At 34.2% G+C, this 118,708-nt stretch overlaps 14 protein-coding genes, 1 long non-coding RNA gene and 2 pseudogenes across 24 annotated transcripts; 7 read left to right on the plus strand and 10 right to left on the minus strand.

Moving 5' to 3' along the window:
• Positions 1-7,489: 7,489 nt before the first annotated feature.
• LOC116144952 (protein ROOT HAIR DEFECTIVE 3-like) lies at positions 7,490-23,796 on the minus strand. 9 transcript variants are annotated; one of them, XR_004130340.1, is made up of 11 exons: positions 23,676-23,796; positions 23,244-23,497; positions 10,532-10,681; positions 9,864-10,124; positions 9,600-9,670; positions 9,406-9,469; positions 9,071-9,118; positions 8,547-8,638; positions 8,232-8,300; positions 7,966-8,090; positions 7,511-7,753 (listed from the first exon to the last, which is right to left on the minus strand). XR_004130340.1 is itself a non-coding variant. In XM_031430397.1 (10 exons), exons 4-9 carry the CDS (start codon positions 9,951-9,953, stop codon positions 8,786-8,788), a joined length of 372 nt encoding a protein of 123 aa, XP_031286257.1. In that variant the 5' UTR covers positions 9,954-10,124; positions 10,532-10,681; positions 23,244-23,497; positions 23,676-23,796; the 3' UTR covers positions 8,546-8,638; positions 8,757-8,785. The 9 variants fall into 9 exon arrangements, 2 of the variants coding, with proteins under 2 accessions (XP_031286257.1, XP_031286258.1); XR_004130339.1 differs by having other exon boundaries at positions 7,513-7,892; positions 7,993-8,090; XR_004130343.1 differs by lacking the exons at positions 7,511-7,753; positions 7,966-8,090 and adding exons at positions 8,759-8,834; positions 8,931-8,980 and having other exon boundaries at positions 8,259-8,300.
• LOC116145072 (putative disease resistance protein RGA3) lies at positions 11,853-14,573 on the minus strand. The gene has a single exon (XM_031430515.1). The coding sequence runs from the start codon at positions 14,571-14,573 to the stop codon at positions 11,853-11,855; it is 2,721 nt and encodes a 906-aa protein (XP_031286375.1).
• Positions 23,797-24,254: 458 nt separating the features above from the next.
• Positions 24,255-26,981, minus strand: LOC116144953 (putative disease resistance protein RGA1). Its single transcript, XM_031430399.1, has 2 exons — positions 26,631-26,981; positions 24,255-24,390 (listed from the first exon to the last, which is right to left on the minus strand). Exons 1-2 carry the CDS (start codon positions 26,931-26,933, stop codon positions 24,280-24,282), a joined length of 414 nt encoding a protein of 137 aa, XP_031286259.1. The 5' UTR covers positions 26,934-26,981; the 3' UTR covers positions 24,255-24,279.
• Positions 26,982-31,097: 4,116 nt separating this feature from the next.
• Positions 31,098-39,936, plus strand: LOC116145073 (annotated as a pseudogene).
• LOC116144999 lies at positions 32,721-33,706 on the plus strand. The gene is made up of 3 exons (XR_004130348.1): positions 32,721-33,424; positions 33,575-33,583; positions 33,658-33,706. It is a non-coding gene; the product is annotated as an uncharacterized LOC116144999 (long non-coding RNA).
• A 637-nt stretch (positions 39,937-40,573) lies between the features above and the next one.
• LOC116144995 lies at positions 40,574-43,454 on the plus strand (annotated as a pseudogene).
• Positions 43,455-44,063: 609 nt separating this feature from the next.
• LOC116144997 (fructan 6-exohydrolase-like) lies at positions 44,064-49,900 on the plus strand. The gene is given in 7 exon segments (XM_031430450.1): positions 44,064-44,200; positions 44,313-44,321; positions 47,691-48,550; positions 48,633-48,791; positions 48,918-49,156; positions 49,263-49,353; positions 49,515-49,900. Coding segments are annotated over 7 exon segments (1,575 nt in total). The 5' UTR covers positions 44,064-44,184; the 3' UTR covers positions 49,716-49,900.
• A 179-nt stretch (positions 49,901-50,079) lies between these two features.
• Positions 50,080-51,822, minus strand: LOC116144998 (disease resistance protein RGA2-like). Its single transcript, XM_031430451.1, has 2 exons — positions 50,241-51,822; positions 50,080-50,130 (listed from the first exon to the last, which is right to left on the minus strand). The coding sequence occupies exon 1, from the start codon at positions 51,779-51,781 to the stop codon at positions 50,258-50,260; it is 1,524 nt and encodes a 507-aa protein (XP_031286311.1). The 5' UTR covers positions 51,782-51,822; the 3' UTR covers positions 50,080-50,130; positions 50,241-50,257.
• Positions 51,808-53,098, minus strand: LOC116145074 (disease resistance protein RGA2-like). Its single transcript, XM_031430517.1, has 2 exons — positions 51,905-53,098; positions 51,808-51,819 (listed from the first exon to the last, which is right to left on the minus strand). Exons 1-2 carry the CDS (start codon positions 53,096-53,098, stop codon positions 51,808-51,810), a joined length of 1,206 nt encoding a protein of 401 aa, XP_031286377.1.
• A 367-nt stretch (positions 53,099-53,465) lies between these two features.
• Positions 53,466-55,388, minus strand: LOC116144983 (protein bfr2). The gene is made up of 2 exons (XM_031430438.1): positions 54,935-55,388; positions 53,466-54,131 (listed from the first exon to the last, which is right to left on the minus strand). The coding sequence occupies exons 1-2, from the start codon at positions 55,356-55,358 to the stop codon at positions 53,644-53,646; spliced, it is 912 nt and encodes a 303-aa protein (XP_031286298.1). The 5' UTR covers positions 55,359-55,388; the 3' UTR covers positions 53,466-53,643.
• A 317-nt stretch (positions 55,389-55,705) lies between these two features.
• LOC116144985 (WD-40 repeat-containing protein MSI4-like) lies at positions 55,706-72,510 on the plus strand. 2 transcript variants are annotated; one of them, XM_031430441.1, is made up of 16 exons: positions 55,706-55,786; positions 67,372-67,470; positions 68,073-68,136; positions 68,598-68,684; positions 68,824-68,886; positions 69,033-69,098; positions 69,231-69,305; positions 69,527-69,602; positions 70,017-70,242; positions 70,406-70,487; positions 70,733-70,806; positions 70,979-71,090; positions 71,181-71,255; positions 71,809-71,888; positions 72,043-72,142; positions 72,231-72,510. In XM_031430441.1, exons 1-16 carry the CDS (start codon positions 55,758-55,760, stop codon positions 72,327-72,329), a joined length of 1,407 nt encoding a protein of 468 aa, XP_031286301.1. In that variant the 5' UTR covers positions 55,706-55,757; the 3' UTR covers positions 72,330-72,510. The 2 variants fall into 2 exon arrangements, with proteins under 2 accessions (XP_031286301.1, XP_031286300.1); XM_031430440.1 differs by lacking the exon at positions 55,706-55,786 and having other exon boundaries at positions 67,332-67,470.
• Positions 55,721-62,440, plus strand: LOC116144986 (WD-40 repeat-containing protein MSI4-like). Its single transcript, XM_031430442.1, has 15 exons — positions 55,721-55,885; positions 58,003-58,066; positions 58,528-58,614; positions 58,754-58,816; positions 58,963-59,028; positions 59,161-59,235; positions 59,457-59,532; positions 59,947-60,172; positions 60,336-60,417; positions 60,663-60,736; positions 60,909-61,020; positions 61,111-61,185; positions 61,739-61,818; positions 61,973-62,072; positions 62,161-62,440. Exons 1-15 carry the CDS (start codon positions 55,758-55,760, stop codon positions 62,257-62,259), a joined length of 1,407 nt encoding a protein of 468 aa, XP_031286302.1. The 5' UTR covers positions 55,721-55,757; the 3' UTR covers positions 62,260-62,440.
• On the minus strand, positions 66,424-66,984 carry LOC116144948. The gene has a single exon (XM_031430391.1). It carries the CDS (start codon positions 66,952-66,954, stop codon positions 66,424-66,426), a length of 531 nt encoding a protein of 176 aa, XP_031286251.1. The 5' UTR covers positions 66,955-66,984.
• A 1,403-nt stretch (positions 72,511-73,913) lies between the features above and the next one.
• On the plus strand, positions 73,914-77,769 carry LOC116144984 (transmembrane 9 superfamily member 7). The gene is made up of 7 exons (XM_031430439.1): positions 73,914-74,109; positions 74,944-75,108; positions 75,235-75,344; positions 75,482-75,590; positions 75,673-75,785; positions 76,075-76,225; positions 76,316-77,769. The coding sequence occupies exons 1-7, from the start codon at positions 73,987-73,989 to the stop codon at positions 77,471-77,473; spliced, it is 1,929 nt and encodes a 642-aa protein (XP_031286299.1). The 5' UTR covers positions 73,914-73,986; the 3' UTR covers positions 77,474-77,769.
• Positions 77,770-78,370: 601 nt separating this feature from the next.
• Positions 78,371-82,303, minus strand: LOC116145001 (glyoxylate/succinic semialdehyde reductase 2, chloroplastic). The gene is made up of 11 exons (XM_031430454.1): positions 81,991-82,303; positions 81,203-81,281; positions 80,820-80,885; positions 80,436-80,511; positions 80,286-80,341; positions 79,715-79,799; positions 79,522-79,582; positions 79,386-79,438; positions 79,201-79,271; positions 78,925-79,102; positions 78,371-78,852 (listed from the first exon to the last, which is right to left on the minus strand). Exons 1-11 carry the CDS (start codon positions 82,196-82,198, stop codon positions 78,700-78,702), a joined length of 1,086 nt encoding a protein of 361 aa, XP_031286314.1. The 5' UTR covers positions 82,199-82,303; the 3' UTR covers positions 78,371-78,699.
• A 2,865-nt stretch (positions 82,304-85,168) lies between these two features.
• Positions 85,169-89,977, minus strand: LOC116145095. The gene is made up of 7 exons (XM_031430539.1): positions 89,013-89,977; positions 87,134-87,186; positions 86,582-86,669; positions 86,387-86,485; positions 85,739-85,869; positions 85,553-85,641; positions 85,169-85,433 (listed from the first exon to the last, which is right to left on the minus strand). The coding sequence occupies exons 1-6, from the start codon at positions 89,637-89,639 to the stop codon at positions 85,605-85,607; spliced, it is 1,035 nt and encodes a 344-aa protein (XP_031286399.1). The 5' UTR covers positions 89,640-89,977; the 3' UTR covers positions 85,169-85,433; positions 85,553-85,604.
• A 5,419-nt stretch (positions 89,978-95,396) lies between these two features.
• Positions 95,397-101,990, minus strand: LOC116144935 (beta-galactosidase 1-like). The gene is made up of 19 exons (XM_031430364.1): positions 101,548-101,990; positions 101,312-101,407; positions 101,111-101,223; positions 100,942-101,008; positions 100,757-100,849; positions 100,459-100,602; positions 99,817-99,905; positions 99,627-99,732; positions 99,451-99,538; positions 98,849-98,967; positions 98,597-98,761; positions 98,299-98,477; positions 98,053-98,162; positions 97,651-97,760; positions 97,437-97,547; positions 97,244-97,354; positions 96,913-97,118; positions 96,467-96,803; positions 95,397-96,119 (listed from the first exon to the last, which is right to left on the minus strand). Exons 1-19 carry the CDS (start codon positions 101,752-101,754, stop codon positions 96,009-96,011), a joined length of 2,562 nt encoding a protein of 853 aa, XP_031286224.1. The 5' UTR covers positions 101,755-101,990; the 3' UTR covers positions 95,397-96,008.
• Positions 101,991-118,708: the final 16,718 nt, after the last annotated feature.

A 118,708-nucleotide genomic window follows, 5' to 3' on the forward strand; every position in this document is an offset into this window, starting at 1 on the left:
CATCGGAACCTTACAACTGATCATTGATGCAAAAGTAAATCAATTCTTACTCTGAATATTCACCATTGGAATTATTTTCCTATCTCTCCTTAATTGTAATTAATTAGGAAACAAGCGTTCTTAATTAATCTTACCACTAAACAACCCTAGACAAGCGCTCAAGATTTAATCTAGTGGCAGCCTTAAGAATTAGAGAGATCGATGAAGCTAAACAACACAAACTCAAGCGGTTGTATTTAATTTAGTTGAATGTTCTTCTTAAGATTACTAATTCCTGACGCAGCAAATTATTAACCCTAATTGCTTCACAAGTTAGAGGGATCAAGCAATTACAGATTTGATATCTAACTTAGCAGTAGATTGTAACAAATAATAACCTAGTAGGCCTCCTAGCAATTAAATGCATCAATCACGAAAATATGCACAAAATAACATCCAATACTCAAAGCATAAAATTGAGCACTGAAATAAAACGGATTAGATCTCACAGTTATTGATTCCGAGGTCTCTGTTTCCTTCGACCAAGTTATAAAAATTAGCCTCTCATGGCCATCACGAAATTACAGAGGAAAAGTTACAGAGAAGACAAGAGAGAGGCGTCTCCCTCCAAACCTAATCTGCTCTCCTTAAAAAATATCCAGTTTAAGTATTTGAATTCCACTAAATCTCCTAAAAGAAATATTCTAATATCCTAAAATAACATTAATCCTAATTTGATTCTAATTAATTGAAAAACAAGATAAAGTCCTAAAATAAAATAGGAAAGTGGTGATTCTGAGCTGTAACTTGCGTGCCACATGTCTTCAAATCTTCCAATAATAAACTGCCCAATTGATTTGCATGACAAGGCAAAATGTTCCAGAACGTCGTCAGTGCAGTTGTGTCAACTTTAAGCCCTATTACCACCTTGATGCAGCGAGTATCTCTCCAAACTCAAAACAGTAACTTGTAGATCTCTTTCTTAGCGTTCCACAACATTTTGAATCATCTCAATCGGAGCTCGGATGAGAGAGTTATGCCCAGATTACGAAGCAGTGTCGAAACTGTCCGAATTCACTTAATTAGTTCCGTTTTGCAATTAACGCTCCCATTTGCTTCCTAAATTAAAATAGAATAATAATCTGTATATTTTAGGCAACAAATAAGTATAAAAGACTAGACATTAAGGGGGGTAAATATGACATTTTGCATTCTCATCACCTACCCTAGGTAGGTGTAAGTCGTTCCCCTTTCTAAGTGACAGCGCAGATTATATTTGTACGCAACAATCTCGTAAAAAGATGAGGCCATCTACACTCTTGAGAACATTTAGTAGCAATATCCATAGGTCCCCTGAAATGCAAGCCTTGGTTCATCCATTTCATCTTTCCAACACATTGCGTGCATAAACTTGATAACTCAAATCAAAACCAATGCATAGTAGTTCAATATCCTCAAGGAAAATGGAATGCCGAAAAAAGTAGCATTTTACATGTGTGACTTCTAAGTCATTTTAGCATTTTACATGTGCGAACAGTAACGGATCCAGGAATTTCTTTTAGGGTGGGCCAAAATAAAAATTAATTATACATTAATATTTTTGTCCATTAATATTTTTATTAGGGTGGGCCAAAATATATAAATTATACATATTAATATTTTAAAAAAAAAATTTGAGGGTGGCCCATGACTCACCCAAAAAGTGGCTAAATCTCTCCCTGCGTGTGAATAATTAGTGTCAAAATCAAATACCAACTATACAAAACAAATGCAATAGTAAAAACTATAAAGGTGAATTAATGAGAAGTTGAGAACCCAAACAACAAACGAAAGAAAAAAGAAATTACCAATAAATGGTAAGATTGAAAAAAAAAACCGAAAATCGAACCAAACCAAAAAATTGGATCGAAACCGGTTTTTCAAAACAACTGGTTTGGTTTTGGTTTAAAAAAAAAAAAAAAACAAAAAAAGGGTTCGGTTAATGGTTTAATTGTACTTTTGAACTGTTAATGGGAAGCGGTTTTTCCAAAATTTTAAAACTAAAACCAGAGGGGTAGAGAGTGAGAGAGAAAAAATAAGAAATAAAAAGGTCAGAAAAACTGACAAACAGAGATGCACGCATGCTTTGCATTTAATTCCTTGAAACTCTCACCATCTTTAATTAAAACTTAAAACACTCATTCACTCTCACGTTTTCAACACTCCAACTAGGGATGGGCGCGGGGTCGGGGACCCATTCCCATGACCGTCCCGTAGACAGGGATTTTTCTTATGACTATCCTTGACCTGTGGGGATAGAATCACTTTCATCCCATCCCGACCCGACTTGATGAATGAGGTTTCGTAGAGAATTTTTTCCTGTGAGAATTTATCCCCCAAACGATGATTTTTATCCTGTGTAGATTAAAATTTTTTCGCATATTTTCATGACAATGATATTAAATTATTTTAATTATGAGAAACTAACACGTTAGTAGGTACTATATTTGATTGCTTAATTTTAGTAGTTAATTCATTAAAAAAGCTAAATTTAAGGTAAGAAAATATAAAATCAACAATTTCTTATAAAATTTAAATTAAGATTTAAGAAGCAATACATAACTACCACTATAAACTAATTTAATTGTTACTAAGTTAGTGACACATTTTCTATATAGCATTAAATAAAGGAATTTAGATTTCACATTCTAATGCTTTATGTTGCTGAGGCATTGTAATGTTCCATTGAAATAGTCTTATCTACTAAAATTCATAAAATAAATATCTGAAAGAAAATTTCGCTGAGAATAGATATGAATATGGTGAATAACAACTATTTCTTGACAAAAATTGAAACATGCTCATGGATTTCAAAGCAATAAAATATAAACATCCGTCATGCTGTAACATAAACCTCATAATATACTCAAATCATCCATTGCAACATAAACCTAATAATATATTGGTTTGGTAAATTATAATAATCTAATCAAAAAAATTTTTTGGCCATGTATTATTATTTTGTGAAATTCACAAAGTAATAATACACATATTTAATTATTAGACTCCCTCGTTTAAATTATTTTTCTATAAATTTAATACAAATATTAGAAAGTATTATAAAAGTAAATATCATAAATGTAGATACATTACTTAAAACCATGATTTAAACTCTAAGTTTTTATACAATCTCGCAGAGGGAACGAAAAAAAAAACACAAAATTCTCAAAAAAGAGGGACGGGGCAAGTGGGGCTTCATGGGGATGGGGCGGAGTGGGTCCGGTCAGGCCAGGGATTGTCCTATCCCCTACCTTGGCCCGTCTCTAGGTGCGGGGATTTTTCTGAGGACCATCCCTAGCCCTATCCCTGAATTTTTCGAGGATTCCCCGCCCCATTCGGGCTGGGTCGGTCCGGATCCCAGCAGGGCTGGGGCAAACGCCCATCTCTAACTCCAACACTCCCCTCCCCCGGACGGGCCCCACTTATATTTACTGCCTTTTCTCCTACAATTACAAACACCCTTTCCCCTTACAATCAACTAATTGACTCGTGTTCACATCTCGACATTTTAATCAGTATGGAATTTCGCATCAACAATCCTATTGGAGGTGGTTCTAAGGCCTCAACATCCATTTCATCTCTCTCATCCATTTTCATTGATCAACTCGAGTTGTAAAATCTAAAAATAAAGAGAGGAGGTTTTTCTTATTCTTAAGGTTTGCTTAACTTCACCCACATCTCCCACATTTTCTAACCCCAAAATACCAAGACGCCAAAGATTTATCAAGTTTTTCAAAGTTTCAATACTTCATGCTTTACCGCCATGGCTACTACTACTCAATACAAAATTTTCCAAAGTTTGAAGATGTAATATACTCTCTAGCTAGTAATTCTTTAAGAAATATATGACAAAATCTACTAAATAACTTTTGTAAACATATATAATAAATGTAAAATCCGAAAATTCTAATTTTAATTCATATAAGTATATACTCAAAATAACTGATATACTTAATAAGTACAAGGTAGTCTTGGACAGTGCCGCCAAACCCCTCTGCTTCTTGACGTCCCACCCGATCGTAAATCATTAAGTACCTACAAAACAGTAGAATAACAGAGTGAGCACTAATTGCTCAATAAGTAAACCAAATTGCACTACTGTTTTTCCTCCATTACTCATGTTCTGATTTTCCTTTTCTCGCTTTAATCTTTGATAATATTCTACATTCTTTTATGATATTCTGATTTGCTACTTATCAACATGTAAAGACAATGAATAAAACTGTACATCATCCAGCACATAAAAAATACTGAATCATGTAAGTAGCATAATACATATGCAGAATAATAAATTGTCCTAAGAAAAGAACTTTCTTTTCTTTTCAGTTTTCTGTCTCTTATGTTGTATCTCTTTCTTATTTTGTTTCTCTTCTGGTTTGCCAATCGGACTAGGTTGAGGCATGGATTTGGAACCCTGGCCATGTGAGTGGGTACAATCCTCACCTACATGCACTGTTGACAGACTGTATAAATGTTGTATCTCTCTGCTGTGGCTGCTCACTGATGGCTGTGTGCATGTAGATATTTTCTGCTGGGTACAGTCCTCATCCATATATACTGCTGACGGATTGTACAAATACTGTATCTCTCTGCTAAGGCCGCTCACTGATGTCAGCGTGCATGTGGGCATCTCTGTTACTCACGGGTTCCCCATCGCAACAACCTTATATCGTAACATGCTGTAGAAAGAGAATAGAAAGAGATACTATACACATCTCAAAATAAATTTCCAAGCTATAGAAATTCTACACTTGCATTCTTTAGTAAATGAGAAAATATACATACTTGCATGTTAGCTAAAAAGAAATCTACAAGCCATTTTCTTTTTCTCATTCTTTGCTAACATATTCTTTAATATTCTCATTTATCAAAACAAGGCTATATATAAAACATATGCCCAATATATGCATGATCAAGCCCATTCTTTGATGTTCTTTCCAAGTTCACATACACAAACTTGAAAATTCATTATGGCATAATTGTATGTCATGACATATTCTACCATTCTCTACTATCTCAAGTGCCATATCAAAGTAACACTTTAATATGCAATTTTTCTCTAACACTTTTATGTGCTATTTAAGAAGTAGTAAAGGTTCAAGTGACTAGAACCAAACACTATGGGCATTTCTCTCATGGAACTAACATGACCAAGTGATATTCTAATTTTTGGCATAACAATATGCACTCTTGAATACTAACATTTACACTTGGTTAAGCTCAAGCATAATCTTTCTACTTCAATTCTTACGTTTCTCTAACCCTTTGTTCAATAAGGTTTTGCCAACTCATGCATGCATTTTCTCTTTGGATTTTTATCAAACACTTCATATGCACATGCAACTACCATGTTGGCTACACTTTCACATCTCTCAAAATCCACCAAAATTTGAGCCAAAAACTCACTAACTATAGCATCAAACCTGGCCGTTTTCAACAATTCTCAACACTTCACAAATTCTTCCATAATTCCACCAATTCATCACATACTTAAGTACCACTTCTCATGGCTGGAAATTATACATCATTCAACATAAAAAACAGTCAACAATTCTCACAAAAAAATACATACAAACATGCAAGAATCATTCTACACAAGCCTTGCTCAAATCAAGATTAAAATTGAGTTTACTTACTTTGAATGTGTGATATCACCGCCTTTTGCTAAAAATCTCTTCCTCTTGGACCTAGATCATATAAAAACCATTAGAATTTAAAACTTTAAAGTTTAATCACACTTCTTGTGCTAGAATCTTACCTTTGGATGGCTTTAGGATTGAAAATCTATAAAAATCCAAGCCAAATCCTATGAGTTCCCTTTGAAATTTAGTGAAGAAAATTGAGAGAAAATGGGGCGAGGGTGGCGTGTACAAGGGCTGAAAATATGGCTAGGGTTTCTTCAATGAAACCTTATATCTAATATTATATGTATGTATTCCTATTTTGCCCTTGCACTTTCTATGAAATTTCATCTATATCCTTTAGTCAATTACCAAAATACCCTCATTTTTATTATCTTCTTCACATTATTTTGCTTTCTTTCACTTCCCACTTTTTCATCTAGTTATGAGTGAAAAGACAATTTTTACCCCTAATGAAGTTTTAAGGATTTTTCCTTCACATTTGTCTAAGATAACTTCAAAGAAATCCAACTAAGGATATTAGGGCAAAAATAAAATTACGTACCTTGATGTGGGTGTTACAGAAGACAAGTTAATCCTTCAATTCCTTTTGGCATGTATTCTATTATAAGAGAATTAATTATAAAATGCCTCAAGTTGATTAACCTTCCCATCTCTTGAGGTAATTTATTAGACAATAACAATTGGCGATGTTTAACGTTTGTACATTATATAAATCACACAATTCCTTCGGCAATTTTTTTAAATTCTCATTATAAGGTAAAGCAAGATACCTCAAACGTACCATATGTTTTATTTCTCTAGTGATTTCTCCAATATCATCACCCAAAGAAGTGTTATTTTTATCATAGACACCAAATTGTAATTATCGTAGACTTAAGTTATCAAATAATTTGGATGGAGTCAACAGGTGGCTTTCATCTTGATACTTAACCACAAGACTACGCAATTTTTGTTTTCATTATTGATGCCTATGGAAAATAAGTCTCGTCCTCTAAGCATTATCATTGACTGTCAAGCATTTTGAAAAGAAGACTTTAACGGCATACGTCCCAAAATATATTCCAAAATTCATATCCTATGTGAAGTGTCATTTATCAAATCACGATTTCACTTGCATCTCAACACTATGATGCTATGTAGAATACACATATAAAATGGGAATGAAACTTTTGAGGTAACTTTAAGATGTATATTACTACACTCAAATTATAAAGTATATGAGCTTAGAGATAGCATATATCGTTATAAACCTTAATAAATTATCTAAGAATAATGCTATGCCCAAATACCCCTGGTTACAACCAATATATATATATAGCAAGAGGCAAGCCCTTACATTTAGCTACAAATTTTCTACCAATATCTTCTGATCTTTCACTAGCTTCACCAGAAATGCAATTTGACAATATAGTGACCAAGACTCTTTTTCTGCCATTGTCCCTAACATGATCGTGTTGGTGGCTCCTATAATTTTTGCCTTTTGGATTAAAGAATTGATGAATTGTGAATGTCCGTACAAAGAAAGTATCTGATGCAATTAAACAATAGGTTTAAATCCCAAAAGATTTATTGAAAGAATAATTAAAGAATTGATTTAAGTAATTTAGCATAATTGGGGTGATAACCAGAAAATCCAGTAGTACATGTATAAAGCTATAAAAAGAAATTAAATTGGCAACCCATTAAGCCTATATTGTTATTGTTGGCCCAGCCCTTTAATTGACTTGGGCTTAATGGGTTTTTATATCACCATGTGTAAGCCAGAGTCCACTTGATTTCATGGCTAGCCCATTTGAAGATTCCTCTTGTATCTGCAAATTATTTTCAGTGGCCATTAAGACTTGTGTACGGAAAAAATTAATATCACCACTCAACAAAAGCTTCAGCTATAAAGCTCACACATACCATACAAGGAGTCTAACCTGTTTACAAAATAAATTTCTTCCCAAATTGTACTTAAAAACATTCTTAAATAAAGAATTACAATATTATCAAATGAGTTTGAGCAACTTCATTACCACCTGGCCAACAACATTTTGATGGTCACAGCCACGGCTTCATCACTTTCAAAGACTTTCTTCTACCATCCACTGTAAATACAAAAATGTTCCATCTTAAACATAATGATACATCTGTTTAGGAGACAATACTTTTAACAAAGCCCAGCTTGCTTTTATATGCTTTCAATGATGGAACTAACAGTGTATATATTTGCAAGCCGCAGCAGTGCAGTGCTGGAGAATAAAGAAAGCTACAATTAGTTTGATTTATCATTCAACAAAAAGAGTAGTTATATTTATACCTAAATGTAACATCCTTGATTCACCACCTTGCTTGCAGCCAAACCATTTAAAGATTTCAATGTCTATGAGAACAGTTCATTCTGTTGAATTAATTGATATCACATCACCTTTGCTATATCATCTCCCGTTAAATCCACCAGATGAAAATTTGGATTGAAATAAACATATTAGTGCCAAATTCAAAACTTAAATAATTTAAGCACAAGAATGGAACAAGAGACTTTATATACAGTTATCCATATAAGTTTCACTAATTTAAATATACCATCTTCCAATCCTTCACTTCATTTTTGTCATTAGTTTCCAATTTTGATCCTCTTTTAAATTCCCCTGCCTTCAACCAAGACATTGCAACATGAAATTAATAATTTTATTACAAACAGTAGAACAATAACAAAACTCGATGTACTTGCTTAACAAAATAATACAACATTTTATTTATGCCAAACTTGTTTAGTATATCAACTCCTGACATTAATTGGTTCTTCAAGCAATTCATGAAATGTTTAAAACTTGCTTTATAGTAATTGTTTTATAAAAGAAATAAATAAATAAAAAGGCTTCTGCATAAACTAATTACCTGAATTTACAGCGATCTTTTGAGGAGAATGAAAAACTAAGGTTGAATATAAATTCGTGCAATTCGCAAGCACATAATACTGGAGCCAAAGACTGGCAAGATGAAAGAAGATAATCAAAGTGTTGAATGGAACAACTAGAAAAACTATACAAGCCATAATTCAATCAAGCATGCAAACCATATTTTGTAGAAATAAAACTCTGTTCCTACACCTTAAATTTTGGGGTGGCTATGAGTTTCTAACAATTCGGTCCTCCATGAAACATCTTCTTTAGATGGAATTTGATCCTGTTTACTCAATAAAGCCAAAAGATAAACCAAATAACTTAACATGAGGTAGTCTGTGTAGATGTAAAATGTAAAATGCAAAATGAACCTCATTACTTTGACAAGATTGTGTAATTTTCTTGTGGCTTAGGAACAAAATCCCATATCTGCAGTTCAAGGGAAATAAGGATTAAAAATCAACATGAATAAAGTCAATTTTGAGAAACAAAAATGGAATGTAACAACAAACCTTATACCTTCTGAATATCTTTTCTTAGAATGGGTTCTAAATTTTCCAATGGTGTCTATCAACAAAGAAGAACATACAAATATAAATTACAGGTCATTGTGAAAGAAACTGATCAAGTACAAAATCAAATTACCTAAATAAACAACTTGAGATATCTAAAGCTACTGAATAAAATTCAATAGAAAAAGGAGTGTACCCGTGTTTTACCATGTATGACACATCAAAGTTGTTTTACGCTGACTAAACAATCACATCATGAGCATATTCCACCACCAATTTATAAACTTAAAATTTTTATGATGCCAAATACGGGTAGCATAGGGGTATACAGACGTGTATTACCTGGAATACAGTCTTTAAAAGTGGTTTATTTGCAGCTTGCTCACGGCCAATGTCATGACACCACCTACATTAATATGCTTTAAGAAGAGTACAAAAATACAATATACGGCCAACTGACCAAAGAAAATAAAGTAACATAGAAAGCTATACACTCAAACTAGTGCACCCTTCTATAGCCAGATACAATAACATACATGTTTATGAGCACTATATCTGAAACAGCAAGGGCAAAGAGGGCACTTTGCTTCTCAAAAGCAGTATCATCCTGGGAGGAAAACCAGATAAAATTCAGCAAGCAATAAATATCTCGTTATCTTCTCAGACCAAAAGTTCATTTCCACATCCCAGAACCTGAGCTATTTAAATTCAGATCATACGTCTGAAAATATGTGCATGCAGGATAATCACATTAATTAATATGGGATGAAGTTAAAAAGAATATGGGCAAGCAAAATTACCTCTCCCCTTTCCCTTCTGTCAGTACCCTCCAAGTCCATTACAAGAGTACAAGGCTCAATGCTAGCACTGTAGCACATCTTGCTAACCATATACCTTGGGTCGTTTGAGACCGGAAGAGAACCACGTTTTATAAGTCATTTTATCTTCCATCAACAAAAATTTTAAGTACCATGAGAATATCAAGAGAAGATTGCTTCCTTTAAATGCATCCATTTCCCCAAAGTTAGTACCAAACAAATGATTTAACAGTGTGCTTTTCCCTGTAATTATCATCGAAAACAAAGTGAAACTCTTTAAATTTGCGTATGCTTCAACTTATGCAAGCTATAATAAACCAATAAACAATTAACAAACAAACAAAACAGAGAGATAGGAAAGACATATCTTAAGAAGTAAAAATAACGAAAAATTAAAAGAGATGGTGCACAAATATCATACAGGAAAAGTAATTCCGTTTTCATATCAACACAGCTACTATGCTATCAGGGACAGATGAGCTAACTTATATCTCAGCATGGTTCAACCATTTCTAATTCACAGGGCTCATACTCTTCTAACATGCAATGCTCATTCAAATTGCATTTGGTTTGAGAATAAACCATTAAACCCTTGTTTCAAAATGCATCGTTTGCAAAACATAAGTCATTAGCTCGAGGAGAACACATACCGCTACTTTGTGGTCCCATGATGGAGACTACAGCATATGAAAGCCCACAATCACCCAATTTTACATCCTTAATAAAGTGCTTAAATCTAGCAACATTAAATGTACCATCCTCATCAATAAGCTGAGTTAAGCAAGATTCTCCACTATTCACTGGAGAAGCAAAAGAGGTCACATATTAGCAATTGATCAAATGCACAGCTTATAAAACATCAAATTTGCACATAAATACAATAATTTTCATTGACAAATCATAAATTGCAAAGAACAATAATAACTTATAATTATTTGTCTTTAATCCAAACTGTAAATCATTCCAATCACACTCTAATGAACAAAAAATTGCAAAGCTAAATACCTGACCACTAACTGGAATCATTCATAGTTATTGGGGATACATCCAGTACTTGTTGACAAAACCAACAAGAAATTTGTCTCTAAAATGCTTGGAGAAGTATTTGATAGTGTTTATAGTAGCCCAATGGACATGAGGATTCAATAAAAGCCTACAACAGGGCATCCTATGTTTATTTAAGAGATGAGAATGAATTAGCCAACGCTTACAAAATCAACTCAAATACATTATATAATACCAAGCAATAGTTGGTGAAGATTAATACCTTTGGCTGTGAAATAATGGTAAAAGCATCGAAAGCCGTATGAGGATTATGCCACCTTATAACAACCAAGAATAACACAAGTTCATCCAAAACATTCAGAGGAAAAACTTTCCCACATAAGCCATCATCGATTCTGTCCATTGCTCTTTTCATCAAACATTTTAAAAGGTGACTCTAAGTGAAAGCTAGAATTCAATATCCATAGAATCCCCTGAATCGCAAGCCTAGGCTCATCCATTTCATCTTTCAAACACCTTGCGTGCATAAACATGATAACCCAAATTAGAACTGTAAATGTGAGTTAATGAGCATGTGAGCCCAAACAACAAACGAACAAAAGAGCAAGAGAGAGAGAGAGTGAGAGAGACAGAGAAGAAGAAGAAGAAATTACCGGTGACAATGAGTGGTGACATTGAGAACTATAATTAAAAATTTTAGTAACTAGAGGGCATATATTATCAACAATGGATTATTTTAAAAGAAATACTAAATACATTTTATGAGAGAGAGAGAGAGAGGTTTTGATAGAATTAATTGATCCTAAAATTAAGAATATATTTGTTTGGTATTTATATTATAAAGTCAATAAAAATAAACATTAGAAAATAAGTTAATAAAGGAAAAAAGAAACGAAGGAGACAAAAAGTTTGTTCAATTCTTTTAATTGTAAATAACAACTTACTTTTAAATGGAGAAGAAATTACCTATGACTGTTCTCTAATGGTGACGTCAGGAATGTGAGAGATCTTGTGCCAATCTTCACCTCTCTCCTTCTCGTAACGCTGACTCAGAGTATTGCAACCGACGATCTCCAATTGTTTTAGTGTTGGCGATTGAAGAATGTAATTGGGCAAAGTCTTTAGTTTGTGGATTCCACCAATTTTCAAGTAATGAAGAGATGGCATGATTGTAATAACTAATTCATCTCCTCTCAAAGTAATATCATCCCATTCTTCCCATCTGTCCATGTCCCAAAACTCAAGATTTTTTAATTTGGTAAAGACAATAGAAGATGTGGCTATGCCATCACTTTCTATTCCAAAAAATTCATTACCCACTTTTTTTACATATATAGCCTTATCTATAAAGAGTGACTCAAGAGATGATAATTTTCCCGAAGGAGGCAAATACTCACACCTACAGCAACATTCAAGTCTTAACTCCCTCAACTGAGTCAATAATATCATCCAATTTGGCCATATAGTTTTACCTCTATAATTCCATAAACCTAATTTCACTAAATTTGGAGGTGGTTCTAAGGCCTCAAGAACCATTTCTTGACTCTCATATGTTTTCATTGGGTCATATTCAAGTCCAAAATCTAAAGATAAAGAGAGGAGGTTTGTCTTATTCTTAAGGTTTGCTCGCTTAACTTCACCCTCATCTCCCACATTTTCTAACCCCGAAATACCAAGACACCGAAGATTTGTCAAGTTTTTCAAACTTTCAATACTACATGCTTTACCGCCATGGCTACTACTACTCACTACAAAATTTTTCAAAGTTCGAAGACAAGTTAATCCTTCAATTCCTTTTGGCATGTATTTTATTCCATAAGTCTCAAATATCAAATGCCTCAAGTTGATTAACTTTCCGATCTCTTGAGGTAATTTTGTTAGCTTAACACACCAGGCCATGTTTAACGTTTGTAGATTATATAAATCACACAATTCTTTCGGCAATTCTTCGAAATCATATGTAGATAAATCAAGATACCTCAAATGTATCATCTTTTTTATTTTTGTAGGGATTTCTTGAATACCAATTAATCTAAACTTTAATGCTCGTAGACTTGAGTTATCAAATAATTTGGACGTAGTCAACTGACTTCTCTGATCTTGACTCCTAACCACAAGACTACGCAATCTTTTTTCATTACTAGTCTCTACACTAAAACATTCATTTTTTGTAAGAAATCGAGCAAAATCATGCACTATATCATGCATTTTACAACTTTCTATGCTACCATCATATTTATTTCTCTTAAAGTCTTGAAAAAAAGAGCGCATTGCTAAGTTTTCAAAATACTCTTCCCCAGTTAACTCCATGTCTTTGTTTCGCTCATCCCTAAGGTAACTTTGAGCCATCCATAATTTAATTAATTCATCTTTCTTAATCTCATGATCTTGCGGGAAAATAGCACAATATGAGAAGCATTTTTTCAATGGAAAAGGCAAATCATAATAGCTCAATAGTAAAGGTGGAAATACCCCTCGTTCTACCTCTTCTATTTCCCACATTTCACTATCTAGAACACTTTGCCACTCTTCAATATTTGTTTTGAAACTCAAGAGGCTTCCTAAGGTTTTTATAGCAAGAGGTAAGCCCTTGCATTTGGCTACAATTTTTCTACCAATATCTTCTAATTTTTCACTGACTTCACCAGAAAATGCAATTTGGCTAAATAACAACCAAGACTCATTTTCTGATAATGTCCCTAACATGATCATGTTGGTGGCTCCTATAGCTTTGGCAACTTTTTGCTTACGTGTGGTAACTAGAATTCTACTTCCTTGAGAGCCACACTTTAAACAATCTTTTAGTTGCTCCCAATTTTTGGAATCTTCAGTCCATACATCATCTAGGACAAGAAAAAACTTCTTCCTATCAAGATATTGACTTATATGTTGCAATATAGTTTCTAGTTCACTTAGTTTTGATGCATCACCTACAAGAGATTCAAGGATTGCTTTTGCAATCCTAATCTCATCAAAAGGATCCGAGACACATACCCATATTTTTTTGTCAAAATGGGTTTTCATCTTATCACTATTAAAAACTAATCGAGCAAGAGTAGTTTTACCGATCCCACCCATCCCTACAATAGAAACAATAGAGATGGCTGGCTCTTGACTACTCTCATTCAATAACTTGTTTAATAACTCCTCCTTATCAGCTTCTCTTCCATGAACTATTGATATATCACCAAAAGATGCAGTCATTGGTGGTTTTATATCTATAGTGTGCTCGACCGAACTGAAACGAAACCTATCTTTTTCCATAGCAATATCATCTAATGTTTTACTTAGACTTTTTATCTTGCGAGTAATGGCACAAGGCATGATAACTTTTCTAAAACAAAAGGTATAACAAGGGATGAGTGGACATACCTTTTTGATCATAGGCTTGGAAGCATTTTCAACTTCCTTGAGTTGTGATTTCCCAATTGAAGTTTTCCACTCATCCAACACATCATCTATATCATAGGATGCCTCTTTAAGCTTATCCAACCAATCTCTCACAGCATTGTCCTTGAATTGCTTGTTCTCTGCATCTTCAAGGACAGCTCGAATGGATCGGAAATTGCTGGTGAGCTTTTGGATGTCATCATCAACACCCACCACCAGCATCAACTGTTCTTCAATTTGTTGACGAGCTATTGAAGCCAGCTGGTCCAGGATAACGGAAACAAGTGTTTCAGCCATACTAAAGATGGTAAACGATTGAAGAAATATGAGAAATTGATAATTTGTGTTGTGTGTAGACAATGCTGCGGCAGAATCCATATATATAGTGCAATATGGAAGAAAGAGAACAATTCTTTACTTGCTGCATGGCTCGAACAAAGGTTTACTTAAATGTTGGTTAAGGTATAACTATAGCTGAAACAAGCTGCTTTGCATCATAAAAAATTATGGATTCTACTTCAGCATACATATCAATTAAAAGCAAGAATATGATGCAATTAAAGGGGTTGAGACAATGTATAAAGATCAATTTAGTTTTAGAAGAAACTTTACTCAAGGAATAATATACCTTTGCTTCATGTGTGCTTATTCCCTCGTGATGATTAATTGCAAGTTAAGCATAAACACACATCTGTGGCCATGCTTATTCCTTCCTTCGTTAAAAACAAAAGTTATTCAGAACTTTAACATCAAAGTATTAAGTATCAAAGGTTCTGTGAAGGTCACAAATTAAATAAACTTTTGCATGTCATGTGAAATAAATCATCTAATTTTCTTCGTAGTTTACCGTTATAGAAGTGGGATTGTTTTTAGGTTCACCATTCGTGACATTTTTTTATCCATTAATCACAAATTTTCAATCAATTTTCTTACATATAAAAAAATACTTCCTTTTAATTTTCTTGGATTGTAATATTGAATCCATAATATTTGTTAGAATAAATTGAAAATTAGAGAAAAAAAAAAATCTTTCTTGTATATGATTTATTTATTATAATAATATTATTAGTTTATGAACCCTCTTTCATTTTTATTTTAAACCTTTATACAGTGAAATTATTTTATTTAAGACTTCTTATTAACCAAAAATCTGATAAAAGAAAAAAAAAAAAAAAGAAATTGAAAATTGAATGTCGACATATAGAACAAGGAGGGTACACTGTTAGATGCGGGGATACACATGATTTGTAATACACAGGTTGAACACCGTATCAAAATTTAGAAGGCCCCATCAGGACTAGGAGCACGGTCGGGATGACACGTGGAGATATTGGGTCCCACCACCATACACAAACCCAAATGATCATGTTTCTTTGTCTGTACTGTACTCGCGGCCAAGCAACTTCGCTTTAACATTTTTTCTTCCAATTCTTGCTTTTTTATTTTTCAGTATATCATTTCATTTCATTTAAAATAAATTCTCCAATTATTTTATTAATTATGGAAGTGGTCATTTTAATGAACAATATTTAAAATTCCATAATAATGTTTCCAACTTAAATAAAAAACCTTAATTACATAAGCAAAAAACAACTCATTTTGTAGGGTGTATTCTTCTATTAATTTTGTGTATTTATCTGTGTTTTTAAACTTGACCTAGCTCAATCGATTTAATCGACCAGACTAGGAATCGGGGACTTCGTCGGCTTAATTGACAAAATCACAAAAGCATAAAACTGGAGTCTCAAAATTACAAACACTCTATATCCCTTCACTCACCCCCCATTTCTTAATCATTTAATTATAATGTTAATGGGAAATTAAATTATAAAATATTTAATATTTTTTTAAAAACTCAGAATGGTAACCAATAAAAATATTTTATTAACACAATACTTAAACATATAATTTAGTATAACACGTGTGAACATGAATTATTTTACTATTTTTTTTATATAAAATATAATATAAGATGCCCATTTATAATTCTATTTCTTAATTCCAAAACTATGAGGCATAAGAAGTTTCAAGTAAGTAATTAATTAATTAATTAAAATTAATAATTAGATCAATAAATTATTTAAACTCCCTATAGTTTATTAACATTATTATTATGATTATTATTTTGTTTTATGTTTTAAATTAGCAGCTGTTGTTTACCTTTAACATCTACAAAGTGCAAAGTTGAAGACTCTCCGTTCAACATCATGCATTATATCTTAAAACTTCTTATGTTATCACCAAATTTCATAAAGCCCACCTAATGTTTTTATAATACAAAGCAAGCCTTGCATTTAGCTACAGTTTCTCTACCAATATCTTAAAATGCAATTTGACCAAATGTTGACCAAGACTCTTTTTCTTACATTGAAGACTCTCCTATAATTTTTGCAACATTTTGCTTACGTGTGGTAACTAGAATTCTACTTTCTTGAGAACCAACCTTTAAAGCAATTACCAATTTTTCCCAATCTTTAGGATCCTTCATCCATACATCATCTAGGACGAGAAAAAACGTTTTTTTTTTCTCTCAAGACATTGACTTATTTTTTAGGAAAACATTTTCTAATTCAACTATTGTCTTTCCGAAAAATCTTTCATACGAGATTCAAGGATTGCTTTTACATTAACTCAATATAAATATCAATTTGGTGTTAGACGAAAGTTAGTCTAAGAATACTATACCTTTGCTTCATGTGTGCTTATTTCCTCCTGATGGTTGCAAGTTAAGCATAAAAGACATAATGTTCATGGCCATGCTCAACATTTATTCTATGGAGTTCTGTGAATGTTACATTTCTAGAACGGACTGAGTATGAATCTTACATTATTATTTTCCCAACCCTTGAAACTACTTGGGTCTCTTAGTCTTCTTTGATCTCATACTTTTGAGCCATTTTCAATCACAAAGACTTATGTATGTACAAAAATCATGACCAATTAATCCAAAAGAAAAGATCAAACATCACCATTCAATTAATAAAAGTTTCAGCTAGTTGTTCTTCAGCATCTTATCTCTTGATGTGGGTTTCATGAAAATGACATTAGAATCTACGTACTCATAAACAACTTTCAATTTTGAGGATCTCTTATTATGTTGAGCTAAGCTTTTTAATCTAAAAACTTTGGCCTAATTTGTCTTATGAAATTGATTCTTCAAGAAATTTACGAAATAATGAACTTGCAGCATTGACGGAATGGAAATATCAAAATCAAATTTTCTTTAACTAAAAATTAAAAAAAGCCTTCCAAAATGATAATTGACAAGAGAAAGAACAATTCAAATTAGCAAAAGAAATTACCTCTAGAGTTTTGTATGTTTAGCTTCACCAACATCCCTCCTGTATCACAACCCAAAAGAAGATATTATTTTTATAATAATTTAGAATTACTTGTGCGTCTATGAGCACAAATACTGGAATCATTCCTAGCAATTGTTTATGCAGCCATAGCCAGAACTTGTTGATGATACTAACATGAAATGTCCACAACAGCAGCTCAAAACACTTCTGGATTGATGCCTTCAGTAACTTCAATAAAAATGTCCACAACAGGACATCAAATTTGTACTTAGGGGAGGCTGCAACATCAATGGATGAGAATGATTAGCCAATACTTATAAAACCAACTCCAACAATATATAATAAAGAAATTGTTGGGTGAACTTTAAATACCATTTGAGTGTGAAATAATGGTCAAAGCAGGCATAATTATTTGCCACTTCATAGAACCAAGAATAACACAGAGCAATCCAACAATTCACCATATAATTGCTTCCCCAAATTAGGCCTTCTCCATTCTACATTGTTTCTCCTGCATTCGGTCTATCCCAATTGAAGAAAAAAAAAAAAAAAAACAGAATAAATTTATCCCAAGATGCCTTGTTTTCTCCTCAAGAAACATACTCTTCTCAGCTGTCCCTGCAAATCCACAAAGGATTCAATAAAAGCCCCCAACCAGGACGCCTGATTTTTATTTTAAGAGCCTGCGACATTAATTGATGAGAAAATTTGATTCAGTCCGGACCCAATTGACCACGTCCAAAGTGCTGAAAATTGGATTTAGTCCAGACCCAGTTACGTAAGATCATTAAACCCTCAATTATTTTAATGAACATGTAAACATATCAGAATCACCCCTACTAAGAGGGGACGGAATTGTTATTACAGAGCAAAAAAAATTGCTTATTCAACCCACTTTCATTGAAAGTGGTGAAACTATCCAATTAAATCTTATCATATATTATACATTTAATGCCAATTTCTTTTTTATAATAAAATATTGTAACAAGATTTAGTTGATAGTTCTTGCAGTGAGGTGCTAGAAATTTACTCAATGATTGTATTTCATTAAATTTATGGGTTAATAGACTTCTATGTATGATAAAATTAACAAATACCCCCCTAAGGTATTTGAAATATCAAAAATTCCTTTAACGTTAATAAACAGTTAACGAAGTGTTAAAATTTACAAAATTTAAAGTTCATACATATTACTAAATTACCCTAATGTCTTTTATTTCAACACTTACAAATTAATGGTATGAAGATTTTTGTTATTGCAAAATGAAGTAAACCTCTTAGGCTTCCTTATCAAATGTATAAGTCAAAGTCCACTTGATTTGATAGCTATCTCATTTGAAGAGGTTTTTTATGGCTAAACGACATAGACATACCCCAGGTTTGTCATAACGATAAAGTGATACCCAAAAGGTTTTGAAACGACAAATTGGTATCTTTTTTCATGTGCTATTAGTGATTTTCGTTTGATAATGGTAAAAAGACTAGAATGCCCTTGAAAGTTTGATATTTTAGTTTTTTTATAAATTTAAAAATTTCTAAAAAACCCTCTAGGTTTGCTAATTTAACTAAATACCCCAATATATAAAAATTTTATAAAATGACAAAAACACTCCCACCACCTACAGCGCCAGATTCCGACGACCACCGCCGATATCTTTCCGAAAAATTGCGTTACGACACAAACCTTTCGGATCTGTGTCATAACGCGTCAATCTGGCCTTTTTCGGCCATATCCGTGGTGGATCTGGCCGAAAAAGGCCAGATCTGACCGTCGAGGCCGCAATCTGGTTGTAGATCTAGGGCCAAATGGGTCTGTGCCGTAACGTGTCGATCTGGCCTTTTCCCGCCAGATCCGTGGAGGATCTGGTCAGAAAAGGCCAGATCTACAACCAGATCTAGCCGTCGAGGCCGAAAAAGGCCAGATCGAAACGTTAGATCTGACGGGTCTATGTCGTAACGCAGTTTTTCGACAAGATTCTAACGGTGGTGGTCGGAATCTAACACTGCGGGTGTGGGGGTGTTTTTGTTATTTTATAAAGTTTTTATATATTAGAGTGTTTAGTTAAATTAGCAAACCTAAGGGGTTTTTGAGAAATTTTTAAATTTATAAAAAACTAAAATATCAAACTTTTAAGGGCATTCTAGTCTTTTCACTATTATCAAACGGAAATCACTAACAACACATAACGGAAGGTACCAATTTGTTATTTCAAAACCTTTTGGATACCAACTTGTCGTTACAGCAAACCTTGGATATGTGTAAGTTGTTCGACCGGTTTTTTATAAATAAACATGTTTCGATTGAATAACGTTTTGCTGAAGCTCAAAAGAATAAGGTTGTGCCAATACGGCTATGATAGAGTTACAGCCACTCGACTGGTGAGATGCAAAAAATTAATAGAAAATTCTATTGTAATTAAGTGTCATGTAAAGGTTAAAATAATTTTTTCCAAATCAGGATGTGAAAGGGGTTAAAACCACCCTAAACTGATTTGTAAGAGGTGATTAATTGACAATAGATAAATAAATAAAATCAATCACACAAAAACACCAGATTTTACGTGGTTCAGCAAAATCTGCCTACATCCACGGGACGTGATCAATCTATTAGAAATATCACAAACACAATACAAGATTAATCGCTCAATACTAACTCTAACCTAACCTTGAAACCCCTCTCTCTATCTCTCTCTTTCTCAAAAAAAAAAAAAAAAAAAAAAAAAAACCTCTTTCACATTTGAGCATTGAACTCTCACATACAATATTGCAAGTAATCTAACATATTTACAAAATAAGTATAAAAACTGTAGCATCTTAATCAAAAGACTTGTATCAAAACTAGAGTTAATCCTACCTTTTGCTTTCAATAATGGAACTGACAGTGAAAATGTTTACAAGCTTCCTGACTGCCTGGAGAGTGGAGACTGAAGAAAGCTAAAATCAGTTTGATATTGATATTGCTAAACTTGTTATGGAATGATCAAGATTTACTACCTTGCTTGTAGCCAAACCATTTGAAGAAATCAATAAAATGTTGAATTATTCGATATCACATCACCTTTGTTATATCATCTCCTGTTAAGTCCACCAGATGAAATTGAAATTGGAATAACAAGACTTATAATTTTCATAATTTAAGCACAAGAATGGAACAAGAGACTATATCCATAGAAGTTTGACTGATTTAAATATACCTTCTTCCATTCCTTCACTTCATTTTTGTCGTTAGTTTCCAATTTTGATCCTCTTTCAAATTCCCCTTCCTTTGACCAAGATATTGCAAGATGAAATTAATAATTTTATTACAAACAGTTGGACAATAACAAAAATTAATGTACTTACTTAACAAAATAATACACCATTTTATTTATGCCAAGCTCGTTTAGTATATCAACTCCTAACATTAATTGGTTCTTCAAGCAATTCATAAAATGTTTAAAACTTGCTTCATAGTAATTGCTTTATAGAAGAAAATAAATAAATAAAAAAGGCTTTTGTATAAATTAATTACCTGAATTTACAGCGACCTTTCGAGGAGAATGAAATATTAAGGTCGAATATAAATTCGTGCAATTAGCAAGCACATAATACTGGAGCCAAAGAGTCTGATAACAAGCAAGAACATGTCAAATTGTTGAATGGAACAGCTAGAAGATTCTACAAGCCATAATTCAATCAAGCATGCAAACCACATTTGCAGAAATAAACCTTTGTTCATAAACCTCAAATTTTGGGGGAGCAATGAGTTTCTGACAATTTGGTCCTCCATGAAACATCTTCTTTAGATGGAATTTGATCCCTGTTTACTCAATAAAGTCAAAAGATAAACCAAATAACTTAACATGAGGTAGTATGTGTAGATATAAAATGCAAAATGAACCTCGTCACTTTGACAAGATTGTGTAATTTTCTCTTTGGCAACCTCGATTGTTCGATCAACACCTGAAATTCAAAATTAATTGTGGGTGTCCATGAGCACAAATTTCCAAAACAAATAACTGAACACATACTGGAATCATTCATAGCAATTGTTTATACGAACATGAAATTCAATGGCTAAGATGCTTGAGAGAACCTCCTTGATTGCATATATAGCAACTGAAAACACGTCAGTGTTGATGCTTCGATTACCTTACTAAAAATGTATTGTGGAGGAGGCTGCAACATTAACATATGAGAAAGATTAGCCAAAACTTAAAAAATCAACTCCAAAATGTATAATTACTGGTTGCAGTTTAAATAGCATTTGGGTGTGAAATCACGACCAAAGCAGTGAAAGCCGCAGACCGATTTTCCACTTCGTAGAAGAAGAATAACACTGACCAATCAATAATTCACTGTAATAACTTCCCCACATTAGGCCTCCTCAATTCTACACGCATTTCAGCACATTGAAAATATTATTTCTCCAGCATTTTGTTTGTTCCACTCAACAAAAAAACAGAACAAATTTAATCCCAAGATGCCTCGTTTTCTCCTCTAGATACATACTCTTCCTTGCTATCCTCAGCAAATACACATGAGGATTCAATAAAAGTCTACTATGCTATGGGACACCCTATCTTTATTTAAGAGCCTACAACATTTAAAGATGAAAGAGACTTTGCCAACACATGCAAAATCAATTCCTATAGTATATAATATAATTGGTGAAGTTTATTACCTTTTGGTTGTGAAATAATGCCACATGATAGCAGCCAAGAATAACAGAAACTAATCGAAACATTCACTGGAAAAAAATTCCCCATATAAGCCATCATCGATTCTTCCCAAACCCTTGATCCTATAGCAAATGTTTTCCCATCATTCTGTCCATTGCTCTGCTCATCATTAGTAGTCGTTTTAAAAAGTCATTCTCGGTATAAGCAATATCTTACCAATGACACTCCCTCTTGAGAAAAGAAGTGAGCTCAAATTTTATCCATTACTCAGAAAACATTTGATAGCAGTATCGACATGGTCTCCTGAAACGCAAGCCTTGGTTTAGCCATTTCATCTTTCAAACACCTTCTATGCATAATTCTGTTCACCCAAATGTAGTTCAAATCAAAAGAAAAACTCAAAAGAGTAGTTCAATATCTGCAATGAAAACAGAATACACAAAACAAATGCAACAGTAAAAACTGAAAACAAATGCCATTTTATTCAATCTTTCAACAACCCTGTTAACCAGAATGTATAGCGTCAAACCATGTTGTCTTACATTAATTCATTCTAGTTTAAAATAATGGATTATAAAACAATTGAAATCACAAAATATAGAGATGTTAAACAATCTTATTTAGGTTGAACAACTGCAAAATGCGTAAAAGTTAGCTAATGAGCAATTGCGTCTGGTGTTTCTTGTATCTTGAAAAAGAAATTAATATTGGTTAATAAACGAAAAATTGCAAAGCTATATACCTGATCACTAAGTGGAATCATTCACGGTTATGGAGGATACAGCCAGTACTTGTTGACGATACCAACAAGAAATTTGTCTCTAAAATGCTTGCAGAAGTGTTTGATAGCATTTATAGGAGCCCAACAGACATGAGGATTCAATAAAAGCCTACAACAGGGCATCCTATGTTTATTTAAGAGATGAGACTGACTTAGCCAACACTTACAAAATCAACTCAAATACGTTATATAATACAAAGCAATAGCCGGTGAAGATTAATACCTTTGGTTGTGAAATAATGGCCAAAGCATTGAAAGCCGTATAAGGATAATGCCACCTTGTAACAGCCAAGAATAACACAAGTTCATCCAAAACATTCACAGGAAAAACTTTCCCACATAAGCGATCAGCGGTTCTGTCCATTGCTCTTTTCATCTAACATTTTAAAAGGTGACTCTAAGTGAAAGCTAGAATGCAATATCCATAGAGTCCCCTGAATCGCAAGCCTAGGTTCATCCATTTCATCTTTCAAACATCTTGCGTGCATAAACATGATAACCCAAGTCAGAACTAATACATAGTAGTTCAATATCCGCAACAAAAATGGAATTTACAAAATAAAAGCAATAGTAAAAACTGTAAAGGTGAGTTAATGAGCATATGAGCCCAAAAAAAAAAAAAAAAAAAAAAAAAGAGAGAGAGAGAATAAATTACCAGTGACAGTGAGTGGATGGCGATTGTAGCTCTTGTAATCATATTTCTAAAAGCCAATCCTCACCTTTCCCCTTCTTGTAACACGCACAGCAGGGGAGTAGGGTGTATTATAGAGAAGGCTGTGATATTAAGAGAAAAGAAAGATTACCCAAAACATTAACAAAGGAAAAAAAAAAATCAACTCCAAAATGTGGAGTTTTGAGAATTATAATTAAAAAATTTATAATTTTATCAATATGGATTATTTTAAAACAAATATTAAATACATTGAGAATTATAATTAGAAATTTTAGTAATTAGAAAGCATATATTCAACATAGATTATTTAAAAAAATATTAAATACATTTTATGAGAGAGAGAGAGGGAGAGGTTTTGATAGAATTAATTGATCCTAAAATTAAGAATATATTTGTTTGGTATTTATATTATAAAGTCAATAAAATAAACATTAGAAAATAAGTTAATAAAGGAAAAAAGAAACGAAGAAGACAAAAAGTTTGTTCAATTCTTTTAATTGTAAATAACAACTTACTTTCAAATGGAGAAGAAATTACCTATATACGGATGGTGACGTCAAGAATGTGAGAGATCTTGTGCCAATCTTCACATATCTCCTTCTGGTAACGCTGACTTAGAGTAAAACAATACTCTATCTCCAATTGTTTTATTGTTGGCGATTGAAGAATGTAATTGGGCAGCTTTTTTAATCTGCCACTGGAAGTGAACTTCAGGTAATGAAGAGATGGCATGATTGTAATAACTAATTCATCTTCTTTCAAAGTAATATCATCCCACTCTTCCCATCCAAACATACAATCAAACTCAAGATTTTTTAATTTGGGAAAGATAATAGAAGATCTGATAGTGCCATCACTTTCTATTCCCAAAAATTCATTACCCACTTTTTTTACTCTCTTGGCTTTTATAAAGAGTGATTCAAGAGATGATAATTTTCCCAAAGGAGGCAAATACTCACACTTAAAGCAATCCCCAAGTCTTAACTCCCTCAATTGAGTTAATGATACTATCCAATTTGGCCATATAGTTTTACCACCATAATTCCTTAAACATAATTTCACTAAATTTGGAGGTGGTTCTAAGGCCTCAACAACCATTTCATCTCTCTCAACACTTTCCATTTGGACAAAGTCAATTCTAAAATTTAAAAATAAAGAGATGAGGTTTGTCTTATTCCTAAGGTTTGCTCGCTTAACTTCAGCCACATCTCCTACATTTTCTAACATCGAAATACCGAGACACTGAAGATTTGTCAAGTTTTTCAAACTTTCAATACTACATGCTTTGCCGCCATGGCTACTACTACTCAATACTAAATTTTCCAAAGTTCGAAGGCATGTTAATCCTTCAATTCCTTTTGGCATGTATTCTACTTTAGTATAATTAATTATCAAATGCCTCAAGTTGATTAACTTTCCCATCCCTTGAGGTAATTTTGTTAGATTCATACACCAGGCCATGTTTAACGTTTGTAGATTATATAAATCACACAACTCCTCCGGCAATTTTTTTAAATAATTATTACGAGATATATCAAGATACCTCAAACGTATCATCTTTTTTATTTCTTTAGGGAGTTTTTGAATAACAAGTAAGCCAAACTTTAATCCTTGTAGACTCAAGTTATCAAATAATTTGGACGAAGTCAGCAGGCTTCTCTGATCTTGACTCTCAACCACAAGGCTACGCAATCTTTTTTCATTACTAGTCTTTACACTAAAACATTCATTTTTGGTAAGAAATTGAGCAAAATCATGCACTATATCATGCATCTTACAACATTCTATGCTACCATCATATTTATTTCTCTTAAAGTCTTGAAAAAAAGAGCGCAAGGCTAAGTTTTCAAAATACTCTTCCCCAATTAACTCCATGTCTTTGTTTCGCTCATCCCTAAGGTAACTTTGAGCCATCCATAATTTAATTAATTCATCTTTCTTAATCAGATGATCTTGCGGGAATATAGCACAATATGAGAAGCATTTTTTCAATGGAAAAGGCAAATCATAATAGCTCAATAGTAAAGGTGGAAATATCCCTTGTTCTACCTCTTCTATTTCCCACATTTCACTATCTAGAACATTTTGCCACTCTCCAATATTTGTTTTGAAACGCAAGAAGCTTCCTAAGGTTTTTATAGCGAGAGGTAAGCCCTTGCATTTAGCTACAATTTTTCTACCAATATCTTCTAATATTTCATTGGCTTCACCTGGAAATGCAATTTGACTAAATAACAACCAAGACTCATTTTGTGATAATGTCCCTAACATGATCATGTTGGTGGCTCCTATAGTTTTTGAAACATTTTCCTTACGTGTGGTAACTAGAATTCTACTACCTTGAGAACCACACTTTAAACAATCTTTTAGTTGTTCCCAATTTCTGGAATCTTCAGTCCATACATCATCTAGGACAAGAAAAAACTTCTTCCTATCAAGATATTGACTTATATGTTGCAATATAGTTTCTAGTTCACCTTGTCTCGATGGATCACCTCCAAGAGATTCAAGGATTGCTTTTGCAATCCTAATCTCATCAAAAGGTTCTGAGACACATATCCATATTTTTTTGTCAAAATGGGTTTTCACCTCATCAGCATTAAAAACTAATCGAGCAAGAGTAGTTTTACCGATCCCACCCATCCCTACAATTGAAACAATAGAGATGGCTGGCTCTTGACTACTCTCATTCAATAACTTATTTAATAACTCCTTCTTATCAGCTTCTCTTCCTTGCACCATTGATACATCACTAAAAGATGTAGTCATTGGTCGTCTTATTTCTACCGTGCCCTCTTTCAAACTAAAACCAAACATATTTTTTTCCATAGCAATAGTATCTATTGTTTTACTTAGACTTTTTATCTTGCGAGCAATGGCACAAGGCAGGATAACTTTACTAAAGCAAAAGGTGTAACAAGGGATGAGTGAACATACCTTTTTGATCATAGGATTGGAAGCATTTTCAACTTCCTTGAGTTGTAATTTCCCAATAGAAGTGTTCCACTCATCCAACACATCATCTATATCATAAGCTGCCTCTTTAAGCTTATCCAACCAATTCCTCACAGCAATATCCTTGAATTGTCTGCTCTCTGCATCTTCAAGAACAGCTCGAATGGACTGGAAATTGCTGGTGAGTTTTCGGATGTCATCATCAACACCCGCCACAAGCCTCAACTCTTGACGAGCGATTGAAGCCAGCTGCTCCAAGACAAAAGAAACAAGTGCTTCAGCCATACTGAAAGACGGTAAATGATTGAAGAAAGATGAGAAATTGATATTTTGTTTTGTGTGTAGAGTAGTCAAAGAAACGGTACGTAAATTCAATAAATATAGGGCATGGAACAGATAGAGGGAATCTTAGTTTAACCAATAAGATAGAAGGAAGACTGGGGAGGGGATAAGAAATAACTTCGCCGCCCTGCCAACCATCAAACATATAGCCGGCTGGGTCCTTTTCTCATAAAAGCTGTCACTAAGTTTTGGGAATGATTTTTCATTAAGCAAAGAGTAAGCACAGTGTAGTTCTTATATACAGCAACAAAGTTTACTGTAGGAGGTAAAACGCACCGTTTTGTTAATGATGTTATTAACAGTTAAACATCCTTTAACAAACTTAAAAGTAAACTAACTCCTTATTAATCCCATTTAATAAAAATTATATATATAAATAATATAATTTGATGTAATAAATAACTTAATACAAAGTGATTTTGTAAAGATTCATATCTGAATTATAGGTAAAATAATACATTAATTATATCTCTAAAGTCGGCTGATGACGTGTCATGATTTTATTGGCTACTGTATAGTTACAGTTCGAGGGTGTGCACAGTCGGGTTGATCGCCGCCTCCTTTAGAGCGCATGGAAGAACGCATCACTTGATTACGTCCAAAGTGCTGAAAAATTGGTGCAGTCCGGACCCAGTTAGGTAAAATCGTTAAACCCCTCTTGTGTCAATAATCTTACTGGCACCATAGTTGTTTGTAAATATATCAAAATGACCCCTACTAATACTAAGAGGGTAGGGAACATTTATTATAGAGCAAAAAAATTGCTTATTCAACCCACTTTCAGTGAAAGTGGTCAGACTACCCAATTAAATATTATCATATATTATGGATATAATGCCAAATGTGTTTTTTTTTTTTTTTAATAATGAAATATTGTAAAAAGATTTAGTTGATAGGTCTTGTAGTGGGGTGCTACAATATATTACTATCGGATTGTATTCCAATAAATTTATGGATTAAACAAACGTTGAGGTATGATAAAATAACAAATATCCCTCTAAGGTATTTGAAATAACAAAAATTCTTCTAATAATAATGAACTGTTAATGAGTCGTTAAAATTTACAAAGTTAAAAGTTTGTAAATATTATAAAATTGTCCTTCTCTCTTTTATTATAACACTTAAAACTTAACGATAAGAAGATTTTTGTTATTCCGAAATGTTATTAACCCTAAATTATTCAATATTATATTGAATTTACTATATATCTACCATTCGGTCTAGCGGACGATTATGAAAAATCATGGATCAAAATAAACAAATTAGTGGAAATTGGCCATCACATAATAATGGAGCCACTGAGCATAGTAACAAGCAAGAGTATCATAAAGCTTCAACGGTATTAATAGATTGACAGTGCAAATAAACCTATAAAACAGTAATTAGAAAAAGGTTGGAGGTTACTGGATAAAAAGTCTAAATCTAAAATTAATAAAAAATAAAGTAAAAAAATAAAAAATAAATTTGAAAACAATTAAGCTTGGTAAGTTGATGAATACATTGACATATTAGAATAAACTGCAAAATTTTAGAAAAAAAAAAACACATAGAATACTCAATTTATAAGGTTTACAGGCTTGAGTCTAAAATAAACATTTTCTACTTGGTTGGTTTTGGATCCATTAAACTTGCTAAGCTCAAAGCACAATTTCTACTTAGTTGAGCCGAGATTTCACGTGAAGATACATTTTATACTTAGAAACTAAATGCCAAACATACACTATACAATACTCCATCTCTTGATGTTGGTCCACTGGCTATTAATTTTTTTTGAAGCTCCTTTACCTCAGCATAATTCATTTGGTTAACTAAAATCCATTCAAACTGACATTTTTAAAAGCTCAATTGCTATTGGGGAGTAATAAAATTGTATACATTGCCTTTGGGAAGTGAATTAAATTACTTCAACACCATAGCTGAATTATTCAAATTAAAGAAAATTATTAATATTTTGCTCTCTTCTATTTTGAAACCATAACATCTGGTTTTATGCGATTGGACTAAATTTGTTTACGTTTACAGAACGTGATCAATTCACTATAAATATAAAAAACACAATACAAGATCAAACCGTAGTAAAGCCCTCTCCATTTTAACACTCAAGATCAATCGTCCAAAGATTAATCCCAACTCACCTCTGAAACCATTGTACACCAGCTCTCAGTTTTGACATACAAATACTTGACTTTTATTCAAGAGTCTGCAAGTCTGCAACATTAAGAAATAAGAAAGATGAAGCCAAAATAAACTCCTACTTTATATAATACAAAGCAATAGTAGGTGATAGCCTAAGCATCGAAAGCTGCATGAAGGTTATGCCAGTTGATAGCAGTCTGTCCATTGCTCTGCTCCATCATCGACAGTCATTTTAAAAGATCATTCTCATTATAAGCAACTATCTTGCAACTTAGACTCCCTCTTGAGAACAAGTGAGCTCAAATTTTCTCCATTACTCAGCAAACATTTAATAGCAGTATCGAATATGGTTCTTGGAAACACAAGCCTTGGTTCAGGTATTTCATCTTTCAACCACTTTTCTGACCTTTACGTTGAAGAAAGAAAACAAAAACAGGGTTTACCAGATTTAATTAAGAAATTACCAGTGAGTGGATGGCCATTATAGCAGCTCTTGGAATCATTACGTAATGGTAATGGCATGATTGTAAAACTTCCATCTCCTCTCAAAGTAATATCATCGCACTCTTTCCCTCGTACAAAAGCTGCTATTAAGGTAAACGATTTCTCCCACATCGACACGATAATGGAAAGCACAATGCTTTATAAACGACTTGGCAAAATAACTCCATCGCCGGGCTCAGCAACGAGGGCCTGTAACCAAGTGGGGCATTAAAGTGGTTGGACGCTGGCTGGGCTTCTCAGGTTGGGTTTGCTGGGTCGTATATTGGCTCGCCCAATCCAAGTAGAGAGTTGAACCTCGTGGGCTGGGCGAAGGTCTGGACCATATGGTTCCTAAAGTGGAGGATACAGCGTGAGGCTGGTCACAGAGCAGCGACTACCTCCCGCTCTTGTCAGTGGATGGATAACGGGTCGGTTCCCATCATGCTCATCAATGCCTGGAAAGCCCATCTCAACTGGACAGCCACTTTTTTTATTTCATTTAATCTCATTTGATATTTACTCTATAACAGGTACGTGAATTGGCTGAAAAGGAGCCTGATAATCTTCTCTCCAAAATGCTCCCCAGTTATGTTAGTTTTCAAATAGTCTCATCAGCAACAAGAGAACTACTGTGGCTAGTAATGTTAGAGAAATTACTACCTGCCAACTGCTGCACTTAATTAGGTATGTGTTCTTCAGGTTACTTTATTATTTGAATTGATTTTGGAGTTAATGATTTTTTTCCACCCAAATAATGGTTTAAAGATATTTTGCCATCCATAAACTTTTAAAATATCACTTTATTAATCAAATTTATATTCTAATAGTAAACCAAAAGCAAACTCGGTCTAAGCTATTAAAGTTTTTTAAGAGGGGAGACCGATGAATCTTTTGGTGGTAAAAAGTTAGATTTTGATGATTTGAATTGATTGGAATTTGACTTGAAAGTGACGACTGCATAAGCTTTAATCGCTTAATTGCCAATAATTGACAAGGTTAATGGGAGTAAGGTTTGAGAGGTTTTTGTGAGTGATGATAAGGAAAAAGAATAATGGTTGTATGCGGTTGCAACGATGTTGAAATTAGAAACAGAATATAAATTTAGATAATAAAGTGGTATTTTAAAAATATGTGAATGAGAAAGTATCACTAAACCATTATTTGTGTGGAAAAAAGTCCTTTACTCTTGATTTTGAGTTCATATTTACATTACACAATTAAGATAGGAAATGGGTGAAGATTTAACATTTTGTATTCATTTTTGCCGTATACATGGGTCAAGACCAATTGCACCAAAATACAAGTTCTTTGAAAGTTCCATTTCTGTTCCTAATGCTATAATTTCCATTGTCACCAGAAGAAAAAAGTAAACGCCTGGACTTCTGACTTTGAATTTTCTCTGCTCATAATTTTCAATGTTCATTTGGCCCTGCATATGATTTCTGATATATAAGTAACCTGCAATGTGGTGCTCTTCTCATACGCAAAATGGCCAAGTCTTGTATTTTTTTCATTCTTCTTCTTTTCCCTCCTGCTTGGCCATAGAGTTATTGAGCTTGAAGCCTCAACCCCTGTTTACAGAAACTTTAAGTTATCTCTATCTAATCCATTTCAAACTTACAGGACAGGTTACCATTTCCAGCCTGCCAAGAATTGGATGAATGGTAATTTATTTTTCTTTTTGTCCAACCTTCTTGATTTGTTAGCTTTAACTTCATATATTTCCAGCTTGTTATTTCTCTGACAGTTGCTTCTTGTGATCTCTTGTTTTTGATGATTCTGGCTTCGACAAATGGATGCACTAAAATATGCAGATCCCAATGGTTAGTTTTGTTATATAATAATCTTCATTAATCACTTGTTTTCCACTCTGCTTAATTTGAGGAAAATTTCTCAGGGCCTATGTTTTACAAGGGAATTTATCACCTATTTTACCAATACAATCCACAAGGTGCGACGGCGGGCTCTGGCAATCTATCATGGGGACACTCTACATCAACGGACCTGATTAATTGGACCCCACATGAGGAAGCCATCAACCCATCACAGCCGTATGATATCAATGGTTGCTGGTCAGGTTCTGCTACAATTCTGCCTGGAGGCAAACCAGCCATCTTGTACACTGGAAGGGACCCAAATAACAAACAAATCCAGAACTTGGCACTGCCCAAAAATNCAACTATCTTGCAACTTAGACTCCCTCTTGAGAATAAGCGAGCTCAAATTTTCTCCATTACTCAGCAAAGATTTAATAGCAGTATCGAATATGGTCCTTGGAAACACAAGCCTTGGTTCAGGTATTTCATCTTTCAACCACTTTTCTGACCTTTATGTTGAAGAAATAAAACAAAAACAGGATATACCAGATTTAATTAAGAAATTACCAGTGAGTGGATGGCCATTATAGCAGCTCTTGGAATCATTACGTAATGGTGATGGCATGATTGTAATAAACTTCATCTCTTCTCAAAGTAAATATCATCCCAATCTCCGTTATACAAAAGCTGCGATTAAGGTAATTGATTTCTCCCACATCGACAAGATAATTGAAAGCACAATGCTTTATAAACGACTTGGCCAAATAACTCTTTCGCCGGGCTCAGCAACGAGGGCCTGTAACCAAGTGGGGCATAAAAGTAGTTGGACGTTGGCTGGGCTTCCCAGGTTGGGTTTGTTGGGTCCTATACTGGCACGCCCAATCCAAGTAAAGAGTTGATCCTTGTGGGCCGGGCGAAGGCTTGGATCACACGGTTCCTAAAGTGGAGGGCACAGCGTGAGGCTGGTGACAGAGCAGCGACAACCTCCCGCTCTTGTCAGTGGATGGATAACGAGTCGGTTCCCATCATGCTTATCAATGCCCGGAAAGCCCAACTCAATTGGACAACCACTTTTTTCTGTTTTTTTTTTTTTTTTAATTTCATCTATCTCATTTGATATTTTACTCTATAACAGGTACGTGAATTAGCTGAAAAGAAGCCTGATAGTTTTCTCTCTAAAATGCTCCCCAGTTATGTTAGTTTTCAACTAGTCTCATCAGCAACAAGGGAACTACAATGGTTAGTAATGTCACAGAAATTACTTGACAACTGCTGCACTTAATTAGGTATGTGTTCTTCAGGTCACTTTATTTTTTGAATTGATTTTGGAGTTAATGACTTTTTTCCGCCCAAATAATGGTGAGTAATGATCGAGAAAGAGAATGGTGGTTGTGTAGAGTTACACCGATGCCGGAATTAGAAATGGAATATAGATTTTTGTAGTAAAATGATACTTCAAAAATATGTGAGTGGGAAAGTATGGTTAAACCATTATTTGGGTGGAAAAAAGTCCTTTACTCTTGATTTTGAGTTCATATTTACATTACACAATTAAGACAGGAAATGGGTGAAGATTTAACATTTTGTATTCATTTTTGCCGTATACATGGGTCAAGACCAATTGCACCAAAATACAAGTTCTTTGAAAGTTCCATTTCTGTTCCTAATGCTATAATTTCCATTGTCACCAGAAGAAAAAAGTAAACGCCTGGACTTCTGACTTTGAATTTTCTCTGCTCATAATTTTCAATGTTCATTTGGCCCTGCATATGATTTCTGATATATAAGTAACCTGCAATGTGGTGCTCTTCTCATACGCAAAATGGCCAAGTCTTGTATTTTTTTCATTCTTCTTCTTTTCCCTCCTGCTTGGCCATAGAGTTATTGAGCTTGAAGCCTCAACCCCTGTTTACAGAAACTTTAAGTTATCTCTATCTAATCCATTTCAAACTTACAGGACAGGTTACCATTTCCAGCCTGCCAAGAATTGGATGAATGGTAATTTATTTTTCTTTTTGTCCAACCTTCTTGATTTGTTAGCTTTAACTTCATATATTTCCGGCTTTTTATTTCTCTAACAGTTGCTTCTTGTGATCTCTTGTTTTTGATGATTCTGGCTTCGACAAATGGATGCACTAAAATATGCAGATCCCAATGGTTAGTTTTGTTATATAATAATCTTCATTAATCACTTGTTTTCCACTCTGCTTAATTTGAGGAAAATTTCTCAGGGCCTATGTTTTACAAGGGAATTTATCACCTATTTTACCAATACAATCCACAATTTGCGCTGCGGGCTCTGCAATCTATCATGGGGACACTCTACATCAACGGACCTGATTAATTGGACCCCACATGAGGAAGCCATCAACCCATCACAGCCGTATGATATCAATGGTTGCTGGTCAGGTTCTGCTACAATTCTGCCTGGAGGCAAACCAGCCATCTTGTACACTGGAAGGGACCCAAATAACAAAACAATCCAACTTGGCACTGCCCAAAATTTGTCTGACCCTTTCCTTATAGAATGGTTAAGTCAACTGAAAATCCTGTAATGGAACCTCTTAACAAATTGATCCAGGCTCATTTGAATCCTACAACTGCTTGGCTAGGCCCCGATGACACATGAGTTATCATAGGAAGCCAATTTAACAACACAGGATTGGCAATTCTTTACAGAAGCAAAGATTTTGTCAATTGGACAAAGCTGAACAACCATTACATTCTGAAGAAGAAACTGGAATGTGGGAGTGCCCGGATTTCTTCCCGTTTCGAATAATAGTCAAAAGGGTGTTGATACATCGATGATTGGATTGAACATCAGGTATGTGCTTAAGGCGATGATTGGATTGAACATCAGGTATGTGCTTAAGGCAAGTGTAAGTAAAACTCAGCATGATTGTTACATGATTGGTACATATAATGTTACTGCGGACAAGTTCATCCCGGATCAGGGTTCCATGATGGTGTTTCAGCTTTTAAGATATGATTATGGGCAATTTTATGCTTCAAAGACTTTCTTTGATAGTGCTAAGAACTGGCGGATTTTGTGGGGATGGATAATTGAATTATCTAGTGAAGCTGATAATGTTAAGAAGGGATGAGCTGGATTACAGGTAAATTTGCAAAAATTGGCTTGTTCCAGGAATCTTTACACTTAAAATAACTCGCTGTTGCTTGGACTCATGTTGCAGGCAGTTCCTAGAGTCTTTGGCTAGACAAATCGGGGAAACAATTGATGCAATGGCCTATAGCTGAAGTTGAGAAGCTACGAGAAAACCCTGTAATTTGCCAAGCAAATTGTTAGGGGAAGGATCCTTGCTTGAAGTTAGCAATATCAAAGCCGCCAGGTTAGCTACTCTTATGTTTATAATCAAAGTACAACGAAGAGGTCTGTATGGACGACAGTATAAGGTTTTATTAGATAGACGTATGATGACATGGTACATTTTTTCTGTTTCTTTTCTTTTGCAGGCAGATGTTGAGATATCGTTTAGAATAACTGAATTTGAGAAGGCTGAAGTGATGGATCCAAGTTGGACCGATCCAGAGTCGCTCTGTATCCAAAAGGGTGCATCAGTTAAAGTGCTTTAGGTCCATTTGGGTTGCTAGTTTTGGCTTCAAAGAACTTGAAAGAATACACAGCAGTGTTCTTCAGATTTTCAAAAACCAGACAAATATGCAGTTCTCATGTGCAGTGATCAAAGGGGTTCTTTCCCTCCTTTCTCTCTTCTTCCTTCTTATTTTAACATATTCGTTTTCCTTTAATATAATCTTTTATTTTGTATGACAGTTCTTCCTTGATAATGACAATAAGAAGACCACCTATGGAGCTTTTCTGGATGTGGATCCAGTTCATGACAAGCTGTCACTTAGAGCCTGGTGAGTTCATATCAACACTTCATAAAACAAAAATATTGATTCGGTAACTTATCAGATCGAAACTGTAATATGACTAAGTTGATCGATTTGGTGACATATCGGATCGAAACTGTGATATGACTAAGTTGATCAGGAACATTCCTGTAAAGATAATGTTTTAATAATCACTTGCATTTTTGCAGATGATCACTCTATAGTGGAGAGTTTTTGGTGGAGGAAAAGCTTGTATGACAGCCAGAGTTTCCAACCATGGCAACTGATGATGAAGCTCACTTGTATGCATTCAATTATGGAACTGAGAAGATAAACATCACACAACCTGAGTGCCTGGAGCATGAAGAAAGCTCGGATTAACTGATGCAATAGAAAGGAGCTACCACGGAATGGCATATTATACAGATTGCTATATTATATATTTAGAAATAAACTATTTGATGTTGTTAACATAAATTAATATTATAAACATGCTTATCTTGAGAGCTAGGAGAATTCGAACCTGAGACCGTGTATCTTAACCACACATTCCAACACTCTTTCTATTTCTCACCACTTGAACTACCCATGATGGGTATAGTAATGCTACATATATAAAGTTAAATCCTGACTTTGTATCTAAATCCATATGACAGTCGACTTATCATCCTATAATTAAGGGATGTTACTAATCATTCCACAGGGTTAGAGGTAAATTTGAGATACCAACTTTTGTGTAACGTAGCATTGTTGCTTTTTAAATTTTATAAATATATGACAAAAGGTCCAAAACTATTGAAATTTTGACTTTTCAACCCATTGAATCCTATATTAGCCCACCCATGAATGGCATTGTTCTTCTGGGCTTTTTTCTGTGTCCAGTATCCACTTCCATTGATATCAGGGTTAGCCATCCTATATTAGCCTGGCCCATGAATCGACTTGCTCTTAGTGGGCATTGATCTGGCCGTGCCCACTTGATAAAGTTGATATCACGGTTCGAAGGTTTTCATTCATAACTTTAAGGCTTCAAATTTCAATTTGATGACAATTTTCATACTTTTTATCAAATAAACCCTTACAAAGTTTGAAAACAGTATCATGGATCCCCATCTGTGGTATATCAAATAGACCATCAAAGTTTAAAAACTTTATCATAAATACCCCTTTGTCCTAAACTCGTCAAATTACCGTTACATTTGCAAATCACTTTCAAATAAGATTAAAATTACCATTTTACCCTAATACGATAATAAGACCAAAGCTACCATTTCACTCATCTATGACAAATGAGAGCATAAAGAAGTTAGGAGAAAAGGGTATTCATGATACAATTTTGAAACATTTTAGGTCCATTTGATAAAAAGTGACAACTTCAACTATATATATAATTTTTTTTTTACATACTTTAACTAATCCTTTGGGGTTCTAAAAGTCTGACCGGATAGTCCTTTAGTAGCTACTAGCTACTCTATTAGCGTCTGCGAGAACTTTAAGCCAGGAGGTTGGGAAAACTCTTTTTGCTCTTTTACTAGTGGTTAATGGACTGATATTTTTTTCATTTCAGATTTCATGTTAGCGTGCTTCTCAGGAAACATGAACATTTATTTCTACCGAAGCAACTGAAAAAACCTGTATACAGCTAGGCAGGGATTATTCCTTGATATTGCTCCAAAAAAAGGAAATTTCTGTGTTCAATTCGCCCCCAATTATGGGGAAAGACCAGTTGAACCAAAACACAAGTTTCTAGACAAGTATCAATTTTCATTGTCACTATAAAGAAAAAGTTAAACAGCTTGAGTTCTGACTTTGTAATGTGAAGACACATACACTGCTTCCAGGATATTTCTCTGTAGGACTTATGATTTTTCTCCGCATAATTTTCAATGCTCATTTGACTCTGCATGTAACTGCTAACAAATAAGAGGCCTGCAATTTGGTGCCCTTCTCAGTCTCAAATTGAACCTTTCGGGCTAGCATAACATGGCCAACTCCTGTATTTTTTTCATTCTTGTTCTTTTCTATCTTGCTTGGCCATGGAGTTTTTCAGCTTTAAGCATCAAAACCTGTTCACAGAAACCGTATAACTTCTCTAACTGATGCATTTCTGTTGAAAAAAAATCGCCACAAACATACAAAATAATGAAACAGAAAAGTAGAGAAGACAATCGATTTACCCTGGTTTGTTCACGAACTACGTCCAGCATTCAAGATAGAAAAGTTTTTATTGATTTTTAAAGAACTGCAGCAATACAATAGTAACAACGACAATTCAATCTTCCTTTTCTCTCTCTCAATATAGTTTATCAAACTAGGTTTTTTCACTATTACCGTACACATATAATAGTAAACCTTATCACATTTGTGCTAAACACTTCCAGGCCCAAATATTTACAAAACAATTCGAGTTTTGGTGGAGGAGTCAAAGCTTGTATCACAGCTAGAGTTTATCCAACCTCTGCAACTGATGATGAGGCTCACTTCTATGCATTCAATTATGGAACTCAGAAGATAAACATCACAAGTTTGAGTGCCTGGAGCATGAAGAAAGCTCAAATTAACTTATACAAAGCAAACTAGTAGCATGGAATGGCATATTATTATTATGATAGTTGATAGATTCCTGCATTTATATATATTTATTAACAAAATGAATCTACATATTAATTATTTTTATCTCCTAGTTATTATTATTATTATTATTTTTTTTTTTTTTTTTTGTTACTGGGATGTCTGGGTCAGCTTATATGCACCTCAGCTAATCTTCGGTGCTCATTAAATACCTTACTAACCCAATGTTATAAGGTAAGTTACAAATATGGTAGGTAGCCTCAAGGTGATTTAAACTAGGAAGTCAATAAATAGAGCAAACATTTTTTTACCGCCAGGCCAACCCCTTGGGGTTTTATCTCCTAGTTATTCTTATGTATTAATTGTACATTATTCTCATACACCCTCTAGAATCAATAAAAAACAATCAACCAAGTTTCAGTTGCGGATAACTACTACGTCACCTGATTCATTAGCGATGCGAGATATGATATCAATTTTTATATGATTTACTTTTTGGATGGGAGAAGTTGTTACCCTTCTCAATTTTTTTAATTATTAATTAAACCTTATGTCTTAAAAAATTAAATAAGTTTAAAGAAAGGATAAAATAATCAATAAAAGATTGATACAGAAATTTGATATTTTTGGTAATGGATTAAATTTTGTGTAATAGGACGTTTGTAACAGTAGTAGAAGAAAGGATACTTAGCAGCATTAATAGTAAGATTTCGTTTCAAATTCTGTTAATAATAATATTTGCAACAGATTTCGCAACAGAATTTTTCTGATACAAAAGCTGAATCTTCTTGTAGTGAATGTTACCACGGAGAAGTTCTCCCGGAATACAATGCCATAGATGGTGTTTCAAATTTAAGATACGATTGTGCTAAAATTTATGCTTCAGAATCTATCTCAGATAGTGCTAAGACCAGGCTGATTTTGAGGGAACTGATTGATGAATTATCTAATGAAGGTGATCATAGCAAGAAGGGATTGTCCAAATTACCGGTAAAAAAATTTGGTTCCAAGCATGTTTATGTCGTATTTAAGACCCTTTTCTGGACTCATATTGCAGGCAATTCTAAGTAGTCGTTGGCTCCGTAAACCTGGAAATTAAACGACCGGTGAAATGGCATATCACTGAAGTCGAGAGGCTACCAGCAAAGCAAGTAATTTTTCCAAGCAAAGTGTTGGCTGGAGGATCATTTATTGAAATTAGTGGTATCACAGCCGCACAGGTTAGTTTTATGTTTATAATCAAAGTAATAAAGAGCGTACTCGTAGATGATACAATATATGTGTATGAGACTGACGTATGAATAACGTGGTATATCTATTTTGGAAAAAACCCTACAAGGTATACTAGTTTTGGTTGGTGAAAGCCTACCACATATATGATTATGTATATTTTTTGGTAATCTCTTGGTGTTTTTTTTGTCTTCCAGGCAGATGTTGAGATATCATTTAAGATAACTGACTTTGAGAAAGCAGAAGAGAGGGAACCAAGTTGGACCAATCCAGAGTTGCTCTGCAAACAAAAGGGTGCATCAGTTAAAGGTGCTCTAGGTCCATTTGGGTTGCTAGTTTTAGCTTCAAGGGACTTAAAAGAGTTTCAGAATTTTCAAAGTCCAGGATAAATCTCGACACCTTGTCGGGAGACATAATGAGCCTTACCTCTTGCGAAGAAATCTAAACCTCATATTTCTGATTCTTTTACTTTCTTATATTTGGTATGACAGTTCTTCCTTAGACAATCACAGTGAGAAGACCACCTATGGAGCTTTTCCAGATGTGGATCCACTTCATGGGAAACTATCACTAAGGAGCCTGGTGAGTTTATACAAACATTTCAGAACACACCATAAAATTTCATGCCTAATGTCAAGTTTTTAACAACTTCTTGTTCACTACATTTACAGATTGATCACTCTACAGTTGAGAGCTTTGCCGGAGGAGGCAAAGCAGGCTTCAAAGCTAGAGTTTGTCCAACCGTGGCAATTGATAATGCAGCTCACTTGTATGCATTCAATTATGGAACTGAGAAGACAAACATTACAAGCCTTACTGCAAGGAGCCTGAAGAAAACTAAAATTACCCCATAAAAAAAGGGAATACCCAGCAATGACTGGTATACCATAATAGATTCCTACAATAAGATATCTACAAATAAAAGGGATCTATCTAATTTTGTTTTAGTTTTCTCATAATTATTTCCATATCTACTACATATTGTATTGTTTTATCTATAATATATTGTTCTTTTGGGAGTATCTTTTATACTTATGCTTTTCCATCGATAACTTGTAATGCAAGTTTTAGTTATGATCGTCGCTTCGTCATTCTTGATTTATAAAATTAACCTATAGTTAGTTGTGAAAGAACTAAATAACGTTTTGAATCAAAGAAACAAATAACCACACACAAATATCAAACTAGCAAAGAAGAAGAAAACATGTGTAATTATCTTGGTTCACCCAAAACTGGAACCCCGTGTGCATCGTGCAAACGAGCTTTGACCTTGAGCTACGACCTCTATTGTCAAAGTGGTCATCAACTCTAACAAGTTGTTATTAATAGATGATAAACTCAATTTGGATAAAATAATGTAATTTCAGTGATTTAAACTCAAACAACTTGATTATTGTAAGGTACATGATAAGTCGCACTTGCACATAGAGAGATTATTTTTCATTGTTGCCGGAAGAATAAATAAACAGCTAGACTTCTGACTTTCTGTAATGTGAGACATATACACAGCTTCCAAGGTATCTCGCTCTTGAACTTTGAGTCTTCTCTCTTTAAATTAGCCCTGCATAAATATTGCTTAAAAATAAATATATCCTGCATGTGGTGCTCTTCTCATAATTCAAAATGAACTTGCCAGGATACCAAAACATGGCCAAGTCGTGTACTTCTCTGATCTTGTTCTTCTCTGTCATCCTAAGCCATGGTGTTGTTGAGCTTCAGGCATCAAACCCTTTTTACAGAAACCTGTATACATCTCAATCTACTTCTACAAGTCAACCTTACAGGACTGGCTACCATTTCCAGCCTCCCAAGAATTGGATGAATGGTATTTTTTTTCTTCCTTCTGTCAGTTTCATTGTTCTTGTTTTTATCTCTTACGCTTGCTCCAGCTGATTCTTGTTCTTGTTTTGTGGCATGGACAAATGATTGCACTACGGATTTGCAGATCCCAATGGTTAGTTTTACTTCTCTGCTGTTGTTCTAATTCTTTTCTATGTGTTGACTTGAGGAAAATCTGAAGCTATAATGGATTAGCGTAAATTTCAGGGCCTATGATTTACAAGGGAATATATCACCTGTTCTACCAATACAATCCAAAAGGTGCAGTGTGGGGCAACATTGTGTGGGGTCACTCTACATCAACGGACCTGATTAATTGGACCCCACATGATGCAGCCATCTACCCAACACAGCCGTCTGATATCAACGGTTGCTGGTCAGGTTCTGCCACAATGCTGCCTGGAGGCAAACCAGCCATCCTGTACACAGGAATTGACCCAGATAACAAACAAGTCCAGAACTTGGCTGTGCCCAAGAATTTATCTGACCCTTACCTTAGAGAATGGGTTAAGTCCCCCAAAAATCCTCTAATGGCTCCCACTGCAACGAATCATATCAATGCGAGCTTTTTCAGAGACCCTACCACCGCCTGGTTAGGCCCTGATAAGAGATGGAGAGTGATAATAGGAAGCCAAATTAAGGACAAGGGGTTAGCATTTCTTTACAGAAGCAAAGATTTTGTATATTGGACTAAAGCAAAACATCCGTTACATTCAGAAAACCATTCCGGAATGTGGGAGTGCCCGGATTTTTTCCCAGTTTCTACCAACAGTCGAAAGGGCGTCGATACATCGATAATTGGATTGAACACTAAGCATGTGCTTAAGGCAAGTGTAGGTAAAACTCCACATGATTGTTACATCATTGGTACATATAATGTGACTGCGGATAAGTTCATACCAGAAGAAGGTTCCATGAACGGTGTTTCAGCATTAAGATATGATTATGGAAAGTTTTATGCTTCCAAGACTTTCTTTGATAGTGCTAAGAACCGGCGGATTTTGTTGGGATGGATTAATGAATCATCTACTCAAGAAGATGATATCAAGAAGGGTTGGTCTGGATTACAGGTAAATTATTGATTTGATTATTCTTTAAATAACTTTGTTGCAGATTTCAAGTTGATTATGATGGTCAGATAGAGATCTAGGTTTAGATTACCATGTTACAACTTGATGAATTAAATAATAAGATTTAAATATTCTGACCATGTTACAACTTGAACCATAAAGTAGTATATGAAATTTTAATATTCTAATTAAAATATTTTGGACTCATTTTGCAGGCAATTCCTAGGGGTCTTTGGCTTGATAAATCAGGGAAACAATTGGTGCAATGGCCTATACCTGAAGTTGAGAAACTAAGAGCAAAGAAAGTGAATTTACCAAGCAAATTGTTGCGGGGAAAATCACTGCTTCCAGTCAGTGGTATCACAGCTGCGCAGGTTTGTACTAGGATTATAATTAAGTAACAAAAGAGACATATTGTCACATCTTACATCGCTAACGAATGAGTTTAGAATTCGGTTATTAGGTTTGGGTTTTCTTAACTAAGTAGGCGTGTTTTGGGTAAAGGATGCTTGCATGAAACCCAAAATAGACAGTTTCTACCTAGTGGGGCCTTAGATTGACTCATAAGTATATTAGACGAGAGTATCATTAATAAGTAAAACCCTAAAAAGGTTTATTAGTTTTGACCATTATCTTAACTAAAGCATTTTTAGCTCAACTTAAACTATATGCTTCTTTTGTCCCAACCCATTAAGCCAAAAGCCTAAAACAGTTATGAATAATCTTCTAATCTATTGGTTTCTATTGTTTCATAGGCAGATGTTGAGATATCATTTGAGATAACTAAATTTGAGAAAGCAGAAGTGCTGGATCCAAATTGGACCAATCCACAGTTGCTTTGTAGCCAAAAGGGTGCATCAGTTAAAGGAGCTCTAGGTCCATTTGGGTTGCTAGTTTTGGCTTCAAAGAACTTAAAAGAGTACACAGCAGTGTTCTCAGAATTTTCAAAAACAAGAACAAATATGCAGTGTCATGTGCAGTGACCAAAACAGGTCTTTTCTCTCCTAATTTCACTCTCTCGAAGCATATATGTCTTACCAAAAGTATATTTAACTCTTTTTGGAATTGATAGGTCTTCCTTGAATAATGATAATGATAAGACCACCTATGGAGCTTTCCTAGATGTGGATCCAGTTCATAGAAGCTGTCATTAAGAAGCCTGGTGAGTTCATATCAACATTTGTAATAAACATATACGATTCTATAACATTATCAGATCGAAACTGTGATATGCCGAAGTTGATCAGGGACATTCCTGAAATGAATGTTTAATACTACTTGAATATTTGCAGATTGATCACTCTATAGTGGAGAGTTTTGTGGGGGAGGCAAGCTTGTATCACAGCCAGAGTTTATCCAACCTGCAATTGATGATGAAGCTCACTGTATGCATTCAATTATGGAACGAGAGATAAACATCACAAGCGAGTGCCTGGAGCATGAAGACAGCTCAAATTAACTGATGCAAAACTATAATAGTTATATTACAAAAAAAAAGATCAACAATTAATGTTCTATCTCCAACTTATTCTATGTATAATTGTGTGTTATCTCCTGGTATATGAAAAATGATAATTTTATTTAAAAAAAAAAAGGGCAAAGGGCTGAGTTAATCAAGGAAACTTCTCTGTACATATGTTAGGATAGAAAATTAACAAAACAGACAATGTAAGTGGGGTCTTCTTTTTCACATATACTATATCTGGCAAGACAAATTCATCAAAAGATATACAACTATAAATGCATGATATGACAGTATTTACTAAAAGTACAGACAGATATCATTGTTCACTATGACCAGAAATAAACAAATCTTGAATGGAGATTTTCTAGTATTGTGGGGACACACACGCAGCTTCCAAGGTCTTTAATATTTGGATTCTAGTCTTTTTTTACTTTGCCTGTTCAAGTCCAATTGACCAATAAAAATGTCCCTGCATATTGTTGAGGAGTAATTCTCTTTCAGAAATAATTAACAATGTTTTGTTCTTGCTATAAAGAAACCAATTAGCTTCTTCCGAGCTAACCCACCATGGCCAACTCTTGTTTCTCTAGTCTTATTGCTCTTTATCTCCTGCTAGGCCCTGGCTTCTTTCAACTTGAAGCTTCACAGAATATCTGCAGAAACATTCATACTTCTCAACAAACTTGTTCAGATCAACCTTACGAACCAGTTACCATTTCCAGCCCCTCATGAATTGGATGAATGGTAATATATATTTTTTTTTCTTGACTTGTAATCTTATTCCTTTTGACTACACTCTAACTGGTGATACTTGTGTTTCCTTGAACATGTGATGGCGGCGCGTTTCGGTATGCAGATCCAAATGGTTGTTTTAATTCTGTACTGTTTTACCCATTGAAACTGATTGTTTTTATACCAAATCTGTTAAGAATAATCAATCTAGAACGGTTTATGTAGAACTGAGTTGAAGTGTCTATTATTTCGGACTTTCTGTTAGTGTTAAGTGTTGAAGTGATGAAAATTTCAATTTTCAACATGATAATTAATGGACTGATGTAAATTTCTTTATTTCAGCTCCTATGATTTACAAGGGAATTTACCATTTGTTTTACAATACAACACAAGAGCGGTGTGGGACCCAGTGTGTGGGCACATTCTACATCAACGGATCTGATTAATTGGATTCCCCATGATCCGGCCATGTACCCATCAAAGCCGTCGGATATCAACGGCTGCTGGTCAGGTTCTGCCACAATTTTACTGGAGGTGAACCAGCCATTTTATACACTGGCCTTGCCTCAAAACACCAAGTTCAGAACCTGGTTTTGCCCAAAAATTCTTCTGACCCTTACCTTTTGAGTGGGTTAAGTCTGCAGAAAATCCACTGATGGAACCCCTGAAAATGTTGATCCAATCCTTTAGAGACTTCCACAGCTTGGCTAGGCCCAATGGCACGTGGAGAGTGGTCATAGGAAGCGAAATTCAGGACAAGGGATTAGTATTTCTTTACAGAAGCAAAGATTTTGTGAATTGGACTAGAGCTGAACACCATTACATTCTGGTGAGGGTACTGGAATTGGGAGTGCCCGGATTTTTTCCCAGTTTCTACCGATAGTCTAATAGGTGATACATCGAAAACTGGACCCAACATAAACATGTAAGGCTAGTTTATTGATACAAAATTTGATTGTTACATAATTGGTACATATGATGTTACCACGATAAGTTTATCCCAGAAGCAGGTTCAATAGATAAAGTTTCAGGATTAGATATGATTATGGTAAATTTTATGCTTCAAAGTCTCTTTGATAGTGCTAAGACAGGGGATTTGTGGGCATGGATTAAGAATCATCTAGTGAGGCTGATGTATCAAGAAGGGTTGGTTGGATTACAGGTAATTTAGAGATTTGTTCATTTGTTTGAATGGAAGTCGTGTTCAAGTATTGTTACTCTTTTCTTGATTCATTTTGCAGGCGATTCCTCGGAGTCTTTGGCTAGACAAATCTGGGAAACAGTGGTGCAATGGCCTATTGCTGAAATTGAAATGCTACGTGGACACCAGGTGAATGTCGAGCAAATTGTTAGAGGAAACGATCAGTGCTTGAAGTCACTGGTATCACAGCAGCACAGGTTAGTTTTTTCGTTTACAAGTAATGAAGAGGGAAATGCGGCAGCAGATGATACACTTATCTATACATTATATGATAACGTCGATATATATTTTCGAAAACTATGAAGTTTTGCAGGCAGATGTTGAGGATATCATCGAGATAACAGAGTTTGAAAAGGCAGAAGTTCTGGACTCAAGCTGGACAAATCCACAGTTGCTCTGTAGCAATTGGGCATGCTCAGTTAAAGGAGCTATAGGTCCATTTGGTTGCTAGTTTGGCTTCAAAGGACTTACAAGAATATACAGCAGTGTTCTTCAGAATATTCCAAGACCAGAACAAATATGCAGTGCTCATGTGCAGTGACCAAAGCAGGTTTTTTCTGTCTCACTCTCTAAAGCTGTTAATTTTAAGCTAAACGTCATAAATTTGAACTCTTTTTTGCGTTTATTTTTCTCATGTTTAAATTGCTGATAGGTCTTCCTTACATACCGGTAATGACAAGGCACTTTGGAGCTTTTCTGGATGTGGATCCAGTTCATGAAAAGCTGTCATTAAGGAGCCTGGTGAGTTGAAATAACCACACAAGAATACACTACAAACTTAAGACATAACTTCAAGAGATTATCAAGTTGATCATGATACATGAACATTATTTACAACTATTGAACTTATTAGAAATCCAGCAGTAATTTAGTGCACTTCTAATCATCACTTCTACAGTTGATCACTCTATAGTGGAGAGCTTCGGCGCAGGTGGCAAAGCTTGCATCACAGCTAGAGTCTATCCAACTTTGGCAATTGATGAAGAAGCCCATTGTATGCTTTCAATTATGGAACTGAGAAGGTAAAGATCACAAGCCTGAGTGCCTGGAGCATGAAACAAGCTGAATCAATGAAATAATACAGCAGAGGATCAGCATACCTGATGGATCCTAAGAAAGAGATGTTTAGTACTAAAAGTATCAATCTTGAATAAAAGAGATCAACATATTAATTGTTCTATGTCCAACTTATTCCTATGTATTAATTGTGAGTTATTTTCTTGGTGATATGAAAAATGATAATTTTAACTAAAAAAGAAGGGCAAAGGACTGAGATTAATTAAGGAAACTTCTCTATACATATGTTAGGATGAGAAAAGTAAACTACAGATAATGTAAGTGGGGTCTTCTTTTTTCACATAAACTAATATCTGGCAAGACAAATTGCATCAAAAGATATACAATTATAAATGCATGATGTTGACAGCATATTTATCTAAAAATGTCCCACTTGCAAGTTCAGAAAGACATCATTTGTCACCAATACAAGAAGAATAAACAAATAAACATAGCCTGAATGGGGACTTTTTCTGTATTGAGGGGACAAATACGCAGCTTCCAAGGTCTTTAAATATTTTGACTCTAGTCTTTTTTTAATTTGCAATGTTCAAGTCCAATTGACCAATTAAGATGGCCCTGTATATTGTTGAGGAATGTACTCTTTCTCAGAAATAATTAACAATTAAATGGCATACTTATGAGCCATGACTTTTGTTCTTGTTATAAAGAAACCGATTAGCTTCTTCCAAGCTAACCTACCATGGTCAACTCTTGTGTTTCTCTAGTCTTATTGCTCTTTACTCTCCTGCTAGGCCATGGCTTCTTTCAACTTGAAGCTTCACAGAATATCTGCAGAAACATTCATACTTCTCAACAAACTTGTTCAGCACAACCCTACAGAACCAGTTATCATTTCCAGCCCCCCATGAATTGGATGAATGGTAATAATTTTTTCCTTTTGTTTATGTATAATCTTCTTGGCTTGTTAATCTTATTGCTCTTGTCTACATCTCTAACTAGTGATCTCTTATGTTTATCCTTTGAACATGTGATGGCGGCACGTTTCCGTATGCAGATCCAAATGGTTAGTTTTAATCTTCTGCTCATGTTTTACCCATTGAAACTGATTGTTTTTATACCAAATCTGTTAAGAAATAATCAATCTAGAACGGTTAAATGTAGAACTGAATGTTGAAGTGTCTATGATTTCGGACTTTCTGTTAGTGTTAAGTGTTGAAGTGATGAAAATTTCAATTTTCAACCATTACAATTAATGGACTGATGTAAATTTCTTTATTTCAGCTCCTATGATTTACAAGGGAATTTACCATTTGTTCTACCAATACAATCCACAAGCAGCAGTGTGGGACCCCAGCATTGTGTGGGCACATTCTACATCAACGGATCTGATTAATTGGATTCCCCATGATCCGGCCATGTACCCATCACAGCCGTCGGATATCAACGGCTGCTGGTCAGGTTCTGCCACAATTTTACCTGGAGGTGAACCAGCCATTTTATACACTGGCATTGCCTCAAAAAACACTCAAGTTCAGAACCTGGTTTTGCCCAAAAATTCTTCTGACCCTTACCTTTTAGAGTGGGTTAAGTCTGCAGAAAATCCACTGATGGAACCCCCTGAAAATGTTGATCCAAGCTCCTTTAGAGACCCTTCCACAGCTTGGCTAGGCCCCAATGGCACGTGGAGAGTGGTCATAGGAAGCGAAATTCAGGACAAGGGATTAGTATTTCTTTACAGAAGCAAAGATTTTGTGAATTGGACTAGAGCTGAACAACCATTACATTCTGTTGAGGGTACTGGAATTTGGGAGTGCCCGGATTTTTTCCCAGTTTCTACCGATAGTCTAATAGGCATTGATACATCGAAAACTGGACCCAACATTAAACATGTGATTAAGGCTAGTTTATTTGATACAAAATTTGATTGTTACATAATTGGTACATATGATGTTACCACTGATAAGTTTATCCCAGAAGCAGGTTCAATAGATAAAGTTTCAGGATTAAGATATGATTATGGTAAATTTTATGCTTCAAAGTCTTTCTTTGATAGTGCTAAGAACAGGAGGATTTTGTGGGCATGGATTAATGAATCATCTAGTGAGGCTGATGATATCAAGAAGGGTTGGTCTGGATTACAGGTAATTTAGAGATTTGTTCATTTGTTTGAATGGGAAGTCGTGTTCAAGTCATTGTTACTCTTTTCTTGAACTCATTTTGCAGGCGATTCCTCGGAGTCTTTGGCTAGACAAATCTGGGAAACAGTTGGTGCAATGGCCTATTGCTGAAATTGAAATGCTACGTGGACACCAGGTTGAATGGTCGAGCAAATTTTAAGAGGAAGGATCAGTGCTTGAAGTCACTGGTATCACAGCTGCACAGGTTAGTTTTTTGGTTTACAAGTAATGAAGAGGGAAATGCGGCAGCAGATGTATCACCTTATCTATACATTCATATGATATAAAGTCCGATATATATTCATTTCGAAAACTATGATAAGTTTTGCAGGCAGATGTTGAGATATCATTCGAGATAACAGAGTTTGAAAAGGCAGAAGTTCTGGACTCAAGCTGGACAAATCCACAGTTGCTCTGTAGCCAATTGGGTGCATCAGTTAAAGGAGCTATAGGTCCATTTGGGTTGCTAGTTTTGGCTTCAAAGGACTTACAAGAATATACAGCAGTGTTCTTCAGAATATTCAAAGACCAGAACAAATATGCAGTGCTCATGTGCAGTGACCAAAGCAGGTTTTTTCTGTCTTCACTCTCTAAAGCTGTTAATTTTAAGCTAAACGTCATAAATTTGAACTCTTTTTTGCGTTCTATTTTTTCTCATGTTTAAAATTGCTGATAGGTCTTCCTTACATACCGGTAATGACAAGGCCACTTATGGAGCTTTTCTGGATGTGGATCCAGTTCATGAAAAGCTGTCATTAAGGAGCCTGGTGAGTTGAAATAATCGCATAAGAATACACTATAAACTTTAAGACATAACTTCTAGAGATTATCAAGTTGATCATGATACATGAACATTATTTTACAACTATTGAACTTATTAGAAATCCAGCAGTTAATTTAGTGCACTTCTACTTCATCACTTCTACAGATTGATCACTCTATAGTGGAGAGCTTCGGCGCAGGTGGCAAAGCTTGCATCACAGCTAGAGTCTATCCAACTTTGGCAATTGATGAAGAAGCCCACTTGTATGCTTTCAATTATGGAACTGAGAAGGTAAAGATCACAAGCCTGAGTGCCTGGAGCATGAAACAAGCTCGAATCAATGAAATAATACAGCAAGAGGATTAGCATACCCTGATGGATTCCTAAAGAAAGAGATGTTTAGTACTGAAAGTATCAATTGTATTTCATAGTGGGAAGGCCTAAAAATCATATTACAACGTATAATGATTTTATGTCATTCAACCCCTTGCTTCAGAATACATTGTACCTTGAATAAGTACTGCAAAAGAATGCATATTTTACTTCTCATAGCATACATATTGTATCAAAATAGAGAGACCCTTCATTTGATTAAAAATCAAGATTGAACCACAAGTCAATGGGAAGGTGATCAAAAGAATTTCTAAAGACGTTAATGAAAAACAAGTAGCATAATCAAAATCCACCTAACTACATCTTCTCATCCATTTTATGCATAAAGTAGACATTACCTCACAGATGAACATGCGCTCACTATCTTTTACAATTGAAAGAAAAAGTGCTGTCAACACAGCAAAAGAACCCATTAGAGAAAACAAAAGGTGGAAAAGATGATTGTTGCTTGTTGTAAGAGTAATGAATAAATAAAAAGGTCAAATTAAAAGAAGTTACCTGCATGTCAATGAAGATTAATCATGATGTTTGGAATGTGAAAGATAAGGCATGAATTGATCCTCAACCGTGACATTAGGAATATGAGAGATCTGGGACCAATCTTCTCCTGTCTCCTTTCTGTAACGATTTTGCAGTTTATGGCAGTCATAGATCCGCAACTCTTTCAGCGTTGTTGTCTGAAGGAGGTGGTCTGGCAAATCCTTTAATTTGTTGCAGGATCGAATTGTTAAGGAGCAAAGACATGGCATGATTGCAATATCTATTTCTTCTCGTCTGGCTATCTCATAATCCCATTCTTCCCATTCTTCCGCCATCCAGAAGTCCAGCGATTTCAATTTCGGGAAGGCAATGGCTGATGATGCACCAACACTTTCTATTCCCAAAAATTCATTGCCAACTCTTTTCACACTCCTCATATTCCATATAAAGAGTGACTCAAGAGATGACAACTTTCCCAAAGGAGGCAGATGCTCACAATAAATGCAACGATCCAATCTTAAAATGCTCAGCTTGGTTAAAGCCATCATCCAATTTGGAAACACAGTTTTGCTTTTATAATCATATATCCCCAAACTCTGCAATCCTGTAGGTGGTTGTAACGCTTCAAGAACTAATTCATCACACTTATTCTTCTTCCCATTGAATTTTAGATCCAAACGAACGAGGTTTCTCTTATTCTGAAGTTCTACTTTCTTAGCCCCACTTGCATCTACCACATTTCCCAATCCTCTTATAAAGAAAGACCCTTGAAGATGACTCAGATTTTGCAGACATTCAAGGCTACATTCTTTATTACCATGGCCACCACTGCCCACAACAAATCCCTTTAATGTTCGAAGACAAGTTAATCGCTCAATTCCTCTTGGCATATAACTCAGTGAATGAGTCCGACTGTTCATTAAATGCCGCAAGTTGATTAACTTTCCCATCCCTTGAGGTAGTTTTTGGAGATTACAGCAAGAAGTAATGTCCAAGGTTTGAAGATTAAATAAATCACACAGTGCCTCAGGGAATACCTTCATCTTTGTGTTATTAGACAAGTTCAGGTATCTGAGATGTGTCAGCTTTTTTATTCCTCCTGGAAGCTCTTTCACAGGATTTTTGTGGCAACCAGGAGGCTTACTCAAATCTAACGACCTTAGACATTTGAACTTATCAAATAATTGTGATAAAACAACTCCAGTCATAAAACTACCTCTACACTCAACCATAAGGCTACTTAATTTTCTTCCATTAAAAATGGAAGTAGGAAACAAGCCTTTTTCTTCAAGCATTATCATTGAATGTCGAGCTTTGTCATAAGACTCTAATCTAGACTCTTGAGGGTCACCAACTTCTATAGAAAAACATACATTCTTTGAAAGACGCTGAGCAAACTCATGCACTAGATTGTGCATTTTGCATGCTATTATCCTTCCATCAGAATAATCTTTCCTAAAATCTTGAAAAAATGAGCGCATTGCTAAGCTTTTAAAGTAATTTTCACCAGCTGATTCCAAATCTGTATTTTGATCCGTCAAAAGATAGTTTTGAGCCATCCACAATTTGATCAACCTATCTTTTTCTATCTCATAGCCTTTCGGAAAAATGGCACAATATGAGAAGCATTTTCTCAATGGAGAAGGTAAATCATAGTAGCTCAACAATAAAGGCTTGAAAACCTCTATTTCTTCCTCTTCTAATTCCCATATATCACTATCTAAGACCATTTTCCAATCTGCAACTTTCCTTTTAAAGCACAAGAGACTTCCTAAAATCTTTACAGCAAAAGGAAAACCCCTGCATTTGCCTACAATTTTTCTACCGATATCTTCTAGGTTTTCACGGTCTTCGTAGGTCCTTCTGAAAAAAGCAAGTTGACTAAACAACGACCAACATCCCTCCCTAGACAACACACCTATTGGGAAGATGTTTGAGGTTCCCATAATGTTTGCAAGATTTTCTTTACATCTGGTCACCAGAATCTTACTTCCTTGGGAACCATAGTTAAGAACTTTTAAAAGTTCCCAACTTGTAAAATCTTCAGACCATACATCATCTAAGACAAGAAGGAACTTCTTTCCTTTAACAAAATGACGTATGTGATGCAAAATAGTTTTCAATTCAACTAGAAGTGTTGCAACACCAATAAGAGATTCAAGGATTGCTTTAGCAATCTTAATCTCACTGAACAAGTGTGTGACACATACCCATATTTGTTTCTCGAAATGACTCTTCACGACACTATCATTAAAAACTAATTGAGCAAGAGTTTTCTTTCCAACTCCTTCCATCCCTACTATAGAAATGGTAGAGACGTTTGCTCCTTGACTACTCTCACTCAACAACAAGTTTACTATCATACTCCTCTCCTGATCTCTTCCATGAACCCCTAATACATCAATAAAAGAGGAAGATATATATCTTTCTGGTTCTTTGTGGCCATTCATCACCCTAAAATTCAACCTATTTCTTTCCCAATCAACATCATCTAGTGCTTTATTTATGTTTTCTATCTTCAAAGAAACAGAATAACGTAGAACATGTCTAGAAAGAAAACCAGAAACACGGTTGAGAGGAAATACCTCAGCTTCCTGCATTTGCAATTTTTGCATCCCTGTCTTCCACTTATCCAACACATCTTCTATGTCATAGGATATTTCTCTAAGCTTTTGCAGCTGATCTCTCACAACATGCCCGCGTGTGCTCTCTAGCATCCCTACATCGTTGAGCACTGCTCCAATGGCCTGGAAATTTCTTTCGAGCTTTCGAACATCTTCATCAACGCCTCCAAGTGATGTACACCCTTGGATTATTTGCTGCTGAAGGATTGAAGCCAGTTGCTCAAAGACAGCGGCAACAATTGCATCAGCCATGCTAAAGTTTGAATTGCAAATGGAAATGGAAAGTTGATATGTTTGATGTATTTGTGTTGTGATAATTCTACCTTTCATTTAGTTCTTATATTGAAGGTCATAAACAGCCAAGAGATTCTTCACTTGATGGCTCAAGCAAACTATTGCATTTATGAGTTTGCTTTCATGCCTCTTCAGGTATTGAGTGTTCCCAAAGCAATTCTTATATTCTTTTCTTCATGCATCTTACTTGTTATATTTCAATGATTCTGTAATTCACCAAAAACTATTCTTAATAATACTTTGACCAAAAAATAGATAAAAACATTATGGAAATTATTAACCAAACAGGCTATTAATTAAAAGTAAATACTGAAAATTAGTGCTGGCAAACCAAAGAGTTGTTTTACATAACAGAGAATACATATATATACTTACACGTGTAAACTACGCTAGTTTTTTATGTTTCTGCTTACAAACCACTAAAGAAAGAATTATTATGTTGTAACCATACTGGCATAACTCCAAAAAACTATACTCTACTTCTAATTTCCAAAATCATCTATTTAATCATCATCATCAAATTCTTCCTCTTCCTCTTCTTCATCCGTATCAGTTTCCTGATCTATTTCCATATCTTCATCATCAAGTATAAAGCCCCCCAATGTAGGATCGTCTTCGTCATCAGTCTCATCTCCCTTTGCAGGGGTCGGATTTTTTTGTGCCAAAATTTTGCTATCTTTTGTACCCTGTTGTGCTTTGCCACGGTCCTTTGATCTGGTAGAATATGTTGGTCTCTGAACCTTCTGTACTTTCGTAATTAGCTCTTCATCTTCTTCGCTTTCTCCCATCCAGTCATCTTCATCATCACCATTGTCTTTAGATTTCCCTCTGTTTCTTCTCACACCCCTCTTCTTCCTTTTATCAGAAGCCTCATCGTCTTCATCGCTATCTCTTCTGGGTTCCTCAACAAACCAGTCCCATTTACTTATATCACAGATCCTTCCCTTGGGATACTGATCAAACTCATGCCCAATCGCAAGAAAACCAAACTCTGCATTTCACAGTATATTCTACAGTGAGTATCAAACTCTGTATCACTTGCATATCCAAAATACCAAAATATGATCTTAAAATAGATAATCTGCTTCACTAATATTCAGTCAACAAAACTTCCATTATGCTGGCAAATGCACAAAATAAGAATAGACCACGACAACCGCAGGAAAGTTCATTAAAATGATACAAGGAGATTTCTCTGCAACAAATATGTAGTGAAGGGGTGGTGATCCCAAACCACATATTTGCAAATATCTTTTGTAAAACTAAACAGAAAAGTATATAGAAAAAGGGAAAACCTATGGCTAAATACTGAGATTAGAATGAGAAAAGGAAACATTTAAACGCTCATATCCAAAAGTGCTTCTACAAAACAAATGGAAATCACTTGAAACACTTCTCCCTGGAAATGCATTGTCAAAAAACATATTCTCTTCCTAAAAATTCACGTTTTCAGGACCAAAACAGAAGAAATAAATAAATAAATAAAAATTTAAGTAAATTCTGGATAGTCGGTTCTTCATAAAAGCACTTTTTTGGGAGAAAGCATCACCTGAAATACTTTCTACAAATGCACCTCTAAAACACCACAAAAACAAATCCTTCTTAAGCAAGCAAATGAGCTTCCAAAAATTCACTCCCAAAACAATTACCTCTAAGCACCATGATCAAAACAACCCAAAACAAATAATAGAATCAAAACAACCCAAAACAAATAATAGCCAAAAAAAAAAAAAAAATCCTTCAAAAGACATTTAAATGTTCTAAAATTTTACAAAACAACCCTAAAATTCATACCTTTAACAGGGTCAACATTTGACACATCAACACTGTCCAAATTCAAACTCAACTCACTTGACTCGGTGTTATCATCCTTCTCTTCCCCTTCAAACTCATTCCTATTTACAGCAAACCAAACCGGCCTTTCACTTTGACCGCCAAAACAAACCCAATCACCGGCCGCAACGTCACCCTTCTCCAACCTCCTAAAAATCTCGACTTTCCCGCTCTTTCCGCTCCGAACCCAGATGGGGTTCTTCCCTATCACTTCGAAACTAGCTCTGGGCCCCGTTTCAGTCTCGCCGGAGTCTTTCAGTGAAAACACCACGTGACGGCGAGAGACTGTACGGTCTCTGGTGTTGAACCCTGAACCTCTTCCAAACACAGTCTTAGAATTGGGTTTTATTGAGATTTTTGAACCGTCTTCACCGGAGATTTCCATCTATAAAAATTGAAGAAAAAGGGAAATGGTTTCAGAGCTTCAGCTTTCTCGGTTTCCATTTTTTAAATCAAACGGTATTTATCGTGGCTGAGTCTTCAATCTGTGAAGAAACGCAGCGTTTTGTTTCCTTGCTAACGACGCCGTTTTTATCTTTCCAGAAATAATTTCTTTCAAAAAAATATTACTGAAAAAGAACAACAGTACTGTAGTGCAAAAAGGCGTCCTGTCTTGTGGGGGTCCGCTGTCTTCACCACACACTCTCTTGTCTTGTCTTCTTCTACCCAGTTCAGCTCTCATTTACTTCACATTTTAACTCTCTTTCCTCTGCCCCTCGGTCCCTCCCAAACACACAGAAGCGGCGGGAAAACGAAAGAAAAAGACAAGAAAATCGAAGAGAAAATGAAAGAAAGAATGAAAGGAATGGAAAGATCTGTAGATGAAAGATACACTCAATGGAAGAGTTTAGTTCCCGTCCTCTACGATTGGCTTGCCAATCACAACCTCGTTTGGCCCTCCCTCTCTTGCCGGTCCGTACAGTTTCTCTGTTTCTCACTCACACTGTATTTTTCTTGTTTTCTGTTTTTTTTTTTTTTTTTTTTTTCCTTTTTGGTGGAAAGTTGTTCTGAGCGTGTTGGGCTTTTGCTTTCGATCTTCATGGTTGTTTTTAATGGAAATTTAGTGTTGGAGGAGAACAAAGTTTGCTTTTTTAGGGTTTATTGACCCTTTTTTTCTAATGTGGGTGTTTGGAATTTTGGAGAAAAAAGAAAAGGATGTCTGTACACACTCTTTCTCTTTTTTTCTTTTTGGCAGAAAGCTCTTCTAAGTGTGTTGTGTTTTTGGTTTTGATCTTCTTGGCTGTTTTTTTATGGATATTTAGTAGTGGAGGAGAAGAAAGTTTGCTCTTTTTAGCTTTCTTGACTCATTTTTCTCGGGTGAGTGTTTGGATTTTGGAGGAAAATGTGAAGAGTGTGTGATGATTCTAAAATGTATACTTGTTTTACGCTTCTCTTATGTGGGGCTACTAGCTCTTCTGCATGTGTTGTGTTTTTGCTTTTGATCTTCATGGCAACTTTTGATGAAAATACAACGTAGGAGGAGAAGAAAGTTTACTTTTTTAGGGTTTTTGGCCCTTTTGGAGGGTGTTTGAAGTTCTGGAGGAAAGAATGTGTGATTATGTTGGAACGTGTGCAGGTTATGGCACTAGCTTTTTCTAGTTTGTCTGTTTGGTTTTTCGGACAAGTAAGGGAAAAAGAAGGAAAAGAAAATTTTATATTTTGTCAGGATTATGTTCTTGCTGGTCTGTTCACTCACACACACACACACTCTTTCTCTCTCCCTCTCTCTCTCTCTCGTTTTCTTTCTTCACCAAGCTCTGCTGCTTTTGATTTTCATGGCTGCTGTTTATGATTAGGAGGAGAAAAAAGGACACTTTTTAGAACTTTTTGTTCCTTTTCTTTAATGGTTTTTTGAAATGTGGAGATAAAGGGAAGAATGTCTGGTAATGCTGGAATGTATCTTGTATACCTGTTTATGCACATAGATTTTTTTCTGTTTTTGTTTTTTTGGGGTTTTAATGTTATAGTTTTTGTTTATAGTTAGTTAAGTGAAACTGGGGGCTTTTTTGGTGTCCAAGGCTGTAGTTTGCTTCCACAGGGTCTGGGTTTGATTCCTCGTTGATGCCTTCTCGGAGAAGAGCTGTTCATTTCTGGTTTATCCAAAAGAAAAAGTGAGGTTTGGTTAAGTGGCTAGCTTTTCCTAGGTATCCTGTTTGGTTGCGAAAATTGAGGGACAAAAGGACAATAGAATTTTATATTTGTATGCAGTATGTTAAGAATTATGTTCTTTTGGGTTTAGATAGAATGACAAAAAGTCTCCTAACCATGCTAAATGTCAGAGTTTGGCTTGGTGTTTTCTTTTTTTTTTCCCACTCTTTTATTGTTTTTATAAAGAAAAACGCTCTTTAATTCTTAGTTAATGATATGTTTGGTTGATGAGAAAATGTTGGAGAGAAAAAGAATATGAAATGTATAATTCTAATGTCCTTTTCTGGGAAAAAAAAAATACAAACAATTTTTCGCTCACTGCGACCTCTTTTGTGCTCCTCACTCACTTTGCCCCTTTGTCATTTTTGCTGTTTTATTTTTCATTTTTGCCTCTTTACTACGGATAGGTATTTTATGTATTTTGTATGTTCTAGTGTGGTTTTTGTCAGATTTAAACCTCTGGTTGTTTGAAGATGAAATTTAAAAGAAGAAAAATTGCAAAAGTTTATTTTATATTTATGTTTAACTGCTAAAAACTTAGAAATATTAGGTAATGAAGCAGGGTTGCATAGAAGTAGTTGTTCTCTTTAACTACTAAAACTTTAGTATTAAATAATATTAAATATTTGAACTTTTGGCTTATATTTTCATAAATTTTCTTAGTAACTGTATGGTGTATATTGACGGAAAGAAAGGAGACGCATGTTGAAGATAGTTTCTCTTATAAATATCATTTAGCCATACCTTAATTGATTATTGCATGTGTATATATTTGTGTGTATGCATTTGTTGTTGGTGCAATGAAAATGCTTGACACTCTTTTTAGTCAAAGTTCAATCTTCAAGTGAATATCTAATCATTCTGTAAATTTCTATTAATAGATGGGGTCCACAACTTGAACAAGCTACCTACAAGAATCGTCAGCGTCTTTACCTTTCTGAACAGGCAAGTGACTCTTGTTGAAAAGCACTTCACTGTACTTCTGTTTATTTTTAAGTTACTTGATGTCTTCCTCTGATTAGGATTTATACTGTCAATGAAAAGAACCCGGCAGAAATTTTGTTTAGTATAGTTAATATCTTGTCCTCTTTGGAAACTGGTGGCTTTCAGATTTAGATGTGCATAAAGCCAACTCTAGTTGCAAAGAGTTGGAAATTTGGTGCTCTTATGAGGCTCAGCAACAATATGTGTCATGCTGGTAGACAATCTGAAATTTTCACATTACTGAGCTCAGCACTGATTTTAGCCAATGTTTGTGTTCTTTGGCATTGTAATCCCTGCCTTATTATCTAGATGGCATAATTTATATATATGTGTCTTGTTTTTTTATTTGCACAGCTTTCATCATTTTCTGTTGTGGGTTATTGATTATTCCTCTTGTTTTGTTTTCGTTTTTTTGTACCTAGACCGATGGCAGTGTTCCAAATACACTTGTAATAGCAAACTGTGAGATTGTTAAACCTAGGGTTGCAGCTGCGGAGCACATAGCCCAGGTGATGTTTTTGTAAATAACCACTGCTAATCTTTTTCCGTTTTGTTCCCCCACTTCATCATTTTATTCACTGTTTGATTGCATTGGCTTTGCTTGGTATATTGAGTACTTATTGTATCTTTCCTCTCTTGATCTTACAGTTCAATGAAGAAGCACGTTCTCCATTTGTGAAGAAGTATAAAACAATTATTCATCCCGGCGAGGTATCTACCACCTTTTCTTTTTCGTTTTCTGGTCTTTCTGGCTGTATGAGTTCTCATGGGTAATTTGTTGACTTTAATGTGAAGTATGATTTAGTATTTTAGCTTTCAAGAGAAGCTTTTTAGCATCTACAGTTATAATTTCGCAGGTGAACAGAATCAGGGAACTCCCACAAAACAGCAAAATAGTAGCCACGCACACTGATAGTCCTGATGTAAGCAGCCATCTCATGTGTTACTTGAAGAGAATCAAGTGTCTTAAGGCTTAGAATTATATTATTCTATTTGAATTTGAGGTTTATAAATTGATGAAGCTAAATGTAAATTGAGTTTGATTTTCAAAATAGGTACTCATTTGGGATGTTGAGGCTCAGCCCAATCGTCATGCTGTCCTGGGAGCTACAGAGTCTCGTCCTGATCTGGTGCACTATTGTTAATTAATAATTTTTATCATCACCATTGTTTATTTGCAATTATGATTTTATATTTAATTAAGTGTTTAGCTGGTATTTGGCCATTTAGAATTTAAAAAAGTGTACATATGCATAGACATAAGAGACAGTTCAGCTGCTTCCACAGTATTGTTATTGATTCTCCTCTTTCCAAATAGGGCCTTGCTAACCTAGAGTATGTCATCTTGCAGATATTGACTGGGCACCATGATAATGCTGAATTTGCTCTTGCTATGAGTCCAACTGAGCCCTTTGTGCTTTCTGGAGGTTCTTTCTTTCTTATTTCTTGAGGTTTCTGTTTATTGTGTGGTTTAATCATTAAGGCTTCATTTGGTACACTCTTCCAAATATTATTCTGGTTTTCCCAATAAAGTTAAAACTCAAAAATGCATTTGCTTCAATATTCTCAAAATCTTATTCTATTTTATTCATCTCACAAAACATTAATAATTACCTTTCTCGTAAACATAACCCAATTTTACTTTTTTCAAAATATTATTCTAAAAAGTATAAGAATAATGAATCAAACGGACCCTAAATTTGCCAGCAGTTAAGGAATATTAGTTGCATTATTTTTTGGTATTTTATCTGGTAAGGTTGGTTGTCAATATTTTAGGACTCTGTATTTCTGTGGAATTTCTTGCCAAATTATCTTTTTGATTGAGGTGATTTTTAAGACAGGTAAGGACAAGTCAGTTGTTTTATGGAGCATTCAAGATTATGTATCAACTTTGGCGGCAGAACCAGCTTCCACAAAGTCTCCAGGATCTGCTGGTGCCAATACTAAAAGCGCTACTAAGAGTGGTGGGAGTAATGATAAACCCACTGAGAGCCCCTCTATTGGGCCACGGGGCATCTTCCTAGGGCATGAGGATACTGTTGAAGATGTTCAGTTCTGCCCATCAAGGTAACTGACATGATCTAGTAAAAAATGCATGGGTTATGTGTTAAGTTTTTTATTCTGAGTGATCTACTGAAATTGCCACTGAAGATATTCTGTGATATTCTGTGAAGCAGTAAAGAAGCCCTCCACATTTCCTGAATCTTTCCTGTATATTCTGTATTTGTAGTGCACAGGAGTTCTGCAGTGTTGGCGATGATTCATGCCTTGTACTATGGGATGCCAGAACTGGCTCTTCTCCAGCAGTGAAGGTTATTGTTGTGTGCTGCATATTTATCTGTTTTGTTTCAGTTTTCTGCTCTGTTTTGATATTTTTCTTGCTGAGATTTAAAGTATCTTTTGTATGATTTCATCATTTGGAGAAGGCATCTATGAAGAAGAATTGATGTCTTGAGGACCCAAACTAGCGGTCCTTGCTAGGGAATTAAGATTGCTTTTCTGCCATAGTTTTAAATTTGACTTTGGTCGGCTTTTGCTTTTTCTGTTGTAAGGGCAGGTTGAAAAAGCTCATAATGCTGATATTCATTGTGTTGATTGGAATCCTCATGATGTAAATCTAATTCTGACAGGGTAAGAAATCTGAGACGTTCTTTCTATTCTTGTATCTCTTTTGTGACACTGTAATTAACAGAATATATGATGAATTTTCTACCATTTTGTTTTGCATTGAAAATTTCTTCAACTTTCTGAATAAATAATTTCATTTTCAGTTGTTTTTTTATGCCCTTTGCTTTTACTGTAGATCTGCTGATAACACAGTTCACATGTTTGACCGTCGAAACCTCACTTCCGGTGGAGTTGGGACTCCTGTTCATGTATTTGAGGGTCACAGTGCTGCTGTCCTTTGTGTGCAGGTAGCTCCTGTTGCTTTCTCGTTACATCTTTAGGAATGTAATCCATTCTTTTTCTTCTCATGCTAACAATATATATGCATTTGTTTCCAGTGGTCACCAGACAAGTCATCTGTCTTTGGCAGTTCAGCAGAGGATGGAATTTTGAACATCTGGGATCATGAGAAGGTGTGGACAAACATTTATAGAAACGGCATACAGATTGGACAGTAAAACTGGAAAACTAACTAGACTAAGCGAAAAGGGTTGCTGTAATAATAATAAATATGGAGGAGAAATTGAGAGTTAGAATGTGATGAGAAGTGCAAAGTTTTTATTACTAAGATCTTAATATATTACATGGTGCTTTAACAACATTTTGGAAGCTTCAAGTGACAAGTGATAGAAGTCTGAATTAGCATATTATCAATGTTGCTCGTGTCCTTTGTCGGATTCCAGTCATGAGTGAGCTGACTTTGGACTGAGGTTATGTCATTCATTTAAGTGTGAATAAGCATAATATTGCAGCTTTCTTCTAATTTACAAGATTTAGATTACAGTTTTGACATTCAAGCATGTTATGAATTTTGAGACGGCAATTGGACCATCGTTGGTGTTTCGCAATCATCTTTTTGTACATTATTCATGTGTGTGTGTGTCATGTTTCTGGAGTTCCTTTCTAGGTCTCCGACACTTTCTATGAACTCCAGCAACTAATGTGGTGGCTTTACTTGTTTCTCAGATTGGTAAAAAGCAAGACTCTGTTGGATCGAGAATGCCAAATTCTCCACCAGGCTTATTCTTTCGACATGCTGGACACAGGTATGGAGCTTTATATTTCTCGATATGTTTTAGATTTTGGGATAGGCCAGAGATACCATCTCATCCACACTTGCACTTGCCCGAATTCGGTTTGGTCATGACCATAACATTCATCATTATCTCATACAATAAACAATTTTCACATATAAATCAGGGACAAGGTTGTCGACTTCCATTGGAACACATCTGATCCATGGACCCTCGTCAGTGTGTCCGATGATTGTGAAAGTACAGGAGGAGGTGGCACTCTTCAGGTAACAAATTTTATCTCAAATTTTTATCAAAAACAACTCAAAGTCGGTCTTCATTCTTTTGACTGGTGCTACTATCGTTGCGCTGCAGATATGGCGGATGATCGATTTGATCTACCGGCCGGAGGAGGAGGTTTTGGCTGAGCTGGATAAGTTCAAATCCCACATTCTCAGTTGTGAAAAAAATTAAGTTTCCCCATCACTTATGGCATAACTTGTGTTTGACTTAAAAAAGTATTGTAATTGTTAGGATCTCTCTTGTGGACTTGAAAATGTTTCATCATGTTCTTGTACTCTTCTTCAACCTTTAGATTCTAGACACTTGCAAATGGTAAAACTTTTAGTCAATATAAAAATATGATGGGTTTGAAGGTTGAATGCTTACATTAGAAGGTTGAATGCTTACATTAGAAGGATGAATTAAAGTATTTGTATTAAGGTATGTTAAGTATGTGTTCAAAGTCTACAAATTCCCTTTTTGGTGGAAAGTTGTTCTGAGCGTGTTGGGCTTTTGCTTTCGATCTTCATGGTTGTTTTTAATGGAAATTTAGTGTTGGAGGAGAACAAAGTTTGCTTTTTTAGGGTTTATTGACCCTTTTTTTCTAATGTGGGTGTTTGGAATTTTGGAGAAAAAAGAAAGGATGTCTGTACACCACTCTTTCTCTTTTTTTCTTTTTGGCAGAAAGCCTTCTAAGTGTTTGTTTTTGGTTTTGATCTTCTTGGCTGTTTTTTTATGGATATTTAGTAGTGGACGAAGAAGAAAGTTTGCTCTTTTTAGCTTTCTTGACTCATTTTTCTCGGGTGATGTGTTTGGATTTTGGAGGAAAATGTGAAGGTGTGTGATGATTCTAAAATGTATACTTGTTTTACGCTTCTCTTATGTGGGGCTACTACTCTTCTGCATGTGTTGTGTTTTTGCTTTTGATCTTCATGCAACTTTTGATGAAAATACAACGTAGGGGAGAAGAAAGTTTACTTTTAGGGTTTTTGGCCCTTTTGGAGGGTGTTTGAAGTTCTGGAGGAAAGAATGTGTGATTATGTTGGAACGGTGCAGGTTATGGCACTAGCTTTTTCTAGTTTGTCTGTTTGGTTTTTCGGACAAGTAAGGGAAAAGAAGGAAAAAAATTTTATATTTGTCAGATTATGTTTCTTGCTGGTCTGTTCACTCACACACACACACCTCTTTCTCTCTCCCCTCTCTCTCTCTCTCGTTTTCTTTCTTCACCAAGCTCTGCCGCTTTTGATTTTCATGCTGCTGTTTATGATTAGGAGGAGAAAAAAACACTTTTTAGAACTTTTTGTTCCTTTTCTTTAATGGTTTTTGAAGTGGAGATAAGGGAAGATGTTCTGGTAATGCTGGAATGTATCTGTATACCTGTTTATGCACATAATTTTTTCTGTTTTTGTTTTTTTGGGGTTTTAATGTTATAGTTTTTGTTTATAGTTAGTTAAGTGAACTGGGGGCTTTTTTGTGTCCAAGGCTGTAGTTTGCTTCCACAGGGTCTGGGTTTGATTCCTCGTTGATGCTTCTCGGAGAAGAGCTGTTCATTTCTGGTTTATCCAAAGAAAAAGTGAGGTTTGGTTAATTGGCTAGCTTTTCCTAGGTATCCTGTTTGGTTGCGAAAATTGAGGGACAAGGACAATAGAATTTTATATTTGTGCAGTATGTTAAGAATTATGTTCTTTTGGGTTTAGATAGAATGACAAAAAGTCTCCTACCATGCTAAATGTCAGAGTTTGGCTTGTGTTTTTCTTTTTTTTTTTCCACTCTTTTATTGTTTTTATAAAGAAAAAGCTCTTTAATTCTTAGTTAATGATATGTTTGTTGAGAGAAAATGTTGGAGAGAAAAAGAATATGAAATGTATAATTCATGTCCTTTTCTGGGAAAAAAATACAAACAATTTTTCGCTCACTGCGACCTCTTTGTGCTCCTCACTCACTTTGCCCCTTTTCTTTTTTGCTGTTTTTTTTTCATTTTTGCCTCTTTACTACGGATAGGTATTTTATGTATTTTGTATTTTCTAGTGTGGTTTTTGTCAGATTTAACCTCTGGTGTTTGAAGAGGAAATTTAAAAGAAGAAAAATTGCAAAAGTTTATTTTAATTTATGTTTAACTGCTAAAAACTTAGAATATTAGGTAATGAAGCAGGTTGCATAGTAGTTGTCTCTTTAACTACTAAAACTTAGTATTAAATAATATTAAATATTTGAACTTTTGGCTTATATTTTCATAAATTTTCTTAGTAACTGTATGGTGTATATTGACGGAAAGAAAGGAACGCATGTTGAAGATAGTTTCTCTTATAAATATCATTTGCCATACCTTAATTGATTATTGTTGTTATATTTGTGTGTATATTTGTTGTTGGTGCATATGAAATGCTTGACACTCTTTTAGTCAAAGTTCAACTTCAAGTGAATATCTAATCATTCTGTAAATTTCATTAATAGATGGCCCCACTTGAACAAGCTACCTACAAGATCGTCAGCGTCTTACCTTTCTGAACAGGCAAGTGACTCTTGTTGAAAAGCACTTCACTGTACTTCTGTTTATTTTTAAGTTACTTGATTCTTCCTCGATTAGGATTTATACTGTCAATGAAAGAACCGGCAGAAATTTTGTTTAGTATAGAATATCTTGTCCTCTTTGGAAATGGTGGCTTTCAGATTTAGATGTGCATAAAGCCAACTCTAGTTGCAAAGAGTTGGAAATTTGGTGCTCTTATGAGGCTCAGCAAAAATGTGTCATGCTGGTAGACAATCTGAAATTTTCACATTACTGAGCTCAGCACTGATTTAGCCATGTTTGTGTTCTTTGGCATTGTATCCCTGCCTTATTATCTGATGGCATAATTTATATATATGTGTCTTGTTTTTTATTGCACAGCTTTCATCATTTTCTGTTGTGGTTATTGATTATTCCTCTTGTTTTGTTTTCGTTTTTTTGTACCTAGACCGATGGCAGTGTTCCAAATACACTTGTAATAGCAAACGTGAGATTGTTAAACCTAGGGTTGCAGCTGCGGAGCACATAGCCCAGGTGATGTTTTTGTAAATAACCACTGCTAATCTTTTTCCGTTTTGTTCCCCCACTTCATCATTTTATTCACTGTTTATTGCATTGGCTTTGCTTGGTATATTAGTACTTATTGTATCTTCCTCTCTTGTCTACAGTTCATATGAGGCACGTTCTCCATTTGTGAAGAAGTATAAAACATTCATCCCGGCGAGGTATCTACCACCTTTCTTTTTTCGTTTTCTGGTCTTTCTGGCTGTATGAGTTCTCATGGGTAATTTGTTGACTTTAATGTGAAGTATGATTTAGTATTTTAGCTTTCAAGAGAACCTTTTTAGCATCTACAGTTATAATTTCGCAGGTGACAGAATCAGGAACTCCCACAAAACAGCAAAATAGTGCCACGCACACTGATAGTCCTGATGTAAGCATCCATCTCATGTGTTACTTGAAGAGAATCAAGTGTCTTAAGGTTAGAATATATTATTCTATTTGAATTTGAGGTTTATAAATTGATGAAGCTAATAAATTGAGTTTGATTTTCAAAATAGGTACTCATTTGGGATGTTGAGGCTCACCCAATCGTCATGCTGTCCTGGGAGCTACAGAGTCTCGTCCTGATCTGGGCACTATTGTTAATAATAATTTTTATCATCACCATTGTTTATTTGCAATTATGATTTTATATTAATTAAGTGTTTAGCTGGTATTTGGCCATTTAGAATTTAAAAAAGTGTACATGCATAGACAAAAGAACAGTTCAGCTGTTCCACAGTATTGTATTGATTCTCCTCTTTCCAAATAGGGCCTTGCTAACCTAGATATGTCATCTTGCAGATATTGACTGGGCACCTGATAATGCTGAATTTGCTCTTGCTATGAGTCCAACTGAGCCCTTTGTGCTTTCTGGAGGTTCTTTCTTTCTTATTTCTTGAGGTTTCTGTTTATTGTGTGGTTTAATCATTAAGGCTTCATTTGGTACACTCTTCCAAATATTATTCTGGTTTTCCCATAAAGTTAACACTCAAAAATGCATTTGCTTCAATATTCTCAAAATCTTATTCTATTTTATTCATCTCACAAAACATTAATAATTACCTTTCTCATAACATAACCCAATTTTACTTTTTTCAAAATATTATTCTAAAAAGTATAGAATAATGAATCAAACGACCCTAAATTTGCCAGCAGTTAAGGAATATTAGTTGCATTATTTTTTGGTATTTTATCTGGTAAGGTTGGTTGTCAATATTTAGGACTCTGTATTTCTGTGGAATTTCTTGCCAAATTATCTTTTTGATTGAGGTGATTTTTAACAGGTAAGCAAGTCAGTTGTTTTATGGAGCATTCAAGATTATGTTCAACTTTGGCGGCAGAACCAGCTTCCACAAGTCTCCAGGATCTGCTGGTGCCAATACTAAAAGCGCTACTAAGAGTGGTGGGAGTATGATAAACCCAATATTTGACACATCAACACTGTCCAAATTCAAACTCAACTCACTTGACTCGGTGTTATCATCCTTCTCTTCCCCTTCAAACTCATTCCTATTTACAGCAAACCAAACCGGCCTTTCACTTTGACCGCCAAAACAAACCCAATCACCGGCCGCAACGTCACCCTTCTCCAACCTCCTAAAAATCTCGACTTTCCCGCTCTTTCCGCTCCGAACCCAGATGGGGTTCTTCCCTATCACTTCGAAACTAGCTCTGGGCCCCGTTTCAGTCTCGCCGGAGTCTTTCAGTGAAAACACCACGTGACGGCGAGAGACTGTACGGTCTCTGGTGTTGAACCCTGAACCTCTTCCAAACACAGTCTTAGAATTGGGTTTTATTGAGATTTTTGAACCGTCTTCACCGGAGATTTCCATCTATAAAAATTGAAGAAAAAGGGAAATGGTTTCAGAGCTTCAGCTTTCTCGGTTTCCATTTTTTAAATCAAACGGTATTTATCGTGGCTGAGTTTTCAATCTGTGAAGAAACGCAGCGTTTTGTTTCCTTGCTAACGACGCCGTTTTTATCTTTCCAGAAATAATTTCTTTCAAAAAAATATTACTGAAAAAGAACAACAGTACTGTAGTGCAAAAAGGCGTCCTGTCTTGTGGGGGTCCGCTGTCTTCACCACACACTCTCTTGTCTTGTCTTCTTCTACCCAGTTCAGCTCTCATTTACTTCACATTTTAACTCTCTTTCTTCTGCCCCTCGGTCCCTCCCAAACACACAGAAGCGGCGGGAAAACGAAAGAAAATCGAAGAGAAAATGAAAGAAAGAATGAAAGGAATGGAAAGATCTGTAGATGAAAGATACACTCAATGGAAGAGTTTAGTTCCCGTCCTCTACGATTGGCTTGCCAATCACAACCTCGTTTGGCCCTCCCTCTCTTGCCGGTCCGTACAGTTTCTCTGTTTCTCACTCACACTGTATTTTTCTTGTTTTCTGTTTTTTTTTTTTTTTTNTTGCCCCTTTGTCATTTTTGCTGTTTTATTTTTCATTTTTGCCTCTTTACTACGGATAGGTATTTTATGTATTTTGTATGTTCTAGTGTGGTTTTTGTCAGATTTAAACCTCTGGTTGTTTGAAGATGAAATTTAAAAGAAGAAAAATTGCAAAAGTTTATTTTATATTTATGTTTAACTGCTAAAAACTTAGAAATATTAGGTAATGAAGCAGGGTTGCATAGAAGTAGTTGTTCTCTTTAACTACTAAAACTTTAGTATTAAATAATATTAAATATTTGAACTTTTGGCTTATATTTTCATAAATTTTCTTAGTAACTGTATGGTGTATATTGACGGAAAGAAAGGAGACGCATGTTGAAGATAGTTTCTCTTATAAATATCATTTAGCCATACCTTAATTGATTATTGCATGTGTATATATTTGTGTGTATGCATTTGTTGTTGGTGCAATGAAAATGCTTGACACTCTTTTTAGTCAAAGTTCAATCTTCAAGTGAATATCTAATCATTCTGTAAATTTCTATTAATAGATGGGGTCCACAACTTGAACAAGCTACCTACAAGAATCGTCAGCGTCTTTACCTTTCTGAACAGGCAAGTGACTCTTGTTGAAAAGCACTTCACTGTACTTCTGTTTATTTTTAAGTTACTTGATGTCTTCCTCTGATTAGGATTTATACTGTCAATGAAAAGAACCCGGCAGAAATTTTGTTTAGTATAGTTAATATCTTGTCCTCTTTGGAAACTGGTGGCTTTCAGATTTAGATGTGCATAAAGCCAACTCTAGTTGCAAAGAGTTGGAAATTTGGTGCTCTTATGAGGCTCAGCAACAATATGTGTCATGCTGGTAGACAATCTGAAATTTTCACATTACTGAGCTCAGCACTGATTTTAGCCAATGTTTGTGTTCTTTGGCATTGTAATCCCTGCCTTATTATCTAGATGGCATAATTTATATATATGTGTCTTGTTTTTTTATTTGCACAGCTTTCATCATTTTCTGTTGTGGGTTATTGATTATTCCTCTTGTTTTGTTTTCGTTTTTTTGTACCTAGACCGATGGCAGTGTTCCAAATACACTTGTAATAGCAAACTGTGAGATTGTTAAACCTAGGGTTGCAGCTGCGGAGCACATAGCCCAGGTGATGTTTTTGTAAATAACCACTGCTAATCTTTTTCCGTTTTGTTCCCCCACTTCATCATTTTATTCACTGTTTGATTGCATTGGCTTTGCTTGGTATATTGAGTACTTATTGTATCTTTCCTCTCTTGATCTTACAGTTCAATGAAGAAGCACGTTCTCCATTTGTGAAGAAGTATAAAACAATTATTCATCCCGGCGAGGTATCTACCACCTTTTCTTTTTCGTTTTCTGGTCTTTCTGGCTGTATGAGTTCTCATGGGTAATTTGTTGACTTTAATGTGAAGTATGATTTAGTATTTTAGCTTTCAAGAGAAGCTTTTTAGCATCTACAGTTATAATTTCGCAGGTGAACAGAATCAGGGAACTCCCACAAAACAGCAAAATAGTAGCCACGCACACTGATAGTCCTGATGTAAGCAGCCATCTCATGTGTTACTTGAAGAGAATCAAGTGTCTTAAGGCTTAGAATTATATTATTCTATTTGAATTTGAGGTTTATAAATTGATGAAGCTAAATGTAAATTGAGTTTGATTTTCAAAATAGGTACTCATTTGGGATGTTGAGGCTCAGCCCAATCGTCATGCTGTCCTGGGAGCTACAGAGTCTCGTCCTGATCTGGTGCACTATTGTTAATTAATAATTTTTATCATCACCATTGTTTATTTGCAATTATGATTTTATATTTAATTAAGTGTTTAGCTGGTATTTGGCCATTTAGAATTTAAAAAAGTGTACATATGCATAGACATAAGAGACAGTTCAGCTGCTTCCACAGTATTGTTATTGATTCTCCTCTTTCCAAATAGGGCCTTGCTAACCTAGAGTATGTCATCTTGCAGATATTGACTGGGCACCATGATAATGCTGAATTTGCTCTTGCTATGAGTCCAACTGAGCCCTTTGTGCTTTCTGGAGGTTCTTTCTTTCTTATTTCTTGAGGTTTCTGTTTATTGTGTGGTTTAATCATTAAGGCTTCATTTGGTACACTCTTCCAAATATTATTCTGGTTTTCCCAATAAAGTTAACACTCAAAAATGCATTTGCTTCAATATTCTCAAAATCTTATTCTATTTTATTCATCTCACAAAACATTAATAATTACCTTTCTCATAATCATAACCCAATTTTACTTTTTTCAAAATATTATTCTAAAAAGTATAAGAATAATGAATCAAACGGACCCTAAATTTGCCAGCAGTTAAGGAATATTAGTTGCATTATTTTTTGGTATTTTATCTGGTAAGGTTGGTTGTCAATATTTTAGGACTCTGTATTTCTGTGGAATTTCTTGCCAAATTATCTTTTTGATTGAGGTGATTTTTAAGACAGGTAAGGACAAGTCAGTTGTTTTATGGAGCATTCAAGATTATGTCTCAACTTTGGCGGCAGAACCAGCTTCCACAAAGTCTCCAGGATCTGCTGGTGCCAATACTAAAAGCGCTACTAAGAGTGGTGGGAGTAATGATAAACCCACTGAGAGCCCCTCTATTGGGCCACGGGGTATCTTCCTAGGGCATGAGGATACTGTTGAAGATGTTCAGTTCTGCCCATCAAGGTAACTGACATGATCTAGTTAAAAATGCATGGGTTATGTGTTAAGTTTTTTATTCTGAGTGATCTACTGAAATTGCCACTGAAGATATTCTGTGATATTCTGTGAAGCAGTAAAGAAGCCCTCCACATTTCCTGAATCTTTCCTGTATATTCTGTATTTGTAGTGCACAGGAGTTCTGCAGTGTTGGCGATGATTCATGCCTTGTACTATGGGATGCCAGAACTGGCTCTTCTCCAGCAGTGAAGGTTATTGTTGTGTGCTGCATATTTATCTGTTTTGTTTCAGTTTTCTGCTCTGTTTTGATATTTTTCTTGCTGAGATTTAAAGTATCTTTTGTATGATTTCATCATTTGGAGAAGGCATCTATGAAGAAGAATTGATGTCTTGAGGACCCAAACTAGCGGTCCTTGCTAGGGAATTAAGATTGCTTTTCTGCCATAGTTTTAAATTTGACTTTGGTCGGCTTTTGCTTTTTCTGTTGTAAGGGCAGGTTGAAAAAGCTCATAATGCTGATATTCATTGTGTTGATTGGAATCCTCATGATGTAAATCTAATTCTGACAGGGTAAGAAATCTGAGACGTTCTTTCTATTCTTGTATCTCTTTTGTGACACTGTAATTAACAGAATATATGATGAATTTTCTACCATTTTGTTTTGCATTGAAAATTTCTTCAACTTTCTGAATAAATAATTTCATTTTCAGTTGTTTTTTTATGCCCTTTGCTTTTACTGTAGATCTGCTGATAACACAGTTCACATGTTTGACCGTCGAAACCTCACTTCCGGTGGAGTTGGGACTCCTGTTCATGTATTTGAGGGTCACAGTGCTGCTGTCCTTTGTGTGCAGGTAGCTCCTGTTGCTTTCTCGTTACATCTTTAGGAATGTAATCCATTCTTTTTCTTCTCATGCTAACAATATATATGCATTTGTTTCCAGTGGTCACCAGACAAGTCATCTGTCTTTGGCAGTTCAGCAGAGGATGGAATTTTGAACATCTGGGATCATGAGAAGGTGTGGACAAACATTTATAGAAACGGCATACAGATTGGACAGTAAAACTGGAAAACTAACTAGACTAAGCGAAAAGGGTTGCTGTAATAATAATAAATATGGAGGAGAAATTGAGAGTTAGAATGTGATGAGAAGTGCAAAGTTTTTATTACTAAGATCTTAATATATTACATGGTGCTTTAACAACATTTTGGAAGCTTCAAGTGACAAGTGATAGAAGTCTGAATTAGCATATTATCAATGTTGCTCGTGTCCTTTGTCGGATTCCAGTCATGAGTGAGCTGACTTTGGACTGAGGTTATGTCATTCATTTAAGTGTGAATTAGCATAATATTGCAGCTTTCTTCTAATTTACAAGATTTAGATTACAGTTTTGACATTCAAGCATGTTATGAATTTTGAGACGGCAATTGGACCATCGTTGGTGTTTTGCAATCATCTTTTTGTACATTATTCATGTGTGTGTGTGTCATGTTTCTGGAGTTCCTTTCTAGGTCTCCGACACTTTCTATGAACTCCAGCAACTAATGTGGTGGCTTTACTTGTTTCTCAGATTGGTAAAAAGCAAGACTCTGTTGGATCGAGAATGCCAAATTCTCCACCAGGCTTATTCTTTCGACATGCTGGACACAGGTATGGAGCTTTATATTTCTCGATATGTTTTAGATTTTGGGATAGGCCAGAGATACCATCTCATCCACACTTGCACTTGCCCGAATTCGGTTTGGTCATGACCATAACATTCATCATTATCTCATACAATAAACAATTTTCACATATAAATCAGGGACAAGGTTGTCGACTTCCATTGGAACACATCTGATCCATGGACCCTCGTCAGTGTGTCCGATGATTGTGAAAGTACAGGAGGAGGTGGCACTCTTCAGGTAACAAATTTTATCTCAAATTTTTATCAAAAACAACTCAAAGTCGGTCTTCATTCTTTTGACTGGTGCTACTATCGTTGCGCTGCAGATATGGCGGATGATCGATTTGATCTACCGGCCGGAGGAGGAGGTTTTGGCTGAGCTGGATAAGTTCAAATCCCACATTCTCAGTTGTGAAAAAAATTAAGTTTCCCCATCACTTATGGCATAACTTGTGTTTGACTTAAAAAAGTATTGTAATTGTTAGGATCTCTCTTGTGGACTTGAAAATGTTTCATCATGTTCTTGTACTCTTCTTCAACCTTTAGATTCTAGACACTTGCAAATGGTAAAACTTTTAGTCAATATAAAAATATGATGGGTTTGAAGGTTGAATGCTTACATTAGAAGGTTGAATGCTTACATTAGAAGGATGAATTAAAGTATTTGTATTAAGGTATGTTAAGTATGTGTTCAAAGTCTACAAATTAAGAAACCAAAAAGTGGGAAATAAATAAATGCTATTTTTATTTTTTTTAATATTTAATGAAATAATATTGATTTATAAAATTAATTTGACTTTAAAATTAAATTTTAAATAAGAAAATAATCAAAGTTAACTTGCTACTTAATGAAAGAGAACTCTTCAAGTCTTCATATTATAATATTAATTCTCTATTATTGTTAATAATGACATTTTAACCAACTCTTTATGAGAAATATTATGATCCATCCGTGGATAGCTTAGACGATTATGACGAATTGGGAATAGTATATATAGACGTATAATCTCAAATTCAATTTTTCATTTGAGTATTAACAATTTAAGTGTACGATTTTAAATTTGTTTTTTCATTTGAGTATTTGCAATTTAAATAGAAGGTCGTGACAATAAATTAACACTAGTTTAACAACACGAATATTTTGTGGATAGATGGATGGTATTATTATTATATCATATTCATTTTTAAGTTTAATAAAAGGGTTATTTTAGCGATAGAAAAAAAGAAAATAAAAACTCACAATTTAAAATTTTCTAGAATTACATTTAAAACACATACTTACAAAAATATATTTTTTTAATTAAAATTTTAAAAATTAGAGCTCCGTTTGGTTCACTTTTTTGTATTTTTTAGAGAAGTTTTTTGAAAAAAATTAAAAAAAGTTAAATTTGGTGGGTATTACGATATAGGATTTGGAAATTAATAAAAATATCTCCTATGTTTGTTTATTTACTAAACATCCCTATAATAAAACTTTAAAAGTTAATAAAAACACCCCCAACCCACCCATTGAATAATCATAGCCGGCCACCACCGTCGGAGGGTGGTCGGAGTCGTCGTATCGACGCATGATCGGCTGGATCTTGCCAGTCGTGGTTCGATGTGGCCTTTACCGGCCTTGCTCGTCAACGACGGCCAAAGATACGAATGATGACCATATGTTGGCCGTCGTTGACGTCTGGTTACGGCCAAGCCTTAGATCTGGCAGGAAAATACTAGATCGGCCCACTACCGGTCAGATTCAGCCTATAGTGCGCCATTATATCAAATTCTAACCAACTTCCGACAGTGGTGGTCGGAATCTGGTATAATGTGGGTTTAGCGGTGTTTTTGTAATTTCGAAAAAAATATTTAGGGGTATTTAATTAAATTAATAAATTTAGGAGGTTTAAAAAAATTGAATAATATTGAATAATATTGTGAGTTTTTTAGTATTTTAATTATTAATTAATTACCCAAAAGTCAAACCAAACAAATGAAAATATTTTTGGAAATGTAAAAAACTGTTTCTGGCAACATAAAACCAACCCAACCCCCTCTCTAAATCATCTTTCTTCACTCCACTCATCTTGCTCTGTAAAAATGGAGAAACCCAAACCCTCCGCAACGACGAAAATTATGGCAACACTTTTCTTCACTCTCCTCTTAATCTCCTCTGCTCACGCTTTCTACCTTCCCGGTGTCGCCCCTCGTGATTTTCAACGAGTAAGCTCGCTCTAGACCCGTCTCTCTCTTTTACGTTATCTTGTCGTTTTAAGTGCTTCATTGTCGTTTTACTGTTCGTTTCCTTGGTGGGTTTTGTTTTTCTTGTGATTTTATTGGTGTCCTTCTTCGTGTTTTGTTTTGTTGTGTAGAGTTGGATCTGAGGTTTTTAGTGTTTGATCTGTTGTGATGCGTGGTCGTTTTGGTTTATGGTTTCTGGGTTTGTTTTGGATCTGGGTTTGTTTGTGTGTTGTTTACTGTTTTTCTTGTGGGTTGTGTTTGTGTAGTGTAAAGATTTGAGCTTGACGTAGTTTGTTTTCCAAGTTTTATGCTTCTTTGCTTTAGATTTTGTTGTTTTAGCTTGTAAATTTTGAAGAGATGATATGGTGCAATTGATCTAAGGACTTGTTTTGTTGGACTATTCATGATGCGTTTTGTGTTTTTGTAGTTTAAAGATAATAGTTACAATTACTATAAAATGAACAAAACTTGTACAAGCCAAGAAGAAAGGAATGTATAGCATTAGGAAATAGGAAAGGTAATAAAAACTAAAGAGCTCTTGGAGTTCTAAACTGATGGTTCCTGCCTGATCCACTGTATTATATTCACAATTAAAAGGGAAAGAAGTAGAGTTGACGTCTAATAGATGACTGGATTCAGTGCTAGTGCATTGTTCATAATCTGTTTATAAGTATTAAATGAGGTACTACTTAGGCTGATTAGCTGTATCATTTGATTTAGGAATATGTTGAGGGGTGTATGTTTGTAGTTATGCTCTGCTTTCAATATTTGTCGTTTATCAGTTGTTGATGTCACGGTTGTGCTCTTTCTGAACAGAGGGATCCACTTATTGTGAAAGTGAACAAGTTGTCTTCTACAAAGACACAACTGCCATATGACTACTACTTCTTGAAATACTGTAAGCCCAAGAAAATTGTGAACAGTGCAGAAAATTTGGGGGAGGTTCTTCGTGGTGACAGGATTGAAAATTCTGTATATCAAGTGAGCAACTCTTACATTTGTCTTATGTTGTTTATTTGTATTTGGTAGCAAACCGAAATGATGAGAACGCCTGTGTTGTTGCCATCATTATTTTCTTTGGAACTGAATGTATGAATTCTTCTGTAGTTTGAAATGAGGGAGGATTTGCCCTGCAAAGTAGCCTGTCGAATCAAACTGAATGCTGAAGCCACAAAAAATTTTAAGGAAAAGATTGATGATGAATATCGGGTCAATATGTAAGTAATGGATATTTCATATGGGATTTGTCCATGTTATGCAACTACTATATCTTTTCCAAGGAGATAGATATTTTGTAATGGTTCGCTGCACATTTTTGTTTTTTCGCACTGAAAGCTATTAAATGTATATGCAGGATTCTTGACAACCTTCCAGTTGCAGTTCGTAGACAAAGGAGAGATGGAAGTCAGTCTACAACATATGAGCATGGTTTTCGTGTTGGGTTTAAAGGAAACTATCAAGGGGTATGCATCAGAAATCAATTTCTATTGTAGAATTGTTTTCTGCCTTTCTTATTGTTATTATAGTTTTATTTTATGTTTGCAGAGCAAAGAGGAGAAATATTTTATCAATAACCATTTGAGCTTCAGAGTCATGTATCACAAGGATCTTGAGTCTGATTCTGCACGAATTGTTGGGTTTGAAGTTACTCCAAACAGGTGTTGTACTGTTCTCCTTCACTTTGCTTTTATTCAATTCTGCCATTTCATTGTAATTTGGTGTTCAGTTAATTATCTTTCAATAATTGGTTTGTGTGTGGAGTTATTCAAATTTTTGTCTTTAAGATTATTAAGAGTGTTGAACTGTACATCACCGTATACTCTGTGTGTGCTTTGCATTCTGTAGAGAAACTAGGAATTTTTCTGGCACATGCTCAATTGCTGTCGGTGTCAAAGGATAATCTTATTCATATAATTGTTGTCTTTTTCCTCTGAACCTTGCAAACAGTATCAATCATGAATATAAGGAGTGGGATGAGAAGAATCCTCAGTTGAGTACATGTAATAAAGACACCAAAAATTTAGTTCAAGGTACTGCTGTTCCACAAGAAGTTGACAAAGATAAGGAAGTTGTGTTCACATATGATGTTACCTTTAAGGTAAAGTGTTTTTAAATTCTTTGATTCATCTATTTCAGTTTCCTCCAACATATTGCCAAGTTTTTTCTCAACTTGCTCTGAATTTTTTAGGAGAGTGATATCAAATGGGCATCTCGCTGGGATACATACCTCCTCATGAATGATGATCAGATCCACTGGTTCTCCATCATAAACTCGCTGATGATTGTCTTATTCCTTTCTGGTATGGTGGCCATGATCATGATGAGAACTCTGTACAGAGATATTGCGAACTATAATCAGTTGGAAACCCAAGATGAGGCTCAGGAAGAAACAGGATGGAAACTAGTTCATGGAGATGTCTTCAGGGCACCAGTCAATGCTGGTTTACTTTGTGTGTACATTGGTACAGGAATCCAGATCTTTGGGATGACACTGGTAACAATGATTTTTGCATTGCTGGGATTCCTATCTCCATCCAACAGAGGAGGACTTATGACTGCTATGGTTCTCTTGTGGGTTTTCATGGGCCTATTTGCTGGTTACTCATCATCACGTTTGTACAAAATGTTCAAGGGCACAGAGTGGAAGAGAAATACCTTGAAAACTGCCTTTATGTTCCCGGGTATTCTTTTTGGCATCTTCTTCGTACTAAATGCTTTAATTTGGGGAGAGCAATCTTCTGGTGCAGTACCATTTGGAACGATGTTCGCTCTCGTTTTCTTATGGTTTGGTATATCAGTTCCCTTGGCCTTTGTGGGTAGTTACTTAGGCTTCAAGAAGCCAGCTATTGAAGATCCGGTTAAGACAAACAAGATACCTAGGCAGATACCAGAGCAGGCATGGTACATGAAACCTGTGTTCTCCATACTAATCGGAGGCATTCTTCCATTTGGGGCTGTCTTCATTGAGCTATTCTTCATCTTGACATCAATATGGCTGAACCAGTTCTATTACATCTTTGGCTTCCTTTTCATAGTGTTTGTCATCCTATTGATCACTTGCGCTGAGATTACCATTGTGCTCTGCTACTTCCAGTTGTGCAGCGAAGACTACCACTGGTGGTGGAGATCTTACCTGACTGCCGGCTCCTCAGCTCTGTACCTTTTCCTCTACTCAATTTTCTACTTCTTCACCAAGTTGGAAATCACAAAGTTTGTTTCTGGCGTCCTTTACTTTGGGTACATGATAATTGTCTCATATGCTTTCTTCGTCCTGACTGGGACGATTGGCTTCTACGCCTGCTTCTGGTTTGTAAGGAAAATCTATTCCTCTGTGAAAATTGACTGATCCAAAAATTGCAGAGAAAGCATGAGCTCTGCCATGAAACTTTAGATGAAAATAGATGAACCGAACGAGTTGGACTGTTTTGACTGTATCTGCAGAAATACACTATGGGAGTTTGTTTCCCGTTCTTGTCAAAACTCTTTTATTTTGGGGTAGGATAGCACTGAGTTTGTTGTCTTGTTTACAAATATGAAAATTATGAACTTTTGTACTTCTATTAGTTTCTATTCAAGAAGTTGAGCTGTGAGTTAGTTGCCTTGTTATTATAGTACTAATCAATATATCAACATTCACTATCACAATCTTTAATTTGTCTGCTCTTTAGATTGTTGTTGGTGGCTTGATTATTAGGCAATTTGTCATTACTAGAAATATTACACTCATAAACCTTTTTCATTAATTTTCTCTTATAAATCTGACGTATTAGTTCGTAATTAGTCAGTTTGTAATAAATCATGTCTGATCAAATGCAAATTAACTAATTACAAATTGTCACGTCTAATATTTGTGAAAGAAGATTGTTTGAAATATTTGTTAAACCTACCTTTATCCTTTTCATCGCTTAATAAATAATTCTGTCTTTATGTTAACTAATTTCAAGGGTATTCTGACTCCTTAGGATGATATCTTTAATCAGGAGGATGTGTTTTGAGCCTTACCAAATGAGTTGAGTATCTCGCTAAACGAACAAGGTGAACAAAACAATATGTGAAGATTAATTCTTAAGTCTCGTTAAAACATGTGGGTAAGGGATATTACAACCAACTAAAACCACAAGAACCTAAACTTTAATTAACACACTTTAAATTTGAAAAAAAAAAATTATATACTGTTAATATATAATAGCTCAGGCCTTTAGAAGCTAAAAATTCAGTATTCTTGTATCCCATGGATGCTAAAGATTTGTTTATAAATGGAGTAACATGCATATAATAGAAGAAAATCCTCTTGGTCCCCAAATTGTGATATAAGCCTCTGAAATAACTATAAAATCACCAGAAAGAATAGTTTCTTAACTTTATCCAGGTTTTTGGATGTGATATGCCTGCTTTAAAATGACCAAGCAGTCTTCCACACTGAAACACAATTATTTTCATAGGGCTTGAAATGGCCCCATTATGAAGTTGAGGCACAATGATGGCCCTTAATCTTTTATTCTGAAAATTTTGACAAAGGGAAGTGTTTATACATTAGCTCTCGTGAAAGACAGCTTTTTTTGTTTTTTGCTGTCACTTTTTAGCTTTCAATGCTTCAATAACTGCTGAAAAATCTTGATCACTAAGGCCATGAGATTTTGCCACCTTATATAGTTCATTCGCGGCTGCTGCAAGTGGGGTCGACTGAGAAACAGATTCTGCTAATCCTAAAGCAAGTCTCAGATCCTGCCATCATGAACAGTTGTAAGATTATAGCATATGCTTCAGAGATGTTGAGATTCCAGGGATATTACAAACCTTCTGCTGATGCTTCAAGGGAAATGCAGTAGGGTAGAGTGATTTAGTCATTGATGGACCTTTAAGTGAGTACATTGGTGCACTGATGGCACCCTGGGACACTACCTCAACTAGTACATTAGGATCAAGTCCTACTTTCTCACTGAGAAGTATTCCTTCTGAAAACGAGGCCATCATGCTGCGAGTTGTAAAAAAGAATGAAGAAAACATAGTCACTGTATGAACCACCATAAACAAAAAATTTAAAGAATGAAACTGGTATAGAATTTGCAGAACCTTCCCATGATCATGTTGACCACAAGTTTCATAGCTGCTCCTTTTCCAACATCACCAAGGTAAAACCTTGACTGGAAAACACATCAATACAGGAGCAGAAATGGTCATCAGATGGTAAGCAAGCAACATATATAGCTTTTACTTTTACAAAAAAGAAGAAAAAAATGACTTGGTAGGACAAATACCTTCCCCATGATGTCTAAGAGTGGCACAACTGTGTCATAGAGAGACTTGTCACCTGAAAAATTAAAGCCGACACCTCAATGGTCTTCAGCAGTAAATGAATATATTAAATCATGAGTGAAAAAAAAAAAAGCTTACCAGCAGTAAGAAATATTAGTTGTCCATCTTCCGCTGGCTTTTTGGAGCCTGATACAGGAGCCTACAAAGGAAGCGTAAAAGCTTAATGAAAAATGTGCTTGATTGTCATGCCACGAATGTATACATAAGCGAGAGAATGTACTTTTATACTAATCTTGAGATTAAGAAAGTGAAACTTAATCCAAGCTTTTACCTCCAAAAACAATGCCCCAGTATCTTTGATATGTGCACTAATCATCTTGGAGGTGTCACCATCAACTGTTGAAACATCCACATACCTGCCAATATATGAGACCACTGCTGCTCCAATTAGAGTTGGGAAGAACAAGCGTACAATTTGAACAATAAATGTGCAACAATGAGATTAGACATAATGTACTATATTCACATTAATAGATTGATATTTCAAGTAGCCATTGAATCAAACAACCAAATTGAAGAGCAATCACGCAGTAGTTGAAATAAGAAGTGAACAATCCATGATACAATAAGCTCAATTTGTCATGTAGCAGAACCAGCTAAAAAAAAATATATGGATTAAACATATTTTATTTTCATAGTTCCATGGCCTCTAACTCTAGACAATGAAAGTATAATCAGCTTTTGTAAACTAACATAAAAGTTAAGCCACTTGAAGGTAATAGAAATATTTCATAAAGCTATGTCTCTGGGGAAAGCTACAGACTTCTGCAAAAGTGTTTAACAGCATTTATTGAACCAATAATGAAAATGTTTTATCCTGAGAGAACATGAGGAAAGTTTACCCCTTGCCAGGACCAATTCCATATGCAGCTCCATTCTTGCCACATGCAACATCAATCTGATAAAAGCAACAATAAGTAGCCATATCTAGTATTATCAATCAAAGAAAGATGGTAACAATCGTAATAAAAATTAAAAGGAAACATACGCACTGCACTTTCAGGATCTGCAAGCATGGCAAATGTGACATCACAAGATGCAGCCACTTCCTCAGGAGAAGGCATATACCTGCATTAAGAATAATAAAAACCCTTATTTGGACTTGCCAACAACTAAAATAATGGCTTTGAGCCCTAGGCCAAGAGTTTCTACACAACATATAGTTGTACATCGAAGTACTTGTAGATAACATGAACCATGATCCATCTTATTTGACATAAACTTGAAATAAATATAAAAGAATATCATCGAGAAGAGTTAAAGGTCAGCAGAATATCAAACACATACAATCAACAATTAATTTTAAAATATATCACCCATGATCTGATCAAAATTTTGAGTGATCGATATGTACAGCATGAATTTGAAATACTTACTGTGCACCCAAGCTGATGAGAGGATCACATTTGCTTTTGGTCCTATTCCAAACAGTCACATCACATCTACAACGCACATATTATAAGATCAGCCTCAAGGACTATAAATACTGAAAGAACTCTACAATACTGAAACAACATATCATTTTCATGCTTAAACATATATATATTGCAAAACACATCTAAAGACTTTATTAAAACAATAAAAACAGAAGAGTAACTTACAAATACTTGACCAATAGATAATAAATTACAAGGTCTTCTCGGTTTTAAATCAACGGAGAGCAGCATATGTTCTTATACTAACTGCAATAGATCCTTACAACCAATGTTGGTATTTTTTTCAGTGCTAAATGCTAATTAGGCTGAGAACTAAAACATACCCAGCTTTTACGAGATTTTGTGCCATTGGAGAACCCATAATTCCAAGACCGAGAAAGCCAATCCGAGCCGGCAATGCGTCTGCTACAAATTTATATGAAAAATTGGCTAAGCAGTAAGCACAAAATCTACCAAACAATAAAATTCAGCCCCAAATTGGTTATTCCATGAATCAAAAACCAGTACTCAATAAGCAATGTAAACTAACATTCAAGATCAAAGCAATGATATCCTGTTTTCTACAACTAAAAATATAATTAGCTTATCTGCAAAGCTCACCATCACAAGATTGTCAATTTGACACAAAAAGTTATTAACTTACACAATAATCTGGCAATTCCAAGGCTTATCTGCAAAGCTCACCATCACAAGATTGTCAATTTGACACAAAAAGTTATTAACTTACACAATAATCTGGCAATTCCAAGGCTCAACTCTTCAATCTCCATCCCTAACTCTTTAATTTCTGAGTAATCTTTACACACAAGCACGCAGGTCCATTGAAAATTTTACCATCACTTAGGAAGTAACTTAATTAAAGCATTGTATGGATATTAATGACTAAAATGGGCCACTAATTAAGGTGACTAAACATTAAACAACCCCTCAACAAGAAAATTATAAGCAAAACCAAAAATCCATTTGGTTCCCACAAAGTTGCTTTCTAGTGCAGAACATAACATAATTACAAAGACAATACCACAAAAGAGAATGAGATAGAGATACCCTTCAATTCAGATGAAGAAATAAAAAAGATTCTCATGAAAAACAAGATAGAATTTAGAAGTACCTTTAGCTGAAACACTGGACGCCAGAGAAGAGAACACCTTGAAAGCAGGAGAAAACAAAGGTTTTGAGGGAAAAGAAAAGTAGGGTTTCTCTTTAAGATGGTAAGGAATCTGAGGACAAAAGCTTGAACACATTGCCATGGCGGTTGATGATAAGAAGTGGGGAGAGTGAGAGTGAGAGTAGAAACTGTTTTTTAACAACAAAGTCATCTAAGGATTTTTTTTTTAACTGACAGTTTGTGTAGAAGCTGGCATTCCCATGCTGGGGATTTTTGTCTGTTCACGTTTGGATAAAGAAAGAGATAAAGCCCTCATGCAACATAAGCCATAGTGCCATACTACATTCGTCCTCTTGGGCTTTGCAGCCTTATTTTTGGGTTACAGTTCATAACAACGAAGGCTTATGTTGCCCAAGCTGGGTCATACTTAGATATTGAAGGTATCGATAGTTCGATACCCTAATACTTACCGGATCAATTTTCATGTGTCATTTTCTTTAAGGATTTTTTTTTTTTTTTTTTAATAATCCAAAAATTCGTCAACCTTACTTTGCAAATTTGCAAAACTGAGGACGAAACTTTAGCCTCTATCAAACCATACAATTTTTTGGAAACTGGAAATAATGATCCTTAACTAGGGGTGAGCAGGAAATCTAGGTAGAACCGGAACTGGTGGGCACATGGGATTCCAGTTTCCATTCCTACCCAAAAGTGGCATGAAAAGAATTAGTCTCAGTTCCAAATTTGGTGGAACCAACACTCTATGGTTCCTATTCAGGTTCCACCACTTCAGGAATCGAAACTGGAATTGAGATTCGAGTACCCAAGGTAGAACTGACAAGTACCCAAGGTGTATTTTTAATTTCTGTAAACAATTGAGGGTGTATTGGTAATTTTCATAAGATATATTTGTCATTTTTGTGAATGGTAGAAGGTATTCATAATTTTTTTAGGTACCCGAAATCAAAACATGTGTTTTAGATTTTGATTCCAAGCATTTAAGAACTGGAATCAACCGATTATGATTCTGGTTCCATGGGATTTGGGCATGTATCCGAACCCGCTCACCCCTATCTTTAACCATACAAGTGTTTATGAGGGTACTCAAACTCATTAATAACTTAACATATCCTTATGAGAGCGTTTGGTTCAAGGAATATTGGATTACTAGAAAGTTTACTGGGAATCTTTAGGAAAATATATTTGGTTAATTGGTGGGTATATTATATTAATATGTTTGGTTTAGAGGATTAAATTGATGGGTATGTTATTTAAATTACTGAATTGTCCTCTAATTAAATATTATTATTATATTATTTTTTAATGTTAATTATTATTTGGATTATTATAACTCCCCTACATTTAAAAACTTAGCAAAAACAACCCTATAATAAAAGTTTGAAAATCAACAAAGCACCCCCACAATCCAACCACTGCCGGCCGTCGACAACTACTGCAAGTCGCCAATAACCTAACGGCACACGGAAGGCAAGAAATGGCCTCTGTGCGTCGTATGGCCATTTCTAGCCAAAGATCTGGCCGAAAATGGCCATACGTGACAGATCTGGCCATCAATGTGGCCGTTAACGACCGAATTTTTGGCCGAAAATGTCCATATCGACGCACGGCAACCATTTTTGACCTTCTGTGCACCGTTCCAATGGCGACGACGGCTGACCGCAACGGTGATTGCCGATTGCAGGTGGGTGGGGGTGGTGGCTTGGGTGGGCTACAATTTGTTTTGAATCCAAGGATAATTTTGTCCAAAAAAGTTAATTAATTGAGATGAAATAATAAAAGTCATATTCATGTAAATAAATTTAAAAATAAAGTCATTATTGTCTTAAAATTTTATTAACAAGGGATATAATTGTAACAAAAAAAAAAAAAAGATAATCTTAGTTATCTTAGAATACCTAAGAAAATGGAGATAATCAGATTACCTCCAATATTATCAATAGTAACCACTATTAGTATTTGAAAATTATCGGTATCATGTATTACTTGACAACCAAACATGGTAATAAAATAATATAAGATGACTTAACCCCAATAATCTCACATAACCCCCAATCAAATGCGCCCTATGGATAAAACATTTAAGTAGGACTCAACTAAGATATTGAAGGTAATTTTACCCCTTATATAGTTATATGTGCATTGAAACAACCTTAATATATTATTGAATCAAACGGACACTTTATTATATGGCCCTTGATGAAAAGAAATTAATTATGAAGGGTTTTCATTTATTTATTTTGAGCCCAACAAATTGTTGTGATCTATCAAACCACCCATGAGAATGGACTTGCCATGCACACTGTATTTAGAAACTAGCTAGGGTTTGTATTAACCGAGCTGCTTATGTAAAAATGGTGGGTTAAAGTTAGGCTCTGAGTCAATTTCAGAGGGATGGGCACTGCCCTATTGGTGTTGTGGGCATTCACTTGGCAAAGTCGCAATGGTTGAAGCTAAAAATGTGAGCCAGAGACAAGTACGACCCTTNCCTCTATGGATAAAACATTTAAGTAGGACTCAACTAAGATATTGAAGGTAATTTTACCCCTTATATAGTTATATGTGCATTGAAACAACCTTAATAAATAATTGAATCAAATGTACAGTTTATTATATGGCACTTGATGAAAAGAAATTAATTTTGAAGGGTTTGCAGTCATTTATTTTGAGCCCACCAAATTGTAGTGATCTATCAAACCACCCATGAGAATGGACTTGCCATGCACACTGTATTTAGAAACTAGCTAGGGTTTTTATTAACCCTGCTGCTTATGTCAAAATGGTGGGTTAAAGTTAGGCTCTAAGTCAGTTTCAGAGGGATGGGCACTGCCCTATTGGTGTTGTGGGCATTCACTTGACAAAGTTGCCATGGTTGAAGCTAAAAATGTGAGCCAGAGACAAGTACGACCCTTTCATTCAAGGAGATTTTCCTCATGATAGATCAATATAAGAATGCCAAATCATATGAAGGACAGAACAAAACCAGCCACCAGGAAATTGAGTGCTTTAACTTGTTATGAATGGCTTCTAACTTTTGCCAGAAACTCCCCACCCCATTAGAGAAACATAGATAGAGGGGCTTCTGGTATTTTGGCAAAAATTTCTCGATCTAACAGAGGGCAGGTTTCTAATTTTACATATTCCATGACTCTATAATACCAGCTAAAAAACATCACCCTGTCAAGTTCATAGCTTCAGACGATACAGCTATCGAGTAACATTGTCATGATAAACATTTTACATCAAGTTACAATTCCATGACATAAACATTTTATACATCAGAAGCTATGTAAACAGAGATTTGGGAGGCTACTGAAATCAACTTTGTGAAGGTTAGTAATTATAGATGCCAAAATCCATAAGAACATGGTATACTACATCAAAGTTTTCATTGTGTATAGGATTGACTAGTTTCCGCCTTTGAAAACCTAGACAGAGAAATCAAGAGAACATGTTAAGGCAACGGAACAACCAAAGGAAGCATAGGCAACCGAAGTAAGAAAATTTAAGGCAACGATGCGTAGTTTTAGGTATTGGATATACATACTACAAAAAGTGATTCCATAAGTACAGTTAACTAAAGCTGCTAAACAATGTCATCAGCCTGGGGACAATCTCGATCTCCCATTCTTTTGCCTGCATGTATAAATTTAAGAACAAGTTAATTGATAAGCAGTGGAAAAATGATAATCAGAATAAAATTAACATCCTATCTTTTAGATCAGCCACAAACCAAAAGGAATCCTTCTTCTCTTGTGCTAATAGTTCCTCAAAGGAAATGTCAGTAAATTCTTCAGTGTCTGTGCTTTCCGTCGACTCACTGGACTTGGCCTTCTCCTCCATGGAGGCATGAAGTTCAAGCATCTTTTATGAAATATAAAGAGAAATCAAAATCATAAGAATACATGAGAAAGAAATAGTTGTAGGTATGAAGATGACGGAATCAATCAAACAATCTAAATCAAAAAACCGTTGAACTGATAGCCAATGCTCCACTGACATGGCAGAAAAACAAAAGACAATTTTTTCACTCTTTTATGCACAGTATCTGTAATGAAAACCACTAACCTACGAAAACCATGTGCGCTACATCACTCTAAATAAGTGTCGGTGTTGTTATGCAACTAAAAAGACAGGCCAATTTTGGAGGTCATCCCTCACATTCTATGATAATATTTGTTACAGCAGCACATACACAAATACAAAAATATGGCACCATTCCTTCATGTTGTAATTGCAGCTAATCAATATATTTATTCGTACAAATAATGAACATATGATGACATATTCTAAAAGCACAAGAAAGCATCCAAAACAAGCACAACTTAGATTAACAGCCAGCAATCAAATATGATCTCAACTTAAGGGCTTAACTTGTTACCTTCTTGTATGCTGGTGAAAGCTTAAGCTGTCGTTGAAGCCAATTATAGACAAATGCATCATCCTCTAATCTCTTCTGTTCCTTCTCTAGCTTGAATAACTAATGGGTCAATGAAGTAATCCCCTTTTAGAAGTGACCAATATATATGATACCTAATCCACTCCATAAATATATCAAATAAATTTTAAAAATCACCTGCTGGCGAATGCGGTCAACTGATGATCTATCTGCCTTGTTTAGCAGAGCCTTTGTTATTGTAAACTTACGGTTAATGGTCTCAGACCTGAAATACAAATTTGAAGAATTATCTAAGTTCTGATTCACGAGATGAATTAAGGAAGTGAAATTTAGATGTGCTGGGACTAATTAAGAAATCAGAAATTAATAGACAACTACCATGTAAAACATTCGAGTCAAAGGATAAAGAAATTTCAAAGTTCAAATTGAACTCTATAAGACAGAAAAGTTGTAGTGAGGGGTCAGGTAGGAGATAAAAAGCATGTAAGCACGCTCGATCTGAAACTAATTGGAGCTACTAAGTATTGTCAGAAAATTGAATGTATCATTCACAAGTCACAAATTACGAAACAGCAGAAAAGAAAATTATTTACTGCTATAAGGAAAAGAATATAATCAGGACATAAAAATAAAAAAAAGTAAAAAAAAAAAAAATGGTGAATTGTCGCAAATATTAAAAATATTAGATTAAAACATACTTGGCTTTCTGAAAATTATCTATAAACTTACTTGTGCTCTAGCTCATCTTTGGCGTCTGTCAAACAATGAGCAAATTCTGCAACCTGTATTATGCAAGCACATGAAGAATTGTTATGTTGCAGATGTAGCAGTACTATAATGTAAATATTAAAGCAAAATTTTAATTCCAAGAGCCACAGAGCTTACATATGCAAAGATTTTCTAATTATAATACCCAGAACAATTCCAGTAACTTTGCAATCAATCTTTCCATCAGACCAGAACCAATTGAACTAGAAAGTTCTTCTAAATTTGCACATTCTGACATCTAGAAGTGTGTAGCATGAGCAAAGGAGCAGGCTTAGCTACATTATATAAAATATAGCAAAACGTACAAGGTGCATAAAGAGCTTAAAAAAAAATATGTGCTCTGCATTGTGATACGTGTTGCCATCCCATCTTTTGCTGCACCAGAAAGGGATTCATGCAGTGATTACAATACACTCAAACACTACCAAATTTTCACAACCATTTTCTCCATCAATAGGACAATTCAACTGTTTACTTATACCATGCAGTGCATGAAAATAGGTAAAAAGGAAACGACACATTGATGATGATTAAATTTCAGTTCTCCATGGAGAGTTTTACCATGAAACAATCAAACATGAGACTGGAAATGTAACAAGAACAACACGGTTATTTCTCAGGCTTGACCGTTAGAGGGAAAATTAGAAGTTATGAGACTACAATGTTTCTCTGCTGAATCTAAACCCAACATAATACAGACTTTTTAGCTGCGATAGTCTGCTCTAAAACATTAGGAGAATGCATTTCAGATTTTCACCTAGTCTCAGCTTTACAAAAATAAGTTTTCAAGTAAATGGTCATAAAGTATTTTAGTTGTGATTTGTAACACATTAAAATCCCACATAAATAAGTTTATATCCCTTCTTTTATCTAAAATCTCCAGAACACGGCTTCTCCTCTCTACCCTGCCCTTTTATAACCCAAGTTAGTAGCACTAACTGCTGCCGTCTATCCCCCAACTTTACAAAAAAGAAAGCCGCTCATGTTTTCTACACGCCTAACAAGTCCCCTGAGCACCATTCACATACAATGTAAACAGCCTTCTTTTATAGAGCTTTTAGACTTTGTAAAAGAAATCCTCCAACTGCCGACTTAGCTTATGTAATAAATCAAGCAATTACTAAGAAAAACGGCATTGCGCACTTCCATTCAGAAATTCTACACTTACAAGGACATTATCAAATAAGCAAATGTGCTCGATCCTTGCATCTATCATGTCAAACAACCACCGACAAAAATCCATAGCCCATTTTGAAAAGATAAGCACTATTAATTATAGCATGAAGGTTTTCTTTCATAACCCTAATTGCACCTCTAAGTATATAACCATAAGTTCATCTCTGTATGTCATTTGTGAACCATATTATTTAATATGATCAGCTCACCATCTCATCAAAAACACACTCATGAACGGACCCCTAGACTCCAAACCTGTGGTTCTTGTTTGCCAAATTATGTTGGCATCCCATGAGCAAGTAATTTTCCAAGTACCTTTCCTCACAGGCAGAAAAGAAAATACATACATGTATCAAAAGAAAAGAATCAAAAAAACGTTTTAAACGAGCAATGTTCTCCAACTGGCATAAAGATGACTACTAAAGCTAATTTATTAAAGATGGTTTAACAGAACAAGCAACTATAAAGTATTCCTTAAGTACTATTCAAGTTACGACAACTTCACAAATACACCAAACCTAAATTTAAAATAATAATAATAAATAAAAATAAAAACCTAGTTTCCAAAACATATTAAACCCTCACTAAACCTATCATCTAACCAAAATAAATAATCAAAAACATAAACTTTACATAAAGAAAAAATAAAAGAACAAAATTTAACCTGAGCAAGCGTCAAATTTTTGCTTTCATGGCACTTAACAATATGATCATACTGTTGCTTGATCTTCCTCTGAGTTGCACTACTTGATGTTGTAAACGGGTACAAACAAACCAATTCGGGTTTCAAATTACCCGAATCCGGTTTTTTTTTCTCTTTTTCCTCACCCTCCCTCTTCTCTTCACCATTACTTTCTTCTTCACCTTTCGAATCCAGTTTCTTCTTCTTACTTTTCTTTTTCTTCTTCTTCACTCTCTTATTATCATCCCCTCCCGAACCGGCACCGCCAGTACTCTCATTCACCTCCTCCCTCTCGTGAACCGACCCGTTCCCTTCCGGATCCTCACACTTTTTCTCGGCAAACAACTTCTCCCATTTTGCAGCAGTTTTCGCCGGTAAGATCTCAAGCAACAGCTGCTCCGCCAACCGGGTCGGGTCATTTTCACGCTCTTGACTAACGGAAGCATTCTTCAACGCCAATGCATACTCCTTCTCTACTTGTTCAAGACGCTCGATTTTCTTGTGGGTAATAATGACACACACAACGAAGAAGATGGACAAGAACAAGAAAGAAAAAACTAACAGCAAGAACAACATGAGGGCCAAAAGTTCCTTAAATTTTACAAACATAAATATAAAAATAGAATCTTTTTACACAACAGCCATCATCCCGATGGCGGTAACATAGCACGGGTATAACACTTACACCAAAGTGGTGGTGGTGGGTGGAGCTCGTTGTTTGTTCGTGTTCGAAGTGGGATGATGAAGTGGGCGTGTGAAAATGTTTTTGTTTGTGCTGGTTTAATGTTCTTTTTATAAAGAGAGTAAAGAAGATGATGAAGACGACGGAGAAGGAGGAGAAGAAGAAGAAGATGAAGATGATGATGATGATGTTATAAAGAGATAGTTTTCGTGAGTGATTTGGCTTGTTTATGGCCGCTGATGGTGGTAGGGGAAAGGTGATATGGGTAAAGTGGAGTGGAGATTGGGGCAGGTGAAGATTACATTTTATATACTTGCTGTAATTTTCGTAGGGTTAATTACAAGGCCACCTCTAATATTTTGTCCTAAATTTTTTACCCTCTCTAGTTTTGAAAACTTAACGCTGACACCTTCCAATGCAGGTCACATTAGTTAAAAGGGTAATAGTAGACGTACAAAGAAATTTACAAAGATTTATTATACAAGGTGACATGGCAAATGATGAATGAAAGAGTGAATATGGAGAAAGAGATAGAAAAACATTTTGAATAAACCCTTTAACATTTTATTCTACACGCCTTGAAATTCTTACAAAACTAGTGATAATTTTGGATAAATAATTGAAAATTTTCTCCAAATGATTGTTCGTTTTGGCATTAGTGTAACTCTTAAATATACAAACAGTCCATTGTTACAAGGGGGAGAAAAAAAAAAACATTTTTAATAAACGGTCAATGGCGTTGATCAATCTATAGATCGTTTTTACATTTAAAAAATGATAAAAATACCAAAATAGTCAAGATCAAAACTTTTAACTGCTCATCTAAAACTCCCGGAACATTTTGCCAAAAAATTTAGCCATATAGCTTCTACGCCTTGAACTATTATATTTAACTAACATAATCGTTATTTGAGGGTGACAATGTTAGTTCCCAAAATGTTTTGTCCTAAACTGGGATTGGTATTATAATAAACCATTTTAGTTTTCTTTTGAGGAATAATATTTTACTTGAACAAAAAGTTAAAGTTTAAAGACTAAAGGAGAGAAAGAAAATAACAAAATATTAATATTATATATATTAAAAGTAATTTGGTATAATAATGTTATTTATGATATATTGATATGTACGTATAATTAAGAGATAAATTTTAGAAATAAAAAAAGATATATACTATTATTTAAGGGGAAAAAAAAAGTAATATTAAATAATTTTATAAGAAGAATTTGTATGTTTTATTAAGAAAATAAGGTAGCCCACACACTTTATAGCATATCTAAGATTAAATTAAATGTACCCAAAAATTAAATAAATTTTGTGTAGACATAAATGCATATTTGAGTATTGCTTAGACAATTAATTAATTTTTCTATTTTGGACCAACACTATATAATTTGTTTGAGCCCTCTTATAGAAAACATTATGATATTTGGTAAGTTGATTCCAGACCAACCAATTAATTTAATTTAATACACTAATAAGGATGTTTAAAGTCACAAATAACTTTACATGTGGTATTTAATCTAAGTAATTGATGGAGTTACCATAACTTTGGTAAGTTTTTGTTGATTATTTAAGTCTATTTGTTTAGATTTATCTAAAGGTAAGCTCTTTTAAAAAAGTTAAAACCGTCCCTCATGCTCAACGTGAAACATGACTCTGATAGATTGATCCCACGATAAATGGACTTAGGTATAACTCATTTCCAAAAGCTACCGCAATTGGTGATTGTAATCTCCTACATCCTGCAATTTTCCACAAGCATTCTGATTTATTGGCAAAAAGGCGAAGAAATCTATTTCTCATTCCATTCCAATTGATTCAAGAACAAGAGAAAAAACTACTGCCCCTTTCAGGTATCTCAATCGACATACTGATAAAGGGTATTTTCCGTAGAAATAATATTTTTGCTTATTTCGACGATCCTCGATGTAGAAGAAAGAGTTCAGGAATTACAGAATATGGGACTATAGGGGCGCATTCAATCGTAAAAAATGAGGACTTAATTGAGTATCGAGGAGTCAAAAAAATTAAGCCAAAATACCAAATGAAAATAGATCGTTTTTTTTTTCATTCCGAATCCTTTTACGTAATGGTACAGAATAATAGTATCATTAGAGTAGATACACCAATCACTTTAACTATAAGAAGCCAAATGGACGGGTTGGTCCGAGTGGAGAGAAAACAAAAAAAAAAAAAAAATGATTGAACTGAAATTTTTTTATAAGACAAATTCAACTTCTAATAAAACTCAAACTCAATTTGTTGGAGATGTGGAACGTGTTAAACTCCCAGTCTTATAGACGTTACGTCTGTACCAAATAAACCCTAAACATTATAATTTAACCTTAAACTATAATTAATATTACAATAAACTTTATTATATTCAACCCATTCTTATCAACTAAGTCATTTATCTAGATAAAAAAATATTCAAGTAAATGGATTATCTCAAGTTGACCTTAGAGGAACCAAAGTTTAATTTATGTTAAATTTTATTACATTTTATATCATATGGTACACAAAAGTATATTTTATACAATAGACCAAAAGAAGTGTCAAAGTTCATAAGGTCACCAAGTCAAGCTATGTCTTAATCAATTAGTAGTTAGTACAATGATTTGTATTTGATAGTTTCATCATATTATAAAATCCATGGGCTCATTTTTATTATGGCTAAAAATAGGTTATCCTTTTAACTCAAGGAGTCAACTTAGAATACTAAAAATATTGTCTATGATAATTTAAGTCTTTAAGTCAATATAGAATATGTTATGCCTATGTCAATTATTAATACATAATTAATGTTGTGTTTCGATTGTTACATATGTTTACCTGATATAATACGATATAATATGATTATTTTAATAACTCAAATATTAATAAAATATTCAAAATTATATACTCTCGAACATTTTTTTTTTTTAAAGAATAATGGGACATAACTTAAATTTATGAATATAGAATTCAATTTTTTAAATAATTTATGAATTTAGAATTCAATTTTTTTTTTTAAATGTTAAATTTAGGATTTGTTGGTAATGCCCAATGGGCTAATTGAAAGCCCGTATGAATAAATCCCTTAAACAAGTTTATGGAAATACGAAATTACCCCTAATCATGTTTTATTACTAAGTCAATAAACCTTATTGTTTCTAAGTTTTCATTTATCATTAGTCACGTCATACATAATTTTTTTCTAGAAGCATCGTGAATCTTTTTTTAGACGAGCCGTTGATCCGATTCTATCCATTTTGTTAAATCAACAATTAACTGATCATCTTTGACCTGCACGTTAAGAACGTTAATACGTCGGCACTAGAAATCTATCTCTTATATGGTTCTATTACATATCATAACAAACCATGTGATATTATAAGATCCAGAAGAGAAAATTCCCACTTAATGCTGCCATTGCAGTAAATGTCTAAGCAGTAGTAGATGGAACCACTTTTACTGTTTTTCAGCTTTTGGGCATGATAATATTAGCTGTCAAACTGGGATTTCTTTTGTTTGTTTACAGAAGCACTTAAATGTGAAGAAATTGAAAGTACTTTTGCCTGACTTGGGTTGGGCTGGGCTGGGCTGAGCTGGACTAGGTTGGATGCTTCTCCCTTTTTTCTTTCTTTCCCACATGATGCTTATAGTTTTGTTTGAATTTTGATTGGTAGTACTAAAATGAAGTGACATTTTTTTTTTTCTTATGGATAAACCGGTAATTGTCTTTCCCGCAACTCGAACATAAAACTCTTAGGTATAACTAACTCCAGTGGTTAAAAGGCTTACCCTCTGATCATAAGGGAAAACCCGGTAATTGTCTCTCTCGCAACTCGAACACAAAATCTCTAATTATAACTAACCCCAGTGGTTAAAGGACTTACCCTCCGATCACAAAGAAAGAGGTAAATGAAGTGATAATTGACAATGTTGTCAAGTAAGTTGGATGTTTTTAGCAGAATTCACATCAGTTTTTAGGGTATGGTCCATTTTGTCACTTGTATTGTTGTATTCTTTTCAATTGGAATCCAATATGGGCTGGACTAGGTTGGATGCTTCTCCCTTTTTTCTTTCTTTCCCACATGATGCCTATAGTTTTTGTTTGAATTTTGATTGGTGGTACTAAAATGAAGTGACATTTTTTTTTTCTTATAGGTAAACCCAATAATTATCTCTCTCGCAACTCGAACACAAAACTCCTAGGTATAACTAATCCCAATAGTTAAAGAGCTTGCCCTCCGGCCACGAGGAGAGAGAGGTAAATGAAGTGACAATTGACAATGTTGTCGAGTAAGTCGGATGCTTTTAGCAAGATTCCCATTACTTTTTAGGGTATGGTCTATTTTGTCACTTGTATTGTTGTATTCTTTTCAATTGGAATCCAAAATGGGTCATATTGACTTGTAAACATAACGTTGTACCATGTCATTTATCTCATTATAAATAAAGAAAGTTAGGATATGGATGTGATGATGTTATTGTATAGTCTAAATCAATACATATTTTTGGATACTATATGCATGACAACACATATGAAACATATGGTTTAACTGATCTTATTTAAACATCTAAAGTGAATATGCAACGGCGTAGTTTCACTATACCAGTATGTCGATATATGCATGTTAGATGTTTATGTCAAACAATTATCCAATGACTATTGCAATACAATAAAGATTGACTCATAATCCAATTTTACAAACTCTTTCTCACAACCCCTACGTAACAGCTCCTAATTTTTTGCTGATGAATTTCGAATTTTAAAAAATTCATCATCAAAAAACTATTGTTTTAAAATCTGGACCGAAGGGTAACCCGTTTTACTGCCCGGGTCACGGGTTAACCGGTCCAACCGGTTAGATCGATGACATCAATGACAAATTTATTTTTTTAAAATTACATATTAATCCCTTTAATTTTAATATATTACAAAAATTTCCCTCAAAAGTTTATTAGTCCCTAAAATTTTTATTTATTTCAAAAATGCCCCAAGAAAATGACTAATTAATCCCTAAACTTTTGACACATCTCCAAAACACCCCTATAAAATTACAATTAACCCTTATAATTTTGAAATATTACAAAAACCCCCTAAGACTTGAACCGGACCGAAGAAGCTGTCAGGTCTTGGTCGATCCGATTTTTAAAACAGAGCAAAAAACTGAAAACTACTACCTAACGATTGTGAGAGAGAATTTGTGAGATTGAGTTGTAAGTGTAACATTACCGGTCGCAATAACCATGATCAAAATGAAGGCGGAATTGGATAGTTTCACTACATCAACATATAATACATTAAATCAAAATCATCCAAACATTATCCTACTATGGCTCATTTATGAATTATGAATTTTCATATTATAAGCTTGTCCTTCACAGCATTATGCATAAATATATCATCACTCAATCAAACATCACAACACAAGAAGGTATGGGGGGATCATTTTTCAAGTACAAAGGAATCTATCCAAGTACCATGAAAGAAATTAGGAGTGTTGCTGCACATGCTCACCTCCATGCCAATAATGGTATTTTATTTCCCACTGGTTATTCTAAATCCTTAGAACATGCAGTGCAGATATATTTATATGCCTTTGACTCTCACCATGTGCCATGTGAGTGAAATGTGACATACTATATTCTTAAAAGAACATGAAGAGGATCATGTAAGAACTAGGAGAGTGCAAGATACACAAATCTTACTTCGTTAATGAAAGTGCTCAAAGCTGACAATATCTGTGTATTATAAAAAAATGCAAGTAACTGCATCGAACGACAGAGTGGAGGAAATGAAAGAAAACCAGAGAGAATTTGATACATTATTGCCATCTCCTAGGTACATTTTCTTACAAGAACATAACAATTGAAAAATTGCTTCCAACAACATTACAGGGAACATGAAATATAGTATAATTTTAGGAAGCCAGAGGCTTCCCATATTCTAAATCTAAAGATTGGCACATGGACTCGGTTGGATCGTCTCAATGTGCTTCGACAAATCCCCTTCCATCTCTTTCCACTTTTGGTATAACATATGCAGGGCAGCAATGAACAAGCCAATTTATATACATAAAGCTTATCCTCAATCATTTTCACAATCTATAAGGGCTTTCAACCATGTGGTGTGTTGTATATATTTGTACAACTTCACCCTGGAAGAAGCTGAATCAAATGGTTGGAGTGATCTTGGATGTGTAAACTTAGTTTACCAAAGAATACTACGCCGAAAAATGCTATATTGTAGGGTAAGAAATGGAACCTTCTTTAGTCCATTTCATTGAGTTCAAGATGCAGCAGGTAATCAGCTGCAAACAGCTTCTACTGCGAGTTGCTTCATGACATTGGGGCATGGATCTCCACCAAACATTTCAGGAGCTACGGTTACTGTGCACATGTTTTGTCCAATGCAAAGCTGCGACAATAAAGTCAAAGTCATTAAGTTAGAATCTTTGGAGAAAAATACACAAACGGTGAACATGAGGCAGAAAAGATCAGGTAGGCCTGCAGATACAACTCTGTAGACTATTGAGTATTGAAACTCATGCCTGGCACAGATTGGCAATGAGAAATTAAGCAGTAGGATTTGTCTAGCAAGGTAGACAACAATTTATGCCGAAAGGAAAAAAAAGGAACTTAAGAAACCTGTATCTCAGACTCATAAAACAAGAGGACTTTATTCAAAGCTGAGTTATTGGAATGGATAAGTTATCCGATTATAAAAATAAATGCAAGCATAAGGTAAGAAATATAAAGGCATACCCTTTGGAAAGCATCATAAGAGTGGAAAGCATGACAGCTTCCTTGACGGTAGCTTCCACAAACCCCTTCCGGTGTTCCGAAGCTTGCAAACTTTATTGATGAGATTTTCTGCCCAGGGCCACACATTAAGTGAGCTTTAGGCCTCAGGGGTTTGCTGACTTTACCAGAGGCTTTCATCTGATAGTTAACAAGGGTTGGCTGCCACTCATACATATAAGCACATACGCTGTCTATTTCTCTTCTAACCAAAGAAATTCCATTCGGATCTCCTCCCCATTCTTCAAACACAACCAACAAGTTCCCTGTTGGGTTTAGCCATGACCGAGGGACATGATACCTGAAATTATTGCCCAGTCAGTAAAGAAGAAATCAACAATTTATGAACAAACAAGACAAAATCAACTTTTCTATGAACAAAGCTCTAATGCAAAGTAGTTTTTCCTTACCATCTTTGAGAGGCATCTCCACAATTGCTTGCGCATTTCTTCTCACTATATGTTCCAGTATAACTACAATAACCACAATTACCAGATGCCTTATATGCAGGCCAGTAACGTCCAACACCCTGTCCATTTATCCACACCTGACCTTTACTCATACTACCCATATCTAAAGCTAGTGGAGAATTTCCGGCAGGAGCATTGAAGGTAGTCTGGAAAAAGGGCATAAGGATGTCAATTAGAAACTTGAAAATCTTTAGTGATTTACCTTGTATAAAACTACATTTGACCTTGTAGAATTACAAATTTCGCTTTGGGTGAGATGTAAGATACTCACTTTGTACCAAGTCAGTGGTTGCTTTCGGGTCACAAATGATCCCTGTGCCCACTCAACAGAGGAACTACCGCTGAGAGAGTGAAGACTCAGCTTTTCTCCTTCAAGGCCAACCTGATCCAGAACATGCAATTTTATGAAATATCTGGAATGTCAGAGCAATGAGAGAAGACACAGTTCAGTGTTGAAGACAAACCTTGTAGGACCATTTCTGCCATGACAAATCTCTCCTTCCCTCGTTGAGACCGTTCAGTGTAACAGGACCAAGAATGCCAGCATTCCATCTTTCAAAATGTGGACCAACATTCTGAACTCAAGGCACAAGCAGCAGCAAGAATAGTATAGTCAAATCCAAACTGTCGTGCATGTTGCTAACAGAAATAAGACTGCGTGACAAGAAAGAGACATACCGGGAGACCAACAGCAATGCTTAGAAGTGCAATTTTGTTGATTCCAGGTGTCAGTTTCACACCTTTACTATATGTTAGTTTTGGGAATTCTAGACTCCCATAGGCGGTTCCTGCCAAAAGAAAGAACATTTTAAGACGAGGAAATGAGGAATAAAGGGTAATTGAGCTAGTAACAAGCAGAACATGCCATAAGACACATGATCACCAGAAAAATGACATTTAAACTTCTATAGTATGCTTTACTAGTGTATCATAAATTCAGTCATGTTCCAATTCAGACTCATAGAATTTTACTGAATCCTGAAAGAAGAATTGACACGGTCCCAGGACAAATCCTTTAAAAGATGGCGTATCAAGAAATTGTGGGGCCAAGAACCCCATCAAACCAAAATATGCACCCACCTGATAGTTGACCATTGACAAAAACATGCAACGCATGGCCAGCTGATAAGACAGTAAGAACAGGATAATTTCCTCCCCTCAAGAATCCCTCATTCGCATCAATCTTAACGCTGTGGATGAATGATAAAATATATAAAAGATGAGAAAACCAATTATAAAATAAGAACTTTAAACACAAACATATTTAGTTATAAATGCAAGAAATAGGAAAATAATAGAAAGAGGTACTCGTTTATGGTCACTTACTCCGTCGTGTACCACAAATAGTCAGAGAGATCTCTAGTTGCATTAATCTGCTCTAACAACCCAGTCACTGTGAATGAACTGTCACCATATGAGGCTGGCTCTTCATTAAATGCTTGCCAAGAGAATCCTCCACGCATAGGAACAGGAGTCATCTTCATCTGTGAACTCTGGGCACCAACCTAGACAGAGATTTGTTGCAAATGTCAACATCTCGTTTATTGTGAAAAGTATCAATCCAAGCATGCAAGCTTTGCTAACTATAATATAGAAACCCAATTTATCAAAAGTTTTTCCTCACCCTTGCAGTATTATACACAGTGTTCTTGCAATCAGGCAGAATGCTAATAGACCAGGGAGGCAAATTGTAATGCTGATTTCCAAAAGATACTTTTGCAACAGACTTCTGATGGTAGTTAGCAAGGAATGCAGCACAAGCACCAGACTTCGATTTGAATACATGAGCCTGTATTCAGGAGTAAGGTTAATTTCCAAAACCATATTACCATTAGAAAGAGGATAAATATTACAATTTGGAAAAGAGAAGTTTGACCTCTTGATAGTTTCCAAGCGGCATCACAGATGGATTTGCAGATACTAGAGCTGGTTCACACAGCTTTATTGCTCTATGCAAATCTTTCAAATGGCCCCATTTGGGTTGCCTCAATAGTCCTGCATTGAGGATAAAAATATAGTGATTATTTACACATGCAAATGAGACAATTCAAGTATGGTTCAAAAACATATTCTGGAAGGAAAAAGACAATCCTAGACACACATTAATGCGGGAAAACAGTTAATAGTATAATAGTTTAAAAGCCTCATTAATAAGACGTCATTTATTTTTGTTATGATAACAGCAGATTTCTAGTATGATGACGGAAGGACCCACCACATAACAGGAGACCGTTTTTCGGTTAGGATATTGTAACCATTTTGACTTGTAAAATTCTTAACAAAATGATAACAAAAAAGAAACAAAGGAAAAGAAAAAGTGACCTTATGACAATCTGGCCATACATCAATCCAGAGAAGCTGGACTTGAATCATAAAATCCTATCTTAGGAAGCTAAAAGATGCATAACATGTATTTATGATTTTAGACTGCTGAAGTGGACAATTTCAGGAAACAATATATCAATCTTCCTTGCATACCATATTCATCAAGAGGAGCATCGTAGTCATAGCTAGTAGCAATGAAAGGACCACCAGCAGTCCGGCCGAAATTTGTTCCCCCATGATACTGAAATTTCAATAGCAGTAGTACTAAATTCAGTTGACTAGTCCAGGGATTTAACTACTTGGTAAAATTCAGCAATCAATTGAATTACCATGTAATAGTTAATAAAAGCTCCCCCCTTTTGTATAAACCTTGCAACTGAAAAAGCCAAGTCCTCAACTGGCCGGTGAGGAACTGCTCCTCCAAATTCAGTATACCTTCAGGGGGATTAAAAATTTAGCTGGATTATTAACCCAAAAATAACCTGTATATCAAGTAAAGATAACAGGCATGTAATTTACCAGCCAGTCCAGGCTTCAGTCCATATCTTGGGTTTATAAGCCTTGTTCGGAGAGAAGTAGTCACAGTAGAAACCATTGCAGGCGTTAATCTGTTGAAATAAAATATAAAGCTAAGTACAAACTCAAACACATAACTCAAAGCATAAGCCACAGGGAACAATAATAACAAGAGAAGACTTAAAACGTCATCGTTCCAATAGCCAAAAAGCTTAACCAATATGATTTTGAATAACCAGGTTAAACATACTTTACTTCTCTAGCATCCCAAAAGCAAGAAAGAAAAAGTATTATTATTAGGATTAACATCCACCAGTGTTGATGGAAGTTGAGACCAGTATGACTTAATTAATAGGGAGGAGACGAGGTGATGTATCTATCAATACAAATCTTCATTGGCTAAAGGAAATAAAATAAAGACAAAGTGTAACAGATATGAGTGAGAAAGAGCAAAGCCGATCCATGTGCAATGAATAATAATAATTCACTTCATCCGTGACCAGCAAAGAGACAACAAACTATAAACTAGCAACCCCACTAAGGATGAGAAAACATAGCATGAGAAATATCAACACTGTATACGTAACATACGAAGAGAAAAGTAAAAGAATTAAATAAAAGAAGAAAGAGTACAGCGATACTTACCACAGGATCAGGTGCATCATCTTGCTTGCACATAATCCATGGGACACCGGTGCCAAGACCCACAGCCATCTTAGCTGCCCATTGGGTGTAAGCACGACCAGGGGCACCGATTTCGTACTCCATGGGTCCATATTCATTTTCTATCTGTCAAAAAAAAAAAAATGATAGAGAAAGATACTTTGCTTAGTACACAACTTATGCCATCAAATAAAGAACAAGAATAAGAAAACATCCATAATTTATAAACAATAAGAAAGCTTCAAGATTAGGAAACACTTAAACATCGTTATTTAACTACCTGGGATAGGATTATCGGACCCCCCTGAGTCTCAAACAGCCTCTCAGCTTTCATCATATTGACAATCTTGGTTGTAAATCTTTGCATTTGTGCCTTCATTACAGCAATTCAGAGACCAAATTATGCACCAAATTATGAAATGAGACATAGAGGAACTGCAGGTGTAAGGATGACCAGAGCCTAACCTTAAAAGGTCCATTATCTGTTCTGAAATCAATTCCTGGAATGTATTTAAGCCAAACAGGAAAACCCCTGAAAACAAAAAGGAAAGTTTTGTTTTAAATTCCCAAAAGTTCAAAAATTGCGTTCCTTTATTTTATCTCCTTTTAAAATTGCATTAATGTAAGTATTTACCCAAAGTTCCACTCTGCACAAACATAAGGACCAATTCTGAGATGAACATGAAGGCCTGCTTGCTTCACCAGCTTAATGAACTTCACCAGATCATAATTTCCGCCAAAATAATACTGCAGCCAAAAAGAAAAGAAGTCAAGAACCATTAAAAAAACTGATAAAAATCCTTTCCAAAAGTGAAAGTGAAACTACTGTCATTACTTTGCCAGGTGAAGGCTCATGACCATTCCAAAAAACATAAGTCTGAATCACATCCAAGCCTCCATCTTTCGCTTTCTGTATAAGATCTGGCCACATCTGCAACAACACAAACACACAAAGAAAGAAAAAATTACACCAACAACCCAGATGGTAAAAAAAATCCTGAAAGGGACTTGAAAGAAAAAACTCAAGCTGAAAACTTTATGCAAACATGAAACACCCTCAAGCACATTTACCTCAGGAGAACTTCTGGGGTAGTGAATGGATCCAGAAATGAGGATTCTCCTCTTGCCATTAATGGTGATAGCCTTAGAGTCATAAGACACAGAGGCTTCAATAGCACTAAAAAGAAGGCTAGAACAACCCAACAAAAGAAGAAACACAAATGCATTACACATTGCAGGGCTCTCCTTCTTCTTCAAGAACCCCTTCATCACCACCATTGATTTTTAATGAAAATGAAATAAATGAGCCGTCTTTCTGGGTAGCCCGCAACAAAGCAATAACCTTTTTGTTTGTTATTCCTTCTCTCTTTTACACACTTTATTCTCTGCTTGTTTATGTGAAAAGAAACACAAAGCAGAGGCAACCAGCTAGCTGTTTTCTTTTACTCTCTTCTTTTGGTTTTTACTCACTCCTACTAATTATACTGGTGGACGGTTCAAAGTGTTGCCAGTGTTTTTTTTTCTGCCAAAAACCAAGTGCTTTGTAGCTGCTTTTATACATAAAAAAATGGAGGTTTTGAGATTGATTGTAGGTCCCGTTTAGCAAAATTTTGGGACCCATTTTCTTGGATTGGGCTTACGTGGATTTTCATTCATTACATATATAGTAAAAAAAAAATTATTATACATATGTTAGATATAGTAATAAATTTATAGAATTATTTGTCAGTAAAATTTATTATTTTTGAAAAACATTATCAAAAAATTAAAAAATATTTTAATATTTTAAACTCACCAATTTGGAAATTATCATTAAGATAATGCAATTTTCCATTTAAAAAAAAACCTTTGATTTATCCAAAAATATATGATCTATATCCAAAAATTGTATTTTGATTAAGAAGAATAAAAAATAATGGTTTTTATAATGGTTTTCAAAAAAGCCCATTTGAGAAAAATTTATTTTTAACCATTAGCATTTTGGTCGCTGGTAAAACTTTAGTTATCTGGATGGTTTAGACTGAGGTCTTATGTTCTGTTCAAAGTCCCACAAAGTAATCATCTATTATATTGTAATTTATCTTACCAAAGTATTCAATGGATCCCGAGAATTAACTAACTTGGACACCTAGTTAAAAAAAAAATTATAGTATTCTATTTTTCAAAAAAAAATGCTATTTATATATTTTGAAAAAAAAATAACTTTTCGGGTAATAAATTTGTCAAAAATTAATTTTTAAAAAAATAGTTTCAAAATTTAAATCTATATATATTGAATAGTATGGTAATTAGGGTTCTTAATTTTTTTTATATTTTGTTTGTGAAAATTTTCTTTAAAATTTTGATTCTTTTGTATAAATAAATTTAAATTATAATTTATGTCTTCAACTCTTAAGGTGTGTTTGGCTGTTTCATAAAAACGGGACATGTTTAAAGCGGTTCCTTCTCTTTTAAAAAACACAAAGATTCGTAACTCAATCCCGATGCGGTCGGCTCCGACATTATCGGCAATGCAAAGACAGTGCCCACAAGCCCACCACAGCGCGTATTAAGAGGATGGAAAGCAATATGGAAAGTCCAAAGAGGGAATCTTAAAGTTTTAATTGGGTAAATTTATTGGAACATTATATGAGATTAATCACTTTGGTAGATTTTTACTCGTGCACGTGAAGCCCGTGTGGTTAGTATTTATATAAATTAATGGTTAGTTTCCAGTAGATGGCATTTTATAAATGTCAACTTTTGAAAATACTGTATAATAATCAGTAAATAATTTAAAAAAAATAGTATATTACGTGTATTGCCAAGTCTTTCATAGTTGAGACATTAATAATTAAGCGAATTAGAATTATAGATACGCACTTTAGTTCAATTCTCATTTAAGATTGTAATATACCTTTTTTTCTCCGATAATTATCCAGTGCGCTAAACTGGACTGAACACATTGGTTATAAAAAAAAAGATGAACGCATTATTTTATTATCAACAGATTTTACACCGGTTCTCATAGAAAACTTTAGGATTCAAATGAAGACATAGATAAATTATCCCATTTCTTTAAATCTTTTATCTCTAAAAATTATACAATTTTTCATAAAATTAATTATTATAATTCTAATATATTGATCATTTAATATTTACATAAATATACAATGATTTTGGTTAATTAATAAGATCGTCATATCAGTTTCAATTATTATAGTATCATTGAAAAAAAAATCTATAAATTTACCCATATAAAATTAAATGAATGGTCAGCTTATGTCCACCTCGACTAATTTTAGGAGACTAACGCAATAACTCAAATTGCGGATGCTCAGATAAGGAATCGAACCGAAACTAACTAATCTTACATAAATTTAGGTGAGAAAACTTTATTAGCAATTAAGCTTATAAAATGTTGCTTCAAACTAAGATATAGTTTAAATTTAGTAATTCTTTTTTTTTATTATTATTAAATGGAAGAGAACCTACCAAAACAAAGTCCCAATGATTCCCTCATTTTGGACCTAACAATTTAATGCTCGATTATGAATTAACTTTTGGCCAATCTATTGCCATGGCTTTAATCCACTCAATCCCCATAAAAAGGTGAAAACCATGAAAGCGAGATAGCCTTCAAACAAACAAATATTACCCTACTAATTTCCTTTGTGGTTAGTTCAAGTACTTAACTTATGGCTTAAGAAAAGAAAACATATTGGAAGTGCTTTTTCAAAGTGTCAAAAGCACTTTCATGCAACAATTTATAAATCTGTTTAATTTACTTTGTGCATATGGCAGTTGGGATTATATTTTAGTGCATAATCTTCTTTGTTCGATCATTTTTCTTGTATCCAATTACATGTAAACAAATTAATATTTAAATGCGAAAAAGCCAAAGTCACTAACGACATTTGGTCAGCGCGTTAAAAATTTTAAAACCTATACGACGGTGAAGAACATAAATATTTGATATTTTTACAAAAAAAAAAGGGTTTAAGTAATATAAGAGGTTCGATAATAATCTTTATTGTGCAGTAAATCCTGAAGCATGAATTCACTCACATTCATTATTTTACATTAACTTTATTTACAAATTTGTAATTATAACATCATATAAGCTTACTTTTTACTCAGATTAGGGATCTGATTATTATTAATACTTTGTAAGTCATGTTTGTGCTAGAGAAAATACAAATTAATACATAATGGATGTAAGATTTGCATTAACATCTGAACTATTTCAAAAATCATTCCTTGTGCCTTGTTCAATTTTCTCATACATTCATCGATCCAACATCGATATCATAGGTTTTATCAAATTTCTATTTAGATTCCACCACAAATCCTACGTATTTCTCGTTGGTACAAATCATAACATCAAATCTTAAGAGTTTTAATAATTGTAAAAAGTATAATATTTTCTACAACCTGAGCATATTTAAACTAATATTTAAATGTAAAGACCTATCACTTATAAAAACATAAATATTGATTTTTTACGAAAAGGGTTTTAATATTATATAGTATTTTTTATAACCGTGAGTCTATTTATTATCAATCGTATTGACGTCAATATATATATATATATATATATATATTATATATTATATATATATATGATTATCAAGTTAAAAACTTAGATTTAATGTGAACAAACTAAGATCTTTCATATCACCTTCGCCATCAAAATTTCAAGATTGAAATAATGTAATGGATAATTGTTGTTGCCAACTAATGAGCAATAAGAGAGAAAATGAAGGGCCTTTCATTTTCAGGAATCAAGAAGAAATAGATGGTTTACTTGCCGGAGGAGAAAGAGATTTAAAAACTTTTTAAAAAAGTGCTTTTTTATATGGTGTTTTTGTTGGCATTTCTGTTGAAAGTCCTTTAAATAGCAATCAAAATTATATAATAATAAAAAAATTGGATTTGCATTTGCATGCACTCCACCACCCCAACCCCCATGCATTATTACAAACACCTAACTCCCCCAATATTATATTTTCTTAATAATTAATATTCTTTATTACGGTCTGTCTCTGTGTGCAACGTTCGTATTTTATTAATTCAAACATTATTAATTATATAGTAAACAATTTAAACCATTGGTTAACACTAAAAGGCAAAAAATTACTCAGTATAATCACACAGGGTGACCTAAGGTAAAAGAGTAAAAGAGGATCTCACATAGTATCCTAAGTTTGAGTTCCCTTGATGATAAAACAGCAAGAGTAGAATTAACATATCTCTCGAGTTCAGTTTTCACTACTACTAATATAGAGACCACTACTCTTACCTAACTGCAGGGCGGATCCAGCCCACTTTGGCCACCTTAATTTTTTTTAAATATTATATATTAATTTTTGGATTTTACCCATCCTAAATATTATATGTAATTGTTTTTACTTTGGCCCACCCAAAAAAAAATTTCTGGATCCGCCACTACCTAACGGTAGTTTCAGGGTTCTAAAAAGATTAGTTAAAGTATATATAAGTTGACTCGGACACCCCAATTATTTAAAAAAAAAAAAAAAACTCAGCATTTTTACTAGATGTGTATGATTTGCATAATATTAAGAAAAGGGTTTGTTCCATGTTTGATTTTAGGTTTCGTTAATGAATTGCATAAATTTATTTAAAAGATTTAAGATATAAAATTATCCAATGGAGCATAAAATAAAAAAAAAATGCATGAACAAAGCTAAGACCCAAGTGTCAAACATGTTAGTGAAGAAGAGAATCAAGAATTATAAAATTAATTAAATAAATAATAGTAAGATTTAACGCGGTTTTGAAATAAAAAATAATCAAATAAAAACTATAGTTTAATGTTCATTATTGAGGTGGGCATGTAGATTGATAGAGTTTAATATAAAAATTAGCAGATGGGGCAATTGAAGATCTTATAGATAATATATTATTTTAAAATAAAACAAAAATTATGTACTCTTAAAAGGTGATTAAGAAAAGATATAGAGAGAGAAAAGCAGGAATGATAGAAGTGATTTTAAAAAAGTGATTTTTAGAAAGTGGATAAAGAATACAAATCCTGCAAGGGAGAACTTATATTTATATATATGTATATATGTTGTTATTATTGCTTTTGTGATTTAACACAAATACTTTGATATATCAAGCCCTCTACGTGGCAAGTTTACTTAACTTTTTACCATATAAAATATGACTAAATTATTTTTTTGGGTTTTCCTTTTCCTTTTCAAAAATGGGTTTTATTAGTTTAAAATAAAGAATTTATGTAGTATACATTAACAGATAAAAAGGAAATTTGTTAGTTAACAACATTTTTTTTCTTTTTTTTTAAACAGTGTGTTCGGACTAACTTTTGCGTATTTCAACTAATCTCTTAAAAGCTAATAGAATTCAAAGTTGAGACTGTGCACCCTTAATCACACATTTCAACGCTCGTCCTACCATTTCAGCTTACCAGAAGATGGAATCTTTTTAAAATTCCGAATGTATTCCTACAAATAATTTTTATTGAATAACACAATTTCAGTCAAATTTCTTACATCAAGACAAGGAATCTAAAAAAAAAAAAAAAATTATATTTAGTGTAAAACTGTTGACAAATTTCTACTAAACAAAACACAATGGGGGTATATTCATATTTAACTATGTTATTTTATTAAATTTTGAAAAAAAAAAAAAAAAGCAAAAAGTGGATATTTCCATTTGCAAAATTGCCAAACACACCATTAAAGAGAATAGCTTATTTTATCTCTAAATTTAAGGCTTTAATTGGCTCCGGGTTGCGTGAAGATTGAAACAGTGAAAACAACGACAACATGTTTTCAAGTTTTTTTTTTGAATTTTGGAATCATCGGCAACAACAAACTACACAAAACCGACCTTGTGAAATCATCTTGTTTTTACTTCCACGCGCCTCCATTTAACATTAATTCCATTAAATTAAAGAGTAAATAACTTTTTCCACTCTAATAATATCATTTTATTATCCAAGTTTATATTATGTTTTCGATTTTAGCATCATTGTAACCAGTGACGGATCCAAAAAATTTTTTCAGGGTGGGCCAAAATCCAAAAATTATATATATTAATATGGCTGGATCCGCCCCTAGTTTTAACCCAACAACACCACCATTCTCTTCCTCTATCCTCACTCACTAAAACCCCTCAAACTCTCCTCCCATCGACCCCGCTAATTGTCGACAATCGAGTGATTAGGGTTTGCACAGTCGCGTCTCTCAAGTCAAATTCTGATCAATCCTAACTACCAAAATCCAACATTTCACTACCATAAGATTTATCGGCCTCCCTTATTCAAAAGCCCTAATAACTTGAACGGAGTTTATTCTCTGTTCGTCGTCGAAATATAAATTTGGATAGTATAATGATATTTTAAAAGTCAGTGGATGAGAAAGTGTCATTAAGCTATTATTTGGGTGGGGAAAGTTGTTTACTCTTAAATTAAATTCAAAATCTTATTAATTTTGAATTATATTATTACTTAATAAAGAGTATTTAACAATTTTGAGTTATTAATATTTTTTTAAAAAATAATAAAATCAATTTCTTTTTATTCACGGTAGATAGTAGTTCACGAGGTGTTAAAAGCGCGTGAGATGAATGGCAGTCAAAGACAGTGCGCTGTCGTTTCACGTGAAGGATTTGGTTGATTGAAAGCAAAAGAGAAGGAGTGGCGCAGTAATTCTGCGGCGCAAGTGGACGTGTGTGTAGTTTATTTATTTAAAATGGGACAAGTGGAAGTATCGCATTCAAAAAACATTTTGATTACCCATGTGCATTCCATTAACCACTTCACTTCTATGGCTAGTAAATGTCACCTTATCACCATTATCATAGGTCTAGATTTTTTTAATACATTTTTTTTTTTATAATTTATAAAATAAATCTTTCAAATGTTTATCATGTGAATTAAAGATTAACAATTATATATTAACTTACCAAATATTATTGACTATTCGCTAATTTACTAAAATATAAAAAAATTAAATTCATTATTTGTTAAACCCGTGATTCAAGCTGTTAGAAGCTTTACTTTAAAACCCAGGCCGGACCGGTCGGACCAGGTAGTCTCTCCAGTCCAGTTCACGTTCTAGAGGGTTTTTTTTCTATTTTTTAAACTTGTAGGGACTACATTGTAATTTTTAGGGGTGTTTTTGTAATATTTCAAAAACTTTAGGGACTAACGGTTATTTGGGAATTTTTGAAATAAATTAAAATTTTATGGCCTAATTTCCATTTTAAGGGTATTTTTGTAATATACTAAAATCGAAGAGACTAATTCACAATTTTTTAAAAGATATTTTTATTACTGATGTCATCGGTCCAATCGATTAAACCAATTGACCCGTGACCGAATACCTTACTGAGTCTCACAATAGGCGGGTTTTAAAACAATGGTTATAAGTTGTATTTGTCTTACATTGTCAATTTAGACCTTGATTATGCACACCAAACGTATGCTTAAAAGTTGTATTTGTTTCACATCGCTAATTTAGTAGACTGTAATGTGTGTGTTGTGTATATATATATGATTATCAAGTTAACAAACTTAGATTTAATGTGAACAAACTAAGATCTTTCATATCACCTTCGCCATCAAAAATTTCAAGATTGAAATAATGTAATGGATAATTGTTGTTGCCAACTAATGAGCAATAAGAGAGAAAATGAAGGAGCCTTTCATTTTCAGGAATCAAAAAGAAATAGATGGTTTACTTGCCGGGAGGAGAAAGAGATTTAAAAAACTTTTTAAAAAAGTGCTTTTTTATATTGTGTTTTTGTTGGCATTTCTGTTGAAAGTCCTTTAAATTAAGCAATCAAAATTATATAATAAATAAAAAAATTGGATTTGCATTTGCATGCACTCCACCACCCCAACCCCCATGCATTATTACAAACACCTAACTCCCCCCAATATTTATATTTTTTTCTTAATAATTAATATTCTTTATTACGGTCTGTCTCTTGTGCAAACGTTCGTATTTTATTAAAATTCTAACATTATTAATTAATTATAGTAAACAATTTATAACCATTGGTTAACACTAAAAGGCAAAAAATTACTCAGTATAATCATCACAGGGTGACCTAATGGTAAAAGAGTAAAAAGAGGATCTCACATAGTATCCTAAGTTTGAGTTCCCTTGATGATAAAACAGCAAGAGTAGAATTTAACATGATCTCTCGAGTTCAAGTTTTCACTACTACTAATATAGATGACCACTAGAGCTCTTACCTAACTGCAGGGGCGGATCCAGCCCACTTTTGGCCCACCCTTAATTTTTTTTTAAATATTAATATATATAATTTTTGGATTTTAGCCCATCCTAACAAAAATATTAATATGTAATTAGTTTTTTACTTTGGCCCACCCAAAAAAAAATTTCTGGATCCGCCACTACCTAACCGGTAGTTTCAGGGTTCTAAAAAGATTAGTTAAAGTATATATAAGTTGACTCGGACACCCCAATTATTTAAAAAAAAAAAAAAAAACTCAGCATTTATTACTAGATGTGTATGATTTGCATAATATTAAGAAAAGGGTTTGTTCCATTGTTTGATTTTAGGTTTCGTTAATGAATTGCATAAATTTATTTAAATAGATTTAAGATATAAAAATTATCCAATGGAGCATAAAATAAAAATAAAAATGCATGAACAAAGCTAAGACCCAAGTGTCAAACATGTTAGTGAAGAAGAGAATCAAGAATTATAAAATTAATTAAATAAATAATAGTAAGATTTAACGCGGTTTGAATAAAAAAATAATCAAAATAAAAACTATAGTTTAATGTTCAATTATTGAGGTGGGCATGTAGATTAGATAGAGTTTAATATAAAAATTAGCAGATGGGGCAATTGAAGATCTTATAGATAATATATTTATTTTAAAATAAAAAACAAAAATTATGTACTCTTAAAAGGTGATTAAAGAATAAAGATTAATAGAGAGAGAAAAGCAGGAATGATAGAAGTGATTTTAAAAAAAGTGATTTTTAGAAAGTGGATAAAAGGAATACAAATCCTGCAAGGGAGAACTTATATTTATATAAATATTGTATATATGTGTTTATTATTGCTTTTGTGATTTTAACAAAATACTTTGATATATAAAAGCACTTCTACGTGGCAAGTTTACTTAACTTTTTACCATATAAAATATGACTAAATTATTTTTTTGGGTTTTCCTTTTCCTTTTCAAAAATGGGTTTTATTAGTTTAAAATAAAGAATTTATGTAGTATACATTAACAGATAAAAAGGAAATTTGTTAGTTAACAACATTTTTTTTCTTTTTTTTTAAACAGTGTGTTCGGACTAACTTTTGCGTATTTCAACTAATCTCTTAAAAGCTAATAGAATTCAAAGTTGAGACTGTGCACCCTTAATCACACATTTCAACGCTCGTCCTACCATTTCAGCTTACCAGAAGATGGAATCTTTTTAAAATTCCGAATGTATTCCTACAAATAATTTTTATTGAATAACACAATTTCAGTCAAATTTCTTACATCAAGACAAGGAATCTAAAAAAAAAAAAAAAATTATATTTAGTGTAAAACTGTTGACAAATTTCTACTAAACAAAACACAATGGGGGTATATTCATATTTAACTATGTTATTTTATTAAATTTTGAAAAAAAAAAAAAAAAGCAAAAAGTGGATATTTCCATTTGCAAAATTGCCAAACACACCATTAAAGAGAATAGCTTATTTTATCTCTAAATTTAAGGCTTTAATTGGCTCCGGGTTGCGTGAAGATTGAAACAGTGAAAACAACGACAACATGTTTTCAAGTTTTTTTTTTGAATTTTGGAATCATCGGCAACAACAAACTACACAAAACCGACCTTGTGAAATCATCTTGTTTTTACTTCCACGCGCCTCCATTTAACATTAATTCCATTAAATTAAAGAGTAAATAACTTTTTCCACTCTAATAATATCATTTTATTATCCAAGTTTATATTATGTTTTCGATTTTAGCATCATTGTAACCAGTGACGGATCCAAAAAATTTTTTCAGGGTGGGCCAAAATCCAAAAATTATATATATTAATATGGCTGGATCCGCCCCTAGTTTTAACCCAACAACACCACCATTCTCTTCCTCTATCCTCACTCACTAAAACCCCTCAAACTCTCCTCCCATCGACCCCGCCAATTGTCGACAATCGAGTGATTAGGGTTTGCACAGTCGCGTCTCTCAAGTCAAATTCTGATCAATCCTAACTACCAAAATCCAACATTTCACTACCATAAGATTTATCGGCCTCCCTTATTCAAAAGCCCTAATAACTTGAACCGAGTTTATTCTTTGTTCGCCGTCGAAATATAAATTTAGATAGTACAATGATATTTTAAAAGTCAGTGGATGATAAAGTGTCATTAAGCTATTATTTGGGTGGGGAAAGTCGTTTACTCTTAAATTAAATTCAAAATGTTATTAATTTTGAATTATATTATTACTTAATAAAGAGTATTTAGCAATTTTGAGTTATTAATATTTAAAAAAAAAACAATAAAATCAATTTCTCTTTATTCACGGTCGATAATAGTTCACGAGGTGTTAAAAGCGCGTGAGATGAATGGCAGTCAAAGACAGTGCGCTGTCGTTTCACGTGAAGGATTTGGTTGATTGAAAGCAAAAGAGAGGGAGTGGCGCAGTGATTCTGCGGCGCAAGTGGACGTGTGTGTAGTTTATTTATTTAAAATGGGACAAGTGAAGTATCGCATTCAAAAAACATTTTGATTACCCATGTGCATTCCATTAACCACTCCACTTCTATGGCTAGTAAATGTCACCTTATCACCATTATCATAGGTCAAGATTTTTTTAATACATTTTTTTTTTTATAATTTATAAAATAAATCTTTCAAATGTTTTTCGTGTGAATCAAAGATTAATAATTATATATTAACTTACCAAATATTATTGACTATTCGCTAATTTACTAAAATATAAAAAAATTAAAGTCATTATTTGTTAAACCCGTGATTCAAGCTGTTAAAAGCTTTGCTTTAAAACCCAGGCCGGACCGGTCTGACCAGGTAGTCTCTCCAGTCCAGTTCATGTTCTAGAGGTTTTTTTTTTCTATTTTTTAAACTTGTAGGGACTACTTGTAATTTTTAGGGGTGTTTTTATAATATTTCAAAAACTTTAGGGACTAACTTCACTTAGGAATTTTTAAAATAAATTAAAATTTTATGGCCTAATTTCCATTTTAAGGGTATTTTTGTAATATACTAAAATCGAAGAGACTAATTCACAATTTTTTAAAAGATATTTTTATTGCTGATGTCATCGGTCCAATTGACCCATGACCGAATACCTTACCGAGTCTCACAATAGGCGGGTTTTAAAACAATGGTTATAAGTTGTATTTGTCTTACATTGTCAATTTAGACCTTGATTATGTACACCAAACGTATGCTTAAAAGTTATATTTGTTTCACATCGCTAATTTAGTGGACTGTAATGTGTGTGTTGTGTGTATATATATATATACTCCCTATTCTTTTAAGCTAACTTTTGAGAATGAGTTCTACCCAAATCTCTAATTTAATCTTTTAAAGATTAATAAAATTAAATCGATAACTGTTAACCTATATATTAAAATTTTCAGGATGTACGGATTCAGAGAAAATTAAAATGGACTTGTAAATACCCAAAACTTGGTGGCCTAACTTTGACTTGAGTTTGATAAGTCCATATCTAGTCCCTCCCCATGCAACTAAAAAATCATAAATTTTTCAACCTCTAAAGGGGGTCCAATTAATTTCCCTTGAAGTGGAAGGCAACATACAACAAATCGTCATTGCCAATAAAACCAAAATTGCTTAACCTACAACCAACTAATCTAATTAATATTCTTGTTGTGAGCCATTATTTTCCCAATTTGATGTGATGGATTCAATTTTTTTAATTTAATTTTATATTGTTTAATTTAATTTAATTTTTTTTTTTTTGGGTTTTTTTCTTAGAAAATGTGACAAATTAAAATGCGTGTTGATGACATCAATGGCATTGTTTAATTATGGGATTAGAAGCATCTTATTAATTAATGTTCTAACTAATCTTGATGTAAACATTTAGCTTAGAGGTCCAAATCAAACTTTTAAATTTTAATGTTTTTGGCAACAAGTTTTTTAATTAAGGCATGCTTAGGTGAGTTTGTGTTAAAAAAAGTGCTTTTAGTTGAAAGTGTTTTCAATAAAAGTACCACATGATGTTTAGGAAACATTTTAAATGTTTTTCAAATAAACCCCCATAAATTTGCATAAAAATACTTAAATATGTTCAAAGTCAGTGGGTTAAAGCACTTTGAATGGTTTAAATTCAATATAACTTGCATAATTAATACATTTTGAGAATGACACAACTAAAATGTAATATAGAAGGTTCACAATCAGATAATAAAGCGCTTCGAATCAATACACATGACATATACATATGCATTTTTCTTGTAACAAAGGTGTCTAGGCCGACTTACCCGCACCTCGACTTATCCTCGAGAGAAACTAGTTCAACAAATCACTGTTACGGTCTCCCACTTAAATCGCGAATGTTCAGATAGGAATTGAACTTGAGACTGCGCGTCTATCCATACTATCCCTAATTTGCCATAACCACTTGGAAATTTGTATGTGTATCCGTTATTTGAATTTTTTTTCCCTTAATCTCGATCACTTAAATACATTAATCCAATTTGAGAAAAAAGGGTATTTTTTTTTTTAATAATCAAATTTAATTATGTTTATTAATAATCCACCTTGAAGGCTTGAACCCACTTCTTCACCCACCTCCATTGCCAAAAATTTCAACCCATGATATAACCAGCTAATAATAATAATGGCAAGTTTGATTATCAAAATGTGCTTTCACATTATTAGAAGAAAGGGAAGATTGCAACATCCCCACCACTCATTTTTTGTTTTAATTGTTTCTTGAATGTGAAATCATTGGCAACAAATCAGGAATTTTGTGTTTTTGTTTTCATTTTTAAAATTTTGTGGAATATGGATAAGACAAAGTGAATATTCAAAGCAAGGGTCATAATTATTGTAAAATGTTGCTTCAAATTTGGTTCAAATAGTAGAGGACAATTAAATTAATAGTTAGGTTGAGAAATTTTAAATCCCATTGAGTCAAAGAAATGATTTGATGATTTGAAAATTTGTAAATTAAATTTACGGTATGAAATCCCGTTGATAGCGTCTGTAACTATACCAATTTTAAGGTAGTGAAATTCCTTGTCGGAATGTACTTGAAAGTACTTTATGAAAATAACTCTTAAAAGAATATATTTGATATATTTTTCTATCTCAAAAAACAAATATGAAATCCGGTTGATAGCGTCCGTAACTATACCAATTTTAAGGTAGTGAAATTCCTTGTCGGAATGTACTTGAAAGTACTTTATGAAAATAACTCTTAAAAGAATATATTTGGTATATTTTTCTATCTCAAAAAACAAATTTCTTGTATTTATACTTACCCAAATATCACAAAAAAAGGGCAAATAAAAAATATTTTTTATTATATGAAAACAATTTCAATCTTGTTAAAAACCCTCTAAAATATACGTCGATTCTAAATTTAACTTGCCTACTCGGTAGTTTAAGTTTTTGGGTTAATTTTTTTTTAAAAAGATTTAATCGAGTAAATTATTATTTATTTTTGAATTATTGATGTTTTGAAGTATACATATGGTTGTGAGATTGATTTATATTTTCGAGTTATTTTCCTAAGATGGTAGTAAATATACAAGTATTATGGATAATTACCTTTCACAACAATGCATTGAAGTATATATATATTATTATTAAAGTTGATTATAACTACTATTTTCTCTCTTTTTATATATAATATCTTTTTTTTCTTTAAAAAATTAATTACTCAAAAAAATGAAAAATATTTTTTTTTTGTTGAAAAATAAAATAAATAGGTTATAATTTGTCTTATAATATTTTTATTTGGGTATTCCTTCTTTTCTATACCACTCTAACCTTATCTTTGGCAATATGCAATAAAGCCATATATACTGTAACGTGATAAATTAAATATCAGAAACTATAATTTTTGATAAATTAATTATTTATTAAAACCCGGATAATGAAAATTATGATGAATCAAGCTAAAGAAAAAGGGAAGGGAAGAGAGAAAATTGGGTCAAAATTTTCCATCACTTTCTTGGGAAAATTCAAATGAATGAATCTATAACCCATCCCCCATGCCAAGATCCTCAATCTTCATCCTCACTTTTTTAATCACATTTTGGTGACATTTTTCCTTCATCTGATTCTCTGACGGTGATATTCTCTGCCTCTAATGGGCCCCCTTTATTTGTTGATTCTCCCTTTTGGTGGGTCCTTTGTTTGAAACTTTGAACATTATTGGATTGTCAAATTTCTTTTGTCACCGACACTTACTAGCTTCATGGGCCCATCTCTTTGCTCTTTTGGACTCATTTGGGCCCAGAATCCAATTTATATAAAATGCTTTACTTCTTATTTTGAATTAATAATTTCCCTTTCCTTTTTATTTTATTTTTAAGAAATTGATATCTAATTAAAATCAAATAATTGAAAATTAAATTATTATTTTTAATAATATTTTGTGTCATATATGGCCCTATCAATTGGGAAATTCATTATTCCACATGTTAAATTGGACTAAAAAAAGGGATAAACATGACACATCAGCAAAGAAAGTGGGACCATTTTAGCCTATGCGAAAAGGCAAATGCCACATCAGCAAAAAAAAAAAAGAAAAAAAAAGAAAAAGAAAAAGTAGGACCATATAAAAAGATAAGCCCAAAATTAATTTGATGTAATAGCAAAAGAGATATAATTTTGAGAAGGTATTTTATTTATTTATTTATTTAATTTTGTGGATGAGTATGCCACATACACATATTTGGCTTAGCCGTTGTTGTCACTTGTCACCATCTTTCAATTTTCATCTTCATTATCCAATTTTAATAGACTCTATCCCTCCAATCCACTAAATAGTTATCAAAATTCATCAATTTTTAAGTGATAAAGGGGTTTTCTTTAAAAAAAGAAAAAAAAAAAACTTTTTGAAATTTAAAAATAATTTATCTAAAAAATTTTGGAATATGTTGATAATTTTATCTTTAGGGTTCATCTTTTTTGTGGAGATCCATCTTCTAAATTATCCATTGCAATAGTGGTCCTTTTTTCAAGAGAATTTGTGGGGTCTAAGCTTTATTTGTGTTGTAATCAAAGTGTCCGGACCAACTTACGTGCACTTCAATTAATTTTCGGAGGAGATTAGTACAGCAATCTATTACAACGACCCTCACTTAAATCACGGATGCACATATAAAAATCGAACCTGAGACCGTGCGTCCATCCATATTATCCCCAATTCGCTCTAACTATCTCCATCTGGGCTATCCACGGATGAGTGGAAAATAATCTCTTCAATATGGAATACCCAATTTCATATTTAATCCCCATTAATTTAGTCAAGAAACAAATCTGTAATCACTTTCTTTTCTTGTCATTTGAGTCCAAGAACAAGAAGAAATGTCCAAACTTGTGAGATTGATTATTTATTCCATTGACAAGTACCTAAAAAGCTTGAAATTATTGAATTGTAAACAAGTTTTACACGGCTATATAATGACCATAATCTATGAATTTAATAATGTTTTCACTATCTAATTACTTGATTAATAAATTGGGCTAAGACCTTTTCCTTGTGGTTACATACCAAACATATATATATATATATATATATATAAGATTAATAATTTAAAATGGTTGTTATAAAATTATAAATTGTCACCATTAGGGATATTATTTTTTCTTCAAATCAAAGTGTTCTTCTCTATTATATCTTCTATTCTAAGCTTTCTTTGAATGCATGCAAGAATTTGTTTAGATTGTTATGGGTTTCATGATCATCCCTTTGTTGTCCTTATCGTAATAATATCAATTCAATCAATTATAAAATTGGTTCATAGTTCATATCACAATCTAAGATGATTGATAAATTTATTTTTGTTACGGGTTTATTCCATATACCTTTGTAAAAGGCTTACGATCACGATTATTGTAAACAATGTTTCGAAAACCGGACTAGACCGTTCGGTCGAATCAGTTCGATCGGGAGCCGGCGGTATTTCTGGTCCGGTATCTCATAAAAATTGGCATTTACCGTTAAACCAGATTGAGCCGCGGTTGGATAGCCAGAATACTGCCGAGTCGCGGTCCAATCACAGCTCAATCCCGTCGGATTCCGACATCGTTCGACGGAGAAAACACCGCCATTCGATGTGATGGCATCTCCACGACCAAACCCATCCATTTTCAGTGGCCGTCGTCCAGCCTTCGTCGCTCGCCGTCCACCTAAAGTTTTCGCAACCGTCGGATTTCTTTTGTTGATTCTGGCGAGTTCCGGCGCCGATGGAACTCCCTAGCACCACCATCAAATTCGTCGGCACCTATACATCAAAAGCCCCATGGTTCCAACTTCGATTGGTTGTCGATCGTTGCTACCGCCAGCACTCATCAGTCTCTTCGCGCGACAGGGGTGTTTTAGATAGATTTCAAACCTTAAGGGAGTATTATAGGGGTGTTTTTGATGAATTTCAAACTTTCAAAGACTAAAAATAATTTTATGGAATACGGTCCAACCGATCGAGCCAACCGGTCAAACCGAAACCAGACCCTTGCATGGGTCATAATCCGGTCTGGTTTTTGGAACATTGATTGTAAATAGGTTTAATATCAATCTATCTTATAAAAGTGTATGAAAAAAATAATTCAGTTCTTTGTAACGAGTGACGGACACATCCGTAAATTTTGACTACTTATCCAAAGGCATAAAGTGTCTTAATCTATGATTAAGATATTCCACCAATCCTTTTATTTATTCCAAGTCTCAAACAAATTTCTGTCATTTGCAAATTGCAGCCAATCTTCTTTTAAAACTGTTAAACTCAATCTCCATTGGATTTCCACCAAAACCGAATTATTTGACTATGGCTTTCATCCCCTTTTGAGAATTGAAATTGACCCATAATAAAAAAACTATCTTAAAAAGTGGTTAGTGTACATTATTAATCTAACCATTTGTGATTAGATTACTTTAAAAAGAGTCAAGTATAATTATCCCTATTAGCTTTGGCAATAAAAGATTTGTATTACTATTAATCTAACATCCCGTACGAGGGCTCGAATCGAATTATAATACAGGTCTTGCGCT

Source organism: Pistacia vera, unplaced genomic scaffold (assembly GCF_008641045.1).
Source record: "Pistacia vera cultivar Batoury unplaced genomic scaffold, PisVer_v2 Contig46, whole genome shotgun sequence".
In the NCBI taxonomy this organism is placed as follows: Eukaryota; Viridiplantae; Streptophyta; class Magnoliopsida; order Sapindales; family Anacardiaceae; genus Pistacia; species Pistacia vera.

Excerpts from the sequence above, each read along its gene's own strand:
- LOC116144953 (XM_031430399.1), bottom strand. The coding sequence starts at position 26,933 with ATGGCTGAAGCACTTGTTTCTTTTGTCTTGGAGCAGCTGGCTTCAATC. Across the intron at positions 24,391-26,630 it reads CCAATCCTATGATCAAAAAG|TGGCAGATTAAAAAAGCTGC; the intron begins GTATGTTCACTC and ends GTTCACTTCCAG.
- LOC116144952 (XM_031430397.1), bottom strand. The coding sequence starts at position 9,953 with ATGGTTAGCAAGATGTGCTACAGTGCTAGCATTGAGCCTTGTACTCTT. Across the intron at positions 9,671-9,863 it reads ACAGAAGGGAAAGGGGAGAG|GATGATACTGCTTTTGAGAA; the intron begins GTAATTTTGCTT and ends TTTTCCTCCCAG. Across the intron at positions 8,835-8,930 it reads AATTACACAATCTTGTCAAA|GATCAAATTCCATCTAAAGA; the intron begins GTAATGAGGTTC and ends TTGAGTAAACAG.
- LOC116144984 (XM_031430439.1), top strand. The coding sequence starts at position 73,987 with ATGGAGAAACCCAAACCCTCCGCAACGACGAAAATTATGGCAACACTT. Across the intron at positions 75,345-75,481 it reads GATGAATATCGGGTCAATAT|GATTCTTGACAACCTTCCAG; the intron begins GTAAGTAATGGA and ends ATGTATATGCAG. Across the intron at positions 75,591-75,672 it reads TTAAAGGAAACTATCAAGGG|AGCAAAGAGGAGAAATATTT; the intron begins GTATGCATCAGA and ends TTATGTTTGCAG.
- LOC116145001 (XM_031430454.1), bottom strand. The coding sequence starts at position 82,198 with ATGACTTTGTTGTTAAAAAACAGTTTCTACTCTCACTCTCACTCTCCC. Across the intron at positions 79,800-80,285 it reads GGAATTGGTCCTGGCAAGGG|GTATGTGGATGTTTCAACAG; the intron begins GTAAACTTTCCT and ends ATATATTGGCAG. Across the intron at positions 79,103-79,200 it reads GTCAACATGATCATGGGAAG|CATGATGGCCTCGTTTTCAG; the intron begins GTTCTGCAAATT and ends TACAACTCGCAG.
- LOC116144998 (XM_031430451.1), bottom strand. The coding sequence starts at position 51,781 with ATGGCTCAAAACTATCTTTTGACGGATCAAAATACAGATTTGGAATCA.
- LOC116144935 (XM_031430364.1), bottom strand. The coding sequence starts at position 101,754 with ATGGTGGTGATGAAGGGGTTCTTGAAGAAGAAGGAGAGCCCTGCAATG. Across the intron at positions 101,009-101,110 it reads TGTGCAGAGTGGAACTTTGG|GGGTTTTCCTGTTTGGCTTA; the intron begins GTAAATACTTAC and ends TTTTGTTTTCAG. Across the intron at positions 98,762-98,848 it reads CGCTTGGAAACTATCAAGAG|GCTCATGTATTCAAATCGAA; the intron begins GTCAAACTTCTC and ends TCCTGAATACAG.
- LOC116144983 (XM_031430438.1), bottom strand. The coding sequence starts at position 55,358 with ATGGAAATCTCCGGTGAAGACGGTTCAAAAATCTCAATAAAACCCAAT. Across the intron at positions 54,132-54,934 it reads AAATGTTGACCCTGTTAAAG|AGTTTGGTTTTCTTGCGATT; the intron begins GTATGAATTTTA and ends TGTGAAATGCAG.
- LOC116145095 (XM_031430539.1), bottom strand. The coding sequence starts at position 89,639 with ATGTTTGTAAAATTTAAGGAACTTTTGGCCCTCATGTTGTTCTTGCTG. Across the intron at positions 86,670-87,133 it reads AAAGATGAGCTAGAGCACAA|GTCTGAGACCATTAACCGTA; the intron begins GTAAGTTTATAG and ends TTTGTATTTCAG. Across the intron at positions 86,486-86,581 it reads TTGACCGCATTCGCCAGCAG|TTATTCAAGCTAGAGAAGGA; the intron begins GTGATTTTTAAA and ends TTGACCCATTAG.
- LOC116144985 (XM_031430441.1), top strand. The coding sequence starts at position 55,758 with ATGAAAGAAAGAATGAAAGGAATGGAAAG. Across the intron at positions 68,137-68,597 it reads GTCTTTACCTTTCTGAACAG|ACCGATGGCAGTGTTCCAAA; the intron begins GCAAGTGACTCT and ends TTTTGTACCTAG. Across the intron at positions 68,685-68,823 it reads CTGCGGAGCACATAGCCCAG|TTCAATGAAGAAGCACGTTC; the intron begins GTGATGTTTTTG and ends TTGATCTTACAG.
- LOC116144948 (XM_031430391.1), bottom strand. The coding sequence starts at position 66,954 with ATGGAAATCTCCGGTGAAGACGGTTCAAAAATCTCAATAAAACCCAAT.
- LOC116145074 (XM_031430517.1), bottom strand. The coding sequence starts at position 53,098 with ATGGCTGATGCAATTGTTGCCGCTGTCTTTGAGCAACTGGCTTCAATC.
- LOC116144986 (XM_031430442.1), top strand. The coding sequence starts at position 55,758 with ATGAAAGAAAGAATGAAAGGAATGGAAAGATCTGTAGATGAAAGATAC. Across the intron at positions 59,236-59,456 it reads CAGAGTCTCGTCCTGATCTG|ATATTGACTGGGCACCATGA; the intron begins GTGCACTATTGT and ends GTCATCTTGCAG. Across the intron at positions 61,186-61,738 it reads ACATCTGGGATCATGAGAAG|ATTGGTAAAAAGCAAGACTC; the intron begins GTGTGGACAAAC and ends CTTGTTTCTCAG.
- LOC116145072 (XM_031430515.1), bottom strand. The coding sequence starts at position 14,573 with ATGGCTGAAACACTTGTTTCCGTTATCCTGGACCAGCTGGCTTCAATA.